This window comes from Apodemus sylvaticus, chromosome 10 (genome assembly GCF_947179515.1).
Source record: "Apodemus sylvaticus chromosome 10, mApoSyl1.1, whole genome shotgun sequence".
Lineage (NCBI taxonomy): Eukaryota > Metazoa > Chordata > Mammalia > Rodentia > Muridae > Apodemus > Apodemus sylvaticus.
The window spans coordinates 11,272,255-11,416,433 of record NC_067481.1 but is presented as its reverse complement, the minus strand read 5'-3'; positions in this window follow the sequence as shown (position 1 = coordinate 11,416,433).

Below are 144,179 nucleotides of genomic sequence, written 5' to 3'. Positions count from 1 at the left end.
ATGATAATAATCTGGAGAAATATGAAAGCTTACTTCAGACAGGTTATCTATAACAACCAAATAGGATTCAACCAAAACACAACTTGGGGAATCCATGATTTAATTTGGATAGTTGCAGAACACAGATGAGAGGTTATTTACAAGAGCATGCATAACTCAAAGGCAACCATACAACAACAGAGTCTCTTCCTAGGTAGATGATGAACATCCCCATAGCTGTAGAGATGGGGTCTCTCTGTCAGCTATTCTTTCACCCTCTATTAATCTATTACTTCCCAAAACACAGGAGCAAGAGATTATGTGTAGTTGGAGCAGAATTGTGTAGATGTGCTGTGCAGTACACAGCTAAGCATTCACATGGAGGAAATGTAGGGAAAGAATGGGTGGCATGATGAGATAAAATGAAATGAGATGGGAAAAGAGAAGTCCGTAATGGATAAGAGAAACAGAAAAGCTGTTTTAGAAACTGTGAGAAAAAGAAGTTCAAGACATAAGTGGAAAGTTCAGCTAATTTCCTGAGAAATTAGTGAAAATTAGTTTTGAGAAACACAGGTTTTAGGTTGGGCAGAAACAGCGTTTCAAGATTTCCCCATGTTCTGGTCTGAATATAAATATTCCATAGGCTCCTGCTTTTGAACAGTTGGACCCCAGGAAGCTGCACTGTTTTGGAAGGATAGGTCTTTGGGGGGTGGGTTCTCACTGATCCACTGGGGGAAGTATAGTGTTTTTATTTGCCCCTGACTCCTTCCTGTATCTCTGACTCCTGATCATCCAAGGCATGAACAGATGCAGGTTTGTCTGTATTCTCAGTTTCAATGGTCTTATCACCATGCCATGGATATGATGGACTGAACCCAGGCTCCAAAAGAAATCTGCCTCTTTTAAGGTGTTCTTTCAAGACATTGTTGTCAGAGAGATGAGAAACACCACAAAGGCAACACAGAAGGCATTCTCTTCCCTGGAGAAGACTATTTTTTCTGGTTTTAGCATGTCTTGGTTAGCTGTAGTTCTTTGCATGGGAGTCAGGTCCTATTGTCTTACCTTGTTCATTTAATTATATCTATTGTGGTCCTAATTTAGCTCATATTGAAACAGTCATTTTGATGAGTTTCTATAGGTATAGCTTCTGACATCCCTAAGAGACCATCTGAATGCAAAATTCCTGATCATCTGGGTTTTATGATCTTTCTTTCCCCTCTTCTAGCATGTTCCCTGGGCCTTGGGTATAGGGGTGTTTTGCACATGTATACATTGAGACTGGGCTCCAGAATTCTGTCTTTTGTTTGGCTGCAGTTTTTTGTAATGGTCTCTGTTGAAAGGATAAGTTTCCTATTATGTACTTCAGTCTCTATAGGGAATTTTAATCTAGAAACATAGCTACTTTGGCTGAAATACAGACATGCCTTTAATCCCAGGAGACAGAGGCAAGCAGATCTCTGAGTTCAAGGCCAGGCTGCTACAGAGAAAGCTCCAAGTACAGAAAGTGTATGTACAGGCGTGGTGTTATAAGCCTTTAATCCCAGCACTCAGGAGTCAGATGAGAGGCAGACAGTGGAATTGAGCGTGGCTGTTCAGTTGGTGGCAGTTCAGTTCCTGGAGTTCAGATGCAGGTTTTTACAGACAGTTTTACAGAGAGAGGTTGCAGAGAGAATAACATAGACACATACAGAGAGAGAAAGAGCCAGAGAATGAGAAGGAGTCAGAAGATTAGAACAATCTGCCAGAGGTAGTTTGAGGCCAAGCAGAGCCTTTCAGTCAGAGTATGACAGAAGATTGAATCAGTCATCTTGGTTAGGGGTTTGAGCCAGAATAGCTGAGTCGAATCAGCCAACCAGAGTTAAAAAGAGCAAGGAAGGGTGCGCTTATTCAGCACTAAGTCTCCAAGATGACAATTGAGTCTAGTGAATAAAAGTTACTTTTATAAGTTTCTATAAAGCAGGCAGATAGGAATCTCCCTAGGAAGAAAATAGGTATATTAGATGACAGAGCCAGAAGGATTATTTTAGAGTACTTCAATATAATGATATTTAAAATAACCATCAAAAAGAAGTTTTTATTGATGTACTTTATGTCTGATATATTGCTAGTGACATATTATTTTTATAATATCCATCTATATATTTAAAGGGTATATCAGTTCCTTGTGTTTCTCCTGTGTCCAAGAGCCCACAAAAATAAAAACAAGGTGTTGGATCCTTAGGAAGTTGAGTTACAGATCTTTATGAGTCTCCATGCTGTTGTGGGGAGTCAAACTCATGTCTTATATAAAAGCAAATGCTATTAACCATTGAACCTTTTTTCCACATTGTACCACATTGCCAATAATAAAACATAACAATTACCCTTAAAATAAGTGTTTTGTCCATTCTTTCTGATTTAATTCTATTTTTCAAAAATGTTTTTATTTATTTATTTTTGTTTTCATTTTCAGGGCTCAAGAGATAGGCTAGTGTTTAAGAGCACAGTCTTCTCTCCCAGTGGGTCCAGTGCCAGCATCAACACAGCAATGTCCAACCATCTGGAACTCACGTTCTAGGGCCTCTGAGGACCTTTTCTAGCCTGTACTACCACCGTGATTCACACATATAATACACAAATATGTGTGGGCGAACATTCATGAATGAAAAGCAAATGTAAATGAATATTTTTCAAAGCATTCATATTTTTTCAAATGAGTGGGTCAGTTTTCATGTCCACAAGGACATTTTGACTGAGTTTCATTCTCAGACTGAATTGTGGATGAACAGCATTGGACACATTTTCCATTTTGGAGATGTGAAGCTGTCACCTTTACAATTTGACTCTGCACGTTAGCATTTGCAACTTCAAACAGACTTTCATATCTCTTGTCAAGTATATTTCTAAACATTGATGCATGGGGATCGCGTTGTAATTTTTTTTTATATTATTCTGGGATTCTACTCTTCCTTATTCTGTATTCCTTTGCCTTCCTTTTTCGTCTACTGTGGTCCCCCCCGTGCCCAACACATGCTGGGGATGAGAATATGGCCTTGCACATGCTCAGGGGTGGTGTTACCACTAGGCTGAGACCCCAGACTTAAAAGAGTTCTGGGGGGGGGATGCTAGCCAATATCATTTGGAATCCAGTTTATTTCTTGATCAGTTCAAAAACATGTCTATGTATTGTAGATAGTCTATTTTATTTTTCTACTTGTTAGGGTCAGGGTAATTTTCTGATGGATCTGTCCACCTGAGGTGGAGGCCCCACCAGTGGGTTTTTATATCTACTCTTTGTTCATGGTACTATCTGCTAAACAATTTGGAGTTTTCTTTTCAACACTTTCCATTTTCCTGTCATGTTTTAATTCTCTTCCGCCTTTGGAGAAAACAAATGCTAATGAGACTTCGTGTCTTTATTCCCTTTATTATATTTGTAAGTATAGCTGAGAAATGAATCAGTTCTAGGATTGGAAACAAACCACCATTATTTGTTACTAACAGCAGGGGAACTCACTAGAACAACTCTAGAGGATGTAAGGGAATCACTCAGAAGTAGTGAAGCTCAGAAGAAGAGTGACAGTCACTTATAAAATACCCAGGGCCCTGTTTGAAAATGCGTAAGTTACATTAAAATAACCACTCACAGCAGGAAAGCATCATCAAAACTGCCACATCCACCCTTGGTTTCAACAAGATAAAAATGACATTGATATTTCTTACTGAAGCATATTTGCTAAGCAATGGAATAATCTTTATATATTAAAAAGTTCAGATACTTTGCCAGTCATTGTGGAATTAACCAGAATATTTATTCCACAGGTTTATCTGAAACCAAGTTGAATATCAACAAGCTAAACAGACAAACAAAGGGCGGTGTGTGCAAATGTTTAATGGCTTAAGAAAGGGGTGGTAGACTATTGATTTTACAAATCACTAAGTGGCTTTTCTGGATGTTGGTTGTCAAGAAAGATGGTTTGAGGATGGAAGAAACTGCTGTTGGGAATTTTATGAAAGTGTTAAAGAAGTGGGGCTTCTCAGGAAAAGAATCAATTTTGGACAAAATAATGGTTGCCATAAAAACCCAGGAAACCAAAGACTGAATAGAATTATTAAATTATTCCCCTCTCTGTCTGTCTGTGTCTGTCTGTCTCTCTGTCTGTCTGTCTGTCTGTCTGTTTGTCTCTCTCTCTCTCTCTCTCTCTCTCTCTCTCACACACACACACACACACACACACACACACACACACGCCCCTTTGATCTGTGAGCAAATGGAGATGCTCAGTCAAGAGACAGACACCTATCCCTGTTATGATTAAACTGTAACATGAGAGCTAAAATTCAACCAAACAGATAAACTGGACAAGCACATGCATTTTCAGGATAGAATAAGCACAGAACCCAAGGGATGAAGAGTTAGACAGTCAGGTAATACCCTCCCCTCTCCCAACCATGGATGAACCCAGAAACAAAAGCTGAAAAGCCAGTGTTAGCATGCCAGCTCTGTCCCAGAATGCCTCTCAGTAGGCTGTACTTGGGATGAAGAAGGGGATGAGAAAGCTGCTGCCTCTCTGGGAATAGATGAGAGGGCTGTTGTCTTGCTTTTGCTGTATCAGCAGTAGAGAATTTGTGGCATACAGTGGAACCCGCAGGAGACAGTGACAAGGCTGGCTTCCACAAGGCTGGCTTCCACACCGGTCTTTCCCTTCACGCCCCAGCATCCTTCTATCCTGCCAGCACATCATCTGCCCATTGCCTTTCCAGTGCCTCTCTGTGGTGTTATCAGTCTGAATCCAAGGACTCAGCCTCAGGGATTTGATAGAGATCTGAAATTATTTGCAAATTTTCCTTGTTTGTTTGTTTGTTTGTTTGTTTCCTTTCATTTTCTTATTTTTTGGAAGTAGTTTCAGAGCTGGGGCCAATGGTCCCTGTAGAGAGCCTTATTGGGATGCCATCCACCTGGCAAGAACTTGACATCCAACTAGTGTGAAGTTCCTCTCCCAGTCTTTGAGCAGAAACTCCTGTGTTAGCCATAATCCCTTCCACCTAGAGTGGAGTGCTCAGACCAAGGTGAAGTCTATTGTTCTTCAAGGACCTTCAGTTTCCTGAGAAACACTAGCCACCTGTGGAGCAACTGGTCCTGCTTTTGGGGAAGCATTTTCCTCTGCCTATATTTTTGGAGTTCTTCATTAAACGTTGAGACCTTGAATAGCAGGTGTTATCTTGGTCTCTGTCTCTTTTGCTGCCTTCCCATACATCCCCAGCTTCCCTTCCAGGTAACCCGTTTGACGTAACGTAACTGTGGACAGTTACAGGTCCCAAAGTATCACCTTTCTGTGTGAAGCTTACCACCTATAATCCTGCTCTATGGGGCCTAATCCTACCCTTTATTACCCATTGATCCATCCAAGATTAGCTTGTGTGTCTTTTCTCATCTCCTGAAAAGGTATCCTGGCAATTTTATGAGCTAGCCTACATGCTACCTGTTCTTTAAACAAGCAGAGAAAGGAGGGCTGGCTTTTCCAAGAAGAAGCTGTCTCTTCTGCCTTCAGGTCTCAGACACTGTCCTCAGTGATCAAACAGCATCAGTGTAATTCCATGGCACCTGCACATATGTGCAGGCACACATGCACCTATGTGCGTTCTCGGGTGAAGGTCCTACATAGAGACTTGTGTCATCTTCAACCCCACCTTATTTTATTAATTAAGGCAGAGTCTCTCAATTGACCCCAAATAGCCAGCTTGCTTTGGTAATCCCTTGGCTCTGCCTCCTAAGTACTAGGATTTCAGACTGGCTGCCTACATGGAGATCCTAATTCAGTTCCTTATACTTATGTGGCAAGTGCTCTAATCACTGAACAAGTCCCACAGCCTGGCACCTACTATTTTTAAACCAACCATCTTTTTTTTTTCAAATATATTAAAAGCAGTGCGTGTCATGTGCATGGAACTAATTAGAGTCATATGAATCTTCAAAGACTGCCACAGCACTAGAGGACAAGTAAGATTGACTCGGGACTGTCTAATGCAGTCTTTGTTGTGTTTTATTAAAAGATAAGGAAGAAGGACTATGTTTGGTGGAGGTGCAGTATAGTTTGGGGAAAAGGGGTGCCTCTGTGGACCCATGTTGAAGCATCCCTTCCCTGTTAGGTTACCAGCCTCATGATGGTATAGTATAGTTTATTCACGGTATGGGGAGGGGAATTAGGGAGTAGAGACTGAGAAAGGCTGAGGCAGGGGAGGAATGGGGAGAGAGAGAGTAAGGAGCAGGAGCAAGAGGAGAAGAGGAGGGAGCAAAAGCAAGAGAGTGAGAGAGAGTGAGGAGGGGGCAAGGAGCCCCTTTAATAGTGAGTCAGGCACACTTGTCTGTTGCCAGGAAACTGTGGGGCAGAGCCTTAGACTAAATGTCAACAGGCTTAGTAGATTTTTTCTCTGTCCTCCTTAGTGTGGCTACTGTTGAAAGGAGACAGTAGTCTTGACTGGGCAAACTCCAGGCATAGGACTGTCAGCAATAGCCATCTACAAACAGAGCCTTGCTTTGTCACAGTCCTCTCCTCCTCTAGCCCAGCCTTGACCAGGGCACCCCAGAGGCCAGAGTCTGAATACATCTTGTCCCCGTGCTCTTTCAACATCAGTCTTGTTGAAAGAAGGCAACCTGGAAGTGGAAAGGGAAGAGCAGTTTTTGTAGGAAGCATTGCACGGGCCTCCTGGGACTTGATATGCAGATGGAAGTAGGTTAGTTATTATGTTTGATGTGAGGAGATACTGTCCTCAAGTCAGCAATCTCGGGTCCTGCTTGTTTATTCTTCCTGCAAGGAAGGCAACAGGAGCAGGCTTCTAATGGAAAATTTTCTAGCTAGGTGTTTTTATGATTTCAGCAAAGATATAAACATTTTGAGTTTTCACAAGAGAATGTATGCTTTTTCCATATATCCAAGGAAGTTCTGCAGCCTTTCAAGTCCAGGAGTCTTCCAAGGGAGTTTCTGCTTTAGAACCTAAATCTTTTAAGTCTGGAGCTGTCCGGTGCATTGAATGTAATTAGATTAAAATAGAACCCCAGTGGGGACTAGAAAATGGGCTTTTTGAGAAGTCCCACTCATTCCAATTCAACCGAGTAAAGTTAAAAGAGAGAGCCAGGCAGAGCGTGAGCTGTGAAGGCATAGCCACTAAGATTCATTTCCTTGTTTAAGACCTCCCTTGAAGAGGGACCTGAATCAGGGCCACCAGTAGGATTCTGACAGAGGGCATGGCTGTGTTAAATCTCTCCACAATTTATTCAATATTTTTTTGTTCATGACATGAAATTAAGAGTTGGGCAAGTATAAGACTTTAATTATCACTTGTATCTGTTCTTGAAAAAAACTGTCATAAGATTTAGAAAAAGAAAAAAAAATCAGATTCTCAGTCCTTCAGAATTTAGCAGGAAAATCAGAGCCCAAGCGTGCAGAGAATTCAGTCCACCCATGCTTAGTAGACTTTGTGTCATTTCCTCAGCAACGTACAATAGCAACGTACAATATGCAAGAACTTTCTGAAGAAAGAAAAACAACAAAGCCAATTTTAAACAGCCAGTGTCTGGGTATGAACAACCACTGGACAACTAAACCTCCACTCAACTGAACAGTGGTTCAGCAGGCTTCATGTGTCCACAGAGGTAGGCTGAGCCCCAAATATCTGACCGTTGCTGTGGCATTTGCTGTGAGAGGGAAGAAATGGGAAGAGACTCAGACCATTCTATGGGAACCCTGGATTGCTTTCTAAAATGGCAAGACAGGGGCTAGAAATTGGATTTAACAGGCTAAGAGAGTATCAGCTCTAACTGTCAGCTATAGGGGTTATAAACTCTGTAGTTTCAGCTCTATTTTACTTGAATATAAGCACAGTCTGTGTTCTTTTCCCCCAGGCTTCTTTCTTTTCTGGAGAGAGCTATACTGACATTCAGAGTCATGGGTAAGTTCAATATTTAACCTTAGATATCACACTGCCTTATACTAGTTATCCTCAGAATCTATAATCTTCTCATAGTCTGCTTCTTTGCTCTTTCTTAAGTGTTTCTGTTTCCTGGGAGAACACACTTGCCATCTAGAATACAAAACATGTATTACAAATACATGTGCTATGCAACACAGGATGAAGCATATATAAACAAAAAGCTACATAGAAAGCCATTAATATAAATGGATTTTTAATATGAGATGGACACGTGATATGAGCTTTATTTAACAGCTAGGCTTTTCTCTGACCTTCATATGTCTAGACCCAGAATTCCCTACTGTGCTCCCCATATTTGAAAGCAGAAGTAAACCAGACCTACAGATGAAAGCCACTGGGGTTTGAAGGCAATCTCTTGTTACTCACGGTGTCATGTCATGCACATGTATTTCCTGTGGGCTTTGTTTCAGTTACAGTATTTTTCCCAGTTTTTTTTGTCTCACTAAATTTTATAAAAGCAAAAGTGAACCCCTCCAAAGGAACTCCTGCCTCAGATAATTTATCTCTGCACAGCTGGCATTTCCTCTTTCAGTAGAAAGATCTGATCATCAAACCTCGGTGGGTCCATGGCCTGAAATGTATTTGAAATATTTTTGTGGTAGGGACAAGGGATGAAACATTTATTTAAAAAAGCAAGTTTGACATCATAGCTCACATTTAGTAAAGAGATGTCTAAATGTCTTTTGAAGATAAAGTTCCAACTTGCTAGCAAGAAGTGCAACCAAGTTTCAAAATTGAGACTAATTCTTCTATCAGAATGCCTTTATTATACACATTCCCTGGAGCTTCTATAATCCTTCAGTCATATATGCAATATAAATAGAATATGTGCTTCACAGGGTACAAAAAATGCCAACAGAAACTGCTTAATTTTATCAGCCTGCTTTTCATAGGGTGCTGACAGGCTTACAGAAGCAAAGATAGCCGTAGAGGCTGCCAAGACCACACTCTGTGTCTTTTAAGTGGCATGTCAGATTACCTCAGCCTGAATTTCGCATTTGCAAGTGGTACAGATGCCCAGAGGTCTTAGAAGCAAATGCATATTTGACACCTATTTATCTTTGTCAGGGGGGTTGTCATGGGAGCCAAGGTGATATTGACTTTTAGTGAAGTCCTTTGAGGAGAGGCAGTAGAAACTGGATATATCTGCTTGGTTCTATTTTCATATCTATCCACTGCTTGCCAGAAGGTCAAGTTTCCCTTCACTCTTTATCAGCACTTCCTGACTTTTTTTTTATATATATACAGCAGTACATTTAGTGATATCCAAGGAGTTGAGGTGCAACTAGTGATAATATTGACAATGGACATGGGAGAGACAGGTGTGCCTGGAACCAGTTACTTTAGTTGAGAAAACTCTTAGCCAGGCATGGTGATACAGGCCTGTAAACCAGGTATTCCTAATGCTGAGGCAGGAGAAACTGCAAACTTGAGGTCTGTGTAGGATACAGAATGAATTCATGATTAACTAGGGCAATTTACTGAGACCCTTCTCTAAGTAAATACTATAGAAGCAAATAGGAATTGTTTGGTAGGAGAGCAATTGCCTTGCATATATGAAGAACTAGGATCAATCCTCAGTACTGGAGAGAAAAGAAAGTATTTTCTTTTTTCTTTTTTTTTCTTTTTACTGGATATTTTTTTTTTGTATTTATGTTTCAAATGTTATCCCCTTTCCCTGTTTTCCCTCCAGATACCCTGTCTCCCATACCCCACCCCCCTGCTTCTATGAGGATACTCCGCCTCCCACCTGCCCTCACCACCCTGGCATTCCCCTACACTGGGGAATCAGTCCTCTAAAGGAAAGATCATCCAGAGAAAGTATTTTCTCAAGATGTAACATTTTTCTTACATTTAGGAATAGGTGATTGAAATAAAGTACCTAGGTAATTTTAAAGAATACACCCTCTTATCTTGATAATAGAGGGAGAGAGAGGGAGGGAGGCAGGGAGCAAGAGAGAGAAAGGGAGTAGAAAGAATAATGGAATAATGAAGAGTCACAATAATGCAGCACAATCTATTCAGGCAAAATTTGGAATTATGAGAAAAGAGAGATCCTAAGTCACTAGAAGTGGGAAACCCTGGTATTTCCTTTTTCATTAGTGTAATATGCTATATGAAACTGTATTTCAGTTGTCTTAAATCTCAAATTTCCAATGAGCAAATGAGCCTTTAAAGGCTTTGTGCATTAGGATTAAAACCAAGTACACATTCTTATTTTCTGATAGCAAATGCCCAACATAAATATAACCGCAGGAAAGCACACACAAGCACTCAAGCACACATCACATGCACACACACACACACACACACACACACGTGCACACATGCATGCATGCACAAACTCATTACTCCATCTCTGCTCTCTTTCCTCCCATCATTTTCCCACCTCCTTTAGAGCTGGAACTCTGAGTGTGTTAAGCAGCATGTGAAACAGCTTTCTTGCACTGTCTCAGTGAGTGTGATTCCACACCAACAGGAGACACCAAGGGCATAGCTACTTCTTGGGCCCGATTTGCAGGTCCTATGACTTTCACAACTACACAGGCCCTTTCAAGACTGACACAAGTTCAAAGCAGACAAAAAAATCCAGCATGGAGAAAGGAAAATGGATGCAAAGTCTCACTTCTCAAAAAGATATTTGCTGGGGAGGGAAAATTAGTTTTCTTCAATGGAATCCACAGGGTATATCAAGCACATCTCAGGACAGACCTTATGCTCAGGAGTAGTTGGCTAACACATGATTACCGTGTGTGTGTGTGTGTGTGTGTGTGTGTGTGTGTGTGTGTGTGTGTGTCTGTGTGTGTGTGTTTGTCTGTGTGTGTGTGTTTGATTTTGGATGTTGTTGAGGTTTTTTTCATTTGTTATTTTTATTTTTTAAGAGAGAGAAAGAATATAGAGTTAGGTATGTATATAGGGAGTTAGAGAGGACCTGGAAAGACTTGGGAAAAGAAAAAGAATATGATCAAAATATATTGAATGAAAAACTAAGAACATAAAAATAATAAATGTAGTAATGTATCTTCCAAATTTTTCAATGTACTTACACAACACATTTTAAAGAATATTATTTTTAAAATATATCTTATCCATTTGTTTATAGACTGCTTAATAGATTATTTATGCACCATCTCTTAATGATGCTTTTGTAGTAAGAACTCCATCCTGTGAATAATTACATATACAGGTATGTCAGTTTATAGATCTAACTAACTGAAAGGACATAGAGGTGTGATATGCACCAAAGGAAAAGTATTTAAGTAGAATGGAAGAGGGTAGTGGGTTGATCTTTCAACAGTCCATATTTCATCTAATCAAAGTCAAGATTAAATAATATCTAACCAAACAAAACCCAACACAAGCCAATATCCATTTATTCTCCTTGAAGAACTACAGCTTTTTGGATGAGAAACAATGCCCTGTAATAGCTTTCATAAGCCTTCAAAAAGAGACTGTTGTTGGCCATGGCCTTTCCATCTTCTGCAAGTTAATTTTTGTTATGATACATAAACTCATCCCAATGATCCATTGCTTTTTAAAAGTTCTTCCAAGATGAATTCTGCCTTCCATTGCAAATAGCCTAATTTGTGTGATTCTAACTCATATGTGTGATTCTAACTTATATGTGCTTAATTAGATATCTTGCAATGATTCACACTTTGACACACACTTTTTAACTTGGTAGTCTTCAATTAAGTGAATCCTGTGTGTTGCATTTCCTTGAGAACTTCATCCAAACAGAGCTGATGTACCTTACTCTGAACATCAGTCTTAGCTCTTTCGCTCACACACTCACTGTTTGCTTTCCCTGATGCCTGTGTTAGTTACATCATGCTCTGGCTTATCCTTTGCCATGCTTAATGATACATGGAAACTTATAAAACAAAATTAACAGCATAACACAAAATTAGCTCTAGGAACCCAATACACACTATGTGTACCAGCTGCTCCTCACTACAGACAAGATTGTAGGCATCTAGACTCTATAGCTGCAAAAATTCCAGGCATAACTCCAGGCTCAGATGCGACTATGCAGAAGTTTTGTTTGATCCTTGAATCGTGTTTTTGTATCCAGTTGGCTACAGAATGCCAGAAATTTTTAGGATGAATCATGCTTGGTCAGTCTGAAGCTTTCTTCTGACTGAATAAAAAGAAAATCTATCTTTCATTTTCATAATTGAAGCAGTTGGTTAGACATAAGTCACTGTTCATAACCATGATGGTATCTATAGATGATGGAGAATATTTATGCATTAATGAAAATAAATACTTCCAGGGAATGAAGAGTGAAATTGAAGTCTGTGTGTTGCAGCTGATACTATGTAAAATGCGTATGACTCATGACTGGCTCATGGGTATTACTGGATTTTAACACTGTGTCAATAGTACTCCATTTTAGTACAAACTGAGATCTCTCTAAGCCTCTACTTAACAAAGGGGAATGCTGGGAGTATGTAAGTGTGGATTATAAGGGGAGTTCTTGGTAAAGTGCATGGAATTGAGTAATTTCTTCCTAAATGTGTCTGCTTATTTTTGTGGTTATTGTGTTTGATATGGCTGAAGAGGTAGGTGGGATGGCGGCCAGATGCAGTGGAGTTAACTCGTGTTGAGTGGTGGAGAAACTTGAGGAACCGCTCTGGTAGGGTGGGTAGAAAGAAGAATTTCCCCTCATAGCTCAAATTTCTCATCTTGTATGCAAAGCTCTCCAAATCATTTTCCTAATCCAGACTTCATTCCAACTTTTTCCCAGCACAAGCTTTGGTCAAAGGCATCTCCTTGATGCCTCTCTGTGAACCTCCCATAGGGAGCAATGCTGTCTGCTCCCAAACTATTTCACATTTCCTAGTGCTTGAAAACCAATTCAGACTTCATTCCAGGGGGGGAGCTCTTCCTAAAAATTACAACTTTCTCTTTCTGAACTTTCAAAAACCTAAGTGTTTTTTTGCCATGCATTTTGGTAATTATTGTCATTCTAGAGTATTACAACAAATAACACATTCAGTGGCTTAAAGCAGCAAAAATTATTTTATAGTTCTTTGTGTTAAAGCCTAGACTCACTCAATTAAGATCCAGAACTTCCTATGGGATTTAGGAAAAATCCCTTCCCATATTGATTAAGATCTTAGTAGGTTTCATTTTCATGGAGTTTTGAGAATGAAGTCTGAATTTACTGTTTTGCTCTTGGCTGGATTGGATGCCCTTTAGGTACCTTGAGTTCTCATTATCTTGCAAGTCTTCAACCACATATCTGAGAAGAAGATTGCACAAGCAATCTTTGTCATACTTTGATATTAAGAATCATTTTTGCCCTTCCCCTAACATTTCTTATTTGGAGAACTTGTGTAATTGGAATGAATCCACCAAAGTTATCTAAAATGATGTCTTCATGTTGAAATCCTGTGACACTGGTAACTTCTATGATGCCCCTTTCTGTCCAATCTGATGAGTCATTATTCCTTCAATCTAGGCAGTCTAATGAAGCCTTGTTCATTTTTGATTGTTACCTCACATATTCATACCTGAATTATGTATGGTTTCCAAGGTGTCAGTATCCTGTCTTCCTGTCTGAATTATACATGGTAAAGAGAATCAGGAGAGATTTTGCATATTTCCCTTCATTGCTCTCACCTGGCCCATCCCAAAAATATTTAAAGCAAGTCAGTTATGAATATACTCAGGCCAACTGATGAGTCTGGGGCTGTGTGACTCTTGAAGTATTTTAGTCTCATCAATAGTCATATTTATAAAGAATTTATTCATTTTTTAATCTCAAGAGTAATCTTGGAAAATTCTCCTGAGATAAACTCTCTTAGTTTAATGCCATGAACTTGACCAGGCTTGGACTGAAGGAAGTAACAGGTGTTACGAACTTGAAGCTGAATTTCAAGGTTGAGTTCACTGGCTTGAAGTAAATAGTTCCTCACAGCACTCATTAAAATCACAGAGTATGACAGTGGTAAAGGGGACAGTGTCCTTTGTGTGAGGGGTATTTCTGCTGCAAAACAGATTTAAATGTCTTTTTGTCTACATAATAAGTTCATTATTGCTGTAATTTCTTATCTCATTCTTACTGGTCAACTAAAATGAAGGAATTCAAGTTTCTTATGATACTCCCCACAAAAATCTCTATTTCCATTTTGTGATGTTTAATATTTATTGTGTAGCTATTTCTTCAGAGTTGAAATATTCCCACCTTGAGAGAAGTTTCTTATCAAGACTTAGGAAGTACAATAAAACAAAAAACAAATAAACAAAACAATTCAGAAATCTGTCTGGAAGATAAAGACTCTTAGCACCAAACTTGACTGTATGAGTTCTGTCCCTGAGACAGACATGCTGGAATGAGAACATTGAATCTTGCAAACTATGCTCTGACATTCACATGTATGACTTGTTACTGAGATGTTTGAGTACACACAGAAACAGATACGGACACACAAAAACACACATAGATACACACAATTTAAAAAATTACAATACCTTAGAAGTCCTAGGAAGTGACTGAAACCAAAAAGATTCATATGACCTCACCTCAAATTATGTAAGAAGCAACAATTGCTAAGGAGAGGAGACTCTCCAGACTGCTTAAATCACTTGCAATTCCTGCATGGAAGACTGGGGATGCAAGTCATCTGAGTTGCCATCCATTCCTCACAATGCAGCTGCCTTTGAGTTATTAATGCTTCTGTAAATAACCATCAAACTGTACTTCTCCACATTACCCCAGTAAACTCACTGAGCCACTACTGTAGATTTATGTAGAACTTTCTTAGGTCTCTTGTTGAGGAATCAACCTATGGCATAGAGGCATTTATTTATGCTTCCTCAAGAAAAGTCACTTGACAACACATGAAACAAATACATTTAACAAGAAATTAATTTCTATCTTCACATACTCCCTAGAATTTTCTTTTTCCTGTTTCTTATCAGGAAACCTTATATTGTCTATGGAAATTGCATTCAAGTTCTTCTTCAAGGAAACACTGTTCCTTTGTTCGATTCTGCTTACCTGTAGAGAATGTGAATAAAACATCACAGAGGTATTTCATATTCCAGAGAGTAGTTATATCAACTTGATGTATATATTTGCATACTGATTGACTAATAAGGGGCACCATTGAACAAACAACGTAGAGTGATGTCTCAAGACATTTGCTTTAGGATATAATCTCAGCCCACTTTTGTTTCTCCATGAAACAAATTAACATTCATTGGTTTTATTGGTTTTCTCAACAGTCATAATTATTGCTTTGATTTTCAGGGCTCTATTGACAAGATAGACAATAACCAGGTTTTAATCCAGGGGTTTTCAAACAAACTGAGATTCATTCAAGGTTTCAAGTAAATGAAATGGTAGATCTCAAAACTATATAATAATAAAAAAAAAGCCAAGAAAACAAAAATCAAAACTTAAAATGCTCATGTCATGTCTTTACAATACTGCAGTATACTGCCCTATTACATAGAAGTGGCTGAAACATTGAGACATTGAATTCAACATCCTTCTTTTTATTTTATTTTTTATTTATTAGATATTTTCTTTATGTACATTTCAAATGTTATCCCCTTTCCTAGTTTCCTCTCTAAAAACACCCTATCCCATTCTCTACTCCCCCACACACACCTGTTCACCAACCCACCCACTCCTGCTTCCTGTCCTGGAATTCCCCTATACTGGGGCATCAAGGACCTCTCCTCCCTTTGATGTTCAACAAGGCCATCCTCTGCTGTATATGCAGCTGGGGTCATATGTCCCTCCATGTGTACTCTATGGTTGGTAGTTTAGTCCTCAAGATTCTTTTTTGAAACAGAAATGCCCCCTTCCTGTATGTGAACAATTGGCCAGTTGGTGGTAGTGTTTGGGAAGGATTTCTTTGGAGATGTTCGAAGTTTTGGAGGAAGTTTGTGACTGGGGGAGGGCTTTAGGGTTTACAGCTTTGCCTCATTTCCTGTTTTTTTAATCTTCTTCCTGTGTAAGAATGAAATGTTATCAACCTACTTCCTGACTGCTAAACACACCTCATTTTGTCTAGTCATGCCCTTCCCACCATGACAGACTATATCTTTGCTGGAATTGTAAACTGAAATAGACACTCTCTCTCCTAACATGAATTTTTTTTGTGTGTGGGGGAGGTCAGAATGTTTGATTATAGCATCAGAAATGTAACTAATGTAATTATGCCACGCCCTATGATAGAACATGCTTTTTCCAGGATAGGAGTAACTTGATTTTCGATTAAACCTTATTCAATTCCATTTGGCACCTTCCAGATGAAAGCTAGATTCACGTTTTACCTTCTCAGGGAAAATTTTTTAAGTTTGCTCATTAAATGTTAGTAACTGTTAACATGATTAACACCGTGAGATAGAACAGAGCAAAGGGTCACAATCTCAAAATGCACCTATTCGTGTATCAGATACTAGAACATTGTGTTCAGAGGCAAATGCTCAATATAATAAAATCATTTCAGGGGGGAAAATCACAACAATGCTAGCGTGCCTTTGGCAACTGATCACAGGTTTCCACATTGTATTCTCCCAGAAAACCAAATAAAGAAAAATGATCTCAGAAAGCCCTGTTGTTTTGGCAAATGGGAGACACAATCCCATTTCTACATATCACACTGCGGTTGGTATTTTATAAATGGTTAATGCTGGTGTGGTTCCAAGAGGCATTAAAAATATTAGAGTCAGTAGCTTTAAAGCTCCGTCGTTCTTCTGCTCACAAGCAAGGGCTGGCAGCCTCTACATGGAGCAATTATTACACAGCCAAGCACTTGAAAATATGTTTCTAGAAGCAAAATGTGATGATGATGAGGGAAATTATGGGGTGAACAATGCCAAAACAGTTATAAAGAAAATTATTCACTGGGACAAACAAAGGTATCGGGAAGACATTTCTGGCAGCCTATGCCCATGGGGGGGAAAAAGACTCCATTAAGAAAGACTAAAACATAAAGATTTCGACAGTGGAAGTCCAATACTAAAGTTTAGTTGATGTGTTGTTGTAGGTCATGTTTTGCTTCTAATCTTCACTTCACTGTTGTGTGTATATATGTGCATTTTATATGGTGTGTGTGTGTGTGTTTATGTGTGTGTATTTGTCAAATAACTTTTGTCTTCTGAATCTTTATCATCAGGACTTTTCTCTTTTGTATATATTTAGTTAAATAATTTGTAGAGTACATGTGTGCACACATAGCTTAATGTGTGAAAACACCTTGGACAAAGCAGTTCTCCTCATGCCATATGGATGCTGGGGGTGAAACTCAGGTCATCAGGCTTGGAAGCATTCACCCTTATCCACTGAGCCACCTTGCCAGCCCAGGGGACATCCTCTTCCCTTCCCCCAAACTCTCCCTAAATTATCCTTTTCTAATACCATAGATAATACAGAGGTGTTAGAACATACTGAGTTGTTTACCTTTCCTTGACAGTCATTTGGGAGCTTGGAAGTTCCTCCCTGCCTTATGCCTTCAAGGTCAGGTGGGCCAAGGCCTCTATGACTTGCTGTGTTCCCTGGGCAGGGATTCCACTGCTCATTGGATCTCCATATTCAAATGCTCGTTTCTTTACAATAGAAGATCGCATTGCCATTGCTTTCTGCTTTCCCATTTTGGTTATACATGCTCAAGATTTCTTTTCTTTCCCCTCACATTTAATCTAGAATGCCTACAGAATACTTATGGTGCCCCTCCCCCTTTCTCATGTCTGTCCAGTCTCATTCATTACCATCTCTCTAGCTCATCACTTCAGACTTCACTTAGAGCAGCAGTCTGATTATTGTTCTTTATAGCATAATCAAGAAAAATAGGAAATAATCATCATATGAACATAACTTGTATGTAAAACATTCTGCAATGTTTTTACTTGCATATAAAACCCAACTTGCTTGCTCTGTCTCTTATCAAACATTTACACTGGCCCTTGTCTTATTTGTCACACTGAATGAAGTTTACAAAGTAACTCTGAACTCTTAGTCACTTCCTTTCTAGATTGTTTTTCCCCACACATCTTCATTTGCTAAGCTAGTATTCTTTTCACTGAGATATAACTGGATTCTGATCATATTCAAGGAGGACAGAACTCTAAATTTTATTTGGTGTAAGTTGGAGCTATGAGTGTCTATCCTTTATTACCAATTATCAGAAAGCTCTATCCACATCTATGAGGGAAGGAGGGCAGGTCACTCTGTGTGGATGTGGGAGCCAGACACCTTCCAAGGTGTTTCCTGACTAGAGGGAGGTATGCCAGATTTGACACTGAAACCTAGAGCCTTTGGCTCTAAATCAATGTCTCCACTGTTAACTACATTACGTCTAAAACTATGGCAACAAAGAGACCTGAAGTCAATCTCTAGTTCTGCTACTTCTCAGGGATATAAAGTTGAACAAATCTCTTAATAATTTGCCTCACCTTTCTCATCTGTGACACAGACCCAACAGGATTATCATGACCTTAAAACAAGATAGATGACAACTGAGCAAAATACTTGCAAGAAACAAGAAAGGACAAAAGAAAGAATGAAAGAAAGAAAGAAAGAAAGAAAGAAAGAAAGAAAGAAAGAAAGAAAGAAAGAAAGAAAGAAAGAAAAGAGAAAAGAAGGAAGGAAGAAAGGAGGGAAAAGAAGAAAGACCATGATTATGTAAGCGGCAATGACTCAAAACAATACAAAACAAAACCACAACAATTAGCAACAACAAAAAACAAAAACAAACAAACAAACAAACAAAACCCCACCATGATTGGAAAAATGTTTCCCCAACAGTGATTTCACCAAAGCCCAGTGAACTAAAGGTGGAGGAAGGGTCTGGTCGACATTCATCAACAAGATTATGTCTTTGCCTTAAGTGACTAAGACTAATCAGACTTCTCTTTCCATTCTAGGTGAGAGGAGTTAACATCAACCCCAACAATAAAACAACAGCAAAAGTAACAATGCAACATGTCAACTCATATTTTCCACTAATGAGTGTGAGTTGTGTTGGACAAGGAGAAACTTAATTTAAATAGTATTTTCTTGGTTAATTGTAACTGCCCGCAGTTACATTGAACTGGTTACCTGGGAGGAAGGCTGGGGATGTATGGGAAGGAGTCAAAAATAGACAAAGACCAAGACAACATTGCTGTTCAAGGTCTCAAAGTTTGATGAAGAACTCCCAATATATAGGCAGGGGAAAAACCCTTGCCCAAAGGCTGGAAGCTTCTCAGCAGAACCACTCCAGTTGCTCCACAGGTGGCTAGTGTTTCTCAGGAAACTGCAGGTCCTTGAAGAACAATAGGCTTCTCCTTGGTCTGAGCACTCCACCTTAGGTGGAAGGGATTATGGCCAACACAGGAGTTCCTGCTCAAAGGCTGGGAGAGGAAGTTCACATTGGTGGATGTCAAGTTCCTTCCAGGTGGTATGGCATGTCAATAAGGCACTCTACAGTTAATATATTACCCCTACAATAAACTCTCTCTCTCTCTCTCTCTCTCTCTCTCTCTCTCTCTCTCTCTCTCTCTCTCTCTCTCTCTCTCTCTCTCTCTCTCTCTCTCCTCTTCCCTCCCTCCTATCTCCTTTCCTCCCCATCTCTCCTCTCCTCCCTCTCCTCTCTCCTCTTTCTCTCCTGTCTCTCTGTCTCTCGTTCCTTCTTTCACAAATCTAGGCTATGAGACTTTCTCTCTGTCTCTCGTTCCTTCTTTCACAAATCTAGGCTATGAGACATATAAGACATAGACCGACAGCATGTGCACACTGTGACCACACTGCTTATGTTAGCACCATAGAATATTACTCAGCTTGGAAAGCCCCTGATTTAATTTCTGGATTAAGAAGACTCATCATCTCCTGGAGACCCAGCTGCTCAGCTGCTAAATTATACCAACAAAGAAGTGAGCATTCAGTCTTCAGATAAATTCTAAGTAATTATAATTAGGAATGGGAAATGCATGAAGTAGCTAAATATTTCCTCTGGACTCCAAATGTCTGAGCTTAAGTCACAGCTTGCTCACTGCCAAGATTTTTGAGTGAGTTACAGTACCTGTTCGTGGTAGCTGCTTTTATCTCCTCTTGCTTCAATGTATTACCGGAATCTGTAAATTTAAGCAGGCACATACACTGTACCACACACTATCTGAATATAAAGTGCACATAAAGCCTCTGTTATCAATTACAGTTAATGTTGGCATGATTATAATTTATCCAAAGATGTTCTGTCTGTGATCTCAGCTTTTGAATTCTTTGATTATATACTGTAGACTTACAATCTCAGTCTTTTTTTCTTCTTCATTAAGTCATCTGAAAAATCCATATGCCCCAGAAAAGAATATGTTGACTGTCAGGAGTAAAGGATAGACACCAGGGAGTTAAAGGTCCTGTTTAAAATACCTATGACTAGGGACATAGAACATGAGGCTAAAGAACATGGCAATCTGAGTTAGTGCACAGAATAGCAAATGATAGGTGCTTGCCATGGATGGCATTTAAGCAAATAGCTACTGATAAATGACTAGAATATTTGTTCCTTTTCCATTAAGGAAATCTTGTTAAGTGAAGTGGATAGCTCTTGAGGGTAAGACTTGGCAAATCAATGCCTTTCTGGAGCACATAGCTGTTATTTCTGAAGCTCCACCACAGATAATCATTTAGAGAGACTCTTAGGCACCCAGCCCATCAGCTCTTGGATAGAGCTTCAGAAGTCACAGGGTTCATATATGAGTTGCTGAGAGAGGAGAATGCCTTTATTAGATTTTTAGCATATTTAGCATAAAACACCTCCAAAGATTTCCAATTATCCTATGGTGTAAGGGACACCTTAATCCTATACAAAAATAAAGACATTTCTACATACAACATTTACATTGCCTGTAGGCCCTGGAATTTCTACTAGTTTAACTTTTAGCAAAGGTAAATCAAATTATATTTTGGCATGCATGTTTCTGTGGGGCTAAACCAATTTTATACATAGTGATGTATTACTAATTAGAAATGCTAGAATAGAACAAATATCATTATTATTCCTTTGCATGGAACTCACAAGGACCTCACAGAAAAATTCATTTGAACTAATAACTGCCACTAGAATTTCCAAACTGATATGATAAGACAGTATAATCAAGGAGCAGAAAGCTGGAATGTGAACTGAGAGCATCTAACTTGAAATTCATTATGCTTCATAAACCTCAGTCAACTTAGAGATCTTTATTATCAGGATTATAAATTAACAAATAAGTCAGATTGTCTATACCTACGGATTCTTGTCATGTGTTTTCTAAACCATGCTTTGTGTGGTTATCCTGTGTGATAATGTTAACAGTCTGTCTTCCTAATTTTCCATGTTTACTAGTAGCAGCCAACTGCATGTCGTGTGGTCACTTTTCACTCACTTTTCAGAAGTTATCATCATGAAAACTTAGTGTGTATCCTGTGTACCTGAGTGTACAAAATTGCTTCCGTATGATTCTGACCCATGCAATTCCAGTACCACATCTTGAGTAATTGAGCTTCCAACTCTGGTATCAAACACTCCCAGGAAGATGCTGAGGCAAATATTTTGACACCACCGTGTATATTTTGATATTAGATGGTCCTACCTTTTAACCATGGAAACCATTAATCCTGGATCTTCCTATATGCACTCTATTTCCTAAACTTGCATTTCCTTCATCTTTATTCCAATACCAACAACTGAAGCAGAGAAAAAGGAAGATAAATCTCAAGTTTAAAAAGAATTGCTCTAGATTACTGCCAAGGTTGTTAATTGCATCTCATTCACGTTTGCCTCCATTGGCTCTGCAATCCTTCCCACAGACAACTGATCTTTATTTTTGGCCTTTACCAACCTCACCTGAAGGAACTCAGTCTCTAGGGCATTCGTAGAGGCTCTGCTGGAAGGCTCATGGACATTTTAGATATTGCAACCTGCTCACTGATTCACAGAATTCTCGGCCTTGACCTTGGGGGCCATCTTTGGCTAATTATGATTGCAAAATGTCCCAGACTAGAGACCTGTCATGTCTGAGAAACTATGAGACTTTAGTTTCTTCAATGGAGCTAAGACATTCCTCTCATTTTCCTGCATAAAAGCCTTTTCATCATTAAACATAGCTTAATGTGTCCTGTCTGTTTTTCTAAGTCCATGGTTCTCAACCATTTTGAGGGTCAAATGACACTTTCACAGGGGTTGCATATCATGTCTCCTGCGTGTCAGATATTTACATTATTCATAACAATAGGAAAATTAGAGTTATGAAGTAGCAATGGAAATAATTTTATGGTTGTGGGAGTCACTAGAACAAGAGGAACTGGATTAAAAGGTCACAGCATTAGGAAGGTTGAAAACCATTGTTCTAAATGCATTTGAACAAAACTTCTAATGTCCTTTAGCAAAACAGTTAACTGAGGTTTAAACAGATATTATCTCAAATAAGCTTGTAACAAGGATTTGAAAATTCATTATGAAGATGTCAAGTGCCATAGGTGACCAGATATTTCTCCACAGTGTGTATATGTCAAAGCATCACGCTTTATCTGAAAACTGTGTATAATAACTACAGATTAAAAGTTAAAATGTATTATATAGTTTTCTGTTTTGAATATTTTACTTTTGGGAAACTTGCTACCTGAATATAATATACCTAGCTTGTATCAAATGCCAACCTTTATACCTAGCTTTACTTACCCCATAACACCTCCCTCCCAAAGTTATGCATTTTCTTTGTAAAATTGTGGTGGTTGGAATAAAAACTAACCCTCCATTGGCACATATATTTGAAGGCTGTGTTTGCAACTGGTGAAACTGTGTGGGAAGTATTAGAAGGCATGGCCTTGTTAGTTACATACTAAGCTATGTAACTGGGGAGGGTGACCTTTGAGGTTTCATTCCAAGATAATTCTGTCTCCTTACTATATGTTGTCTTAACAGATAAGCTCTCAGCAACTGTTCCAGTGTCCATCTTGCCTGCCTCCATCTCCCTGCTGTAATAGTCAGGGACTCACCCTCTAAAACAATAAGTTCCCATTGAACTTTTTCTTCCAAAAGTTGCCATGGTCATAGTGTCTATTTGCATTTGTCTGTTAACATAACCAAGTGAGTTATATGTTGAGAGAGGGAATTCAAGCATAGAGCTTAAAGAACTCTAAGTTAATCAACTCTCAAAGAGGGATCCAGGATTTCTAATTATTCTCCCAAAGCAGCACAGGCCAAGCAAACAAGTAAATTTTCTTGGAAGAGATTGCTGACACAAGAACATTTGCAGTGCCTGGGTGTAGGCATTTAATGTCTGCATGCCTGCTGCTTTTCAAACCTTCCAGTCCTTTAGTAATGACGCATATCGTCACGCTGAGTGCCCTTCATGGTAAAGATGATATCTACATTATATTTTAGGTTTTTAAAATCTGTTTAAATTGATTAGATCTTGCACAATTGAACAAGATGTCACAACTAAGCCACTACTACCAGAGAATTAAAATTTAGGGGCCCATTTATCTTTAAGGAAACCATGTGTAGCCCATTCCCTGTCTTACCTCACAACATTTTCAAAGGGAACTCAGTAGGAGAATTAGTAGCCAACAGCCTGTGCATGTTCCTATGCAAGTGTCCAATCTTCTGTAAGTTAATAGTAGAGATGACTTACTTGGAGAAATCTCTGTTGCATGTAGTCACTTCAGTTATGTATCTTGCGTTATTATTCCTATAAATTTTTAAATATATTTTTAACAGATATGTTTTATTTCATAAAAATAAAAACCCAAAGTGAAAGACGTCAGCAAGTATTATCCCATGGATTTTTCTTTATGTGCTTTCTTATCTCTTGGTTAGCTGAACTACAGAAAACAATGATAGGAAAACAATAATAACACAAAGAAAACAGAAAAAAGAAAGCTCAATACAATAAGTATTCAGCTCTGATTATTTATGTCATAAACCACCATAAAATCTATGGCTTAAACCAATTCAACTTATCTTATTGTTTAGAAGTTTGATGAAAGAAATGGAATTTTGAACTGTAATTGGAGTATACACAAAAGTTATATTTTTCTAAAATGTCTAGGGGGAGGATCTGTTGTTTATGTTCCTCCTTGGTCCAGCTTATGACTCTAGCTACATTCTTCAACTTGACATTCTTTTTTTACCTTCAGTGATTCTCAGCCAATCTTTCATAGCCCATTTCAGCCTCTGTTTTTGACTTTTCTGCCTCCTTCTATGTGGATTCTTGAGGTGACACTGGATTCATTCTAAACCAAGGCAATTTCAAGTTTCAAAATCCTCCATTTGATTGCGCCTGCAGAGTCCCCTTTCCTATGCAGTGTGGTGCATGCAATGGTTACTTGGATTAAAACATATCTTTGGGGACTATGTTTTAATCTTACCCATTATAAGATGTTTTTGATCCTTTTATATTTTATAAAAATTTGACTAGTATTTAATACTTGTATAAATTTTTTAAAAAAGATCAAGAATATTTTTTGAAGCTCCTATTCAAACTCAATGGCTAAGAAGTTTTCACTTTTGTCCCAAAGTTTATTACTTGTCTATTTAACATATGAATATTTTGTCTTTCTGTATGGATGTACTGGATGTGCACATCTGGTGCCTGAAAAAGAAGAGACGGTCATAGTCCCTGGAACTTGAGTTACAAATGGTTGTGAGCTACAGTGTGGGGGCTGGAAATCAAACCCACATCTTCTTCAGGAGCAACAAGTGCTCAAAAATTCTGAGACATCTTTTGAGTACTAAAGTTTAAAATAAAAAAATCTTAATGAAATGTTTATTATTGAAATGTTTGAAGATGTTCAGTGTATGACTTTGACCCTAATAAAAGTAAATTATAGCACAGCACAAGTATCTATACCACTAAGGGAAACCACAGAAAACTAGGAAAGAAGATATTTCTGGGTACAGATGATTCCTGGAAGAGAATATATTCCCAGCTAATGGGTAGTTTGATCTGTAAGGAGCAGCAGTAGTAAGACTGTGCCAGACAACTAGAACCAGACTTGCCACTGACCTTGGCATTAAACCCATGGCCTTTCCTCCATTACCAACTGTTGCATTTTCTTTCAACATAGATGATGGTGCTATCAGGAGTGTAAAGCCCAGGAGAATTACCTCAACACATCCTGGTGTACAGTTCTTAAAATTAACTAAGTGGTCTATACTTGTGTGTGTGTGTGTGTGTGTGTGTGTGTTGCTAAACAACTTGGGAAAATCAAAATATCTTTTAAGTGAATAGCATATCTTTTCTTGGATTACCATTTGTATTTATTCCATGTAAACCAAAGAATGGGGAATACAGGAAATATCCATGTTATGCAGGGAACATGTCCTTTATGTATATGGAACTCAGAGGGTGACATCTGTGGCATGGGCCAAGTAAAAGTGGGGTTAAAGGCATGAGAGAGTCTTCTAATATCCTATTAGCACCTAGTTAGTGCTAGAGAAGGTTTCATCACAAGGTGTGGCATGATTGAGCATTGCAATTATCTCCTTAAATGGGCTATAAATAAAAGAAGTTCATCTGAACCTAGAGAACAAGATGAGAAGAGTCATGGCGACATTATACAATCCTACTTTGATGTGTAAGAATTAGGGGATGTTTTTCTAAAGCAATCGGACATCAGGAGGCACTGGAAATAGGAAATCCCTTGGATTAGAGCTTATACATGTGAAGACTGCTTTATTGAGGATACAAGTAATAATTCTGAGGAGACAAAGCAGCTCTTGCACCGTTTGGAAACTTGGGATGTTATCTTCAATACAGCAAACAGGTATTCTCAAATTCATGTTTTTAAGAATGTGTGTTACAGAAGAGAACTGGTTTTAATGGTGTTAAAAAATGTATTTTTATCCATTCATTGAGAATTACATCTCCTATAAAACTGATTACAATGATGATTCTACCTACCACTCCTTTTCCTACTCAGACTCAGCCATACCACACTCATCATGATCCTCTTCCAATATGGCAATGAGTGTGTGGTCATCCAATAGTGCTTGGAGCTCTGTAAGACTATCAACAACATGTGTGTATGAATTGGGTTGAATATATTGCATCTGGTTGTGTTTCTGAATACAAGAAGCTCATCTGTTGTTAAAAGAGTAAGCAATATTGAGAGTCACTTCATTAGTCATGGTTCCCTAGAGAAACAAAATTGATAGGATGAATATATAAAGGAGACTTATTACTGTGACTTACAGGTTGTAGTCCAGATAGTCCAACAATGGATGCCTCCCAATGGAAAAACCAAAAATGTAGTAGTCATTGTTCAGCCCACAAAGCTGGATCTATTAGCTGGTCCTCAGTAAACATTGGAATCATGAATAGGTAGCCTCTGGTGCCAGTGAAGGAATGAACTTGTCAACAAGAGTGAAGATAAGAAGGCAAAAAGCTAAAGTCCTTTCTTTATGTCCTGTATATTGGCTGCCCCCAGAGAGTATAGGCCAGATTTAGGGTGGGACTTCCTACTTCAAATGATTTAATTAAGAAAAATCTCTCACAGTTGTAACCTGTTGCTTGAATTTTAATTATTTCCAGTTGTAGTCAAGTTAACAGCCAGGAATAGCCACCCTGGTCACTACTAGTGTCCTTTCATTTCCACTTCAATTGGAGACTCTAGGTGTAAGCATGTTTCAAGTATAATCTATAAGCAATGTTATTTTAGCTATGGAAAAATCATTTTTCTTAGTAGCTAAATATATTAATACCCTGTGCTTTGACATAAATTACTTTAATCCATTAGTGATAAAATATTTTATTATTTCTTGAGACTATAATATAATTATAGTTTCCTCTTTCCCTTCCCTCCCTAATTATATATATTAAATGTAGATAGATAATATAGATAGAGCTATGGAAAGATATAATGTATGTATAGGAACAGTGACTTTTTTTCTTACCTATTGTTGTTAGAAAGGTAAAGCATTTCAAAGAGAAATAGTTTACATGAACTGGACAGGCACAAATATAATAGTATAATCAACAATCATATAAAATAAATAAGAAATGATATAGTTAAGTCTCTGAAAAATACCTGCAAGTGAGATGAAATGATACACAAGTGTTCAAGTCTTCAAAGAATATTGGCATGAACAAGAGAGACATGCTGATTTCAGCTCTGACTGTCATCCATGAAATTCAAGACTGATCAAGCCACTTCTGCTTGCTTCTCCCAGGCCAGTTTCAAATGCCCTTCCAGGGCAGCACAGCCAGAGTTAGGCTGTGTCTTCAATGATCATTATACTTTTGACAATATCTCTGTACAATTGCCAAAGATACACTAACAAAGACTCTGTTGTAAAATTAAGTTTCTGTGTGTAGGTGGGCAGTGACTCTCCGTAGTCAGAAATTTGGGGACAGTTCCAGACTGTGTCATGTGAAGTTCCTGAGTCTGTTTGGGTACAGATTCCAATAAGAAAGTCAGTCATGTCCACTTGAATGAATCAAGTGAGTTGAAAAGCAAGTGAGTTATCATAATGGCTGCCACTCTGACTGACTTCTACCCTGAAATGTGGAGGATAGGGTATTGATCATTCTAATTTAATATCTCCAGTTTTCATTTGGTTCATGTCATTGACATTAGAGTATATATAGTGCAGTCTACTTTGATAGAGGATTTGGAGAATAGCATGCTTCTTTTTCTGTAATTTTAAGTTGAGAATAGAAAAATTCACTTGTATTTTCTATTCTATTTCTCTTATGTTTTTCATGTGTATGTATGTGCACAGGCATGTACATCCATGTGTTTCCAGGTATGTTTCTGTGTTGTGTGTCCATGTACTATCATGACTACTTGGAAGGTTGATATTGGATTCATTTGTTGAACTGTCTTTACTTATTGAGGCTTGATCTCTCACTGAATACAAAGGTCACTGATTCCAGAGAGTTGAGCTAGGTAGCTGGCTCCAGGAATCCAGTGTCACTGCCTCCTATATGCTGAGGTTACGGACCATTTGCCATGACTGATCAGATTTTATGTGGGCTCTGAACTCTGTTTCTCATGCTTGAATAGTGGTAGCTACTTTATCCACTAAGCCAATATTTTAAGACTTGTATTTTTTTCCCTACATGGTGCCAAAATAGCCATGGCAAGGGCAACCTTGCATAATCTTATCAGGATGTATTTTCCTTACTAGATGAAGATGGGTGAATATGAGTTTTCTGACAGATCTGCAAAATATATTTGAAAGTTAAATGGTCACATACTTTATCAGGTTTAAATTAAGTCTATGAACTCGATGAAATTCCTCAGACTTTGGGATGGGATAAAGTGTACTTTTGAACTCTTTTTTAAATATAATTTTAAAATTGAAGAGAGACTCTGGCCTGATAGTTGATCTGATTCATGTCTCTCACTCCAAGTCATTGCTCTGCCTATGCAATAAATGACAATCATTTAAAATTTTTATGAGTCCATCAATTCAATGTGAGAACCACGAAGAAAAAATTAAAATGCAAATCTAACAGCTCTAGGTGTCTGCTGGTTCACAGCACAGCGAGCATATGAGGTCAGCTGCCAAAGAAGCAGAAAACAATTTGAGACATATGACCTGATTTTGGAGGAGTATGTGCCAAGTGGAGTTCTGGAGCAGCAAACCCATGTTTCTCTCTCTCCTTTTCTAGGAAGTTCATTAACTGGGAAAAGATTTACAAAGAAAATAAGAGGAAGGGAGAAAGACAATGACTGCTTAGGTCTCTCACTCTCTTCCTATGACTTTTATGTAAACTTCAAACAACTGGCCAATTTCAGATACTTTTCTTTCTAGAAAAATCTTAATATTTTTATACATACCAGGTAGGTATTGTTTTATGAATGGCAAATATACCCAGACTCAGGAATCAATAATTATTTTAATATAGTGATGATGAAGTTTTTATGCTACTACTACTGCTACTACTACAACAACAACTACTACTACTACTATTATTATTTACATCAAATTAAGAGGCTAGAACACAGCACATGGAAGACACTATATATTCCTGATTGCTTGGCCCTTTCAGACCACCATAGTCTTTAGTCATACAAAAGAGACTAAAGCTATATAAGAAGTCATCTGGAGAACACAGTCCTTTATTAGGTCACCTCCAGATCATAATGGGATCCTGGTGGCATTTCCTAAAAACAAGGACAGGAGGAGAACAAAAGCTAGCCTGCAGCTCTCTCCAGTCATGCCCTGGCCTGTGTATAAAGTGTAGAGAACTCACATGTCTGTGGTTTCAATTGTCCTGTTTCCCACAAGTGAAGTAAATCTTTAAATGTAAACGTTGAGGTTTTAACACATCGCGAATAATTGCGAAAACAATCCTGTAAATACGTTCTCAGAGTCATTGGCTCCAGGTAGTTGTAGCAATTACTACTCTGTTACTGTGATAAACGCCAAGGTCAAAAGCAGCATCTAGAAAAAAAATGATTTATTTAGATGGATCTTTCCAGAAGGGGAATCCATCAAGTGGATAAGTAAGACAGCAAGTGGCTGGAGTAGGGAGCTGAGATATTATATCTCCATTTGTATAAAGAAAGCAGAAAGGGAATTCAAAATAGTAGGGCTATAAGCCCTCAAAGACCACCATCAGTGATGTACTTCCTCCAGTAAATCTGCACCCTATAAGGGCTCCATAACCTCTGCAAACAATACAGGAGCCTCTAGGGGACATTCTTATTCAAAGAACCACAGTGGTAATTAGCTCAGACTTCTTTCTATGCTCCTTATTTTCTAGTTAGCATCCTTTCTTCAGTTCTCATAGATCCTTGGTGTGTACATGCATGTATGTGTGTGTCTCTGTGTGTGTTTATGTGTGTGTCTCTGTGTGTCTGTGTGTGTCTGTGTCAGTGATAGAGGGGGGTGGGCTCCAGACTTTGACCTTGCAAGTCTTTCTTAGTTTTCTTTCTTTCCTTTTAAGCTAATGTATTTCTGATCACAGCTTCCCCTCATTCTTCCCCTGTTCTCTTCTCTTCCTGCCCTCTCCACATCACACCTCTCTTTTACCTCAGAGAGAAAGAGGCCTTCCATGAATATCCACCCACCTTGGCATATCAAGTTGTAGTAGGACTAGTTGTACCATCTCCTATAGAGACTAGACAAGGCAGCCCAGTGAGGAGGAAAGGATCCAAATCCAGACAATAGAGTCAGAAACATCTCCAGTTTAGTGGTAAGATTCCCAAATGAAGATCAAGCTGCACATCTTTTACATATGTACAGGAGACCCAGGTCTTTGGTTGGTTGTTCAAGTCTCTGTGAGCCCCCATGGGTCCAGGTTATTTGACTCTGTAGGTTTTCTTTGAACCCGGTGGCTCCTTTAGTCCATATCCCTCTTCCTCTACAAAATTCCCTGAGCTCCTGAGCTCTACCTAATGTTTGGCTATAGGGTTCTGTGTCTGTTTTCATCCGCTGCTGGGTGAAGCCTCTCTGAGGACAGTTATGCTAGGTTCCTGTCGACAAGTATAGGGAAATATCATTAATACTGTCAGGGGTGGGCTTACTCTCATGGTTTCAAGTTGGGCTAATCATTGATTGACTGTTCCCTCAATTCCTGCTCCATCTTTATGCCTGCAAATCATGTAGGCAGAAGGAATTGTGGGTCAAAGTTTTGTGGTTGGGTTGGAGTTCCTATCCCTCCCTTTGAAGTCACATCTGGTTATAGGAGGTAGCCATTTCAGGTTCCATATCTCCTATCAATAGTTGTCTTAGTCACCGTCATAGATTCCTGGGAGTCTCCTTTGTGCAAGGTTTCTGGTTCATTCCAGAGAGGCCCACCCCAGAATCCCAGTTCTCTCTCCCTCTGTCCTACCCTCACTTGTACCAGCCTGATGGATAAAGAAAATGTGGTGCGTTTATACAGTGGAATCCTACTCAGCTATTAAAAATAAGAGCAGCGTGCAATTTGCAGGCAAATGGATGGAACTAGAAAATATCATCCTACTGAGGTAACCCAGACCCAGAAACATGCGATATGCACTCACTTATAAGTAGATATTAGCCATAAAGTACAGTATAACCATGCTACAATCCATAGGCCCAAAGAAGTTAGGTAATAGGACCTAAGGGAAAATGCTTGAATCTCACAGAGAAGGAAAATAAAACAGACTGTTTTTTCCTAAACCTTTTATTTTGGCAAGGTCTCTCAGTGGCACTGGGGTTCATTTATTGGAATAGTAAGTTCCAGCGCTCCACATCTTTCTGCCTCCTGAGTACCCGGATTGTAAGTATCCATTACCATTCTTAGCTTCTTATATGGATTCTGCAGGACTAACTTCATGTCTATCTTTTTGTACAAGTACCTTAATGCCTGATCCATCTCCATGACTGATCTCTATCCATTAAACCTTCTTCTGGCATAACTGAAAAGAATAGAAACTAAAACTAATTTTCAGAAAGGTGAATGCAGTTTTCACCCACATCTTTATTCATGCAGGAAGATTAAAGCTTCCCTTGATGGGAAAATTTTTCTTGCTCTTTCAGTCAATGACACTAAATCACAAATTCATTTCTGTTCAGCAATAAAAATTAACTAACTTTATAAGGAGAGTTCCTGTGACGGGAAAAGAATGGGAGAATCCTTTGCACGTAGCTGAAGTTACAGTAACTTGCTAATAACAGATAAGTGAGGTGTGGATCGGATTCCTGGGGAAAATTTTCATTTCTGATGCATAATTTCTAAAGTAGTTGCTTGCTTTTAGGAAGATAGGCACTAAAAAGAAATGAAAAAGTAAGAAAAAATGTAATTGCCTAATTATCTACAGTGAATTATCTATTCATTTGGGTTCATTAAAAAGTTCCTCTGTGTGTGTGTGTGTGTGTGTGTGTGTGTGTGTTCAGTTGTGTGCATTCTGGTGCAAATGCAAGTGTTTAAGCACAGAGCTAGATGCCAGAGGACAATCTGAGGGTTATTCTCAGCTATAGTCAACCTCATTATTAACTCATTCTCTTTCATTGTTCTAATGCTCACCCAATAGGCTAAGTTGGCTGGCTATCAAGTCCGAGATAAACTGATTTCTCCTTCTCCAGTGATGGAATTAAAGATGTGTGTCACTGAATTCATATTTTTCCATGGTTTCTAAGGACTGAACTAAGATCACAGTTTCCTCTCTGGCCATCCCCTAAAAATGTAGCACTCTATGATTCTTCTTGCTATTTTAATCAGCATACACATGAAGTATGCCACTATGGGGGGGAAAAGAAATTGATGTATTGGTATTATTGTCTTTTGAAAAAGATTTCATTTTAATTGTTTGTGTTTGAGTACCTGAGTACCTAAGCACAGGAGTGAGGATGTCCAGAAAGTTCCAAAGAAAGTGTTGTGTCCTCTGGGGCTGAAGTTACAGGTGGCCCTGAGTTGCCTAGGATACACAAAACCCAGTTGCTCTGTAAGAGCATTATGTACACAATAGCTATGCCCTTTCTCCAGCCCTACAATATTATTCTAATTCTAGAATTTAGGCATAATTTGGTTTTGTTTGAAAGCAGTTCAAATCCACAAGGAAATACTATAATCAGCAGGATTTTATGTCTATAGATGACAGAATAACTTGACTATTTTATTAAAAATAGTAACAGTTTATGAGATAACAGGATGCTGTGAGGCAGGGTTTGACATTCCACCACCCATAGGCAAACTTGACCTGTGCCACATTTTGCAAATAAAGTTTTATTGAAAAGCAGAAATAATAGTCATTTGTGTACAGGTTGCATGTAGCTCATGGTGCCATAATAGTATAGTTACATGGCTGTGGCACAGACTTGCTGCCTGAAGAACACAAAATGGTTGTTTTCAGCCCTCTACAGGAAATGTATGCTTGCTGTAATACAGACTGCTTGAAGCTGTAGCATAGCACATCTACAATTCCTTTGCTTTTTTGGCATGAAGGGTGGCCGTGAACCCTCCTGTCTGTGTGTTCCAGTGTGTGGCAGACAAAAGCAACGTGTGACACACAACTTTTCAAAGGAAGCTGTCAACAGAGAGGCAGTTAGTCCATTGTCTCAGATTGTATTTCTCCTTACAACTACCATTTCACACAGCCCTTCTGTGGCCATTGCCACATAGAAAATCCACAATAAGGAATATTGTTTGATGTCTATAGTGTCACTGTTAAAAAGATCAATGTCTCATATTGCATGCTTCAACTGAGATATGAATGCTGTTCTATTGTGCTAATGGAATGGCTATGCTGTGAGCATCCTCAGAAGCATTATATCATGCCAAATAACTGGACTCTGATCCTACAGAGATGTCACATTTTCCTCACCTTGGGACCTCTGGTCAGAACCCCAGAGTCAGCAAAACTCGGTCATTATTGGCATTGTTTCAGATTTTTACATCTACCTAGAGGGACTTTACATCTACCTACCTACATCTCCACACTTTTATTATGGTGACTATTATTGAAACCACCAAGCATTATTATACACATACAATTAAGCAATTACTGCAGAAACCTGCTCCGTGCCAAGTCTGAGAATGGCTGTTTAAACAGCAGACCATGAAGCTGTCATTAAAGCTAAACCAGCAGTAAACCCAGAGACAGATTGGAGATTATCTAGGTGCCGTAGGGGTGAGCACACTGAAATAGTTGAGTTTTGTTTTGCTTTGCTTTTAAAAATTCAGTTAATAATTAAGACTTTCACATTTATGATCATGTGTGCTCCTCACTGTGGGAACAGTCAGGAAAAGTTTTTCTCTACAGTTATTTCATGGGAGCTCCATTTCCCCTTGATAATTTACAGTGAAATTATAACAAATGAAAAAAAAATCCTATAAAGTCAACAAGGCATATAAATTGGGGGATTTCCTGCTTAGTTTGCAAATTCACACAATTAACTAATAGCTCAAAATTAATTCCAGCACAGCTGGGCTGTGTTAGAACATCAGGAACGTTGTTGCAGAGCCTGTGTGCTGAATGTCTCCACTACCTCAAATAACAATTCTTGTTGAGCAATTATTAGCTAGTCATTCATAAAGCAAAGACATTTTGAGTTTCTGTTTTGTGGCAGGTACTTCAGAAATGTCTCAGTTAGGACACGGAGCGAGTAAAAGATTGGTTTGCTAATGAGCAAGTAGACAGAACCCCCTAACTTCCTTCAGAGAAGCAAATTGCATTTCTTGAATGACATATGAAAGCCCAGTGGTTGATTCTGGATAGAATATACTGACGTACATAAGAAACATACCATATGCAAAGACAACCAAAATGGAAGGATTCTTGGAGTAAATATGCATGGAATAAGAGTCACACCTCCTATATTTTTTTTCTTTTTTCTTCATACTTCCACTTATTCTGTGGTCTCCTGTTTATGTCTTAATTGTTCCTGAGCCTTAGGGTGCAGCCCTTGGATCTACTCCCTGCTGTTTTTTAACTTCTAGATCCTATCACCCACTCCACGTATAATTGCTATCATCATGGTAATGGGAACCAACTCTATATCCAGGTTACACCTCCTCACTTAGAGCCAGCCTTTTGTCTTGGGCTTATGACCAGTTGACCTGTCTTCTCAAAAAATCTTACAGGTGTCTCAAATTGTCCTTACACTGAAAGAAATCACTGCTGTCACTTGTGAAACACCTTCTAGTAAATGTGCTGTGCAAATGAACTAAGCCAGAAACCTGTTCCCTCATAAACACTTTCCTTTAATACCAATCTTTCTCTCTTTAGGGCAGTTTTGCTAAGACTATCTATGAAACAGCTTTCAAACACAATGCTTACTTTCTACCATCTTGCCATTACCTACTAGTAGTATCAATCTGTGGCAGTTTTACAGATAACTGTAATATTTTCTAATCTATCCCGTATTCCAGGCCTGGTGGTACACTATTACACTTCTGTCATTTTAACAAAAAGCTCAGGTGGTTAATTTATAAAGAGAAGTTTATTGTAGGTAGTGAATGGATGTTCCAATCTATGATTGAATAACCCCCTTATTTTAGGATACCAGAAAACAATGTATTATAGCAGAAATCAGTGGCAGAGAGACCTGATCCCATCATAAACCAGGAAATCAGATAGGGTGCTGAGAGTCTGCACAAAGGCAGAGCCCCACTTACTTAAGGTCTCTAAGAAGACCCCACTTCCACTGTCCCACAAACTCCCACTATCTGATGACAACTTACAGCAGAGCCCTTGCAGAGTCCTCAATTCAAATACAGAATCAGCACAGTTGTGAGTCTGCTGATGCTACTCCATGACTTCATTGACATCATCATTAAAACAATATAGAAACACAGGTATCAAATCTGATTTGCCACTATACTTACTCTCTCCAGTCCATTTCCTGTCATTTCCCAACCTCACCTTTTCCACACATCCTACACTTCAGTCTCTTGGCACTCTGATCCATTATGCTGCTACTAACTTCCATGCCATTTTCTTGACTCTTCAAAGCCCCACTCCATGCCTTGGATATAACTTCCAGACGTCTGCTATGACTTGTCATTTATGGCACAGATGATGTCACCCTTGATAATATTGTACTCAATCATTTCTCCTGATTATTTCATCATTCATGCATACCGGACACATATACCTCTAGCTCACTATTGTAACTACTATAATACCTGGTATATGATGAACTTTATAATACATGTACCACGAATCAATCACCTATCCCCAAAACACATGCATGTAGTTTACAACAGAAGAGCATGAACTTGGAAATGAAAGATGAATTCAAAGCTTAAGCCTGTCAGTTTCCCCTCCTACTTCTGACAAATTAACTTACCTAAAGCTCAGTTTTTAATAAGTATAAGTACATCATGCTGATGAAATCGTGGCGAATGTCAAACAGGTCTATAAAAGAATAGGTGTATTTAAATTTCTCCGAAAATCATAGCTCCTAATAAAGATGTTGAATTTAATCTTCTACAAGGTGGAGTTTACATTATTGCAAGCCCGGGTGCTCAAAAGAGGTTGACATCATCTCGTAAGATATCATGTTGCTCCTGCCTCATTTCACTCCTCTTTGGTAAGCATTTATTTACTTGTGTATGTGGGGAACTGTGGATGGGTAAGTGAGAATAACTCTTACAAGAGTGACTTCTTTTCTTCAGGCATGTGGATCCTGGGATGGAACTCAGGTCATCAGGCTTGCCAGTGAAGCACCTTTACCCGTTGATCCATCTTGCCTTCACCCTGCCTCATTTCTTGAAGACCACATTTTTCTTAATGTTAACACATACTATATATACAAACTATTTCATTGTGGCATTTTCTTATATGTATATGGATTCTATGATCCTGTCTTAATTTAGAAATATTATTTCCTGTTATGGCATCTACTCAGCAGGTACTACATCAAAGGCCACTCACTATTCCCATGGAGAGCTTCCTTTGCTCAACATCAGAAGTTGTGGTGGCTGATTAATTGCTTTCTTAAGTTTCCTAAATAACCATACCACAAATTTCCATCAATTCAATGGTCTAAAACAATCAAATGTATACTGTGAGGTTGGGGGGGGGGGAGAAGGGGGGGGGAGGGGGGGTACATAAGTCATAGGCAGCCTTGCTGCTTTGTAAAGAAACTGTACTCTTAGCTTTCCCAGCTTATGAGCTTCCTTCATTTCTTGGTACATATCTCATTTCTTTTTTTAATTTCTATTTTTAGTAGATATTTTCTTTATTTACATTTCAAATGTTATCCCCTTTCCTAGTTTCACCTCCCAAACCCCCTATCCTCTCCCCATCCTCCCCCTACTCACGAACCTACCCACTACCACTTCCCTATTCCATCCATCCTTCCCCTATACTGCGACATTGAGCCTTCTCAGAACCAAGGGCCTCTCCTCCCTTTGATGTCCAACAAGGCCATCCTCTGCTACATATGCAGTTGGAGCTATAGGTCTCTTCATGTGTATTCTCTGGTTGGTGATAGCTTATGCTCTAAGATCAAGAATTGAAAAATAGGACCTCTTAAAATTACAAAACTTATGTAAGGCAAAGGATACTGTCAAAAGGGAAAAAAGGCAACCAACAGATTGGGAAAAGATCTTTACCAAGCTTATATGCAATAGAGGGCTAATATCCAATATATACAAAGAATTCAAGACGTCAGACTCCAGAGAACCAAATAATCCAGTTAAAAAAAATGGGGTACAGAGCTAACCAAAGAATTCTCAACTGAGGAAACTAGAATGGTTGAGAAGCACCTAAAGAAATATTCAACATCCTTAGTTATCAGGGAAATGCAAATCAAAATAACCCTGAGATTCCACCTCACACCAGTCAGAATGGCTAAGATAAAAACTCAGGTGACAGCGGATGATGGCAAGAAGTGCTGAAAGAGGAACACCCCTCCACTGCTAGGAGTGCAAGCTGGTACAACCACTCTTGAAATCAATTTTTTAGTTCCTCAGAAAATTGGACATACCTTGTTTCTTAATGAAGTCATAGGCAATCAAGGTTTTCTCATACAACATCCTCATCAAACATTGGCTCTTCCTCTCTTCCTTCTTACTTTTAAGAACACCGTCATTCCAGTCTTGTCTACATGGTTGTGATCAGGCAGATTTGTTTAAGTAATTTAATGAGCAACTTTAATACCACCTCCTGCCTCCTTCCTTTGTCAAAGAGGGAGACATATCAGAAAACTCCAGGGCTTAGGATATGAACAGGGGAGGTTGTTATTCTTCCTAGGACAGTTACTCTGTGCTAGACACTGCACTAAGTACTTTATTGATATAAGCCCTGTTATTTTGCTTGAGTGTCATTGCAGGTATGTGATTGCTCCATTAGATGGATAACAAACAAATAAAACAAGCAAACTGTGGCGAGTAAAACTTCATTGTTGCTGATGGTGGATTACTGGTACATTATTTCTGTCGCTCTCTAAAGTTTTGTGTTCTTTGAATGAGATCATAAAAGCATGGGTAAAGACTCTCCTGCCCCATCCTTATTGTAGGGTGATTTCAGGTGCTCATGCATCTACTGTGAAACAATTGGTGTTCGTTACTGTTCAGTGTGGAACTAAACAGACATTGTCTTCTGCATTAATTTTTAGCAGTAAGCCAGCAACATCAAATATTGCAGCAGGCATCCATTTTCAAACAAACAAACAAACAAATTTTCCTTGTATGGATGTATAGAAGCCTAAATCTCTAATTGGGAAAAATAATATTTTTCATCTATCTTTAGTGGAATAATTTAATTATGTATATATATATATGCATATGTTTACAGTATTTTTGAAGCTCTTTTAGAATTTTTAGTGGGAGATTTGACTGAATGTAGGGTTCCTCAAATGTCTTATCTCTTGTGCTTCTTAACATCAGCCCAATAGAGCAAGATTTCTCCTATGTAAGTGAAATTATTCTGCTCTTATATATTGAATTCTGTGATAAATGTCATTAGTATGTATTTCAATGTGTTTGAGTCATTTATGGAGATGTTAATTTTGCAGTTCATGAGTAATATGTACCTGGGTTATACTCCAGGCTGATACAATTCTAGCTCTTATGGGGATCATCAGGAGAGAAAAAAACATAAGTCAATTATACTGAGTGACAAATTGTGAGCAATCCAGATTCTGTCCAACAAGTCCCTGAATATTTTTGAGTGCAAAGACAAGTTAGCTCATATTCTTACACAGTGAAGATAACTCTAACTCTGCAGATTATATATTCACTTAGTAAAGTTCAGCATGACTTGCAAGGTAACCAAGTCAAACCGAAACCTCCCTTGTCCCTCCACCATAAGTTAAAAAAAAAAAAATCTTTGTTTTCGTTCCCTTATCAAACATTTCCTTTCCCATGGTGCAGATGTGAGGCTGCCAGCTTTGAAGAGCGACTTTGTTTTAGTCCGTATTTCCTGTCACTTCTGACATTTGGGACTGTGCTGAGGTAAGAAAAAGGAAGGGAACATGCCTTTCAATTAGTCTAGTGGCTGTAGAGACATATGTCACCTGTATCCCAGTCGATGGACTGATGCAGAATGATATGAAAATTTTATTTCACTTTGATGAAAATTTTATTTCACTTTGATTTCAAGTCACCATAATGAATTGTAAAAAAAAAAAAATAATGTCTTATTACAGTAGAAAATATGTAAGCCTGCTGGGGACATAAACCATAATTCATTCTCAGGCAAGGGCTGAGCTCATTCCCTGCTTGGTGAGCATATGGGTTACTGAACTTGCTGGTGTTTTGTTAAATACTGGGTTTAATAAGTCCAACGCTTCTGTTGACAGATACAATAGTAGCACATTTTATTGTGGATGCTTTCTTCCTTTTACAACAAGTTTTTAAAAAACAAATGTACATGTTATATATCATCGATCTCTGCAATAAGAGATCTGCTATATCTATTTCTGTGGGTCGGGAGGCAAAGCCACCATGTACATTGAACACAAAAATAGAGAAAGTTAAGATGGAAAATCCCATGTGAAGGTTTCTTCTAAAATTCCTGTGCTGGACAAATCTTAAATTCTATATGAAATGGAAAAGCTATTTGTCATATTTTAGGCTAACTATAGTGATAGATTTATTGTAAGCTTTAGAAACGCCTATTTCATTCACATTTATTTATTTTTGACCCTGCCAGAAGTCGAACTCACTCTGTAGTCCATCCTGGTCTTTTACAAGTGATTTTCCTGCCTCAGCCTCCAGAGTAATGAGATGGCAGGTGTGACCCAAATCCCTTATCAGGTACACGTAATTTTAAAGGTTAATGAATGGTCCCTGTAAGAGGACGAGAACAGCATGTGCGGCAGGGAGGGCAGGTGATAAATTGAAAAATGTATAACAATAACAGAAACTAAGGGTTTGGGGGCTTGTTCAATTTACTAGGTGCAGAGTGAGTTTCAAGTATGTCTACAAGTCTCTAGTTCTGGGGAAACTACTTCGTCTGGTCACAGCAGCAGTATTTCCTCTACACAGTGTTTGGCAAAGATATCAGTATTATCTTAGTATTTCAAAACATGGAAAAGGCTGGCAAGAAAAGGCTGGCACACATCATACCAATCCACTTTGTAACACTCAGGCTGGAGTTGAAGGAAGAAGGATGTGAAAGAGTTTCACAAATCTTTATCAATCTTCCCTGCTGCTTCCAGCAGACATTTGAGTAAAAAGATAGTTGGGGGTACCAGGTTACAGTTCACCTTTCTGTCAGACACATGGAAGGATTCCATTTCTTTGTCTTCTCCAGTGGAGGCATAGCCAAGGACATGCTCGAGGCTATGAAACAATAGAAGACATGCATTCCAGGTCAAAGATGAGCCTTTCTTTTCTCATGACAGTAGTGATTTATAAGTCTATGACCAAGCGATGGCTCTGTGTCCCTATGTCAATCAGCCTTCTGTGGGTGGAGACACCTTATGCATTGCATATAGTGAAGCCAAGAAACCCACAATTGTTTGTTTGGTTGAATGCAGAGAGTGATGAGTAACCTCAGTGTGAGCCACCTACCCTTTTGAGACAAACTCCTTGCTAGACTGGCAAAACATCTCCCTGAGGTTGTGGGAAGCCATTTTCACTGGAGCAAATACCTTCACTCCTATGTTCTAAATGCTAATGTCCTGCCTACTTTGTGTATTGATGATATTGTAGAGTATTGTGTACTGTTGTCCCTCAAAATTCTTGAAATTTTTCTAGTGGGATAGTGATGACAGATGGGGACATGTTTAGATCACAAAGACCCCCTATGAAAGGATTCATGTACTTCTTATTTGAAAGTTGGTTTCTTAAAAGAGAAGAATCCAATAGTGAATGCTAAGGTCATCATATCACTACAAAAAAAAAAGCAGTGTGTCCGAGTCATGGCTATCCACCTACATGTTACATGCCAATTACACTAACCAGTGAATTTCTCCATATTGTAGCAACAGTTATAATAGTTGGCTTCAACCATACCAACCAATACCTCTTCTTAGTACTATATTGTTTTTTTCTTAACTAGGAAACAAAATATTTGCATGTTAGTCTATAATTTTTCAAGTATGGTGAAACTGAACTATGTGTTACTTCATCAAATATGATCAGGTAAGCGAAAGTCTCATTTATTCTTTCTAGGTAGAGACAAGAACCTCAGAATTACTTCAGAGAATAGCCTAGTTGTATTCAGATCATTAAAAGTTGCCAAATACAGAAAGGAATAACATTTTCTTTTATCTTTCAGTATAACATTGAGGGGTAACATTTTCCTTCAATATTAACTATTTAAATCTTTTCTGTCATGTATATGAAGAATAATTGATCATTTTCACCCCAGTTATTACCCCTGTCATTCCCTCTTAATAGAGGTCTTTTATTCCCAATGAGTCTTCATGGTTTCAAGGTGTTTCGTGTGTGTGTGTGTGTGTGTGTGTGTGTGTGTGTGTGTGTGTGTATGATTATGGCTTCTTGCATGTGTATGGCCTTAGGGCTTGGTTACTAGAAAGCATACCTCTGGAGTGCTATAATCTAAGGTTAATTTTAGAAATATCTCTTTGGAACAGTTAAGAGAACATTGTGGCCTATTTTTGAAGCTAGCAAATTGGATTTAACTTGATCAGATGCTCCAAGACTTTGTGTTGACTCTTCACAGGTTCATCTTGTTCAGTTCTCTGCATTCTTACATAAATGAGCAAGCATTTGAGGTAAAACAACTGAGTACATTAACAGTCTGTGGGAGACATAGCCATGCCCCACCAATGTCCTTTAAAAGGAGGAGTTTCTGTATATGGTTTGCAGTTGGCAAGAACTGTAATCATCAAACCTTTATGTTGTTATCCTGTGTCAGAGCATGTGGTCAGGCTCTAACACAGGAACTGCTGTCATGTCATAAGCAGTGGCAGGATTGGCCAACAGTCCTCCACGGCTCCTTGAACAATTGATTGAGAAGCACCCTGACATCTACCCCAGCTGAGTTTTTTTCCTTTGTCTACCCCTTCTGCCTCTTTTTCTGTCCTTTTGCTTTGCTTAGACTAATATCAATGTCTTTTACTTCAAATTTCATTCCAAGAAAACATTTTCTGAAGAACTCAAACTGTGGGAGAACTATTGAAGTCCTCCTACTGGTAAGAGGAGCTGCACATGGAAAGACCACATGAAATTTAGAATTCAGATTTAACTATCTACTGCTTTACCAGAGACAAACTGGTCAGTCATAGGCCAGAGGATTAAACATATGGCTTCTAAATTTGATTTGCATGTTTATACCCAAAGATTAGTGGAAATATCAGACTGGATCAGAACAGCCTATTTTCTTGCTATGCAGAAACTCGTATGTACTCATAGTGTTGAGAATAAGTCACTGTTGAGTGCTCAGTCCTACACAAGTCACATATGTCATCCCCTTCATGTCTCTATGAAAACCATGGGAGAAGAAGTGGAAACAATGTAAGAAGCAGAGGATGGGCAGGAGTACCGTGGCATGGCATGGCATGACATGACATGACATGGCATGGCTGTTCCATTCATACTTATGTCAGTTGTGGCTATAACAAGACAGAGAGCCTGTTGACATTCCACTGTGGATAGTGGAGGGACTTGAGAGGCATCATTGCTATCTGAGAAGATACTGTCTGTAGCCAATGGTTGATTTTCCAAGTGCCAGTGAAAAACTCCTCCTTTTAAAGGACATTGGTGGGGCATGGCTATGTCTCCCCATTGCTCCTATAAGTAACCACAATTAAGTTCAGTAAGCCCCTCCCCCAAGCCCAAACAAACAAACAAAAACAAACCAAACTAATGAATAAAAAAAGATAGAAAAGCAGGATGACAATCCATTGGGAAGGAGATTATTAGCATAAATGGGAGGAAAACAAAAGAGTCATGAAAGTTGTATCTGATGAAAACACATCATCCACATATGTGAACATTGTTAAAGAATAGAGAAGAAATTGAATCTGCTGAATTAGTGATGGTACTTAAAAAAAAATGCTTCTATTTAGTCACCCAAGTACAGATTAGATTCTATTTTTCAGCTTATCCAGCACTGCTGTGGGAGTCTGTCAGAGGAGAGTGGGATATAGCTGGGATGTGGAACAGTGAAGAGAAAGCAGGAAAAGATATAAAACAGAGAGGGCTCATTGGAAATCATGAGTGTAGAATCCTCAGGCACTGGCTCTTGAGTGCCACTAGATTAAAAAGCACAAAGAAGATGAGGTGAGAGTTAATGGACAGAGATGTTTTATTTCCTTTGTATAGCTCCTAGCACAATTATGGTAGGGCAATCCAGTGTACACTTCCCACTCTGGGCAGATCTGTTTGCAACTGTAATGTCACAGAAAAACATCTAAGAGAAGAGAGTCTAAAATTCACATGGTAGTTTCTTAGCTGGTGAACTTCAACAGGTAATCATGAGGAGTTGAAGTATCAGAGGTTGTCTGTTCAAATAAATTTGTTTCTAATCAAAGTTTACTTCAGGGGATTCTATGGAAGTATATGTGTGTTTGTCTATTTATGTGCATGTACATAAGTGCGTTTGTGCATGTGTATGTGTGTGTGTGTGTGTGTGTGAGAGAGTGTGTGCATGTGTGTCCCCTTTATTCAATATGCACTTTAAGAAAACACTGAGTTCCGACATTAAATGACTCACAGAATTTATTAAGCATTCACCTTTTTGTTCCAGCATGCGTAGAAGCAATTGAAAGTCAATTTTTCCTATGCTTAGACAAAATGTGAAAGACTTTTATAGCGTGTTTTCATGCCTCCCAACATCTCCTACCTGACTCTTTCTTCCGCTTTCCCACAAACATTTTCATGATTAAGTCTCATGAGAACTCGCTTTGTTGGGGGAGGACTTTTCACACAGGCTGCTTACAATGTTTATGTAAATTACTTCTTCGAAGCCTGGCAGATCTCTTTCCTGCCACGGGACTCTTCCTGTTATTATTTCACCAAAATGTGTTTGACTCTCTGATCTTCGTACTAAGTAAATACAATCCCTGTGCTGAATCCTGACAGGTCGTAAGCTTGACTGTGCTAAATTGCCTTTCAAGAGCAGCAAGTGCTTCAACTTGCCTCCTTCATAAAAGAGATCTGCTCTAATTCCTTAACTGTTGAAAAAGTGCAGAGCTGACATCAATAGTGACTCATGAGAGCAAACCCACTGCTTTTTCCCTCCTCCTCCTGCCTCTTTAAACTGATCACATTCTCAGTCATTTTCTGACTAGTCAAAAGTGTCACTCACCCTGTAAGAAAGGATTTAGCTCCATTCTTTATATTCCACCAGCTACTGCAAGAATGGGGAGGACTGGGTTCATGCTCTCAATGTACACAGGAGATATATGCACCTGCCAATTTATTCCTGTTTAGCAGTTGTTAAAACAGATAAATTGAAGCCTATCATAGAATTGAATTAAACCCCCACTGATATTTCTCTGAACTCAAGCCTCCGGGAAGGGATGCATACATGTGGCAAAGAATTAAGCCAACTTCCTTCCCTCGCCTCTCTCCTCTACTTTTCTGTCCAGAACTGACAACAGAACAGCTGTTCAAGGGGACAGCTGCTTTCCAATCTCTCATCCTGGGGCACAGCATTATGGTTTATGAATGAGAGTTTATCTCCCACAATTCTGGGCAAGGAGCCCTCGTGAAATGCAGAATCACATGCTCCTTGTTAGGATCTCTGTGTGCTTCCCATTGATGGCTAGGTGTGAGTAGCCTCTGTTTTGATGTTAAAAGCTCTCATGTATGGCACATCATGATACTGTCCTCAGTTTAATGTTAACCTTTAGTTAGGGTTTCAATTGCTGTGACGAGACACCATGACTTCAACACATCTTATAAAGGAAAACATTTAATTAGGACTGGCTTATGGTGTCAGAGGTTTAGTTCTTTGTCATCATGGTGAGAAGCATGGCCCTGTGCAGGCAGACATGATGGTGGAGGAGCTGAGAGTTCTACATATTTGTCTGCAGGCAGCAATACAAGACCGTGCTACACTGGGTGGAGTTTGAGACTGTGAGACCTCAAAGCCCACCCCTACAGTGATGCACTTCCTCCAACAAGAGCACACCTATTCCAACAAGGCCACACTTCCTAATAGTGCCACTTCTTGTGGGCCAAGCCTACAGACATACATATTGTATGTGGATACAGGGGCCATTCTTTTTTAAACCACCACAAACATCAACATGGCCACTTTTAATCTGATGTGCAATATACATAATTCCAAAATTTAACAACAAATGACAACTTGGAACTATTCTATGCCACGGATCGAGGTAGATCCTACCAGGATGTTATGTTTCACACTGTGGTGATGATTCTGACAATCCTCCTGTAACTGACTATGGCTCTTAAGCAAGGAAGAGATGCAGGCTCGGGCACAAAAATTCTCAACAGTACTGGGATCATTGGCAATGTAAGGTGCTTTTTATTGTTTCATCTAGGTGGAAGCGCTTTAAGCTTTTGGCAACCAGAGTCAGGTGCCAGGGATGCTAAGCCTCTTCAAATGCACAAGTAAACTCCACCCTCAACAAAAAAAAGTGAACTGACCTAAGATGTCAGGGGTGGAGAAACTGTATATAGTAATCTGTCCAAGAAACAATAGCCGTAGGGTAGAAAGGAAGTTTTTTTTCCAAGTAAAGCTTTTCATTAGCAAAGTTAAAATCTTAGAGTATTTGTTGAATGAAGAAGAGGTTTACCATAGGCAAGGATATATCCAGGAATTATTTGGCATGTTATTTTGTTAAGAACATTTCTGAAAAGTTGTGACTATTGGATTTAGGGACTGTCATTGCTACAAATGGTATATCCCCAGGCATTAGGCTTTAAGACAACAACAACAATAAACACTACTAATCTATATACAAGCACTCACTCCTGAAATAGCCACTGTTTTAAATATTCCCCAATAGTACATGGCTATGCCTACTTCTATACATGAGGAAATTGCTATGGACATGGGCTGTAGGGGGCAATACTTTCTTTTTCAAATGCTTTGGCTTTAGTCTTTGTTTCTTTGTTGAAATTATAATTTAATTATAACATTTTCTCTTCCCCTTCCTCCCTCCAAAGCCTTCCATATACCCTTCCTTACTCCTTCAAATTCATAGCCTCATATTTCACTAATTGTTATTTCAGGCATATAAGTGTGTGTATAGACTTATAATCATAAACATAACCTGTAATACCCATATACATTACTTTTATTTATGTTTTCAGGATTGACCATTAGGCACTGGGCAGCCAATTGGTATGTTCTTTCCTGGAGATGACTTCCTATCCTGTTCTCAGATTCACTCAGGTGTCTATAGTTCTTTATGTAGGGTTGAGGCTTTTTGGACTTCTTCCCATCCTGTTTGGTGTGTTCATTGATGTAGTTCTTGCTCAGCACACGTTTCCACTGTCATGTTGGCTATATATTTAATCTTGGACAAATTGGTTCTATGGGCTTCCTTTCATCATCTGAAGCATAAGGCATTTGGTTTTAGTCTTAATAGGGTTTAAGTGCCTTAACCCATATTAGGCATTTAAAACATTGCCTAGATTATTAGATTGAGACCAAGTTGTTGCTTCCCTGGGCCTATGTATCTTAAGTGGGTTTTATTTAATGGGTAGTGCATGAATTTCTTTTAAGTCTAGCTGAGTTTGCCTCCTTCATGTTCTACAACTACCTGTGCAACTATGAGAACATTAAACAGAAATTTGGACATCTTTTTATTTGTTTGTCTGTTTGCTTGCTTGCTTGCTTTGATTTTAAATTTGCTACAAGGGAATGGCCATTTGAAAAGATAAAGTATAAATTTTCAGTAGAAATTCATAGTCTAGCATCTGACTTAAAGAGAACTAAATTTAAGCGAAAACAGAATGTGGTAATATATATCACTAATTCCTGGACTTGTGAGGTCAAGGCAGGAGGATCAGGAATTTAAGGTCATCTGGAAGACATATTCAGGCCAAAGTATCTCTGGTACATTGATGTATCTGTAAGTTTATATACAGCCTGCTACCATTAAGAATTTTTCTATATTGATAGTAAACAAAGGACACAAGAGCCATACATGTCCATGTATTCACCTGAGCATGTGAACAAATATGTCCCAGTGAAAATCAAGGGAGAAAGCAAACATGACATTCCATGTGTTTCCTGGCTTCAAACATGAAACCCTCCCTACTTATAGTCCAAAGTGGCATTTACTTTGAAACAGACCAGTAAATATATGTTCTCGTGGATAGGAACAAAAGCCCTGGCTTTGGCTGCACATAGTAATGGTTGGAAACTGGGAGTATCCACACATGGTCTCCATTTTTACTGATGGTGATGTTGCCTTAGCCATGGACTTGTATTGTCTCAGTACAGAATAGAGGGACTGCTGGGAAATCCCTGTTGAGCAGCAGTAGCTGAAGTATGAACCAGCAATGTCATCAGGGAGCAGAGTGAAATGTACAACACAGGCTTGCAGCCCCATTGGGAGCAATGAATGCTGTTCTGATGCAGTGACTCTAAAGGAATCACTCTCCTACACTGATGCAAGGCATCGGTTACTATGAAGGTTGGATCATAGGATCAGTGTCGTAATACCCCAATTAATATTCATCTTGGTTTCAGTTAAGGGTCAGATTCCATAATCTGATTTTGTAATGCCGTTTCTTCTTATTATTCATAAAAGGAAATTTGATTTATTAATTTATTCTATTTTAATCTGCACAGCTTGTGAAATATTTGGTGAATGTTATGATACAGTAATGTCTATATCCCATCGCTTCTAATTAGTTAAAGATGTTATCAATGAGTAGATCTCTGTAATGAAAAAGGGATATCTGGATATAGAAACCCTTGTTCCCTCTGCCAGTATTGCCTTTCCTTTAATAATGTTACTTCTGATATTACTCAGAAATCATGAATTATATCAAACTCATGGTGGAATACAGACTACATATCTCTCTCACAATATGAATTCTCCTTTGGGGATAGTAGCATATCTGTAATTCTAAGACTCCATAGACTGGTCTGAGGGCATAAGGCTCCTAACGGTCCTTACAACTTGCACTTGCTTTGCCTCTCCAGGCTCTGGAGACTCTCCCCGCAAACTCTCCTCTTCAGATCTCTGATCTTTTATGCTGTCATCAGTATGCACACCAGTATCTTAACTCACTCTCTGAACACCCATCTCATTTTCTGTTTCAGTACAAATACTTCCAAAACGTGCCTCCAATATCACTGGAAGAAATGTTAAAGCATAGACTGACATTGCTGCCCCCAGGTACATTGATCTAGGAACCCAGGTTTTTCATTTTCCTCAAGTTTACCCATGACACTGATATTAATCTTGTGCGGTCTACACTCTTCTACACTTCTTAAATGAGGGCCTTCTCCCTTCCATGTGTAAGGGCAATTACAGTTTAGTATTGCTACTTGGGTGCTATGTTCCTGCAAGCTGCCCCATGCATCCCTTCCTTATAATTCCCAGAATTGTAGAAGGTATCAGATTATCTTAGCTGCAGTGCTTTTTGTGGTTCTTATCTGACAATCTTCCAAATATTCTCCTTTTCATCATTTTAAAACTTTTGCATGCCAATGGTCTGTTTCTTTGCTATTGTAACTCCCAACTTTCTTAGTGTCTTCATTATAGATGTACACCAACCAATAATCTAGTTCTCTCTCTCTCTCTCTCTCTCTCTCTCTCTCTCTCATTACCTCACTTCTAATCTCCTCCTCACCCCAGTTCCTCACAACACTCAAATTCTGTCCAAACCTGGCTTTAATTCAACTGTTGTGAGCCTAGACTTAAGGTGTAATAAGAAGCTTCCACCCCAGTTACATTCCACCAGTTCCTCACAACGCTTGAATTCTATCCAAACCTAACTTCCACTGTTGTGAGCCCAGACTGAAGGTGCCATTCACAATTGGAAGCTTCTGATTTACAAAGATAAGCTTGGGGAAAGTCAAAGGGGCTGGGGAATCAAAAGTAATACCAATCACAGTCTGGGAAGAAGTTTAGGGTATGTTCAAAGTGTCTGTCAACAGGCTGAAAATTTTGAAAAAAAAATGTAACTGTAGAAAGAAGGGTGGAAAAAAGATAAGTTGTACTTAATATGTTTGCAAAAATATGTATAGAATGTTTATCACAGTCCTGGCTCTGAGTGAATATCAAACAATGTTTTCTCCTTTACAATTTTCCACTGTCATTCCTCTTAAATTTATCAGTACAAATATGGCCTTAGAGCATCAGGTTAAGAATCCTCCAATATCTTCCATATTCTTTTATTATATCAATTTCTATAAATGTATGCAAATAACCTGACATGAATGCATTATCATGATATAGACCATTTTGAATAACCAATAGGATTTATCTAGCTGGATGCCCTGTGGATTTGAAAGATTTTATACCTTGGTATTGCAAGGGAGTTGGTTTCTGAGCACAAAGATGATTAGTTTTTCTTGGCTGATTAAATGACTTCTGAATCCAGCCATTCCCTTCCCCTAAGCAAGCAAACACAACAGATGAAAACATTTTGGAGGAAGCAGTGAGACAAATAAGCAAGTGTTACTTTAGGAGGCCGTAAATTCCAGTTTCCTTAACGACCATTAAAAGCACCATTAATGAAATGCAGTCAGATCATTAAGGAAAGAGCTGACAGCAGGTGCAAGGATTTGTCCAGAATCCAGTTAATCCGAGATGCAATCAGATAAGTGTTGAGGCCAATTAATAAATGACATGGGAAATAGGGAAGGGAGAGAGTTTGAATGGGTTCAGGTAAGAATATTAATAGAAATATTTCAGGAGGGAAATAAAAGCAAAACAATAAAGAGAAAAGTGCAGATAAAATGACAGAGGGGGGAAATTCTCACTAGTAATTGCACTACAAAGAAAGGGATAATGATCAGTGATAATGACTGTAGGTGTACCAGTGGCCACCCTCCCATCTGTCCACTGCCAGGGAAACATAATACCTAATTATACTCTGTTAAATATCCTGATAAAAAGACTTTGTTTATTTCTTGGTACTCTCAGAGGACAAACGTTTCATTTGCAAAAACCTGTTATAAAATTGAGATCCCCGTGGATCATTGTGTTGGACTGCAGTTTCTTTTGTCTTAAGCAACAAACTTTTAATGTGATATTTTTTCCAATTGCATACCTTTTTCGTTGTGTGTGTGTGTGTGTGTGTGTGTGTGTGTGCCTGCCATGTTTGCATGTGGTAGTCAGAGGAGAACTTAAGGAGTTGGTGTTTTCTCTTTATTGTGTAAGGTTCAAACTCAGGCTTGTCAGACTTGGTGAGAGATAACCTTATCCACTGAACCACATTTGTGGCCCATCATATTGGCTGATTTCTAAATAAGTAGACAAAGTAAGTAAGGATTTGAATATAATCGTATTTTCTATTTTCCTTTCTACAACAGTGAGAAAACACATTAACCAATACAACTTAAGGGAGGAAAGGGCTGATAAGGCTTACATTTCCTGATTATAGGACATCTTTAAAAGTCAGGCCAAGAACTTAAGGAAGAACTTGAAACAGAACCCCTAGGGGAACACTGCTTATTAGCTCCCTCACAGGCTCATGCTTAATTGGCTTTCTTATAAAGCCCAGGACCACGACTACAGAGAATGGTGGTGTTCACAGTAGGTGGGGCCTTCCTAAATATTTTTAATCATTTATTCATTTACATTTCAAATATATCCCTCTTCTCCGTTTCTCCTTTACAAACCTCCAATCCCATCCCCCTTCTCTCTTCTCCCCTTTGCCTCTATGAGGGTGCTTCTCCACCCACTCACCTACTGATGCCTCACTGCTCTATTATCCCTCTACACTGGGTCATCAAGCCCCCACAGGACCAAGGGCCTCCACTCCCATTGGTATCAGTTAAGGCCATCCTTTGCTACACATGAATCTAGAGACCTGGATCACTCCAAGTGTACTCTTTGGTTGGTGGTTTATTCCCTGGGAGCTCTGAGTTGTCCAGTTAGTTGATATTGTTCTTCCTATGGTGCTGCAATCCCCTTCAGCTCCTTCAGTCCTTCCCCTAGCTCTAGTTCTTCCATTGGAGTTCCTGGGCTCAGTCCAATGGTTGGCTTTGAGTATTGTATTGGTCAGGTGCTGGCAAAACCTCTCAGGGAACAGCCATATTAGGTTCCTGTCAACAAGCACTTCTTGGAATCAGCAATGTGTTGGGGTTTGGTGTCTGCAGATGGGATGGATCCCAAGATGGGACAGCATCTGAATGGCCTTTCCTTTAGTCTCTGTTTCATTTTTTGTCCCTGTCTTTCCTTTGGACAGGAACAATTCTAGGTTACAAAATAGTTTTTCCCAGATACCATAGGGATACCGTACATAGGAACCCAGAGTGGTTGTGTCAGTGTGCACAAGACTTGCCCAGGCTCAAGTCAGACACATCTGTTATGGAGAGGGAATGTGGTCAGGAACTTTGATCCCTATCTGAGGAGCTATTGAGAATAGCCTGGGAGAGACTCAGAAAAGAGACTCAGTTTTTTGGAAGAGTGTGTCCCCAGGTAGGTTGCTACATGCCAGTGGATGTCCATGCATCTAAAAGTATTTGGATAAAATAAATGAGATGAAATGATATTGAAGCAAATATAAACACAAAGTTGGTTGGGTAGGGAACCTGGGTGAAACTGTAAGATGAATATAAGAAAAATACATTGTATGACATCATCAAATAATTAATTTAAAGCTAATTAGTAATATATTTAATGATTTTGAAAAATAAAATTAAATACAATAATTGCTATTTAATTATTATTAATTATTATTTAATTAACAATTAAACATAAACTTCATACAAAAATAAAACATTAAAAGAGACTTATCTGGAGTAAGTAGCTATTGTTGGTAAAACCATGAAGGCATATACAGTAGACAATGTTATAAAAATGCATAAATATGTCCTAAAGGGATATTATAAAATACAAACCTGTTCCATGATGATTCACATATACAAGTAAAAGGTCTACAAGTTATCCTTAAATAAATCAGATAAACTAAATAGGTAAACATTATATTGTTATAATTGGCTATTAGGACAATATTTATATGGTAATGTCTATGATATAAAAGTGAAGACAACAAATGTGTAACTATGGTATCTAAATTATATACATCCTATATAAAAATACTAATGGAGATAAAGATTGTTGGTAACTCTGTCATGAGATAAAGGCTATTTTAAAGCTCTGTTGTATTTTGAATTGTTTACATATTTTCTACATTTATTATGCAATAAATGTGAACTATTTCATAAGTACTTTTGTGAAAGACTAAGAAGATTTTTTTATCCTAGTACTCTCCCCTTTCAGTTTCCATCCACATCTGCCTCCAGCCTATCCACAAAATCTATTCTATTTCCCCTTCCCAGGCAGATCCATTTGTACCTCCTTGAGCCTTCCTTCTGCTTGGCCTCTCTTGGTCTATGAATTATAGCATGTTTATACTGTATTTAACAACTAATATCCACTTATAAGTGAAAAAATAACATGTTTGTCTTTCTGGGTATGGGCTAATTCATTCAGGTTGGAGATGACTGGAATTAGAGGGAATTTGGGGGTAATGGGCCAACCTAATGTAGTAGAAATTCCCTAAAATCTATGAGGGTTACCCTAGTGAAGGCTCCTTGTAATGGGGATACAGAGCCTGAGTATGACATCTTCTATAATCAAACAAGGATTCCAGTTGTGGGACTTGGACATCAACCTGGCAACAAAACCTTCAACACACAATCTATCCTGCCTGCAAAATGTACTGGAGTAATGGTGGCTCATAACTTGTGGGAGTGGCTTGCTAATGACAGAGCCAACTGTAAGAGGGAGCCCATGACTGGAGCTTCCAGGATAGTCAAGAACCAGGGACAAGATAGCCCAGAGACCTAGGGTATAAACAAAAAGGACTGGCAAAAAAAAAAAATAGTCAAATGAAATGGTGCCCAGTGATATACTGATATATTTATAGATTGGTGCCTAATCCAATTTTCATAAAAGTGTCATCACTCAGCAACTGATGGAAGCAGAAGCTGAGACCTACACCCAAATCCTAGACAGATCTGGAAGAAACCTGCATTGCAGGAGAGCTGGGGAGAAGGACTGTAGGAGCCAGAGGGGTTATGGACATCACAAGAACACAGCCTGCAGAATCATCTAAGCAGGGATTGTAGGGCCTCACAGAGACTGATGTGACAATCATGGAACTTGTATGGGTCTGACCTAGGTTCTCAGAGTATATGTTAGCGTTGTACAACTTGATATTCTAGAGAGACTCCTAACAGTGGGAAGGGGGTGTGTCTCTTATTCTTTTATCTGCTCTTGGGACTCTTTTCCTGGATGAGGGTTACCTCACCAGCCTTGGAATGAGGGCTTGTGCCTAGTCTTATGGCCACTTGTTCTCCAGTGTTCTGTTGATATCCCTGGGAGGCTTGCTTTTTTCTGAAGGGAAAGGAAGGAGGAATGGATCTGGTGAAAGGGTATTGGAGTTGGGGCACTTGGAGGAAGAGAGGTAGCGGAAATTGTGGTCAGGATATAATGTATGTAAGAAGAATACATTTAAAAATGGTCTTTATCCTGAAAACATATTACGTTTAATGCTCACATCAAATGTCTGTAAAACATCTTTGTGTGCACCCTGTCTAATTCATTTAACTAAAAGATACTTTTTTTCCAGTATTTTTTCAGGTACAGCTGACAAGGAAAACTGCGTATGTTTGTGATGTGCAATGTAAACTTTGGTAATATATGTGTTAAAAGTGGATATTCTATTTTAATTAATTCATTCATTCTCACGCTGGTTATTTCTTTATGTATTTGATAGCATTTAAAAGATTTACTCTCAGCATTTTAAATGCAGTGGAGGCATCTATTAATAACTAGGATAAACAACTTTATTCTGATCTTATGCATACAGTTTTAGTGGCACTCTGAACTCAGTGACCAACAGCCCCATCTCAGGTTTTTGTTCCTGGCAGGCCCTGCTTTACTAATCCTTTATGAGTTTGATATTTTCAAATTCCACATAGCAATGAGCACATTCAGTGTTTGTCTGGGGCTGATATGAATTTCCATGCATTTGCCCAGGAACTCTGTTCCAAGTATTATGGTCTTAAGTCTTTTCTTCAGGAGTTGAGCCTTGATGTAGGTGAATATACTAGCCTGAGGTTTGAGACTACTAAAAGTTATTCTTTAACATTGACAATCTTGGCCTTGCCTTCAGCTTAGAATACTGATTTGTGGCAGGAAGCAGAATTTCTTTGAGGAACCTATGGACTTGAACCCAACATCTTTTTTTTCTTTCCTCTTCAAAGTGTCAATAGAATTTTGAAGTATCTGACTCATTTCACACTTCTTGTAATTAATTATCTGTTCTGTAGTACTTTCTAAAGGATAAAAATATTGTACAAGCCATAGATATTTTTAAAGAAATACATTTCCTATAAATATAACATGAAACTTAGAGAAAAGAGATGGTGGTTGCTTCTTTTGCATCTTGTGTTTCGTGTCTAGCTTATTAATAACATCTGATTTCTCATTTTGGTATATGTTCTAAATCAATTATCAAGTGTTCTGGCAGACCCATAAAAAGAAAACCACACAGGTGTGTGTCTGAGAAGGAAAAAACTATAGTTACCTTGGACCTGTATCAGAAAAATGAAGACCATTTTAATACTTTGAGATAATTGTGATTTTTTTTTAGAATGAACCAATACTGGACAATTGGCTGTTTATTAAAGTCAATGACAATTTGAAAACTCCATCAAAATAAGCTTAGTCTTCTGTAATATAAGACATTTGTATCCTGAACTTTGAATATTATCCTATATTTAAGTTTTGGTTTTAAAAATATTTATTTTGACAGCTTAATAACTGAGTATTGTAATTATAATTTTTATCCAACCTTCCTCCCCTTTCTGCAAGTCTTTCCTTCTTAAATCTGTGGCCACTTCTTGCTACACACATATTGTATATACCCTGCTGAGCCTATTGCTCTATGTACATGTGTTAAAAGATGGCCACTTGGGATTGGACACTATCAGTTGAAAGGCTTACAAGTAGAGTGTGTGGAGTATTAGAATACCAGAGCTTGAAAGCAAACCAGATGAATTAGAGCACACAATCAAAATGTACAGGGAAAATACATGATAGAAACATGCACAACTGTACAACATTGAATGATCAAATATTCAAATTATAGGCAGAAATGAACGAGAAGAAAACTAAGTCAATGACGTAGACCAGATCTTCTATGGAAACAATTTCATCAAGTTAAGGAAATATGTATCTACAAGGAACACACAGAACTCAAAATAGACAGAATCAGGAAAGAAACTCCTCACAATAAATTATAATTAAATAATGAATATGTAGAGCAAAGAGGGAGAAACTGAAAGTTTCAAGGCAAAATAAAACCCACAAATCACACATAAAGAGATATGTGTGAGAGTAATGGCTGATTTCTCAATGTAAACTTTAAAAGCCAGAGGAGTTTGGAGGAATACAACTCAAGTTCTAAAGATCATGGATGCCAAAGAAGACTATGGGACCCAGGAAAACTTCTGCCATGAGTGAAGGAAAGAGAAAACTTTCCGTGTTATAAACAGGCAACACAAATGTATATCCAGATCTTTTTTGTATAATTTAATATCCATGCGTTGATTATTTAGAAAATATCTATACAGTGAAATATATGTCTTATGATAATGTCATATTTCATTCATAATCTAAAACACTGTTAATATCACTCTTGAAATCAACAAATGCTGTGATTATATGGCAAGTTCAGCTAAGCAACTGTCAGGCTTTCCAATTCTAATTTTCTCATGAAAGCTTAAAGTTTAACGCCAGTAGAAAAGCAGCTTCATTCCTTGAACTGACAGGTTCACTTTGTTCATTTTCAACCCAATTTCTGCCAAAACCCAACTCTGAATAACTGCACTTGTCTGTCAGTTTTCTCTGAAGTAAAAATAGTATTCTCTCAAGAAATGGAGTTGGTTCGGATTTCACTCAAAACAGTTGTATAAGCAGAAGGCAGGCACTGTACTACTGTACTTGTGAGTGCAGCAGAGGATATAATTCATTCTATCACATCTCTCTCTCTCTCTCTCTCTCTCTCTCTCTCTCTCTCTCTCTCTCTCTCACACACACACACACACACACACACACACACACACAACATATACACAGATAGATACAGGGAGAGAAAGAGAGAAGGGAGAGGGAAAGGGAGGAGAAGGGAGACACTTAATCTATGTATTTGGATAGGGAGAACTTAATAGAATCAACATATTTGAGTGCTTCCTCACGATGTTCTATGGGAAACAAGAAATCTTTGCTTCTTTGTGATGTCATGTTTTATCTAAAATAATTACTGTTTTAGAGAATTGTATACATGACTAGTGTATCTATATAATTTCTACTTCTTTTGTGTTTTCAACTCCCTCTCAAAGTCATACTCTTTTTCTTTACTTATGATTTATTTAATTATTGTATATAATGTCTATGTATATAGGAATAATAAAGAATATATTATATGCATGCTTATATATGTAATATAGAAAGACTATATACATTCATATATATACATATATTTACACACACACACACTCACACATATATGCATATACATAAGTAAGACCTACTGAGTTCCTAGGGGTTGTTTTAATGTATTTAGGGATGGTCACTTGGGGTCAGATAATCAAGAAGCTTGTCACTGGAGAAAGCTGATCTTCACCCTCTCAGAAGCTGTTGACTGACTGTAGTCCTTCATTTGGGAACCAGATCCTTGGAATATTTTCCCAATCTGTGTTGAAACAACAACTAGTGTTGCCATTGTGTGGGTCTTGTTTAGGTACCCATGTTGTTGAGACTTCCTAGCTACAACTTTTCTAATATTTATAAAATCTCTGTCTTACAATGAATGACCTGGGTTTCTGATTCCCAATCTTTCTGCCCCATATTCCACTACAGTTTGAGTCTCAGATCTAGGAGTTGTATTGCAGATTAATTAAAACTACATGTGTGTGCACCATCATCATCATAATGCAACCAATCCTAGCAGAGACTAGTGCTTCTGTCTTATTTATACTAGGGAATAAATAATGATACCTAGCATAGAAACAAATTATATTTACAGAACATATTACTGAACTTTACAGAACTATTACTGTATGTGAGATATTCTGAAGGCTTTGCAGGGATGCCCAAGAGACTGTGATGCAAACTTGGAGATATGTGTTATAGCAGAGGTGTAATATAGGTTATAATATATGTATGCATGTGGGTTATTATATAGATATAATGCTATATAAACATTGTGTATGCATAATAGCCTGTTAAATTCTTAAAGAGAGATCCTGTAGTAATAATAATACAGTTAACGCTTAAGGAAAGGGTGACCTGGATAAATAATAAACAGAAAACCAAACACATAGTAACAAATAAAAAAAATTAAAAGATACTCTGGCACTCAAATCTGAGCTATTACTACTATTCCACATTATACTAAGATACAAATAAAGCTTTTGAGCAGGACCTGAGTTGAGGGGGGGATGAGTGAGTTTCAGGTATAGACCGTGATCATGACCAGGAGGCCACTGCCTGTGACATGAGGGTTTTAAGGAAAAAGAAAAAATAGATGCCAACTACAAAAATGATGGAGAAAGATAAAACAGGTCTTGGAATCAGGCTCTTCATATTAATGAAACAGCAAAGGAGATTGAACCAGATGCTGTGTATCAAACAGAAGAAAGATGGGTGGGTTCGAACCGCTGAGAAACTTACGAGTGGGGTCACAATTCTGGACTCTTCTTTCGAGAGGACATAGTAGGATGGCAAAGGATATCATCACTGAAAGAGGGTTTCACAAGATATATGGATACATCTTATGGGTAGATGTTTCAGGTGCCATTTATTAATGTAAAAGGGAAGCACTGTGAGTTGAAAAGTTCTGAGCAAAAGGCTATCCACGTGTAATAGAATAGGTTGTAAACTATTATTCTGTAATATCCTGTAAGAATATTACAGAAGTGCCATGCATATATATACACAGTGTGCTATGTGTATACATAATATAATGCTGTGTATATATGTACATGTAAATCTGCATGTATTATATATTTGTGAATATATATGCAAACACAATATATGCATGTTTATATAACATGCTTACATATACTATGTCTACATAGTATATATGTGCAAATATATATACATACATGTTACAAGGATTTGAGTTATCTTTATGCACATATCTTTCTGAGGAGCTGAACAGTGTTAGCTATTTCCTACCCTTCAACAGCTTCCAAACCAATGTGGGGAAAAGAAAGCAGAAAATATTTTGCCCAAGTTTGAGAACTCATATAGACTTTCAGCATCTTGAGACATGTATATTTAGAGCAAACAGCTGATAGGCTGATTCTCTTAATTGTATGTAAACGTGTCATAATTATATATCCCACTAATCCTGGCTTAGCTGTGGAGTCAGTTTATGCTTAGAGAGGGCTTACCACACAGGAGCTCTGACTTTCTCCTTCTACAGTCTTCCTTTACCTTTTTCAGAATAAAAGTCCCGTCGTGACTTCTGTTTTAAAACTTGAGATTCTTAGTGACCTTAACATTTCACATCCATGCATATGCAATATATATGTATATCTATGTCTAAACTCAGATTTATGAACTCACTATTTTACGATTACATTTAACTATCTCATAACCCTCACAAACAGACCTTCAACTCTACCTTGCACTAGAGTTTCTGACTTAGGGTTTCTATTCCTACACAAAACATCACGAGCAAGAAGCAAGTTGGAGAGGAAAGAGTTTATTCAGCTTAGACTTCCACACAACTGTTCAGAACAAAAAGGAGTCAGGGCTGGAACTCAAGCAGGTCAGGAAGCAGGAGCTGATGCAAAGGCCGTGGAGGGATGTTTCTTACTGGCTAACTTCTCCTGACTTGCTCAGCTTGCTTTCTTATAGTGCCTAAGACTACCAACCCAGGGATAGCACCACCCACAAGGGGCCCTCTCCCCTTGATCACTAATTGAGAAAATGCCTCACAGTTGGATCTCATGGAGGCACTTCCCCCAACTGAAGCTCCTTTCTCTGTAATAACTCCAGCCTGTGTCATGTTGACACACAAAACCAACCAGTACAGTTTTCACAGTTTTTTTAAACAAACAAACAAACAAACAAACAAACAAACTTATGTTCTGATTTTTCTAATAGAAAATTGTTCACACATTAAACACAAGTTCACTGTTACCATATTACATACAGTACTACTGGAACAGTTTCTTCAATTTGATTTGCATTATACATATTCGGTGCAAAACTTAAAACAGCTACTCATCCTGTGATATTAGCTACACTTTCCCTTTGAAGACATGTCTGGCACTGCTTTTATAAAGTGTTTTTTGTTCTAAGTGGGATTGAAGCATCCACACTTGGGGTAGAGGGCTTGTGGAGGGGGGTGGCTGAGAATCAGGTAACATTTGAAATGTAAATAAATAAAATAATTAATAAAACTGAGATAAAGTACTTTGCTTACTCCATTTTTGCAAACACCTGCACTCCAGTTTCTCCTCTGTCTTTTGACTGTTCATTCTTTCTCTTCTGCCTTGATAACAGGTTCACGACTTTTACATTCTTCTTTGCTTGGGTTCTTGTTTTCTTTTCTGCTTGCTCTAGCTCATGCAAGAATTGCCAGAAATGTTTTATTGCTGTCTCACCATGTAATTATATCGACACATTTAAAAAATTCAATGTCATTTTGTGTCATTTTAAACTTGCCTTTCGGGTTGATGAAATTGCTCAGTAGTTAAAGATGCTTATCGCCCAACCTACGACCAGTTCCTAGGATTCACTTGGTGGAAGAAAATAAGAGATTCTTGCCATTGTCCTTTGCCTCAGGTGGACCATAGGACATATATGTGCACACACAATACACACAATATATATATACATATATATATGTATATATATATATGCTATGATTTTAAACTACTGCTTTCTAAACAATGCCATGACAAACTACTATCTGAAATGTTTTCTTTTTTAAAAAGAATTATTTATTTATTGTATGCATATGAATACACTATAACTGTACAGATAGTTGTGAACCATCATGTGGTTGCTGGAAATTGAATTTAGGACCTCTGCTCACTCTGACTCCAGCCCAAAATTTTATTTATTATATATCTAAGTACACTGTAGTTGTCTTCAGACGTAGCAGAAGAGGGTGTCAGATCTCATGGATAGCTGTGAGCCACCATGTCGTTGCTGGAATTGAACTCAGGACATTCGGAAGAGCAGTCAGTGCTCTTAACCACTGAGCCATCTCTCCAGCCCTGAAATTTTTTTCTGCCACTCATTTTTGTCATTTGTGGTTGTGGTGGTGGTTTGCTTTTTTATTTGTTTCCCTTAATCTCCCTGGACTGTGCCCTTAGGCAGGAATTGATGCTAGAAGTTAGGGAAAAGCTAAATCTTACATCTCCCAGATGCAAGTTACTGGAGTATGGTGGACCAAGACCAAGCTAATTATATTCTCCTGGAGATTTTGCTGTTGAGACATACAGGTTGGCCTGTAATGGTTTCTTGATTTGGAGGAATCAAATCCAAACACTGTAAGGAAGGACAGACTGCACAACATAAAAGTGAAGTTTTCCCACAGGAAGGCAGGGAAGGTGAGGGGAGGGAGTGGCTGTGAGGTATTGTCTTGATTTCTAATTGATGTAAGAGGGACCAGTCCACTGTGGACGGTGCCATCCCTAGGCATGTGGACCTGGGTTCTCTAAGAAAGTGACCTGAGGTGCTAGAGAGATGGCTCAGCGGTTAAGAGCACTGACTGATCTCCAGAAGGTCCTGAGTTCAAATCCCAGCAACCACGTGGTGGCTCACAACCATCCGTAATGAGATCTGATGCCCTCTTCTGGAGTGTCTGAAGACAGCTACAGTGTACTTACACATAATAAATAAATAAATCTTTAAAAAAAGAAAGAAAGAAAGTGACCTGAATATGAACTAGGAAGGAAGCCAATGAGCAGCCAAAGTCCTATAGGCTCTGCTGCTATAAATGTCCTGGGTGATCATGGTGACCTGGAAATGTGAGCCAAATAAACCCTTGCTTTACAAATTGCATTTGGTCGGGCTGGAGAGATGGCTCAGTAAGAGCACTGACTGCTCTTCTGAAGGTCCTGAGTGCAAATCCCAGCAACCGCATGGTGGTTCACAACCATCTTAATGAGATCTGATGCTCTCTTCTGGGGTATCTGAAGACAGCTATAGTATACTTACACAATAAATAAATAAATCTAAAAAATAAATTTAAAAATGTCTCAAAAAACCCAAATTTAATTTGATTATGGTGTTTACCAAAGCAATCTAAAATCAAAATAGTATCTGGAGGGGTGTGTGTGTGTGTGTGTGTGTTTGTGTGTGTGTATGTGTATGAGTGTGTATGTGTGTGTGTGTGTACAAGTGTACACTGAATTGAGTGTAGGATGGCAATTCTGGTTATGGTTGTCCCCTTCCACCTTCTTCAAGACAGGTTGTTGTTGTTTTCATACTGCTTGACATTCTTCCATATCAATGTACTGTCCTCTGACAGGGACACTATTACATCCAGATATGTTTATAGAAATCTTAGGGATTCAATTGCAAGTCCTCACATTAGCATGGCAAATGCTTCACCTGTTGACCCATTTCCCCTGATATTCTTAGTCACATGCTCTTAATCATAGTGGGCTGCATTCTCTTTCCTGAAAATGACATACTGGAGAGTTAATGAAAGAAAATTTTCTTGTGAAGCTGTGAGGCTTAAAATTTAACTGAGACTTGTAGTGACACACATGGGTTTAGTGCTTACCCACATCTTCCTAGCTGTAAATCTATAAGGTGACTTTCTATCTATCTATCTATCTATCTATCTATCTATCTATCTATCTATCTATCTATCATCTATCTATTTATTTATTTTGAGAGTTATCTGCTTCTAATTTTTATGCCCTATTCTTATCTTTGGGGCATAACCTCATCATGTCACAGGCAAGATAGAACAAAGACAATGGGATTTGATTTTCCAAGGACAATCCAAGGAGGAGAGGGAAGCACATTTTAGTTTCTTTACAGATCCTTGTCTATTTGCAAAAATAGCAGAAATCTAAGGGGGTTTTGATGGTTTCTATGGATTTTAGCTTAGCAAACGGTCATGAAAACTAATAAATGGTAAAGATGAATCAAAACAGAACTAACGTGACTGCAAACTGAGCAATGGATTTCCTATTGTGCGGACATTTTCTTATTAGTAGTTTTTACTTCTATATTTGAGTGAAGGTCAACTTAAGAAATAATTTTCAAATGACCATCAGAACTGGAAAGGATATTTGAAAAATTATTACCATTTTCTGTTAAAGACTCTTCAAACTATTCCACAAAATAGAAACAGAAGGAACACTACCCAATTCCTTCTATGAAGCCACAATTATGCTGATACCAAAACCACACAAAGATCCAACAAAGAAAGAGAACTTCAGACCAATTTCCCTTATGAACATCGATGCAAAAATACTCAATAAAATTCTTGCCAACCGAATCCAAGAACACATCAAAATGATCATCCACCATGATCAAGTAGGCTTTATCCCGGGAATGCAGGGTTGGTTCAATATACGGAAATCCATCAATGCAATCTACTGCATAAACAAACTCAAAGAACAAAACCACATGGTCATTTCATTGGATGCTGAAAAAGCATTTGACAAAATTCAGCATCCTTTCATGCTTAAAGTCTTGGAGAGAACAGGAATTCAAGGCCCATACCTAAACATAGTAAAAGCAATATACAGCAAACCGGTAGCCAGCATCAAACTAAATGGAGAGAAACTTGAAGCAATCCCACTGAAATCAGGGACCAGACAGGGCTGCCCCCTTTCTCCTTATCTTTTCAATATTGTACTTGAGGTACTAGCTCGGGCAATTCGACAACATAAGGAGGTCAAAGGGATACAAATTGGAAAGGAAGAAGTCAAACTATCATTATTTGCAGACGACATGATAGTCTACCTAAGTGACCCCAAAAAACTCCACTAGAGAGCTCCTACAGCTGATAAACAACTTCAGCAAAGTGGCAGGTTATAAAATCAACACAAGCAAATCAGTGGCCTTCCTATACTCAAAGGATAAGCAGGCTGAGAAAGAAATTAGGGAAATTACCCCCTTCACAATAGCCACAAACAGTATAAAGTATCTTGGGGTGACTCTTACCAAACACGTGAAAGATCTGTATGACAAGAACTTCAAGACTCTGAAGAAGGAAATGGAAGAAGACCTCAAAAAATGGGAAAACCTCCCATGCTCATGGATCGGCAGGATCAATACAGTTAAAATGGCCATTTTGCCAAAAGCAATATACAGATTCAATGCAATACCCATCAAAATCCCAACTCAATTCTTCACAGAGTTAGAAAGAGCAATTATCAAATTCATCTGGAACAACAAAAAACCCAGGATAGCTAAAACTATTCTCAGCAACAATAGAAAATCTGGGGGAATCAGTATCCCTGACCTCAAGCAATACTACAGAGCAATAGTGTTAAAAACTGCATGGTATTGGTACAGTGACAGGCAGGAGGATCAATGGAACAGGATTGAAGATCCAGAAATGAACCCACACACCTATGGCCACTTGATCCTCGACAAAGAGGCTGAAAACATCCAATGGAAAAAAGATAGCCTTTTCAACAAATGGTGCTGGTTCAACTGGAGGTCAGCATGCAGAAGAATGCGAATTGATCCATCATTGTCTCCTTGTACTAAGCTCAAATCCAAATGGATCAAGGACCTCCATATAAAGCCAGACACTCTGAAGCTAATAGAAAAGAAACTGGGGAAGACCCTTGAGGATATCGGTACAGGGAGAAAGTTTCTGAACAGAACACCAATAGCGTATGCTCTAAGAGCAAGAATTGACAAATGGGACCTCATAAAATTACAAAGTTTTTGTAAGGCAAAGGACACCATCAAGAGGACAAATCGCAACCAACAAATTGTGAAAAGATCTTCACCAATCCTACATCAGATAGAGGGCTAATATCCAATATATATAAAGAACTCAAGAAGTTAGACTCCAGAAAACCGAACAACCCTATTAAAAATGGGGTACAGAGTTAAACAAAGAATTCTCACCTGAAGAACGTCGGATGGCGGAGAAGCATCTTAAAAAATGCTCAACTTCATTAGTCATTAGGGAAATGCAAATCAAAACAACCCTGAGATTTCATCTTACACCAGTCAGAATGGCTAAGATTAAAAATTCAGGAGACAGCAGGTGTTGGAGAGGGTGTGGAGAAAGAGGAACACTCCTCCACTGCTGGTGGGGTTGCAAATTGGTACAACCACTCTGGAAATCAGTCTGGCGGTTCCTCCGAAAACTGGGCACCTCACTTCCAGAAGATCCTGCTATACCACTTCTGGGCATATACCCAGAGGATTCCCCAGCATGTAATAAGGATACATGCTCTACTATGTTCATAGCAGCCCTATTTATAATTGCCAGATGCTGGAAAGAACCCAGGTATCCCTCAACAGAAGAGTGGATGCAAAAAATGTGGTATATCTACACAATGGAGTACTATTCAGCCATTAGAAACAATGAATTCATGAAATTCTTAGGCAAATGGATGGAGCTAGAGAACATCATACTAAGTGAGGTAACCCAGACTCAAAAGGTGAATCATGGTATGCACTCACTAATAAGTGGATATTAACCTAGAAAACTGGAATACCCAAAACATAATCCACACATCAAATGAGGTACAAGAAGAAAGGAGGAGTGGCCCCTGGTTCTGGAAAGACTCAGTGAAGCAGTATTCGGCAAAACCAGAACGGGGAAGTGGGAAGGGGTGGGTGGGAGGACAGGGGAAGAGAAGGATGCTTATGGGACTTTCGGGGAGTGGGGGGCTAGAAAAGGGGAAATCATTTGAAATGTAAATAAATTATATCGAATAAAAAAAAATCACATTCGAACAGGAAAAAAAAAATAAAGTCAGGCTCTAAATACAAAAAAAAAAAAAAGAGAGAGTTTGTAAATTCATCTGAACAACCAAATTCCATTTGAAAAGAATTCATATACAAGTATTAATTAATTTCTCTTATACTTTATGAAATACATTTCCATATATGTTTTCTTCTGTGAGAATTTTCTTTTGAGGTAACTATTTTGATGCTTTGCAAATACATTTAGCTGTTAGAGCTTTGTCAAAGTTTCTAAAAATAATAATAGACCGTCAGCATGTACTTATTGTTGAATGAATAAATGAATTAATTACTAAGTCAACCTGAATTTAAGGGTAACACTGTCATTTTTCTTGGCCTTCTGGAAAATTCATAAAATTCAGAGATCTGTCCTAAAATTATTCAGATGAATAAAATTACTTCATATTTTCTCAGAAAAAAATTTACTGTTACTTAAAAGTGCTTACACATAGCTCATTTTTTTCAGAGTAGAAATTCTAATAATTAGCCTTGGATGATCCATCTGGTAATCATTATCATGATGAAATGGCCTATATGCATATATATAAGTGTGTGTGTGGGGGGGGGGGTCTGTGTGGATGTATTTTAACTCTGAAAATCTTCCATAAATTCACAATTCAGTATGAGTTAGCTAATATTACATTCTTGAAAGTTTCTGTTAAGTGATCCTAGAGTAATGGCTAAAACAGTTTAGAGATACTATCTGTCATACATATTTACTATAAGTTACTGAAAAGGAACAATATTGAGTGCAGATATATCACATTGTATTTTCAGACAATAAAATTAGTTCAACTCTAATGTGTAAATAATGGTGAAAAATTCTCAGTGCTTTAAAAGGTATTCAAAAGAAACAAAGAATAATATTGAATGACAGAAAAACTGTAGCTCAGAACTTGAGGAGATGGCTCAGTGGGTAAGAGCATTTGCTATGCAATCATAAGGACCTGGGTTTGAATTCCCATCACGCAAATGGCTGGTGTAGCCACATGTGTGACCTCAACACTTGGCTCGACAGAGACAGGATAATGGCTGCTTACCAGCCTAGAGTCAGTGAGAGACCTGTGTAAATGAGCTGGAAACTGACTGAGCAGGGTAACCGTCATCTTCCCGTGGCTTCCATGTTTGTGTTCATGGTCATGCAGAACAGCACATGGACGCACACACACACACACACACACACACACACACAGAGAGAGAGAGAGAGAGAGAGAGAGAGAGAGAGAGAGAGAGAGAGAGAGAGAGAAGAAATGTAGGTGCAGTCAAAAGTATGAATAAGGGTTAAAAATTATGACTATTAATATGGTTAATTCTTTTCAAAGGGCTAGTATCAGAAGAACATTCTGGACCAAACATTTTATTGTTGTTGTTGTTTGTCTTGTTTTGTTTTCAGAATTATAAAAACCTGCTAATTTGCTTATTATGCAACTGTAAAATAACGAATACACTGAACTTTACCTACTTTGATTGGATTATGGATTAACCTGAACTAAAAATTATGCTGTCTAGGAATGTCTCTCCATGATTTACAAATTGTCCTCTACTTCCTGAGAAAGGGAATTTTGGCCAGGGTGGGGATTTTTTTTTGTTGCTGCTGTTTGTTTGTTTGTTTGTCTGTTTTGTGGGTAGAAAGAAAGGTTTCATGGGGAGCAAAGTGGCAAGGCTGAGGAGAGGGGCAGAGGAAAGAGAAGTACAATGGAAAAGCCAGAAGATTTTACATGAATTAATAGGGTGAGCATCTTTGATGAGCTGTTCTGATTGACCCGGAAGTAGGTTTTTGTAAATCACACTGACTTCCTTAAACTGGCTGTGGTGAAGATCTGAGCTATATGGCACAGGGATTTATAGCCAGGCTCTTTCGGTCTTGACCATTGCTGCCTCGGACTGGACCACCTACTCACTGCCTGGCTCTCCTTTCAGCAGGCTTACTTCTGCTCAGTCTCTTCTATACAGCGTACTCTTAGCACTACAATCAGAGTAATACGTTAAAGAAATAATTTAGATCCTATTGTTCTGATAAGAGTGTTTTCCCCGTGTATAAAAGCAATTCTTTCAATCCTTCCCAAAGCCTTCAAGAACTGTGTGACTATGTCCCATTTCCATTACTCAATCCCGTCCACCTCTCAGAAGTCTCTCCTTTCCATAATTCCCAACAATTTAGTTTCCATATTGGATGTCAAACATCTGGAACATGTCTGCCTTTCCAAGACCTGTTTCCCCATCCAGAACTCTCTTCCTTTAGCTATCTACACCTCTAACTTTCTGCCTTAAATCTCTTTCCTGCTGATATTTCCTCAGAAAGAGATCTAGTACTGTAAGAATTAAACTCTCCTCTTTTCTTCCAGTCTTCACCTACCATACAATATTCTTTCCTAATATCTGGAATAATGCACTAATTTGGTAATTTTTTTCCAATGATTTATTTTTTTCACTTTCAATCCCAATCACAGCCCCTTCTTCCTTCTCTCTTCCCACTCCTGCCCTTAAAAATCCCTTCCCTTCCATTGCCCCATTCCTTCTCCAGAGAGAAATGGATCCCCTACTTTCATAACACCCTATCCTGGGACATCTAGCCCCAGCAGGACTAAGTACATCCTCTCCCACTGAGACCAACTAGGCAGCCTAGGTAGGGAAAAGGGGAACCAAAGGTAGGGAACTGAGACCTAGACGGTTGTCCACTTGTTAGGGGACCCACATGAAGACCAAGCTGCCCATTTGCTACAAATGTGTAGGGAGTATAGGTCCTGCCCCTACATGCTCCTTGGTTGGTAGTCCAGTTTCTGTGACTCACCCATGATCCCACGTTGGTTGACTCTGTAGGTCTTCTTGTGGTGTCTTTGACCTGTTTGCCTTCCACACTTCTTTTCCTCACTCTTCCACAAGAATTGCCAAGCACTGCCTGATGTGTGACTATGGGCCTCTGCAATCACCTCTGTCTGTTGCTGAATAAAGCCTCTCAGGAGACAGTTATGCTAGGTTCCTGTCTGCAAGCATAGTAGAGTATCATTAATAGTGTCAGGGTTGGTTCTTTCCCATGGGATGCATCACAATTGGGAGCAATCATCTGTTGGCCGTTCCCTCAATCTTTGTTCCATCTTCATCCTTGCACATCTTGTAGGCAAAATAAACTGGGTTGTAGGTTTTATGGGTAAATTGATGGCCCTTCCTTCCTTTGGAAGTCCTGCCTGGCCACTTCTCTATATGCCCCTTTGATAGGAATTTCAGCTAGAGTCACTCCCATTGATGGGCTAACAAATTAGGGAAACAACAGCCTTTACAATAGCCAAAAATAATGTAAATATTATGGTATAATTCTAATCAAGCTAAAGTTAAAGGCATGTATAACAAGAACTTCAAGTCTCTGAAAAAAATTTGAAAAGATATCAAAAGATGGAAAAAATCTCCCATGCTCATGGATATGTAGGATTGACATAATGAAAATGGCCATCTACCAAAAGCAATATCCATATTCAATGCAATTCCTATCAAAATTTCAACACATTCTTTAGAGACTGGAAAAGAACAATTTTCAACTTCATATAAAAAACAAAAAAGCCAGTTATATCAGGATATCTACATGTATAAGAATGCAGATGGACCCATATTTATCACCCTTCACAAAACTCAAGTGCAAGTGGAACAAAGATTTCAACATAAAACCAAATAAACTAAATCCTATAGGAGAGAAATTGGAAAATAGCTTTGAACACATTGATATAGCAGACAACTTCCTGAATAGAACATCTACAGTTGATAAATGGGACCTCATGAAACTGAAAAGCTTCTGTAAGGCAAAGAAAACTGTCAATAGGACAAAATGGTAATTTTTTTTAAAATGCCGTTTAGCACTTATTAGAATATGAGCTTATCAAAACCAAGGAATGTGTGTGATCACCACTGTCCTCTAAACACTTGAAACAGTATTCGATATGGCTTATGTTCTATAAATATTTAGTACATGTTTAAATTACTTTGAGGAATCCCCATATGAGCTCTACAGCCATTTTTAGCATTACTTTATTGTTTATGATAGAAAGTATAATTAGATTACTTGACTTTTCCCTAATTTTGAAAATTAATGTTGTATAAAGTCTCACATACATTACACCATGCTATTTATATAATGTTCCTTTTTTGAGAACTGGATTACAGCTTAAGGAAATTTCTGAAACATGATGTAACGTGATTTTTAAATTTATCCTATCTGCATAAGGCAATTTACAATTCTTGAAGCTAATAGGCAGTGTTTTTATTGAAAACATTTGCTTTGAAACCTCTAATACTGCTGTACAAAAGTCCTTTCCAAACACTATAATCCATCTCTCCTTTCTGTTTACATCTGAGAATTCCAGTTCATCACTTCCACTAAAGACTGCAGTCATTTGCTCCTAATTGGGTATCTTGTTCACTCTATCTCAATTGCAGAGCAAAGCTGCCTGAAGCTCCTCATTACAGAGGCAGAAGGCTGGCAATAAACATAGTCTGCAGCCTCCATTTCTGCCAGGAAAAGAGCTTGCCTTCTCTGCCTACCTAATGGTGTTTTGAGTTCCTAATTGTCTTACATCAGAAGTCACAAAGCACTTTCGTGTTCTCTCAACAGAAAAACTAAAGCATCCACACAGTCACACATCTCTTCATGAGAGGCTCCCTTAGACTGACAGAGCCAACCTGGCTCAGCAGCAACTCCAGGGACAGGAAGAGGAAACTACTTAACAGTGTGTTCTCTCCTGGGAGACAGCCACTAGTGCTAACCTGATTTTCTTCTGCCTTCCATTCCTTTTCCCAAGTGTCCTTTCTCCTGCTCTTTCAGTGTCCTTGGAGTTTGTGGTTTCACCTACTACCAAAAAGCAATGAATCCTTACAAATTCCCATACTTCCAGATTTAAGAGACTGCTCTGGAAAGTTCAGATATTTTGGAAAGAGCATATAACAGATAGACATGAGGCAGTTTAGAAAATTTATCCCCATTTTTTAATTTGAGTGTAATGAGAAAGACCCTATGCTCTTTACTTGAGTCCAAAGTAATTCTATAGAATTTGTCATTGATGCTGCTTAAGTATTATTTACTGAGTGATTTGTTATTGCATCAGGGACATATTAATGCATGGAAGATATTTGCTGTTAGTAATTAAGGTAGAATTAATATTCTCATTATTGAATATCATTAGGCATGATGATATATATACACACATATATGCATATATACATATGTATATATATGATAAACCATGTATACTTTTTATTTAATTTCTTTGAATATATACATGGATGTGCCCCAAGAAGCCAGAAAATGTGGTCAAATTCCCTGGAGCTGGTGTTAGATGCAGCTGTGAACTGCCAAACTTGGATGCCAGGAACTTAACTTGAGAAGAGAGCAAAAAGCGTTATCTTCTGAGCAATGTCGCCAGTCAATTTTTAAGCTGTCTTCAATTTACATCTTTATTTTCTTCTGTGACCCCAACTGACTCATTTTCTATCTCTCAATGATATGTTGGGTGTTTCTTATTATTGTGGATACCTAGTAAGTGAGTGTTAACTGACTTGATTGAGCTGTCTTTTGTGTTTTTTCTCTCCTTACACGTTGCAAACTCAGCATTTTCTTATTTTACTCCCACCACAAATAATGAATCATTTGATTTGCTTCACCGTTTTTTTTTTTTCAATTGAATAAGTGAAAGCCAGTAAAATAATTTGCCCCAAGTTAGCCAAGTAGAATCAGAGACTCAACACCAAGGAACACAGTGACAATTATAACGTGTTGTAGGTGGAAGCAGTAGATAGGTGCCTGCTAGGACATGACCTAACTCCACTAACAAAGCAAATAATCTTCAAGGACCAGAGTCAGCAGACAATGAAGGGAAAGACCCAGAAAGGAATGGGGGGTGGGTTAAATTTGTAAAATAAATCGGGTTTTCTTGTCTTGTAGAGGGAAAATTGTCTTAATGCACTCCAGTAGCCAAGCCAGAAGGCACCCAGTGTCTGGGACTTGTGGGGAAAGCTGTTTATGGAGCATTCAGCTTCCAAATGAAGGGCTCATTATCCCCGGATAAAAAGTAATTTGAGCATCATCTTTTTCCTCTCTTTAAAAATGTCCTTTCGTATTCTCTGTTGCTTAATCTCTTTTGCTCTCTCCCTGATGGGGGGAAAAACGTTTTCAACAAGAAAAATCGAAAAGGAAACAGAAACGACTCCAGTTTAATTCAAATTGAATTTGTTTAATATATCTTCCAGTTTTAGTTGTATACCACAAAAGAAAATAAAATTCCCCATTTCCTATATGATACTGGGAATGGTCTGATAAAGTGTCAAGGCTATAAAATAATGTACAATGAGATTATAATGCAAATGAAAACTATCTTATAAAATTTAAATCTATTTTATTTTTATCTTGTTAAAATATCTTTTCATAAAGGATCTTACTATGATAAGTTCAATGAGTATAAATAAATCTATTTTATTTATTCATTTATTTAGTTATGTGTTTTACTTAGTATATAGGCATGATACTGATGTATGGATACCTACAGAGGCCTGGAGATGACTTCAGGTCTGACAGAACTGCACTTATACGTGGATATATGATACCTGACATGGATACTGGAAACCCAACCTGGGTTTTCAGTATGAGAAATACATATTCTAAACCACTGAACTTTCTCTCCAGCCTTACTTTTGATGTAGAATACCTTATTTAGTGCTTTGGAAAATATATTTTAGATCATATCTATTTTAGACAGAGTATGTGATAACATGCATAAAAGAGAAAATAAACTCTACAGATGTCCTGTTGAATATCAGTAGAGGGGGTTTGATATGTTGTTTGCTTATGGGCGTTCTGGCTGATTTTGTGTATCAACTTGACACAGGCTGGAGTTATCACAGGGAAAGGAGCTTCAGTTGGGGAAATGCCTCCATGAGATCCAGTTGTAAGGCATTTTCTCAATTAGTTATCAAGGGGGAGGGAAGGCCCCTTGTGGGTGGTATCATCTCTGGGCTGGTATTCTTGGGTTCTATAAGAAAGCAAGTTAAGTAAGCCAGGGGAAGCAAGCCAGTAAGAAACATCCCTCCATGGCCTCTGCATCAGCTCCTGCTTCGTGGCCTACTTGAGTTCCATTCCTGACTTCCTTTGGTGATCAACAACAATGTGGAAAGTGTAAGCTGAATAAACCCTTTCCTCCCCAACCTGCTTCTTGGTCATGATGTTTGTGCTGGAATAGAAACCCAGACTAAGACAATGGGATACATATTAAATCACCCTTTGTATTCACTATTTAGGTTTTCAAACTTGCACCATAATTTTGTATCAGCCAATATATATATTCTATACATTTGCTGTGTATTTGATTAATTTTAGTTTTGAAGAGTATTGTAGATTTGCTACATTTTTTACCTTGTTTGGGTTTTCTGGATAAGTTAGAATTGTATATTTTTCTCTACTTCTCAAAGATGCTTCTTTCTCTCTTACCATAACTTACTAATCTCCAGCTACAACTGATATAGAGTAATTTTTATCAGTCTGAGAAAAAAGAAACAGATGAAATGTTTATAAGACAACTCAGTGGTAGGGGACAGTGTTGCGCCCCACCAAGGCATATAGACAAGAAATATCAAAATGTTCTTTTGGGGTAACTGTGCCTATTCTTGATGGCAAATCTAAAATCTTCCTTCCTTTCTCACCCAATTCTCTTCCTTCTTTGTGTTTATTACATAATCCAGTTCCCAATACTACTCCAGGCTCCCATTTCCAATAGCAAGCATCATTCTGAGAGCTTGGATAAAGATGTTTCAAAAAGTCCCTGGCAATACACCAAGATTAACCAGTATAACATCACCAGGGAGAGGCTTCCTCCCTGAAAAAAAGAGATGTGCTTAGGAAAGAAAAAATGAACGTTCGAGGGGACTATAAGGACATCCATGTCTTTATACCTTCCCCATCACTGGTGGCTTCTGAACTTCATAAGCTATGGTTTGTTTTGTATCCAATTTAAATATGATTTATTGGCTGCCATTTCAAATTGTTTTTGTAAATACATAGGCTATAAAACTACCAAGGGCAAAAGTCAGATGAGATAAACTGAGATTAGGAGCTGGAAAATTTTGTCGCGGACAAGTTTTATATGAAATGAATAAAAGTGAATATATTTATTTCTGCTGCTACCAAACCAGGTCCCTCTCCTAAATCCGTCATTTTCCTTTGTTTTCTCTATTGCTGCTCTTTCTCAAAAGCTTTGAGTATTGAAATTGCATACCATTTTAATACTATGTATTGAAGGCTAGAGAGTATTTTAAAAATACAGAAAGTAGATGTGATGACAAAAAAATTTAAAAATAGCCATTTACAGCCTTCCAACCAATCAAGCAGTATGTCTCTGGTACTTCCTACCTAGTGCATTAGGATGTGGAGTTTGCTAAAGTCTCTACAGAGGACTCTTGCTGCCAAGAGTCTGAACACTTTCACTGAATTCACATTCAGTGAATTCTTTTTTAAAATTAATTCATTAATTCATTCTATATCCCTATTGCCCCTTGTCCTTGTCCCTCCCACACACACAGTTCTTCTCTCCATGCCCTATCCTTTCCCCATTGAGAAGGTGGCAGAGCCCTGGGTATCTCCACACCCTGGCATATCAAGTGCCTTTTCTCCCATTGACTCCAGATAAGGTAGCCTAATTAGGGGAGCGTATTCCACAGACAAGCAATAGCTTTAGGGACAGTCCTTGGTCCAGTTGTTGGGGGATCCTCATAAAGATCCAACTGTACATCTGCTACATATGTACAGGGGGCCTAGGGCCAGCCCATGTTTGCTCTTTGGTTGGTGATTCAGACTCTGAGAGCCCCCAAGGGTCCAGGTTATTTGACTCTGTTTGTCTTCCTGTAAAGTTCCTATCCCTTTAGAGGCTCTCAATTCTTTCCCCAGCTCTTCCATAAGAGTCTCCAAGCTCCATGCAATTTTTAGCTGTGGATCTCTGTATCTGTTTTAGTCAACTGCTGGGTGGAGCCTCTCTAGACTCCTGTCTGCAAACATAAGAGAATCATTGATAGTGTAGGGATTGGTGCTTGGCAATGAAATGGGTCTCAAGTTGGTCCAGTCATTGGCTGGCTCTTCCCTCAGTCTCAGCTCCGTCCCCTGTCCACCATCTACACCCTGTCTCTGCATTTCTTGTAGACGGGGATTAATTTTGGCTTGAAATTTGTGGGTATGTTGATGTTTTATCACTCCAATAGGGTTTCTGCCTCACTACAGGAGGTGGCAGCCTCAGGTTCCATATCCCCACTGCTCTGAGTCAGCTAAGGTGACCCCCATTGATTCTCAGGGAGCTTCCCCTCCCATGACTCTAGCACGTCCTCAAAATGCCCCTCTACATCCCTACCCTGCCAGCTGCAGATTTCCATTCATTCTTCTGGCCCTCTGGCCCTCTCTCTTATCTCTCCTCATACCATTCTTAACTCTTTAGTGATTTCAGTCTTCAGCCTGAATACATGGTCATTCTCACCCACTCCCAGCTCTCTTCAGTACTTCTATCCTTCTTACCGTAGCATCATCTGGTTTTTATCTTTCATTCGGAAGGATCACACATAATATCTGGATTCCAACCATGTACACTGTGTCCCCAATTAGGACAGTTTATTTCTCCTGCAGGAAGACAGAAACTACTTAAAATTCAGGCAGTAAACTTATCTCACATCTCCCAAGACTTCTAATGCACCTCTATTATGTTATGTTATGATTCATATTCAACTCAATTTGTCATCTACTAGATAGATCAGGCTCAACAGGTGGGTGCCTCTGTTTTCATCTTGGTATGTGCTAAAAGTAAAACTAGGTATCTTTCCCTGCAGAGCTGGAAGGCCACTTTTATAAAATGCTAAAGGTCTCCCTGGATGCTTGCTTTGTACATGCGACTTCATGGTTCAATCCCTAGCACTGAAAAAGAAAGATAAGAAAGGAAAGTGGGAAAAAAAGACAAAAAAAAAAAATGAGCAGGTATGCTGAAGTCTCTAAAATCCCTGTCAGGGCTATACTCCAAATGGCCTGAGCATATTTTCTAAGGCTTCACATCCTAAGGCACCATTACTTCCTAATAGTGGTAGCCAGGCACCATGACTCTATGATATGGACTTGAGGAGACATTCTATATCCAGGCTACATTAATGCCATCAAGGCCCATTTTCATATACAAGTCAAGGACACAAGTCAATTAGTAGGTTGCTTGGTTAACAGCAGAGACTTGAATATTGCTCCCTTTTCAAAAGCTTCAAGTTTTCTACTATAAAGTTGCTGTCAAGGACTTATCTCTAACCCTCAGGCAGTACTTGGGTTATCTGTTGCCTTCTTTCTAGCAATTATCCATATCTCTATCTCTTTTTCCTTTCCTGTTCAGGGCATTTTAATTTGATTTATTATAAACATATTCCCAGAAAATAACCCTTCAGTTACTGTTACTTCAAAATGGCAAAGAATAATATATATATTTAAAACATAAAACACGGCTTTCAGAAATACTACTTTAATAATAAATACAAACCACTGTCACAGCTATTTTAGTTTATTTAAATATTCTGTAATTGATATTTAAGGTATTTTCGTTCTAACAATTGCAATAATTTATCCTAAATAAATCTGTTTTATTTAAAATTTCCTTTGTTCCTTTTGTTTTTTATTGTGATTTACTGGAGTAGAATTAAACCCTATTGAAGGGGGTTAAAAACCATCCAGAAAAGTTTTACCTAAATTAGGTTCCAACAGCAATGCGTGAAAGAATCATTTTACTAAACTTTAACATATAGGGTATATACATTATGATCTTTTCAAAAGGTGGTTCCTTGTAAATTAAAATGTACTTCAATTTTCATATCTAGTATCACATAATTGTTTAAAGGTTGAACTTTTGGGTTGGTCACTTTTACAATTGTGCAGTTATGCTCTGAATAAATCATGAAGTATTTAGTCACGCTGTGATAATGGACTAACCACAGAGACATCAGTGGCTGGACACACAACCATTTATTTCTCAATTATGTAAATCTGCTTGGGATCCAACTACTCTCTTGGGCATTGTCTCTGCAACAGGAGCACAGAACTGGCTGTCCCCAACTTGTAACTCTGTCACCTGGAATCTATGACTCCCAGAAGTGTTGAGTCAGGAGAACACACCGTCCCATGCCAATTTATTTTTCATGAATTCAGCATATGATATGGTACACACATGGATGCAGATGCATGCTCATGGGCTTTCCGTATGGTGGTCAGAGGAGGATGTTAGCATCCTTCTAGGTCAGTCTTCACCTTGTTCCTTCTTGTCCCTCTCTGAGCCTGAAAGCAGGAGGCCAGCCAGATAGCTGTAGTGGCAACCCTACTTTGTATCTCACGCAGCACTGGGACTGCAGGTCACACTACCACACCCAAATTTCTACATGAGTACTGGGGATTAGAACTCGGATCTTCAAGCACAGGCAGCAAGAAACACTCTTAAGCTACTAAGCTATCTCCTCAGCTCTGAGGATTTTTCTTTTATTTATTTATTTATTTATTTATTTTTATTTATTTGAATATCATCTTCATTTACATTGCCAATGGTAAAACCTTTTCCCGATTTTCACCCCTCCCCAAAGACCCCCAATCCGTCCTCCCACACTCTGCCTCCACATATATGCCTCTCCACCTGACGCACTCCCACCCCCCTTGATTTCCCTTTGTTGGGGTCTCTATTGAGTCTTTACCAGACCAAGGACCACTCTTCCCACTGATACCTAACAAGGCCTTCCTCTGCCACATTTTTGGCTGGAACCATGTATACCCCTTAGTTGATGGTTCAGTCCCTGGGAGTCTTGGGGTGTCTGGGTGGCTGAAATCATTGTTCTTCCCATGGGACTGTAAACCCCTTTAACTCCTCCGGACCACCCTCCAGCTCCTCCATTGGGGACCCCACGCCCAGTCCAATAGTTGGTTGCTAGCGTCTGCCTCTGTATTTGTAAGGCTCTGACAGGGCCCCTCTGGAGACAACCATGGCATGCACCTTTTGGTATACATGTCTCGTCGACCATAGTAGTGTCGGGATTGTTCTTTTAAAGCTTGTTGTTTGCCTTCAGTTAGTCTATTTTGAATTTGCAGAGGGAGCTTTTCTGTGCTGGAAGTACCTAGAAAAAAAAAAAAAAACCCGAGGTGTCATTCTATTATTTGCACAAAAGTAAGAGCAAAGGCTTGTCAGTCTTTAAAGAAACCTGTCCTAGATTAGACCTCAGGAGGGAGTGGGTTCTAATTAGGAGCTGCTAACTTTGGGATCATGCAGGGAATGGGGAAAGGGCAGACAAAGAACACCATTAAGACCTAACTGTTTACTTGGAAACAGGCTGCTTGCATTGGAAATGCAAAGTCCAGGTGCTTGGCTCTTCTGGTATTTCTAGAAGTTTCCTTGCTTTCGTTATGGTTAAAATTTCCCCCAGAAGATCATTTGGATTCTGTCTTCTTGGAAGAAGAGCACCCACACACATGAATTAAAATACAAGCTAAATTCAGCTTTGTTCAAATGTGCCTCCACCTAGCATCTCACCCCTTCTCCCCATCCTGCATCCCACCCACACCCTCAGGAAGAACGGAGGACAACATGACTCTATTCCTGCAGAAAGCTGGAAGGTACTGGGCTCTTGATTCTCTTGACAATGTCACCGACCAGTCTGTATCTGAGGCTTCCATTTCGACCAGAAAACTCACTGCAACTCCTCGCAAGCCCTGGGTCTCTGACCTGATTCAAATAAAGCCATGAATTTGCTACTGACATTGCTGTTACTCTGGTCCTTGGATAAGCCTCTTGGTGACATACATGTTTCCTCCAGGGAGCCTGAGTGAGCATGTCTGCTCCCTCTAAGAATTCCCCCTCCCCCCAAAAGTCCTCCCTGTCTGCTTCTTAAAGTAAACAGTAATTTCAGCCTATCTACTTTAAGTTGTTTTATTGAGATTTTTCTTTTCTTTTTTTGCCTAGAACTTTAAAAATTAATTTGAATTTTAACTGAACTCTGCTACTGAAATGGCCTCCCTGTGCCTTATGTAATCTTACCCTTCATTTCCATTCTGCATTTTGGTTTGCTATTAAGAGTAACAAGGATAAAATATTTCTATAAAGTCTCCAAAGCTCACCGCTGGCTCAGTCTTGCTAGATGATAGTGTTTAAATGAGAAAATAAAAGTAAAATAAAATAGAAATGTCAACAATTCATATGGGTTAGTACGTGATTTTAAACAACCAAGTAATTGGACTAGTATCAGAGTTGCCTTCTATTAGTAGAAAGCTTAGGTAGGAAACCAGAAATCACACTAACAAATGTGTTTAAATAGCTCAGTATTCCAAAATCTGCCATCCTTGAGACATACTACAAGTATCCGTGGTATTAAAAACTTGCTTGATTAGAGCGAGTGTGGTTGCACATACCTGTAATCTCTATACTTGTGAGACTAAGGCTGGAGGATTGCTATAAATTCAAAGTCATTCTGGGTTCAACTAAATATCTGGGTTACAAAGTATAGGCCAGTCAAAGGGGTCTTACAAACAAATACATGAACAAATACATACACACTTGCTATCAGGTGAGAATTAAGGCTAAATTCCAGAGATAATTAGCAATAAGAAGAAAGAATCCTTCGATTTGGTTTGCAACACTGAGACCTCTGCCTTGTAAAGTGAGTTGTGGGTAAGGACCTGTAAGCATCAATCATTTGTTGCAAATTGCTTCTTCCCTAAGGGGCAGATAACACCTGAAGGACTTAACAGGTCAGTTGAGCTCACTATGAGGAGCACAGTCTTAGATGTACATCTCGCACATTCACCGTAGCACATGAAGAGACTGAGTAAATGATTTCCTTCAAATCTAGGCAAGGCATTTTACACAGATCAAACTTAGGAAGCTCATTAAGATCTAGGATGCCAGTAGGAAGAGTCAGAATACGGAAGTTTGTTTTGTTGCCAAATTCCTAAGTGTGTTTAGCTCCTTGGTGGTAGAGGGAAGAGAATTATGTTCACAAGCATATGGCCAAGGTTGATAAGATCTAATTATATGTTTGCAGCTGCTTTGAATCTGTAAATATCCTAAAGTTGGTCAACATTATTGATGCATGACAAAGGCAGTATAAATAAAGGAAATTGCTTACAATTTTGAAACAACAATAACAGTCCTTTTTGAAGAGAGGAAATTAGACTGAGTTTTCTAAGTGTGACTTAAATAGGATACAGATGAGAAGGACAGTGTTCTACACACACACACACACACACACACACACACAAGAAGTTCGCACCTTGTTAACAGGAGTATTGGCAACAGTTTGAGGGGACTGACAGAACCCTTGGGAATTTTCTCACCAAACTCATCACTCTTATCAAAGAAGTAAAGTGATCATTTAGACAACCTTTAAACAAAATTACCATTTTGTAACAAACCATTATTCAGTCATGATTTGCACAGGCCCTGCAATATTCTATACCAGGTCCTCTGCAAATGTTTTGGCTGTTATAGTGGTTTTGTGGGACTTGTAACAGTGTGAATAGGTGTGTGTATCTTTGACTATTTTTCCTGCTCTTGGGACTGTTTTTCTTCTCTTGGGTTGCATTGTCCAGCCTTGATAGGAGGGCTTTTGCCTGGTCTTCTTGCATCGTGTTTTGCATCCTCTGTGGTTGTCTCTTGGAAGCCTGCTCTTTTCTGAAGGAAATGGATGGAGAGTAGATGGGGTGAAGGAAGAGGAGGGGGAAGGAAGGGGGAGTGGAGGGGAGGGAAGCTGGAGGGAGTAGAGGTAAGGAAGACTGTGCTTGGGATGTATTGTATGAGAGAAAAAAATCTATCTTCAAAAAAGAAAGAAAGGGATAGAGAGAGAAGAGAGAGGAGAGAGAAAGAAAAGAGGGAGGGAACAAGGGAGGAAGGAAGGAAAAAGGAAAGAAGGAAGGAAGGAAGGTAGGTAGGTAGAGAAGAAGAGAAAATGTAGGATATAGACACTGCAGTCAATGAAAAGACTGCATGAAGCTGAGCATATAAAAATGGTAATTCCATGCCTGGGATTATCAAATTGTGTCTAAAAAGTGTCTATGATAATAAGACCACTGTGCTACTTAAACTTTATCCACTGTAGAAAACCAGGGAAATGCCAATATAAGGGAGGAAGAATAGATTTAGTTTAAGTTTTCTGTGCCTTTGATCCATCGTGATTAGGTGTGGGACAGACCATTTCATAGCCTGATGGGTAGGAAACAAGAGTGTTCAATACTTTTGGCTTCCACATTTTGATTCCTCTGGGTCGTCAGCCTCCAGGAAAGGGGTATCCATAACCAGAGTAATCTTTCCTGATTATTACTCCTCTGTAGAAATGCCCTCACACATATACCTGCCGGGTCAAAAAACAAAAACAAAGCAAAACAAAACAAAACTCAGGACCAATAGCTAACAGTGGTACCTAACAGCATCACAAAGTTGAGGCTCTTTCAACATAGCAAGCAATTCTTACAGAATCCATATGTGGAATTCCTCTAGTCTATTCTCAACCACCCCTACCCTAGCCTTCTCTACTTCCCTCTCTCCCAGCTTGTTATTATAACCCATTGGGAGCTTAGCACAAGGGTCCTTGTGCCTAGTGCTTTCCAGAGGAACCCAGAAAAGTTGAACACCCAGGATTATCTTTCCAATTGAAAGGACGTTTAAAAAACAATAACAACAACAACAACAACAACAACAACAACAACAATCCTCACTCTTCCACCCAGAAAGCTGAAAATCAAAAGTGATTAATAACCTGGAGATTATGTTATCCATTGGGCCAGGCCATATCAAACTCCTACAGCCAGGACTAAGAATGGCTAGAAATCTAAATGGTCCTTATAGTCAGGGGATCCCCAAGGTCCACAATTAGAAACAGAGGTAGCTAATAGCGCACATAACCTCTGTATTGTTTGTATGACTGAAACCAGGCCAGAGCATTCTGATGGGTATCTCTAGAATCCATCTCCTTGGAAGAAATGACATGTACCTTGAGTTGAGTTTTGATGTATTTCTGCTTCCTTGTGTACTGGGGATTATATTCCACTAGGAAATACATTGACAATGAACCATCAAACATGAGACTCTCCAAGTCTGATCCAGGTTATGAAATCAATATGAACCAAGTTGTCATTCTCATCTTTTTGTGGTTTGCTTTCTTGCCTGGATAGTTGCAGGGTGCCCCTCAATAACCCAACCATTTGGGCTCTGCTACTGATTCCAACTGGCATCCTCTCTCTCTCTCTCTCTCTCTCTCTCTCTCTCTCTGTGTGTGTGTGTGTGTGTGTGTGTGTTGCTATCTGTATGCTTGCCTGCATTCTTTCTCTCTGTTTCTTTCTCTGTCTCTCTCTCTCTGTCTTTCTTTGTGTGTCTCTCTCTATGTCTGTCTCCCTCTTTCTCTGTCCCTGTCTATCTCTTCTCTCTATCTCTTTCTTTGTCTATCTCTTCTGTCTCTATCTCTCTCTTTGTCTCTCTCTGTCTCTGTGTGTGTGTGTCTGTTGCTGTCTGTGTTTGTCTGTCATTGTCTCTCCCTCCACCTCTCTATCTCTCTCTCTCTACCTCTCTATCTCTGTCTCTGTCTCTGTCTCTCTGTCTCTCTTCATCTCTGTCTGTCTGTCTGTCTGTCTGTCTGTCTGTCTCTCTCTCTCTCTCTCTCTCTCTCTCTCTCTCTCTCACCTTTCCTCTCTCCCTCTTCTCTCCACTGCCATTGCCACCTCCACCCCTCTAATGGCCTGGTTCTGACTACTGGCCATATTTAGTCTACTACTTTCTCTCCCTGCTTGGAATCTTCCAGATCCCTCTGGTTGTGCTCTTTCGCATATCTACATACCTCCTTTGCACATAGGAGCCATGTCCTCACTTTATCCATTTCACAAGAAACCCCACTGTGTACAAACGGGGAGAGGTCCTTGACTGGTCTCAGAGAAGTAGGAGGGGGTTGATAGGAGAATAGGCAGAGGGAAGAGGGCTTAGGGAACTTATGGGGAAGGGGGAACCAGGAAAGGGAAAATCATTCCTGATGGTAGGACTCTCTACTTGAGTCTCTATTGACTCAGCAAAGAGTATGGCCTTTGTGCTTCCCTGGAGACACCAATGGGCAGTGGACTCTCTTCTTTCATGTAGCAAATACATTTTAACATACTCGCTCAGATTTTTTGGTCCTTCTTTTGGCCAGATCTGTGCTTCTCACTCTATCTGATTTACATTTGACTCCCAATGTTCCGGATTTGTGGACACAGTTATTTCAGGTGTATTTGATGAAATATTTATCTGGAATTCTTAGCAGGATGTTTCTAGGCTAATAAGTCATCCTTTGTCCAGTCTTGTATTATACATTTCACTCCAATATCCTCAAAAAACTTCCCGCCCCTCCATGTGCTTTCTTCTACATCAAGTGACTGCAAATCAGCCAAATCATGACGTGATTTTGTTTAATAATATTTTCATCACAGGCTAGGAATTTTATTTATATCTTTGTGCTGAGATGAATCCTATATCTAATTATCAGAAGCAATGGATGAGGAAGGAAAGGTCTCTTGGAAGCCAGGCATAACCTTACAAGGATTCTACTTTGAGAGGAGATCTTTGCAGGGTCTCCATGTAAGGAGAGGCTGTTCCTGTCTGTAACAAGAGAGAGGACTACTTTAAATGTCTGGGAGAGTTTAAGAGAATATGGGGGTTCATGACTCACTTTTACAACCAAATGTCCTCATCACAGGATTTTAGCCCTGCTTTTTTTCCATTTGTGGATCTGATCTTAACTCAGAGGAGTTGATGAGTCTGTGACTTTTGTCTACTTACTGTTTTGTTCCTTATGATTAAGTGCTGGAGCTGAGTTTATTTATTTATCTACTATTTTTTAAAAGCGCAGTTTCCCCAAAAGTTGTGATTGTCTTCATAGTGTTGAAGACCACTAATTAGTTCCACTCTTGGTGCTGGCTGCATTGTGCACTCCTACTGGGAACCTCACATTTCCTATCATGTTTTACTCATTATCATGTATGAACATGCCACACATTATCGTGTATGTTCATGCTTATGACCACCAGAATAAGAAATCTCATTACTGTAACAAAATAAGGCTTTTCTTATCACAAAATAACTCACAAAAATCACTTTACAGAAGAGAAGTTTATTTTGGCTAGCAGTCGAGAGGTCAGGGTATACTATGATAAGGAAGACATGGAAATGTTGGTAGCAGGAGCTTGTAGCATTGTTTGCTTTTCTATTGGAGAATTAGTGATTAAGCTGTGCCATCTTGGTTCCAGTCTTAAAGGTGTACTATCATTTCAACTCCAGCTAAGGATCAAGTGTTGAAGCACACAGTCCCATGGGGAACACAGCACCGAGACTGTAACAACATTCCACAAATAGGGGCTTTTCTGGTGTGATAAAACAAAAAAATTTGAGATGATTTAGAGATAGGCCTGGAGCCTAACTTAATAGAGAAGCATCCTGCAGATGTGATCACAGAGAGATTTGATGAATCAAAGAAGAATGACACAGCTCTTCTGACTGAGGAAAGAAACCGTAAGCCAAAGAATACAGGCAAGTTTGAAAGCTGGAACTAGTCCTCCCTTTATATAACCAAGACAATTGGTCTTTTCCTTGTCTTAGTTGACTACTCAACTAAGAAAACTCATCTTTACTCTAGAAAAACATAGTAGCCTTTCTTCATCTTTGATTTTAACAAGGTCCTTGTTGGACTTCTGATCTATAGAACCTTCACAGGTTTCTAGTTCTTTTCTACTTTCTTTGACGTTTTAGTTTAAGACATTGAAATTATGGTAAGTTATTATGCCAGGAATTATGCCATGATTACACAGCCAACTTTAGGTGAGACTCAGCAGACAATAATGGGATGATGCCAGGTGGAACATTCTCTGCCGTTCCGCCGTTCCTCACCAGAAGTTGTTGGTTATTGTGATAAGTAAGGGTTGACATTCCAGAATCTAATCATGAAGAAACTCTGCTTTCTGCCTGCTCCTACTGCCAATGACCAGAAATCTTTAGCTATCTCCAAAGCTAAACCCAGCACAAGGATTTCTGAAATTAATCCATTTGGTGCATTCGGGAAGATGGAGTGAGGGCAGAAATGTAAAACAGGAATTCTATTTTTAAAGACTTATTTTTTTTAATTTTATTTATGTGTATAAGTGTACATCTCTGTATGTATATGCCACATATGTATGGTGTCCATGGAGGTCAGTAAAAAGCATCAGATTCCCTGTAACTGGAGGTAGAGGAAGTTGTGACCCATTGGGTGTGAGCAATGGTAACTTCTTTCAGTCTGCTATGAGAGCGAGCAGCATGCCATGCACACTTAACCACTGAGCCATCTCTACAGTCCAATTGAAGAATTCTTAAAATCATTTTGAGAATTGAGAAATTCATTAACCATTCCAGTGAACAGTTAATACTTAATCCCGAGGAAATTTTTTGAGTCATCCTACAAAATAAATTATGAAATTTTTATGAGTGTGTGTGTGTGTGTGTGTGTGCATAATTCTTTGGGAATTTGCAATACAATTTTCATTCCCCACTGTGCCCCAATTCTTCTCCTAGATCCACTTCTAAACCTCTTCAGTTCCTTCAGTTCCTGTATGTATTTTTTAAGGCACTGTCTCATAGTAGATATCGTGTGTCTCTGGCTCTTATATCACTCCATTCTCTCTTTTGTGATGTTCCCTGAATCTTAAGTATAGGGTTTGCATTGTATTGTTTTCTCTATAAAGGATTAACTCCTGCACTTGCAGATAGAACTGATGTGAAGGGCACTTGGAGCTATCTAAAGTTTATCTCCACAGAAGTGGTTTGGATTGAGAGAGCTTCAGCAACTGAAGGTCACTTGTTGATGGTAAACACTGTGTCTGCAAAGATAAAAAGCAGAGGGGCAGTTCAGTGGTGGAGTGTTTGCCTAGCCTTTGAAAGGAGCTTGGTTTGATCTCCAGAATTGGGGTCAGGTACGGTTGATATTTGTTATCACAGAAAGGAAATAAGTAAATCTCAAGTTCTCCAAAGGGGTTAAAGTTATGGAAAACTTCATATTATATGTATGTACAATCTTAAGATTGTCCTTGCCATTGCTTATGGCTTAAGTAAAAAGGAAATGTGAATTCAGTCTCTCAGTAATGATGTAGCTTCAGTGATGGCTGGAACTTTCTGGTTCATCAGATGGTCCACTCATTATTTTTTTTAAAAATTTGTAAAATTAAAACATAATTATGTCACTTCCCTTTTCCTTTCATCCTTCCAATCCTTACCATATTCAATATTCATCTCATATTCATCAGATCTTTCTCACATTCACTGCCATTTTATTATTTATGTATATAATATATATTCCTAAATATATAACATATTTTACTAAACATATATAAAATATATATTCCTAAACATATAACATATATTCCTAAAGATATAATATATATTTCTAAACATGCTTAGTCATGTCATGTTACTTGTTTGTATGATTTCACAACTGACTGCCCACTTGGTATTGAGTAACCAATTAGGCGCTTTTCCATGTGTCAGACTATTTCTCCCACTCTCAACAGTCCTTAGCTGCTTGTAGTTATTTTGGAAGAGGAAGTGGATAAAAATGTAAATCTCAGAAGAACAGGAAGTCTGTTGTGAGAATGTGATTCTTAGAAATGTCAGGGCAGCAGCCCGCATGAAGTCTCACTAGCATTGCCTGAGCAGTTCCTGATGAAAGACAACAGCAATAGACATGTGACCACGGGAGGGGGAATCTCATGGATTCCCAACCTAGGAACATAACTATAGGTGTGTGTTTTAGGCTTTTACTGCTGTGAACAGATACCATGACCAAGGCAAATCTTATAAAGGCAGCATTAATTAGGACTGGCATACAGGTTCAGAGGTTCACTCCATCATCATCAAGGTGGGAGCATGGCAAAGTCCAGGCAGGCACGATGCAGGAAGAACTGAGAGTTCTACATCTTCATCTGAAGGCTGCTAGTGGAAGACTGACTGCCAGGTAGCTTGGGTGAGGGTCTTATAGCCCACACCCACATTATACACCTCTTCCATCAGGGTCACACCTACTCCAACAAGGTCACACCTCCAAATAGTGCTACTTCCTGAGCTAAACATACAAACTTATCACATTGTTTTTTTTTTTTTAAACATGGATTTGTCCTGCATTGTCTTCGATCACACTATTTCTATCAGACAGCAGAAAAGACATCCCATCCATGTGGGAATTGCTTCCTGTGTTTTACACAACCAAACAAGAAAGATACTATCCCATCCTTAATAGTTTCCCGTTGTTTGTGCTGATTTTTCACTGATTGAGTCATAAGTCTATTGTTTGGTCAATCCACGAAGATATTGACATGTAATAACCTTTTAAAGAAGGTCTTGTTAACTTTTTTCTAGTATAAATTCAGGATTAGAGGAAGGCAAAGCCCATTCCCATCTATTGCATGGGTTTAAAACGGCGGAAATGAAGATAGTATCAAAAGAATGGAGAAACAAATGAGGGCAGGTGACAAAACCAACACAACACACAAGCACACAAACACACACACACACACACACACACACACACAAACACACAAACAAAGGATTATCTTCCCGCCATAGTGAAATAGAGATATTGCACTCAGAACACAAAACTCAAAGGTCAAAAGTGTTTTAAATGTAGATCTGGCAACAGAAAAGGCTGAGGGCATTTGATGGGTGGGAACTAAGACTGAAGGCCAATGAGACAGATGGCTTTATGCCTGACTGAATGTGAGTGGCACCTGAAAAAGTTACCAATGGGCATTTTACAGCATAAAGAGAAATTGCAAGGAAACATTAGGTTAATTGTTCCTGCCTGTGTTCAACTGAGCTTATATGACTATCAGCTGAATTCTTACATATATCTACCTGACTTTATAGGCTAACTTATGAGTTGGCTTGCAATAAACGGAGAACAGAAAGAAATACAAGCACATTTGAGCACTCACTGTACTCTACAGACTGCACAGGATTTGTCAAGAAACAAAGTCCTTGTGCATTTTCTTGTAACAGAGCACAGAAAACAAGTTATCAATATGAGCAATTTTAATGTTATTTGAGGTGTTGCCAAGGGGGAAATCAAGCACTTTAAAGGGAATAGAATGGTGGGTGTCTACAGCTTTGTCAGTGAGCATCAGAGGGTGTCTTACTGGCAGGGTTTTATGAATAGGTGAAGAAATAAAACACATGAAACAAAAATGAATACATAAAGCTATAAACATGATCATACTTCAAGCAGATGACTGGTAAATCTAAGTCACATATGCCCTATACTACTACAGAAATGTCACTGGTGTTTTCTGATGAACATATGATGCATTCAGAAATTTATCATAGTTCACAATATTTTCTCTAAGCTCATAGGAACTAAAATTACCTCTAAATAGTTTCTGAATCTTTGAGAACATTACATCTGTGCTTGCAGACTGCTTAATAATTAGCAGCACTTAGTGCTTTGAACTAGAAGCAACAATAAAATACAGTATTAACATTAACTTCAGTTGTTATATTTCCATTTATTTCCAGTGTAGCTACATCTTTAATATTTAGGCAAAATATAAAATTCTGGAAATAAGAGTAATAATTGTGGTACTGGTAGACTTTGTTTTAAAGCATACAAGGGAGTATGTATAATTTCATTTGAAATTATGACTACAGGGTAATTTTATAGGAAAATATAAACTACATAATTGTCTCATAAAAACATTCAATGATGTTAAGCTTGAAAAATGACAAAGTAGCATGATAAATCAATAGAAAAAAGAAAAAGATTCAGGTACCAGATAAAATTCTCTCTACAGAAATCAGTACTTTGCTAATTTTAATTGATGTTATATAAAGACCAATAAAGATTAATATGTACCCTCTTTCTGACTACATTGTATGGGAATCAGACAGTGTTCATATCCTCATCTCTGAAGGGCATGCTTTTGCAAATGTCTAAGCTCACATAGTTGAAAGGCGCTCCCCTCCCCCCACAGCTAACCTCGTTTTCCTTCCACTATTGTATTTTCTTCTTAAACACCAATGCAAGGGCAGAAGGTGCCATGGAAGACAATTAAATAAAGAAGCGAACCTGTTCGGAAAGGAAGCAACTTGTACCCTCAGAGACCTCATCTTTTCTTGACTATTGATTCAACATGTGTTCAATAATTATTTAATTACCCCTAATGAGCAGATAATGTTCTTGGGGCTGGAAATAATTCCCAAAGAAAGCATTCAGAGAACAGAAGTTCCACACACTACTGATACTCTCCTATTTGTTGCTTCAATTTATCAGTAGAACAATTGTTTTAAAAGGAGATATCCTTTCAGACAGCAAAGGATAATGCTCTTGTTAGTAGGAAATATATTAATCTCAGGGCTGGTGGACAAGGTTGGCTCATGAAGATCAAGTTATATAAGAGGTTTTATCTTTTTGTTTTGTTTTGTTTTTTGTTTTCCCTAAATGTGTGAGAGGCTTACAGTGATTTTTGAAAGTGTGTCAAGGAATGAAACATTCCATAGTAATTAGCATCTGTGAAGACACCATAGCAGTTAGAGACCCAAGAGGAAACCATGGATCCCTAACAATGGGGAAGAAGGCAGAGTCTTCTCTGAATGCAATCAAACTATAGAAGCACACTGAAGTGGACCAAGGGAAATGAGTGCCTGGAACTCACTGTCCACCACTATCAGTTCCTGGAGCTTCTCCTCCAAAGATCAAGTTCTATGAAAAGACAGAGGGCAACACTGTAGGTGGAACTTTTATGCCCTCAAAGGAAGGGATGAGATGAAATCCATACCCAAGCTGTGTAGCAACATGGCTTGTGGCTTGGGATGAGCTCAGAGCAGTTCTTTCTCTGTTCTAACTATCCCTAGAACTAGGCCAGGAAGCTTCTAGCCTCCATAAGATCTAATCTTCCAAGCTGACTGATTCAATATGGCTTGTCTTGACTTCTGCCTGAATTGATCTCCTCTGTCAGCTTCACATTGACTTTGGCAATATGTTCCAATCTTCTGGCTCCTCACTCTCTGGCTCCTTTGTTCTCACCTGTGTCTAGCTTGTTCTCTCTACAACCTGCCTCTGTAAAACTACCACACACACATACACACACACACACACACACACACACACACATTCTCTCTCTCTCTCTCTCTCTCTCTCTCTCAAGTAGCCTCTCTTTCCTGTGTTTTTCTCCTGTAAATTGAGCATATCCTATCTCTGACTCACTGTGTTAAATCTTTGTCTGATTTGTCCCTTTGTCTGCCCCTCAATTAGACTTTGTCACTTTTGAACATGGCTGCTTCCTTTTACAAACTAAGTTTACCCTACTATAAAGTTTTATATGCACATTTATAACATATGCATACTTGTCTGCATTACAGCCAGAGGTATTAAAGATGTGTCATTCCAGCTGAATCACACAGACCTAGAAGATCTTTGGAAGTGATCCCTTGTCAGAGCAGTCATGTTGCTGGATTAAAATTCCTCTGTACAAGAACACCCATTAAAGCAATTTACATGGGTTTGTTGTCTCATGGAAAGGAGAATTGGAGACACTTGTAAGAGTAAATAATACCCTAAATAGAAGCCTGAGCATTCCCATTTTTTATTTTCTTTGGAAATTCTGCACTTTTCTGTGCTTTTGAATATATTTGCAGACCTTTTGTTATTTGGCAAGCATTAAGTTGGCAGAAACTTAAGAACATAAATTTCATGATTGTATAGAAAAATGGGGATAACTTCGAATTGCTTGGCTGCGCAATATAGCTACAGAAACAGTTTGTACACTTCAAAGCATCTATTCTTAACCATATTCTCTAAATCACTTATAGAACCTGGAGCAACAGAAGACTAGGAGTCCACATACTGTATATAAAACAAAAATTATATAGCATGATAACACACTGTTAAAATAAAACCCACTCTGTCTTCTATTCTCGACAGAGATATTGTCATGATTACAAAATTGAAATGTGTGTTCTATAATTTGGCTTTTATCTAGTTAAAAGTTGGTGAGAAATTAAAATTCCTCTATACAAGTGAATCTCTTGTTATTGTTGTTCTGTTCATTGTTGAATGTGTTTGAATAAGTTATAAAGTAGAATATATAATTTATAAATATGCACATATTTAAAATATGTATATGTTATAAAGATGCATATTTAACTGCACATGTTAAAATTTTTATTTTTAATTCTACTAGAAGCAATGTGTGTATATTATCAATAAATTTGACTAAATAATATATTATCAGTAGACATGACTTAAAGCCTGAAAATTAAACATAAATGCAGCTAAAGTATATACAACTTTCAATTTTAAATAATGCATTTACTAATTGATATCGATTTCAGTAGTAAATCATTATATTTTATTAGCATAATAAATTTATTAGCAAAATGTATTTGAATAAAAATGGTGCCTGGTTTTACTTTTAAACTGTTTATTCTAAAATATTCAATGATTTTTTTTTTTAAGACATGTTCTTAGGTCTAATCCTAGGAACTCACTATATGCCCAAGCTGAGCATGAAGTCTTGGTGATGCTCCTGCCTCGCCCTTTCAAGTGCTGGATTACAGGCATAGGTCATTGTTTTCAATTCAAGGGTAAAAGCCAGGACCATACACAAAGTACTCACCTCATAGATGTGGCACACACTAAATTGCCATCGCTGGGGAGGCAGAAGAGCTTGAAAGGTCTTGTACTCACAGATTAGTGCCAAGGAAAGCAGGTATGTTAAACTTGCAGTGTTGTCTCTTCAAAGAAAGAAATATTTAACTTGTTTTCCACCCAGGAGGCTAGATTTGGGTGTGGTTTATATCCTCTTGATCTCTGCACTATCTCCACAGCCAGACAACATCTGGCTCCTCCAGATTCTTACTGTTTGCAAGCAGAGATGGATTGTAGGCTGGTGATCTTTGTATTATCTGTGTGACTGAGACCACACCATATCCACCCCAGACCCCGAGATAACACAATCTACAGAACCCATACGTATGGAAAATGTCACACAATGTCATGTCTTAGGCTTTTCTGTACTCATAGGATTGAATTAATTATTATCAGTTAACTTTTTCCCCCGAAATTGTGCTGTACTTAAATAGTTCTAAAATAAATTGCCTTGAATCACATTCTCAAAGTCTGAACCAACATCAACTGCCAAGTCTCACTGGGCCAGATTTACCTCTTGTCTCACAGAGATCAATACTCTGCTTGCCTGGGCAGTCACAGAGACACCCTCCCCCACAAAACACACACACACACAAGTCAAATTTCAAATTATGGATCATATTTGAAACCTATTGTTCTAATAAATATTTTTAATATATATAATGACTCAGCGGTTAAGAGCACTGATTGCTTTTCTGAAAGTTCTGAGTTCAAATCCCAGCACCCACATGGCAGCTCACAACCATCTGTAATGAGATCTGATGCCCTCTTCTGGTGTCTGAAGACAGCTACAGTGCACTCACATATAATAGATAAACCTTTGGGGGGAGCAAGAAAATTTAAATTATATAAAAATTGTTTTATAAAACCATTGGGAATATATTTATTTCACAAGTTATCAGGAGCTTGGCATTCCGTGTCAACTTATTCGAAAGTAGAAAAGGTGAAAATCTGATTTTTCTGACATCTACATGGTCCTGGGCTCATACTCTGGCATTGGGAATAAAAAGAAAAATATTGAACTCAGTGCTTGTTATTGCTAGATTTTGATACTCAGAAATTCAAAGTATGTTATGAGAGCTGGAAGGCTGGTCCTGTCCCTCACTGGCCGTAGCACTTGGGAGACCCAGCCCTGTACCTAGGTTTGTGTACCTCGGCAGCGTACTAGACCTATCTCTGGTAGCAGGGGAGCAGAGGAGCCAGCCCTGAGGGCATCAACGTTGTAGAACTGGCTCTGCCACTTACTTATCTATCATGATGTGGCGTGGGTGCAGGGGAGAGTCCCTACTCAGGACCCTTAGGCTCATGTGATAGCTAGGAGAGCTGGACCTGGGGTCATGGGGGTGGGAGAGCTGTCCCCACCCCTCCTGGGTGCAGTATTTGGGGAAGCTGGCCCTGTGACTTGCCTGGGTATCACAGTAGACCTGGCCCTGATGGCCGACGGTATTAGAGCAGGAGCGCTGTCTCTTTCTGGCTATAGTGTTGGGTGAGCAAGCCAGGCCAGCACTAAAGAGCTCATCCTGGTTGGTGGTGTGGGTAACTGGCGGGTTGGCAAGTTGACTGGCTCTGCTACCACCCAGACCCAGATCCAGGGCTCTGAGTTGGGCCACCCTAACATCTACCTCATCTATGAACTACTGTAGTATCTGAAAGCTTCAGAATCTTTCTAACACAGAGGAACAACAGGATGTTAGAGAGGTGTGGAGGATGCAGTAGACCGTGAGCCAGAGGCCTTGACTCAGACCAATGACTCATTGCAGTGAACATTCGCAAGTTATGAAGTGTAGACAAACAGGTATGCAGAGGAACGGGCTGACACAGTACAGCTTCCACAACGAGATGTTCTTTTTATGTCTTATTTTGCTTTTACTTTTTTCTTCATTTTTGCTTTTTATTTTCTTTTGTGGGGGGAGAATTAGGTTGCAAGACTGGAAGGTGAATAGGAACGGACAGGAAGATGGGTTGAGGCTACATGATTTAACATTCACAAGAAACAAGTAGAAAGTTAGAAAAATAGAAGTATAAACTATCAATAAAATGCCATATCTGTTAGGAATATGTATAAAGTCATGAACTGAGAAATCACAACTAAATAAGGTAAACTTTCTACTTTTGATAAAAGTAGCAATTTGACCAAAAGCGCATGACTTTCATGCCGTCTCTGAATGGAGGCTTGCTAGATAACAAACATATCATCTGTTCCTCTTAGGAAGGGTCTTCTCTAAGCACTTGAAGTCCTCTCCTCTCTCTGAAACATCCATGCGTCCCCAAAGTATTGGATGTGGCCCTAGGCAAAAAACTTCCCTGTGTGCAGTTTGCTGGCGCTTTGCCTCAGTCAGAAGACACAGTTGCATGCATCTAGGGGAAGGACCTGAAATGCATGTTTACTCTTCATGGGCACAAGTGTGGAGGACTGAGGCTCTGTGTCTGTTGAGAGCGAGCATGTGGGTGAAGCGCCCACATTCTCTACTGCATTCATTATCGGCTTGGAATCCGCTGCCGCCCCCCCTCCCCCCATGCACAGAGCTCAAGTATGGATTCATTTAGAAGAAAAGTCATTTCTCAAAAGATGTGCCAGTTCTCTGTACACAGCCATCTTCCCTCCTGTCCCCCCATGCCTCTGCCTGGGTGCTCACACCCTTTATTAGCATGTAAATGAAGATTTATCTGACAGAACTGCTTAACACTTGCTGTAAATCCTGTCAGGTAATCTTTACAATATTCAAAAGATGGCAGTTACACAATGAATTTTCATCTTCAGTCTGCTGAGGATCCAGTTCAGAAAATAATGCTCTTAAAGAGATATAAAGATTCAGGGGGTTTAGGGGATGAGACTGGAGAGATGGTTCAGTGGGTAGGAGCGCATTTTTGCTCTTGCAGAGGACACAGATTCAATCCCCAGTACCCACATGATGGCTCACAACAATCTATAACTCTAATTCCAGGGCATCTGATGTACTTTTCTGACCTCTTTGGGCACAAATAATACACAATGTGCACATATATACATACATACATACATACATACAAGCAAAACACTCATACACATAAAATAAACACATATTTTAACAAAATACATAAACATCAGTTTATACAGGGAACTACTGAATGTTTCTCTCTTTCAGAGTTATTAGCCATGCTAATTAAGAAGACTGCATTTGAAAGGCAGAGAGAATGTCTAATCTGTTCAAAGCACCTTATGGCTAATACGAATATTGTCTTCTCTGGCTTACATGTGAATAAAATTCACATGTTTAGAAGAACAAATAAAATTCTGTATCTCACACTGTTTACCTTAGTTACCTCTAAGGCAATAATTTTCTCCTACTCTTTTTTTTAACTTTTATTTAGTTTATTTTCAATTGAAAAAAAACTATAAAAAGTTCTGTAGATACCATATTCTTTTCTGATAGAAACTTTTCATATTAAAAATAAATAAGTACACTGATGTACGCAGTTTTCTTACAGATTGTAACTGTAGGTACTTTAGTTTTTATCTGTTTTCTTTGTGTCAGGGTAAATTTGGGTATTTAATCTTGAATAGAAGCTATGATTCATTATCCTTCCTCCATAATTATAGAAAACAGACAGGTGAATTATTTTAAAGGGAAAGGACAAAAATGGAAGGCAGAGGACTCTACCATAATTTTACACAGAAATACAGGAATCAGTTCTTAATCTATACAAGGATTTAAGTTAAAGTTAAGTTGCACGTGTGTAAACTTCAAAAATCATACTTTTGGTTTTAGAGGGTTGGTTGGGAATTTGTAGTTGACCCACATATTCTATTAAAATTCTACCCTTTCTCTGGTTTTGTTCCTTTTTTATGAAAAGAAAAATAAAGGGAAATAGTATGAATACAATATAAATTAGAACCTATAAATCTCAAAATCTTTTTGGTGACGGTGGCTCCAGTCGTAAATTACACTCATGAATGAAGACAACTTGGAACAAAAGTTCAGGCTTGTTTTATTACACAGAGTTCATGGCCAGTAGCTGTTTAAAGTTTCTCTGTTATGTAACAGAGGTGGAGGAGAGGAAAGGAAAGAGTTAGCAGTAGGCATTTTCTTCAGACAAATCTATTGTCCTAGACACCTAAGCATGTGCAGACCACACTTTCTGATGAAGTACTGGGCTTCCCAGGGACTTCAACAAACACCATGTGCTCCCAAGTGAAGTAAAGGCTCTCTACCAATAGGCAAGCAAGTATGCAAATCCAAGACACTAACATTTAGGATAAGACTGCTTTTGTTTGTTTGTTTTTGTTTTTTCTGTTTTTTATTAATTAATTATTTTTTACACTCCATATTTTATCCCCACCCCCACCCCACATCCCCCCTCTGTTTCACATCCAGTACCTCCTCCCCACTCCCCTGTCTCCATGTGGATGTTCCCACCCCACCCACCCCATCTGACCTCTAAACTCCCTGGGGCCTGCAGTCTCTTGAGGGTTAGGTGCATCATCTCTGAATGATCACAGACCCAGCAGTTCTCTACTGTGTGTGTGTTGTGGGCCTCATGTAAGCTGGTGTATGCTGCCTGTTTGGTGGTCCAGTGTTTGAGAGATCTTGTGCGTCCCGATTAAATGAGACTGTGGGTCCTTCTACAGAATTGCCCTTCTCCTCAGCTTCTTTCAGCTTTCTCTAATTCAACAACAGGGGTCAGCAGCTTCTGTCCATTGGTTGGATACAAATATCTGCATCTGACTCTTTCAGCTGCTTGTTGGGTCTTCTGTAATGTAGTCATTCTAGTTCTCTTTTTGTGAGTGCTCCATGGCCTCAGTAATAGTGTCAGGACTTGGGACCTCCCCTTGAACTGGATCCTACTTTGGGTCTGTCTCTGGGCCTTCTTTTCCTCGGGCTCCTCTCCATTTCCATCCCTGTAATTCTTTCAGAGAGACAAAATTATGGGGCAGAGTTGTGACTGTGGGATGGCCCTCTCTCCCTTGTTTGATGCCCTGTCTTCCTGCTGGAGGTAGGAGCTATAAGTACCCTCTCCGTACTGTTGGTCATTTCATCTAAGGTCCCTCCCTTTGAGTCCTGTTTTTTAATCTAAAAAGTATCACTACCATTAGGATACATTTGTTTAATTTGCCATCTATTTTAATACTCTGAATGTTCCATTTCCAGTAGGTTTCAAAATTAATAACCCACTGATCAAATTTGTTAAGCATTTCTGATTTAATATGCTCAGCACTTTTGGAATGTAATATGCATTAGACATGGTTGCAGTCTTCAAAATTTGCTATTGGAGAATTTTAGCAGTTATCTTTGAAGTTTGCTTCCTTCTATTATATTCTATATACCTATCTATTCATTAGTTCTATTACCTATCTATTAATTTATTTAACATTTATCACCTATCTATCTGTGCCGGCTAGTTTTATTTTAACATGGCACAAGCTAGAGCCATTTGAGAAGAGGGAATCTCAAGTGAGAAATGCTTCCATAAGACTGGCATGGTGAGGAATTCTGTCGGATATTGTCTTGAGCACTGATTCATTTGGGAGGACCCAGGCCATTAGTGGCAATCTAATCCTGAGTAGATAGTCCTGCGTTGTATAGAAAGGCAGGTTGAGCAAGTCACAAAACACTGGTAAAAGGTGTTGATTTCTACAACAACATTATTTTGGGGGGAGCTGGATGGAAACATGAATTTAATGAGTAAAAAACTGTATTTTCCTGCGGGACATTGATAAGCTGGTCCACAGGTGCTGGAGAGGTGGAACAGTAAATAATAGTGTCTGCTTTACAATAATGAGAACTAGAGTCTGGATCCCCAGATCCGTATGCCTAGCCGTATGCAAGAACCTTAGCTCAGTCCTAAGTGCTGTAGAGCAATAAAACTCGCAAACTTATTTTTTAAAAACAAGGAAAGTTAGTTGGTATAATACTTCTATTATGGTGTTTATCAAATCACTTTGAAATTTATAGTACACACCCAACAAACTCAGAGATGTCATAAGAGAAAAGGCTTGGCTATATATCCTCAAACTGGAGATCTTCCTGCCTACACTTTCCAACGTGTAGGCATGATGCTAACCATTGTAGTAGACTTACTTATATTCTATAGATAATTACGAAAAGGTGGCGGTTAGGGTGCTCCTCATATTTTAGATGCCAGTATTTGTACCACAGTAGAATGTTTTCTGAGTTATTTTAACTTGGGATGATAAGTCAAACCCTAACACATTAATATCAGTGCATGAGTGTGGGTTCAGAGTTCTTCACAATTATTTTAAAAGGAAATTAAGAAATTAGTTTAAGTAGTTGCTAGAAGCATCTAAAATCTGTAGCGAGGCAGAGTTTGCGAGCCTCTGTCCACTTTGAAATATTAGCCTCCTTCTTTATCCTGCCCTCAATGGCAACTGTAACCCATCAGCTGCTAGTTTGAAGCATGTGGGCAGATGCCCATGAACACCGGAAGAGGCTCTGTTGGTATTTTATTGGCAATAACTCAAAGCTTATTAAAATCCAGATGGAGAGGGACCTGCAGCTGATTGAAGTTCATATGCCCAAATGGGCACCATGCTATTTAATCGCCTGCATTTCAGTGGTAATTCACTTCTCCTGTCTTACTCTGTCGTTTCTCCAAAGCCTCACATAACCTTTCAGCGAATGTGCCCCCATATTATCTTTAAAATCTAATGCTCATTGGCAAAGCACTTAGGTTGACTTCTTTGTTGATATTTTAGTATTTTTGTATTGGTGTTAAATGAACATTGCACCACGAAGAGGCAATTGGGTGAGTCATTTATGAGCCTTTCTAATGTAGCTATTAAATTAAAAATGTCTGGTTTCTAATTCAATAATATTTTCCTAAACACATTAAGCTTATTACATACACATGGCATGACATCCCTGCAGTTCGCTTCATTTATAAGAGACTCCTGCCATTGCAAATCTTGCACTCATTAGCTGATACCTAGAACATACCTCTGATTCGTTAGTTCAGCCAGTGGTACTGTTTGTGGTTTTAATAGTATGAAATCAAGCTAATTGTAAATAAAAACAAGCCATTTTCCCCAATAGCCAGGAACTGAGACCTCATAATTCTATACATAGCCATTGGCCTGATTATCCTCAGCTGCAGTTTACCCACTGAGCTCAAACCAAAGTCTTACTTTCTGTCTTAAGTCTTTAGAATAAGAGAGGGGGCTCCCTTTCTAGCAATTGCTATGGCATTTAAAAGGTTTGAGCATTCGTTGCACATTGAATTTTGTACCATTCAAAATTATTATCTGTGCTCATCCAGCTTTGTCTTGTGTCCTCAACTCGTAAGATTGAAAAGCCTTTGAAGGTCAAAGGCAGTGAGTGACCTGTCCTTCTGTGGCCATGCTAGGCCTTATGTTCCACACATTCCAACTATTACAGATGGATTTTCACTCAGACAGCATCGTGCTCCATTCTTTCCCTTGTTGCTCTGCAACCATCTTATGGCACCTTATCCTTAGTGTGATCTCTCTCTCTCTCTCTCTCTCTCTCTCTCTCTCTCTCTCTCTCTGACTATGTGAGTACAAGCACATTTGCAAATGGTTTTATATGGTTATTCATGGGATACTTGCATAACCCCAGAGGTATGACCATGTTGTATACTTATTTCTCAGGCATTAACAGAGATGGGGCTTTGGTAGTTTCCCTGTAATGTTTCTAACACATGAAACAAATCTTATTTTCTTCACGATGAGAACTTGGTAAATATTTTTGAAAAGATAGAAATGTAAATTATCTAGATTTGATCATTACACATTGCATGCACATATCAAATTATCTTATTATACCCCATAACTATGCATCATATATGTAGAGCATTTTATAAATTCTGAGAAAAGTCTACAGAAAGCTTTCGGTTGAATTTAATTTTCATCTCCCCTTTCCATTTATTCTTAACATTATATTGACCAAGGATACTGTCTTAAGTCTTCAGTGACTTCAATTCAAAGGAATATGGTACCTATAAAATTGCCCATCAAACGTACTAAAATGGCTTGTTGACATAAATGTCTCCAGCAAATCTGCTGAGAAACAAGAACAAATTGGGCTTACATCAGACAAAAGACAGGTAAGTCTTTATAAGAATCCTTTATTTTAAAAGTTTTGCATCTGTGTAGTGAGAAAATTATATGTAAGCAGCTATGAAAACCAAGAGATGGGGATGTAACTATACTGACCACAGTTTAAAAGTTAATATTATCTGCAATAGTATTGACTGGCAAGAGTTTTATTTGTTTTGATTGTGATACAATAAGATAGCCTTGCAAGTTCTATTTGTGTGTGGTTTTCCCCTATGGAATCATAGGAGGTGAGTAAGGGTAACTTGGTAGCATGAGCTGATATGTGTCCCTCTTTGTCTTGAAGCATGAGCTGAGGATGTTTAATTATGATTCAGATGTATTCTGAACACCCAGAAAGCTAGATTTCACCTTTCCTCACTTAAACTTCATCCTTCCAGAACCTACAATGTTAAACTGAATTAAATCCTATCTGCCCATTCCCTTTGAGGAAACTGATTTTGGTATATTAGTCTTTGTGTCCCTTCTGAATAGGCACTTCGAGAGATGATACAGATTTCACTGTGGAACAGAATGCTGACACAGAAAACCACAGAATTGTGAGACTTCATGAATTAGTAAAAGGTAAACATTCTCTCCCTCATTGTTTTATTTATAATTTATTTACCAGAGAAACCAGATCTTTGATCTGCATGTTTTTCCATAGTGCTGATTTTGTTGAATGGGTTTACATGGTGATGTTGAACAAGGTTGTATTTCCTGATTATTATCATGGGTTGTTTTCAGTCTAAAGGCTTGATGAGATTCTGATTGGCTAACTTTGGAAAGACTACTTCATAAAAGGTGGGATTATCCAATAGGGCAGGAGGCTCACATTTCTGGTTCTTCTTCATACAACTTCATAGACTGACTCAGTGGAAGCTCTCTAAAGATTATAAAGCTAAAAGTATTTTTTTCTGGAACCTTTGAATATTTAATTGGATTACCATGTTTAAATGAAAATACCCCATATAAGCTTATAGGTTTGAACACTTTGTTTCCAGTTAATATCACTGTTTTGACTATTGAAGAGCTTATAGCAAGAACTTGATCAAGGAAGTAGATCACTAGGGGTATGGTCTTGAGGGTTGTAAACTAGTTCAACGTCCCACCCAAACTCTGTTTCTTGACCAGAAATGTCCCACCACCTTAGACACATCTATTCCTTTTCTATCACAATGACAATATCCCCCTAAACTGGGAACCCTCCTTCCCTTAAATTACCTCTGTCAGGTACTCTGCCCGAAGTAAGAGAAAGGTAAGTAATATATTTGATCACAGGCAACTTTTATTTTTTAATTTTCTGTATTTGTGAGCACTGATGGGCAAATTTGTACAGACATTTAATGGAGAGCATGTACTTATATTTTCATCGTTATTCACCTGGGGTGACACTGCTACATCATATTCTACTTATGTTTAGTCTTCCTAAATACTGCTTATGAGTCCCTCTGGTCACATCAACGGCTAGCCCCAAGATAGTGTATGATGATCAGGAATTGGTCTACACCTGGCCGGTAAATTTTGTTTTTATTATTTTGTTCTTGTTTAATTAGATATCGTGTTAAAAATGCATGTTTTCTCATTTGGGATATCTAGTTTGTATATCCATTATGTGAACAAAATTGAGATATTCTTCTTACACAGACTAAAAATTTAATGTCTTTTATTTTGTTAAAAATCATTTATTCTACAGTCTTACCTACATTTTGAGTTTTCTCTTTTGTTTATTATTCTGTAGGAAAAATTAAAAAACATATATTTGCTTTTCTTTTTATTTATTTTCATTTATGTATATATTATTGATCTTTATGTATCTATATAAGTTTATGTGTGCAGGTGGTACGCCTGCAAGGAGAGAGTGTCAGATCTCTGGAAACTAGGGTTACAGGTGATTGTGAGCCATTTGTTCTGTAGACAGAACCTGGACCCTCTGCAAGAGCAGGAAATGAGTAAGCCTGCTTACTCCTGAGCCATCTCTCTAGCCCTAACATTTTAGGATTCTTTATAAACAAATCAGTTATTTGGCACATATTTCCCAGGAGCTCAGGGAAAATATAAATTGAATAGTATGTAACGTCTAGATCTCATTTGTCAATAGTCAATATTATACAATGCCTGTAACTCACAGGTCTGTTTCCATATAAAATGAAACCAAAAATAACTTTACTATAAAAATAATTTTTATCAAGGCTACTCTTAATCAGAGGTCTGGCTTCTCTAGAAGATAGCTTACTTCCACGGGATGGAGTGTGTGGTGGCTGCAACCCAGGATCTATCTGTAGAGCTGCAGATCCGGCATGGTATGAGACGTGGTAGCCTTGCAGGGTTAAAGAGCTATATTTCATAGCACTAACTGCAACCACAGCAGATGCAGAAAACGCACAGCACGTCATCTAAGGATCATTGAAAGCTTTCGTACTTTCTGCTAATTCTTGTTGTTGAGTGTTATAAGAAACTTCCATTAGAAGTACAAAGGAAAAATGTTATTTTTTATGACAACTGTTTAATTTTCATGAGTTGAAATAAAATTCTATTGGGAGAAGCCTTGCATGCCTCTGTTAATTATGCACTATATACGGCATGCGTGTGGGAAAGGGATGATGGAAATTGACCCTTCATACTGTGTCCTTGGGTAATAGGACAGTTACACAAAATAATCCTTCTAGGTGCTAGCTGGTGATAAACAGAGTGTGTGAAGAATACTAATGAACTTATCAACTTTATTTATGCATATAACGATTGAAATAGAGATTGTCTTCCATGTCTTCAGATCTAGATGGTAGTTTGGGTTGCTCTGAGTAATGGGTTTGGGGTTTTAACTGAAGTTCCCCTTTTCCTTTTCCATTTCCCTTTAATCTACCTTTCTCACTTCCGGTGCTATATGGGGTGTTGTCTCTCTAGGAACAAAACCTTTCTTCCTCCCATGCACAGGCAGATTTAGTTTTTAGCAACAAGACCTGGTATGCCACATTTTCCCTTGTTTGCAAAACTTTTTTAAAACTTACCTCAAAGGAAAGACTTTCCCTCATTACTACAGTCAATATGGATGAGAAAAATGACTCTCATGGATTCCTGAAGTCAGGCAACTAGGATATTTCTGTCTCTTTTATCCCTAGAGTGTTGGAGCCCAATAATTCCTGCAGAAATATCATAGAACACTGGCTGTCCTCACCCTTTGAATAGGCTCAGCCTTGAAAGTGTTTCTTCACGGAGGAGTGGCCCCTGTTATGGAAAGACTCAGTGTAGCAGTATAGGGCAATGCCAGAACAGGGAAGTGAGAAGGGGTGGATGGTGGAACAGGGGGAAGGAAGAGGGCTTATGGGACTTTCGGGGAGTGGGAAGCCAGAAAAGGGGAAATCATTTGAAATGTAAATAAAAAATATATCGAATAAAAAAAAAGTGTTTCTTCTTGCTATGACTATTTTCTTGTGGAGGCAGATTATGTCTTCAATTCCATTTGGTCCTGTGCCTATGCCTAGCATCCTAAGTCCCTCTGAAATCATTTCTTCTCTTTAGAGGAGCTCTTAGTAGGAAGTGGAAAGTAGTCATACCACTTAACATAAATATCTCATAATGTATGTCAATGGACAACAAATATGAGAGAGGGGGGATAGGTGGTCAGAAAGAGAGGAGATGAGAGGTGCGTAGTCGTAAATGTGAAAAAGAAACAAAACAGAAGCTGGAAGGTGATTTTACAAGTTTTATTGTTTGGTAGAAACACTAAAATACACAGAAGCTGAAGGCTGTTGTGGATAGCCCTGGTCTTGTATTGTGATGCTAATTCCACTCCCAGGAGTGGCTGTGGAGGAGGAGTTAATCATGTATACAGGTGCCTTGTGAACCTTCTCCCCCATGGTAACTTTTCAAAGAGAGGCTAGAGCCATTGATTGGGCAGGAGGAGGGAAGTTGGAGTTGAAAAGTTTTGTGGGGAGAAGGGAGGAAGAGGGAGGATCAACTGAGGAGGAGTAGAAGGAGAATGGAGAAACCTCATGTTGGACGGGAATAGAGTAGTGTAGTGGTAGATCTGCCCAATCTAGGCTTATAGCTTGTATTCCAATTAATTGAGTTGTGATTTCTTTAACCTGGCCTTTTTGGGTTGGAGATTTAATGCAACAGAAGGGTGTGTGAGCCAGCTAATGTAGAGAGATCACACAATTCAAAGAGTAAACTTAAAAATTATTGGTGGGAGAAATGCAAGAAGTTAACAGGACTGGACAAAAATAAGTCTAAGAGAGGAGCATATGGTTGGAGTATGCAGGAATTCATGTGCATAGACCAATAGGGCACACGAAGGAAAGATAAGTGGTTTTCCATGACATCAATTGAAAAGTAGAAAGTGAGGTCACCCTCCAGCCAGAGTAGAAAGATTGAGGGACATGCTGGCTTATTTGAGAGGCCATTTCAATTCATGGTAAAGATGAGCTAGCCAGAGAAACCCAAGGAGAAATTATAATGGATTTCAGCAGAAAAATTGTAGGTCACAGGCAGAGCACATGGATGTTATATAAGTTGGGCCTAATATTTGATTGAATTTTAATTAACTTTAGTATACTGATAGATTTCAATACCTATCTGTCAACCTTCATCTTTCAAAGCTGAGTTACATCTATTTACAGCCCAGAGATCTATTAGGAGATAGTTTAAATGTCAGATGCTGTGTCAATAGAATTTATTACCTTTGAGGAAAAAAATAACCAAATCAGTGATGTAAGCCCGTGGCTATGGTGATTTTTTAAAGGGATAATGAAGGAATCTTTTCTCTGACTTAAAATCTGCCTGACTCATTCTTTCTCACTTAAATTCAATTTCAGCAATCTGCCCTTTAGAGATAGAGGGATGGATTCATTGTTTTATGAAGAAAGAGTTGGGAGCAAGCAATGTGCTATCTGGATTGGAAGGCCATGTCTCTTTATGACCCTACAATGGACACCACAGGGTGAACTCTGTCTGGCCTGCCACTCAAAACAGTGAGTGATTCCTTGGAGTTCAGGCTGCTGCCTTTTCAAGGAGAATAGGGAGATGGAGCTCAAGTTGGGCGTGGGGGGGGGGCAGAATTCTGTCTTGTTCATCAACAGGTGAAGCCTAAAAATTTCACTGGAAACAATCAAGGCACAAGCAACAGCTGAGGGCCTGTTTGGAGAAAGCCAGCAAAGCAATTTTCATCTGGTGTCTGTGACACTGGTCTTTCTTGTTTCCTACTGTGTAAATGGGGTATGAGCGGCAAGCCCACTTTATTAGAAAATGCTGTGTCTTAAGATAGTAAAATCTTTGTGATCTGCCTTTCTTAATTCCTATCTCATATACTCTGCCTGTCTCTCATCTTACACTCAGAGGGGAAAAAAAAGAGAACATCTTTAGTCATTCACTCTAGTGCAAGGTCAGAACATTCAGACATCACTGGCCTCTCTTGGCTTCATGAAGAAGCATCAGCCGGAGGTGAATGGACTTGAAGGAAAAAGATCTGATTTTGGGTTCGGCCTATTGTGCCATGGTCATAGATATTCAATGAATTATATAGGGTGTGTAAGATAAAGACATTTAGCTAACTAGTTACTACTTTTTCAAAAGAAGTGACTGTATGAATAGTGGGATAGAATTAAGAGTTAGGATTCCTTCCTGAAAATCACTTCAGAATTTATTCCAGTAGGAATGTTGTAGAGTTGAGAATTATATGATCCTTTCAGGATGTTTTGCATAAGAACCTGGTTTCATAAGGCAATATGAAAACAATCACAGGTGAGCTTGCTCGAGTGGGGGTGATAGCATTTAAAAAAGATTAAAGATGAACACAGTTAAAATGTCTGGACCAACCTGAATATCCTTACAACTCTGTGCTTTTCAGAGTGAAGTTGACAAACCTAAAGAAAACCAAACCAAACTTCATTTTCTCAGATCAGTCAGTAGGAGTGGAGTTAGCTCTTGTATTTTTCTTTTCTTCATCACTGAGGCAGAACCCTGGCCATATATCAATTAAGGGAAGTGGGATTTATTTTGGCTTCTAGTTTCAGAGAATCCATTGTATGATTGGATAGTTCCATTACCTTCAGCCTGTTGTCATATAGTAATAGGGATGTGTATTTATTTATGCAATCAGTTTTGTTCACTTCATGGAAGACAGGAAAGGACCCAGGAGCTGGTATAATCTTGTACTTACATCCACCATCATCCCCTCTAGCAACAGTCAACATCCTCAAGTTTGTTCCACCTTCAAAAGTGAGGCCACAAGCTGGAGACAAGTATTCAAGGATGAATCCATGGGAAACACTTCATATTCAAGTCACAACACCACACTCTAAAACTTGCAATTGCCCACATCTAATCCAAAATAAAATCATGATTTTAGTCCATTTCTAAAGGTCTCCAAAAGAGCTTAGCCATGCCAACATGGTTAAAAAGCTCAAATGGAAGCTTGTCTTTAAGTGTGACACTCCTCTGACACTCAAAGCAAATTCTTAGATATGAGCCGGTTTGTAAAATGTGTCTCATTCCAGGGCATAATTACACAGTAACATTTCCATTCTATCAGGATGCATAAAAAGTGAGCATTAAGACAGGAATCTGATAGATGTAAGTACTGAGAAAGTACTAGATCCTGTAGCTCCATATCCAGCATCCTGGACACATGGTACAGTGATGTGAACTTCAACAGCCTTGGGTGGTCCTGTGCTCATATCCTGGACTTTTATAGGCTACAACTGTTTCTAGTGGAATGGCTTCTTAGCTCCTGGGAGTTTTCTCTGCAGATATTTTATGTTGTTAGCATGACAAGCCTCCTCAGGCGCCACTGCAGCGTGGGCTTCGTCTTTATAGCATCAAATATCAAAGCATTACTGTATCCTGCAGGGATCCTGGCCTACTCACATGGTAGCTGGATTCTCGGGATTTCTTTTTAAATATTAGCGGAAGACTCCAAGATGTCACAATGGTTGCCTTGTGGAGTTCTGTAAAACAAACATCATGCGAGTGGCAGCAAGATACACTGTCAGCTTGACCAGCAGCCAGGCTTCTGTGGATCCTAGCTCCGGCAGCCTCTAAGATCTTAGGCTGCTGAATATAGAAAAGTATTTCTTCAGACGTCAAGCCCTGAAGGTGAGCAAGACACCCTTATAGTCCTCTCTTCTCAAGGGAAAGTCCTTCAACTCCACTTACACTTTTATACTCTTGAAGTTGTGGCAAGGGGGGGTCTTACCAATTTCTGAGATGACTGCAAGCACCTTGCTATTATGTAATGTAATATATTAGCTCTTGATTTTCACACACAAAAGGAATGGCAATTAAAAAATATGGTGTTAAATGATATAAGTCACACTCACATAGCTCTGTGGGAAACTTTTTTTTCATATGTAGTATAAAAAAATGAAAGGAATTTAAAAGAATTCAGTTTCATTTTAGCCCACCACTATCTCCTCCAAACCTTATATTCATTAATCCCAACTGTATATAGGCTTCTTTTTCTACAGACAACTCTATATAGACAAAAGGGTTAATCTACAAAATTTCCACTCTGTTTTCTGCTCCAAATCTCACTGAAAATGGCTAGCAGAACTATACAAAGGCCTAAATGCTCTTATCTATTTATTTATTTATATTTTTAAAAAGATTTATTTATTTATTATATGTAAGTACACTGTAACTATCTTCAGACACTCTAGAAGAGTCTCAGATCTTGTTACAGATGGTTGTGAGCCACCATGTGGTCACTGGGATTTGAACTCAAGACCTTCAGAAGAGCAGTCAGTGCTCTTAACCGCTCAGCCATCTCTCCAGCTCTTATCTATTTAAATCTCCTTTACCAACTATGGCAACGTGAACATGGCCTGCACAGATCCAAGCCAACAGGGGTCCCAGAACTGACATTGGAGGTAGATCCATGCCCCCATTCCTAACCAAAAAGTTAGCTTTCTAATGAAAGATAATCACTTCCTAATGAAAAAACAATGAGTTTTCTCCAGTGGAATTCCAAGGGGTATGCAAACCACACTGAAGGACAAGCCCCATTCCTAGAAGTAGATGGCCAAAAAAGAGCAAACTCAATAGTGTATTTTGTCTCAAGATATCTTTGAGCATTTTTTTAACCTTCTTTGGTCTTTTACTTTGGCTCTTATACTCTAAGGGAGGGGAAACCATGGCCAGAATATGTTCTATGAAAAATATTTTCAATTTATAGAAAGGAAAGAAATCTCTGCCAAATTAATTAGTCCATGACTTTTACAGTGAGCCTCCCACACAGGATGAAGACAGGAAAAAATAGGTAGGCAAAAATATTTGCCAGAACGCAACCTAAGTGGCTTTCTTCTATCGTTTCAACAGATCCCTTCTCAGAGTGACTATTTTGACAATGGGGACATGTGGAGGGGGAGGAGGCTGTTCTTGTAATGATGAACAGGAAGCAGAAAGAAAGGAAGGCATCAGGCATCAGGTATAACCTTCAAAAGCAGGAAACTCTCCCCACCCCCAGTGAGTTACTTCCTCTAAAAAGAATCACCTCTTGAAGTCTTAGCTACCTCTCAAAATGGCAAAAACTCTCTAGGAACCAGCTCAAACTGCTTTTGTTTTCAAAAGCAAAGTATTTATAGCTAAACTTCATCTTCATCTTCTTTATTTGGAATTTTCAAGTGGCAGGATAATAAAGTCCTAATGAGATTATTGGCTGCACACAGGTTGAATTCACTTTGTCTTCAAAACACAAATGAAGACACAATAGATAATGACATAAAGCGACACTGTCACATTAGCAAGAGGTAAACAAACTTCTAGGAAGGGATCCGACTGTGAAATGCATTTGCTTGTCTGGAAAGCAATTTCAATAAAACGAATATTGTTTTTTTAAAATGGAAAGGTGATTTGCCATCACTCTGAACAGGATTACCCCACCCTAAGGAGAATAGGAAGGGACTTCCCACTTCTATTCCCAACCATGAATGAATTTACACTTTTAGCAGCTCCAGTCCAAGTCACTTCAATTGAGATTGTCAAGCTAAGCTGTCACACGTATTGAGAACAAAATAAATTTATTCTTTTTGACTGATTCTCGATTGAAAGAGTATTCTCTCTCTCTCTCTCTCTCTCTCTCTCTCTCTCTCTCTCTCTCGCTCTCTCTCTCTGTCTCTCTCTCGGCTAGGATGATAACACTGAGTTAGCCAAAGAAAGGAAAATAAAGAAGATGAAAATGAAAAGCTACTCATTTAAAAAAGTGATTGCATTGGTTCTTTGACAATTTCATGCATGTATTTAGTGTATTCTGTTTTGTCTCTTTCCTCACTCTCCCCTGTTTCTCTCCTTCTTGTACCATTCCCCCCATTTCTGAACAGGCCCTTCATCCATATTCATACCTTTTTTTTATATTCATACCATTTTGCTTTCACTAATTTTAGCAGAACAGTCTGTGTGACCTTAGTTTTGAAATAGTCCATTGTAACCTGATGGTCTCACTGACTGGGTGGATATACAATTGAAGACAGTGTCTGACCCTCTCCAAGAACCTACTGATAGCCAATAGGTTAGCAGAGGAGGCAAGGTTTCATTAGCCCCATCCCAGTCCACGAGTGACTACTGACAAACCCCAGTCTTGTTCAGGCCTACTGCAAGCAAAAGCAGCTGCTATGATGTCATGTTTACAGAGGCTGTCCTGCCCTGAAGATATAGCATCTTCCATCTCCTCTTCCTGGGTCCCCACTCTTACATTTTTCCACTCCCTCTTCTGCAATGTTTCTTGAATCTTAATAGAGGTGATGTCAATGTCCTGTTTAGAGCTGACCATTCAACCTTCATATAGTGTGAACATTTGTCAGTAGTTAGGGACACTCCATAAAGTTATTTAGTGAGGTTAGGTGTCATAGAGAAACTCAATTTAGAAGAATCCTTTTGGGAAGAATACCACAATTTTTTTTTCTGAAAAAAATACATTTATCATGCTTGTAGTAGCACCAGTTATAATCTGCTAAAGTTTTAAAAAAAAAAATCCTGAGAAGTATTTGAGCCTAGCAATGCTTCCTAAGCTTAGAAGTGAAGAAGCTAACTTCTTTAAGTTTACAGTGTCTAAGAAACATTCAGAGACTTGCAAAGGTGCATTCTATGCTTCAGTGTAGTTCGGGCAGATCTGAAACGCTGCTTTTCAGAAGCTCCCAAAGGACACTCACGATGTTCATCCAAGAATCACATCAGAGAGACTCTTCAGAGAGGGCATTTGTAATACATCCTTCTTCATTGTTTGGACATAGAAATAAGAAATCCATTCAGTTTAGTCAGGAGCTTTCTGCATGTTCTACAGAAACGATATTGGAGCAGAAAAGATAATATGTGTAGCACCCCAGAATAGAGTTGTATAGGAACTCAAAGTACAGTTTGGGGATGTCTGAGCCTTTGCTGTGGAACGCTCAATGGGAGTCTCTCCATTTATCACAGTGCGTTAAGAGGAGTTCACAGACTTCAGTTGGGGATCTGGCTATGACTAGATGACGCTAAGGATTCACATGTCCCAGGGTAAGGAGCAAAATGATACATGAAACGCAAACTCAGATAGAGCTGGTAACCTCTACTGAGGATTTTGCCTGGGTCAGGGATGCTAAGAGATGTGCCAATTTCAATGTTATTATTGCCATTTTATTTGGAAAAACAAACAAATCAAACAACAACAACAACAAAATGACAACATCCTTAAGGGGTTGAGTGGTAGTAAGAAGCAACATGAACTCAAGCTTCCTAGCACTGAACTAGAAAGCCTTGTGGCTACATTCAATCACACAAGAGGATGAATATTTTTCTTTTCTTTTCTTTTCTTTTCTTTTCTTTTCTTTTCTTTTCTTTTCTTTTCTCTTCTTTTCTCTTTTTTTCTTTTCTTTTTAGTTGTTGAGAATAGTTTTCGCTATCCTGTTGTTTTGTTTTGTTTTGTTTTCATATTTTTATTTGATGGATTCCTTATTTACATTTCAAATGATTTCCCCTTTCACATTCCCTCCACCTTTCTCAATAACTCAGTTGGACAATCATCATTAGAACGCCCGAGATCTACATTTTATTTCCCAACGTCTCACTTCATGTACAATTTCTGGTTCCCTTCTTTGTTTATAGTCATGCCTTCAAACTGTTTTAACACACCTGCTTTCTGTTAGGCAGCTCTTGCTGCTAATGAATCTCACAGCTTCCCGGGGTGGCACAAGAGAACGCAATCACAGAGGGACTGCAGCTGGTTTTAGAGAGAGATTTCTCATTAAAATATTCTTCTTACCACCCAAATTAATATACTAAATCCTGGATGGTAGAATGCTAGCTGGTAATGAAACAGTGTGTGCATTAGTCCCCCACCCCTGTTTATAACTTCTAAATTAATATGTGTGTCTTTTAATAAGTGGGTTTTCTTTCTTTTTTCATACCTCATAAACTAGACATTTTAGATGTTTTCTCTTATAGGCCCTGCCCCCAAAATCGACATAGTACTTGTGAGATGTATATACTTGTATACCTCGGGTTTATTTATCTTCTCACCAAAGAATAACAAAGCATTAATCTCACAGTAAACTCATTGATTCATCTGTTTGCTGTCAGAGGACTGGGGTTTGGTCCTAAGTTGCTTTGCTCTTGTTGTCACAGAAGGCACGACTTCCTTAATCTATTTCTTCCATCCTTGCCCTGTCATATCCTCTCCCACATCACTTTAGTCCAATAGTCCCCATCCTTGGTGACATATTAGAATCACCTGGGGCAATTTTGTGATCCCAATGCCCTTATTGTATTTGAAACCCAATATATCAGAATTTCTGGAGACCAGATTCAGTTATTAGTATTATGCAACTCTCTCCAGATGCTTCCCTTGGAGAGAGAAGCTTTATAATGTTGCTTTATTTCTACCTCATTTAAAAGGAAAAATCACTCTCTTGGCTTGAGCTGCATTTAATATAATTTCTCTGAACAATGTCCTCAAAAAATCAGAAGCTAAAATGTTCCATTACATACCTGGACATCTCTCTCCATTAGCTGATTTTTGTTTGAGCTACATGAACTGGGTGTCGATATATCTGCTCATGCTGAATGTGTCCCCATGGTGACATCATTGTTTAATAAGCCTGTGAGCAGTAGCTTCCTGAGGAAGTGGTATTGATTCATGGGAGTCTCCGTGTAACTTTACCATTCATAGATCTGGTTTGCTTAGAGCCCAGAGGTTACAACCTCGAATGACAACTAATCTTTTAGCAGTTCAAATCAGAAGGGGAATTCATGTGTAGCATTTTGCTTTCAAGTTATTAATTGTCCAATTTAAGGTCATATGTTCTACTCAGAGTATTTGAAACCACAGACATATGATCAATTTTTAAAGAACTATGTTCTTTTGGCCACTAGCCAACTCTTAAAACCCTCGGGAGAGGACAAGTCAAAAGGGTGCATGGTGACTCAGCTCCAAGGAAAACAGAGAACAAACTGATTTAATGTCTTAAGAGTAGTTTGTTATGTAAACCACAGCCCAATATCCAAGATGACAATTATCCAACATGATCTATGGTGTGGAGCTAAACTCCTCACTATCCCAGTGAGGAAGCATTAGATAAAATGCTATTATTCTTTTTTTTTTTTTATGGAAACATAGGTAATTTGGGCAATAGGCACCCAGAACCCTGCAAGAACAATGTATAGCAGCATATGCCTGCTAGCTACAAGATTATCCCTTTAGTTATTCTAAGGCTTTGAATTCTTTATTTTCTTTGTTAGCCATATTAAGTATATTTCCAAAGGGATGTTAGCCTAGGAACCAGTGATTTCAAGAATTGTTCTCATCTCCTTTGTCTATTCTGTATTCTTCCTTTTGACTGCCAATCCATTTTTTAAAAACCAATTTTTATACTTTCTATTTTCAGTAATAAACGTTAGAGAAATACAACTTGCTACCAGGAATAATTGAGACATAAATCATATGTATTCACTTGACTTATATTTATGAGAGTTCCTAGAACTTTTAAGGCATAATAATTATTCTAGCAGCTAATTTGGATAAAGGGTTGCTTGCATATGTTCGTGTATTAAATGGCTTGAAGGAAACCATAATTTGACTTCTCTTCTTGGACAAGTGACTGACTTTGAACTTCAGTTGTCTCAGCTGTACGGCCTTACAGAGGTCACATGAAGGATGCTTATTAACACATTGAAAAAATTGCAACTACAGTGATGTGTTCCATTAGTGCTGTACTGCACGGGGCCATTTATATTACTCAGAGATTTAAGGATGTGTTTCATCTACACAAGCATGCTTCTTTTCAAATGGATGGATGTTGAAACATTTGTAAACTATTAAAACCTAGATAATTTTACTCTGTTAGGGAGGCATATGTGTAGAAATGGCATATCAGGTAAAGCTGAGTGTTCTGTGTTTGTTGTTTGATATTTCTCAAGATGAAAATTAAATAACAGTATGATTGTTCAGAGCTTGTCAGTGATACTACTGGGTACCCCAGATTTTCTTCAGACACACCTTACATGGTCCACAATAAAGACTCAGCCTATAAAAATTTTCTTTACATTATTTAAAAAGAAAGAAAAATATTTGTGTGTGAGGCCAGCCCTTGTGAGACAAAGGCAGGCTTGATGTCAGTCTTTTCTGTAGAGTGATACTCAGAGGCTTTGGCTTAATCACATCTACCTGTCATCTGTCTGTTTATCTATCTATCTACCTACCTATCTATCATCTATCTACTCACCCATTGACCTATCAACAATCATCTATCTATGTAATCTATCATCTATCAATCTATCATCTATTATATATTTATTATATGTTATATATAATATATATCATATAATATCATCATTATATATATGTTATATAATAATATATAATATCGTCTATTATATATTTATTATATATTATATCTACATTTATTTTATACATGGTATATAATAGATACTATACATTAGACAACATATGTTTACATATTTTAATTATTCAAATGTAGCTATATAAATTTATCACATCTAAAGATGATTAGAGTTTAATTATTTATATACCATATTCCAAGATAAAAATTTAACAAGAGGAGTTAAAGGGAAAGATTTTCAATAAAGAAGTTAGTGATAACTAACTTCTTTAAGCTAATTTTTTTCTTCACTGGAGAATGTAGATGCTAGGGAAACATTGGTAAAGAAGCATGAAGAATATTCTACTCCCTTGAACAAGTACTGGTTTATGAATAATAAAACTAAAGGAGATGCTATACAGATCTTATTTGTATGCTTTACAACTGAAATTCTACTACTGGATAGAAAAATCTCTGTGCAACATGAAAGCAAGACTGAAAATCATGTGCGTTTGAAGCAATTTTCTATTCAAATTTTCAAAATTGCTAGCTCCCCATGGCTGTTTATCAAAGCTTCATGAACACAAAGCATACTACATTAAAGAATACCTTATGTCAACTTAATGGCATTTTATTTACCACATCCATTCCATGTGACCTGAATTCTAGTGGGAACACAATTAGAGAGTGAAATGTATTTTTAGGCTTTGCTTAATATTTTTGAGGTTAGCCATTATTAAATTGTTTTCGCTGATGGACTTTAATGGCAGAAAATATAAAATAAATGAAGCAACTGGAATTGCTGTTTTATTGCCTGTGGCCATCCGGCTCAATTGGAAAGGAAAGTATATAAAAGACTGTGAGGTTGTGGGTTCAATAAGGATACAGGCAACAATTCATTCTATCCCTTTCAATCCTCCCTGCTAGGGACATCACATCTCCTTCTGTGTGGTCTAATTCATTAGGTAAGATTCAAGAGCAACTGCATAGTTGGATCAACACACCAAATGCAGTCTTCCTCCCTCTCTCTCTCTCTCTCTCTCTCTCTCTCTCTCTCTCTCTCTCTGTGTGTGTGTGTGTGTGTGTCTCTCTCTCTCTGTCTGTCTGTCTCTCTCTCTGTCTCATACACACACACACAAACACACACACACACACAAGCACACATACACAATTGTGGTTGTGTAATTTTTTTCATTTTCAAAGACATGAGTTCATTCCTAACTCTACCACACACAAATATACAAATGCTACCTTCAGTTTTCAAATGCTACCTTCATTTTTGGCATGGATGACTCCATTTTTACAACCAAGTTTTAAAGCTAAATTCTCCCTTCAAAGGAGAGGCCAATTGTCTTTGTTTCAGTCAGGGTTTCTATTCCTGCACAAACATCATGACCAAGAAGCAAGTTGGGGAGGGAAGGGTTTATTCAACTTACACTTCCACACAGCTGTTCATCACTAAAGGAAGTCAGGACTGGAACTCAAGCAGGTCAGGAAGCAGGAGCTGATGCAGAGGCCTTGGAGGGATGTTACTTACTGGCTTGCTTCCCCTGGCTTGCTCAGCCTGCTTTCTTATAGAACTCAAGACTACCAGCCCAGGGATGGCACCACCCACAAATGGCCTTCCCACCTTGAACACTAATTAAGAAAATGCCTTACAGCTGGATCTCATGGAGGCATTTCCTCAACTGAAGCTCCTTTTTCTGTGATAACTCCAGCTTGTGTCAAGTTGACACAAAACCAGCCAGTACTGTCTTCTTGTCATATTTGTCCTAACTTCTGTTGAAACTCTTCATATTGCATTTAGTACCAACTTAACTTTTCTGGATTTTTTCAGTATTTCTTAAGTATTGAGTCCAATTAAATAAAAATGAAATGTAATTTTACTAATAATGTGTTGAAGAAATCAAAATGTGTTTGACAAATCACTTCAAAATTACTACTTGGTAGATATCACAAAAAGCAAACAGTGACCTCAAATGATTAACTCAGGTTTATCATATGTAAAAGGTTTATTGTTATTCAGTATGGCACTTTTTGTCATATGTGACTTCAGCCGTGTGCCACACAGGTAGTAATTTAAAAAATTTTTTTTCAATTTCTAACCTCGTCTATGCAACAGTAGTATAATAGTTATTTGTGGTAACTGTCTACTTTTTCATCTAAGAATGAATAGTGTCATGTAGATTGAATTGTTATTCCATAACAATGATTGTAGGCCTAGAACCAGTGAAAAAGTAGATTCCTATCTAGAAGATATTTCTTCAAAGCCCATATAAGTATTGAGAGCATTTAGTTTACACACTCTTAGCTTCTGCTTGTACTGAAAAGAATTATGTTTTTTCTTTAACTGTCAGAGTGGAAGGATAGTTTATGAGATACCTTTCCATTCCTTGCTTGAGTGCTGTAGCCCAATTGTCAAACTCGCATCTTGGTGATCCAGTGTCCCCTGAAATGTTATATGCCACAATGATTACCATTACAACTAGAACATTTTATACAAAGGCAAACCCACAGCAGATCATGTTCATTCAATTCTGATTGAGATGCTACACTGCAATAGCACTCGATGGTTTTGTGTATTATTCACAACGAAGCAGGTGCTTCATGCTAGATAGTCTCTTCCCATTATTCCTAACACAGGTAACTGAGCTCAGCCCTACTGTGTCTATTCTTTGGTGGAGATCCATTTATTCTATAAAGCTTAGAGGGAAATAAAAATAGGCACGTCACGTAACAAAACACCAGTCCCTTTCAGCATGGCCTTGAATACACCTTTGTGTATTCCAGATATATTCCCTAGGCAGCATTTCCTCTTGTGTCTAATTAGATCCTGTTCTGTGTATTTACAAACAGGAAGCAGCAAGGCTGTGACCTCAGAATCTTCCAGCAAAGGCTTCATCAATTAGCATGGGTGTTAGTGTCGTTATGTTATAGTAGTAATGAACATTGGGGTTCCTGTGTGTTCTCTACAGAACAAAGCTAAATGATAAATTTTCTATATCTTAATGATGATAGGCATTATAGTGTTTTTCATACTAGTACAGGAGAAATAACTTTGTAAAATTTTTTTCTTAGTTTTTGTTTTCACTGGTAAGCAGATTTCACTGACCTTAGAAGGAATTGTTATGAGACAGACAGACAGACAGACAGACAGGCAAGTAGGCAGACACACACACACACACACACACACACACGTGTTGGACATGAATGACAAAACCAAACATATCAATTCAGATGGAAAAATGCACATTTGATATTAAATAATGGATGGAGACAAACACAGAATGTCATAAGATTCCTGATCTGTATATTGATAACATCTTCATGCATTTTCACAACATATTTATGCACACAATCAAATTAATTAAAAAAAAAACAAGTAGGGATCCCAAGATGATCCAAAATTTTTTACGAAGTCCTGTTTAGAAACCTGTTTGATATTGCAATTCCATCGCTCCATAAGGAAACTATTCTATTGAACTAACTTGATGTAATTAGAATAAATGTTATTTTCACTTTCTTTTTTAATATCTTTTACATGCATTTATTTATTCTGTGAGTATCTCTCCATCTGCCATGTGGGTCTCAAGAGTCAATCTCAGATGTCTGGGCTTTCTGACTAGCACCTTCTCCCTCTGACCCATCCTGCTGGACCTAATGTTTATATATATCAATTTATATGCAGTATATGAGAATGCCGTAGCGCCATATGAAGATCCAAAGAAGGAGAGTGTGTGTAAGCTTGTTTTCTCTTTACATCCTGTGAGTGCTAAGGATTGAATTTAGTGCTAAGGCTGTTTCATGTGGGTCTGTATCACCAGTACCATCATCAGTTCTTCTAGAGTTTTCTTTTATTTAGGCACATTTTTTGATATTAGTGTGGAACTTTTGGCATTGCTGACCATATATGCTATATAAGCTTCAAGCACTCGAGCACTAATATTAAGTGTTCTGTGAATATAAATCACAGGAGTCATCTAGATATTAATAAAATGCATTGTTCTCTATTCATCAATTGTATTCCTAACAAAAGACAGACAGCCTAAAATCCAGGCATACCCTTTCTGCTCCTCTTTAAGGGGCCTGACCCTTCCTATCCTTGACTAGGAACTTGGCATAGTCACTTAACCTATAGGACAAGAACAAAATGTGAATTTAGACTGGAATTGGTTACTATAGGTTCTGATAAATAGCTTGACTTACAAATACTGTTGAAAATTAGCAAACATAGCATAGCCTTTAAATGTCAGCCTGTACTTTATGTGCAGTCAGTTGCATTGCATTTGAAGTCAGGAAGCAGAGATGGATGAATGTTGCTGTGAAACTGCTTTCTGCCTTCCTACCAAGTTTCTCAAGGATTTAAGTTCTCAAAGTCTGCCCCTGTGACCTACTCCCTCCAGAATGGCCTCACTTCCTAATAGTACCACAGGGTGTCAGCAACTGGGATCAAAGTGGTTGTACCAAATACAAGGGAAAGCTTCTCTCATTTAAATGACCACACACACTCAGGGGTATGTTTCCATGGTGACTGTAAATGTAGTCAAGTCGACTAGGAGGTTAACTATCACATATGGTAATATATAAAATCCATGACAATGTCCAGACATGGGTAGCATCTTTCCACTAGAGTCTTTCCTTTGGGTCCTATTAAGTATCTCTATATACTAACAAGGTGTAATGTATTATATATATATGCCCATGCATTTAGATATTAGACATATTGTTGGACATATCCTGTGGCCATCAGTCAACACCACATAGGGCCAGGCCCCTAGTGTTCTGGCTGGTCTCTGCCTGTACAGTTACCTGGCAGCAGTCAGGTAACCCAGCCCACTACAAAAGGTGAATTCCTGGCCCCTCCTAGCTCTCTTGCCCTTACACTCTTGTCTCCCTGTTCCCCCTCTCTCCCTATTCTTCTCCCTTCTTTTCACGTGGTCATGGCCATCTCTCACCCCTCTCTCTCTTTTTTCCTCTCTTTACGTCTTTCTTTTTCTCTTTCTACTTCTCTATAATAAAGCTTTGAAACTATGGACTGTCTCTTCTTATCAAAACATGCCCTGTAGGAGCATGGAACAGTCCTCATCATCTCCAGCAAAAGGACCCAAGACTTCCCAGCCACACTTTCTCCACAGGTACACTGCTGTGTAAGAAAGGCCCTGCCTCCTGGGCAAGAACCTCCCTCCCCACTAGCTGGGGAGCTTCCCCCAGCAGGCACATGGGCACCTGCCATCCCCACGCAGGTGTGTGCAGGCCCACTTAGTTTTCCCTACAACATATTAAACATATTGGAAATTTATGTGAAGCAGCAGAAAATAAATTGGTAATTCAAGATTACATTTATGTATGTCACGTGCAATGTAAGTATGACGGCTAATTTTGTTTGTGAACATGATATACCTGAAACAAGGAAGCTCAATTGAAAAGTTGCCCCCATCAGATTGACCTGTAGACATTTTCATGATTGACAATTGATGGAAGAAAACCCAATCCACTGTGAGTGGCAGCATCCTCAAGCAGGGAGACCTTGAAATATAAGAATTCCCCCTCCACTTGTTTCTTCTTCAATATCCTGCCTTGGCTCTTGGTGATAGACTACAGTCTGTAAGATATAATATACCCTCTTCTCCCCAAATTGCTTTTAGTAATAATGTTTATCACAACAACAGAAATCAGACTAGAACAAATAAGCCATTCAAATCAGCAGAAAACACTGGGCTTGTTTGGGCATTAACTTGATTCTCTCACAGATGATTCCTGACATTGTCTTTCCAAGACAATGCACCTGCATCAGGCCCTTCCCCACCAGGATGGACTGTGCCGGAAAACTGTGAGCCAATAGAAGGCCCTTCCTCCCTATACTTGCTTACATCAGACATTTGTCACAGCAGCGAACAAGTTAACTAATATACAGGTAGCAGTAAAAATAATCAATGCATCAGAAACAGTGTTAAGCTATCATGAGAATGAAGTTTTTTGTTTCAGTAGTTGACATTAGTTATTACAATTTTCCTGACATAAGTTAACTCAAAGTAGCAGTCTATAGATAATGATAATGTGTACATAAATAAAAAGGCAGAGAGGCAAAAATCAGTATTAAATTCAACAGAAATGTCAATTCCATTTTATTGATGATAAAAAAGATGTCTGAAACTTAGAAGGAAAAAAAAACCTTGGATTTACTTTTGTGTGTATAAATGTTTTGTCTGTACACAACATGTGTGCCTGGCTTACAAAGGGATCAGAAGAGAGTGGCAGATCCTCCAGATTTTGAGTTGCAGATGGTCGTGAGCCACAACGCAGGTGCTGCACATTGACCTTAGCTTCTCAAAGAAAGCATTCAGGGCTTTTAATATCTGAACTATCTTTCCAGTGCCCTGACTGCCTGAGCCTTTTTAATAATGCTCCCTCCTCCTCTTCCTCTTCTTCTCCTCCTCTTCTTTTTCTTCTCCTTCTCCTTCTTTCTCTGTCTCTGTCTCCATCCCTTTTCCCTTCCCCTTTGTCTTCATCTTTGTCTTACAGTCATCATCATCTCACTTGCTTCTCTGTAGACTTGACTGTTTCTCTATATGCTGGGGAGCTGAGCCCAGCTGTTTTCCAAAAGGCCCACAACTTGGTTAATGTCAAATCAGAAAAGGAAGAAGAATTACAATAAGAGATGATATTTTTAAGACAATTCAGAGACACCTTGTGTTGAGTTGAGGAGGTCAATGCAGAAAACTGAAAATTAATGGTAGAATGGTAAGTGCTTTGGGAGTTCTCCCAAACTTCAGCCAACTAGCCGTCCAAGTGGAGGCAAGGCAAGTCCTTAGTGATGAGAAAGTCAGAGAGCATCACAGACAGGAAGGAGTGAATGTAGAGGAAGCAGAAACATTAGCCAGAGTTAAACAACAGTGAGGGCCTTTCTGTGGAGTCACAGGAAAGGGGAAGAAGAAATAGTGTGGGGTGCCTCATATTCTTAGAAATGGTCATTCCTCAGTGTTCTCCTAAGTTCGAGAAAGACAGGCAGACAGTTTCCTCTTGTTTGACCTGGTCATCATCAGAGCTGGTTCCCAGACTTCCCAGTAGCCCTGACCCAAAGATACAAAGGTCGAAAGTTAATCACTAGAGCTGTATTTCTGCAATCCTCACACACTGTTTTGCTTCATTTTAAACTCAGGCATGGCTGCAAGTTTGAACTCAGCATCTATGGAACAAAAATGGTTCTCTGTGGAAGGCACAGCACATGCTGTATTCATCTTCTGTTGGGTCAGTTTAATTAGAAGCAGCATATAATGATGCCTCAGGATCCAGATAACTGGCTCATGACTTATTGATAATATATTAATTATATTTTGTGTTGGATTTAAACTTTGGATATTGCATTGGATGCTGTATTAAAACCAGGGATAATTGCATAACATACTGAGCAAATGTGTCTGTACTCATTTTACATGGTTTAATTGGATTTCTCAACATAGGTTTATAGTTTTGAGCAATGTCTTACACTTTATAGCTCAGGCTAGCCTTGAGCTTGTAGCAACCCTTCTCCCCCAGCCTCTGAAGTGGGGAGATTACAGGCATGAGCTCCTTCCTTTAGTTCATTTGCTGAAATGTGTTCTATAAAGTCTACTTTCTCAGTCACCTGCAAAGCACATTTGGTGGAGTATATGAAGACACACTATTCTGAGCAAGGTGGTTAGTTATTTTCCAACAGCTAGCAACAAACCACATGGGGGTAGAAGGAGGCCAGATGCTTGGTTCTGAGGATCCTTGACCTCTGTGGCTCCAGCAGACTGACAAAGACTACTGGCCATTTATATTTATAAGAATGAAGAGATACCCCTCAACTCTCCATAATGTACCTCAACATGCTCATAGAGGAGAACTTTTAATGCTGTAAACATTTAAATAGGCAAAATGAGTGAGATTTCCAAACTTTTAGAATATTACATAAACTCACTTTTTAGGGCACTATCCAAATAAAACCTAGGAACCTGACCTGATCTGTGAAAGGCACAAGAATTTTCTTTTTCCACCTGATTTTTTTTCATGTTAACCCCAAGGGAACAGGAGAGGCTACAGTAAAGAGAGTGAGTTGGACGTTATGAGTTCTTATATATGTCTGGAGGAAGTGGTAAGGAAATAGCTCATAAACCAGCTTGGGGAAGCCAATCACATGGGTTTTCCTGGTACAAAACATAGAAGAAGCCAGTAACTGAAGTAAGTTATAGGCAATGTTTTAAAGAGGAAATCGGAGAAAAAGAAAGGAAATTTGGCTTGTGAAAGGATTAATGGACTTTTGATGTTGAGATAACATTGGGAAAACATAGCCAAGCCTTACTGGCTCCGCCAGTCTTCTCTGGTCAGGGGAAAAAAATCTTTTCATCATATCAACCTAATCCCAAGAGTGTTGTGCAGTGTGATTAATAGGAATTCTCTCTCTCTCTTTCTCTCTCTCTCTCTCTCTCTCTCTCTCTCTCTCTCTCTCTCTCACACACACACACACACACATTGCCTTTCCCAGGCTTGATTTGAATGAATCAAAGTAACAGGTTGGTGAGAGAGAATGCCAAAAATTAAGAGAAAGACGTTTGTATGAGCTGTATTTGCATTTGAACTTCAAGGTTACATAAATACTGATTTCAACAGAGGGTGCAGTGTGAGACTCCTGAACTGTGCTCACTTTCCCTGTCCTTCACCTTTCTCTGAGCCCAGTCAGAGTGTTTTCTCAGGTCAGTGGGGTGGCTCCGTGGGTAAAAGCATTTGGCTCTTGCCATCAAGGTTGACAATCTGAGTTTGATCCCTGGGAATTACATGGGATCAAGTTCCCACTGGTTGCCCTCTGATCTCTCTCTGTCTCTGTCTTTGTCTTTCTGTCTCTCTCTGTCTCTGTCTCTCTCTGCCTCTCTCTCTCCTCCAACCCCCATAAACAAATAAAAATCTAGCAAAAACATGTTCACATCTTCTCTCCTTTTTGGTTGATTTTTATCAGCTCCTTTGAGGAGTGGAAAATGTTTGGTTTTTTTTTTTAGCAACTTCAAGAAGTATGATGAATGCATTTGGAGGTGAGGTACTTATGAAAAGCAGAGTCAGTCACTGAGTACCTGTGCTGCAGCTGAGGAACCAAACACTGGGTCTAGTCTGTAGGTCTTCCACTGCTGGGCTGAGAGCCCTTTTAGGCATCGGAACTTCCATGATGCATGATGTGTAGATTGAGATCTTCTCTGCATATCTTATAGCTATGACTTTGAAAAGTCACCGAACTGTCTGGGCCCTCTTTTTCTTCATCTGCAAAGTAGGGTGATACTGCTGTTCATCCCTCCGGGCTGGGATGTGGTTTAGCTAACGTGGTGATGTCCATTTTGTATATTTGAGTGCCTAGTTACCGGGGAGTTGCATGGCCTGGTTGGTGTGGTTGCAGCCTTGAGAAAGATGTGTCTCTCTCTCTCAGAGTGGGCTTTGAGCTTTCAAAGGTCCACATTAGTATCTAGCCCCTGTCTTTCTCTGTTCTTGTCCCTTCTCTTCCCTATTGTCTGTCTCTGTCTCTTTCTCTTTCATTGCCAGCCTGCTTCTTGCTGTAACAATAATAGACTTATCCTCTAAATTTCTGAGCAAACCCCCAAAATTTCTTTGGTCCTGGGGTCTCTTCTCAGTCCCTTCCTCCCTCATCTATGTATTTGACTAAAAGCAACTTAAGAGAGGAAGGGTTTATTTTTGCCTGTGCTGGGTAGATGAATCTGGTCGTCGGAAAGTACGGTGTCAGGTGTCAGGACCAGCTGGTGATTAGTAACCTTTTTTCTCACTCAGTGATACCGATATAGACCATATTAGTCCAGATTTAAAGTAGATAAACCCAGGTTTATTCGGAGGCAATTCTTGGGCAGGTTCATTGATCTCATAGGTAGAGATCAGTGGAGGCTGGGCTAAAGCAAGGGGTTTTATTCAGCTTCTGCGAGGAGTGATGACGTGTCAGCTAACAACCGGACTGTGCACATAGAAAAACTGAGCCCCTGCGAGGTTTGCTGGAAATGCGGAGAGGAGGAGTGATGGCCTGTTAGGCTGGAGTTTTCACCACGCAGGCAGGGGCGTTTTCTCCATAGGGGAAGGAGGGCAGAAGGGGTTTCCCAGCTTGTGTAGGCTCCAACAGGGGTTCCAGCCTGACAGTGATTAAGGCTGAATTTTTTGTTCAGCTCTCATCAGGATGGAAAGCAGAAATAAGAAGAGGAGACCTTAGCCAGCTTTCCTCCTCTCCCATTTCTGCTCTGTGCCACCCACATTTAGAGCAGGCCTTTCCATCTTACTTAATCCGCTCTGGAAATATCCTCAGACAGGAACCCGGAGGAGTGCCACACTGGTGCCCTAGGCGTTTTCTTGATCCAATCAAGTTGACAATCAAAACTAGCTCTGACCGTAAGTAATAAAAAGTTTCTATGCAGTCAAGTGCTTTGTCCCTGGGCTATACTCCCAAAGGAGAGACTATTTCTGGAGATCAATTAATGACTTCAACTGTCAGTCTTCCATAAGACAAGCTCACATCTCTAGATTTCTGCCTGAAGCCAGAGGGGAATAGAAGCTTAAATGTATACACGAAGTGTTATGAGATTCATTTAGCATTAGTACTTTTGTTTTCACTTTTAATTTTTAGAAATTATAAGCATATTTAGAGTTTATACTAAAATTGCAAAGAATACAATATTTATTGAAGACAGTGTAAATAATGATACCCACTCGTGGCTCATCTGCTGCAGATGGACCTGTTCAATAGATTGCTATTGCAATGCTTCTGCCGTTTTGATACCTATGACATATGTATTTCATGCGGTGGACATTTTATCAACATATTAGAAAGGGCATATATATGAGTAAACTAGAGGGTTTATAGTACATCTCATATTTGGTGTTCCCCCCTGAGAAGCAATGATCCTCACTTCATGATAAAAGTCTGGAGATTCAATAAATGAAAGAGAGTCAGATTAGATTGGGTTTTGTCTCTGTAGGAACCAAGAAGCACCCTTGATAGAAGGTATACAATGATTTGTATATTCCAAATCACATTGTTTTTCCATATGAAGTCCTTATTGGCTGAGTTGTCCAAGGAAGTATCATCTTTCCTGCTAGTCTATCATAGCCCTGAGCCCAAATACCCCATCCCCCCATATAAATAATTTCTGCTTTTCTGATAGTGGGGTTTGGTGACATAATTGATTGTCCATAACTAATATACAAGAACATGCTCACAGGAAACAAGGCTCCAGCTGCTAGCTACAGAACACAGGGACTTAATGCCTCCTGTTTTACTGAGATTTACTGATGAGCCTTAAACACACCTTGCACTGGAAATGGACTGGAATGATTAATTTTTATGCTATTAAGGAACACATTTTTTTTTTAATCACAGAGTTTGGTTTTGATACTCTTTCAAGTTTAGATCAATTTCTGGAAACTTATATACTTTTTTATTCAAGACTGAAGACAGTGGTATTGTTGTCAGATACCTATTTGGGAATTGGTTTTTTTTTTTCTCTTTATAATAACAAGATCATGGAAAAGCCATTTCAGGGAATCATTATACCATTGGCTGAGTGTTGGGTTGTCGTCATCCTATGAGATTAATACATATAATCCATAGTAGTCTCTATATGTGCAATTCTTAGTTGTGGGTTCGCAGTGGAATGCACTACCACACAACCTCAGGAAGTGAAGGAACTTTGTCAGAAGGAAAACTGGACTGAAACCTCTCAAACAAAGAAAATTAGTTTTCTGGTGTCTAAAATGGACTTGGAGAGATAGGATCTAGGATAGAAACCTTTTAGACTCTAGCCCAACACTGTTCTCTAAACTTGGAGTAGAAAATTTTCTAAGAGAGAACAGGAATATATGGCTACTACTTCTTGTTGTTCTTCCTCTTCTTCCTATTTTCCCTCCTTATCCTCTTCCTTTCATCCTCTTCCCCTCCTCTTCTTCCCCCTCTCCTCTTCTTCCCCTCCTCTTCTTCCTTTTCCTCCTCCTCCTTTTCCTCTTCCCTAATAAAGGATCCAGTTACTTTCTTTGGCTGATTTTAATGAGTACTAATTCATTAACATTAATCCTGGGCAGAGCATGGTTATACCAAATACAATGTTTGAAACTTTGTGAACTTTCTATTGTTTAAAAAGTTGGGTGTCTATCATCTTTCTGTCTGCCTGCCTTTCTCCTTTCTTTCATTTTCTGAATAGATTTAAAATACATTTTTCTCTCATACAATCATTCCAACCACAATTTCTCCTCCCCAACTCCTCCTTGCTCCCCACCCCCACCTTCCCTGACTCCTAGATCCACTTCCAGGTCCGGTTTCTCTACGGATCATTAAAGTACCCTGATGGAGGTAGAACATTTTATATTTTAATACACTGCACAAATCTTTTCGAGCACCTCACACAACAAACCTCTTCTTATAGTTCTTACAGCAATTATATGCTTCAGTTAATTCCACGGCTATAAATACATCTTATCTCCAGGTGCCACAGAGGAGGGAGAGAAGAACTAGAACTAAGGTATCACACAGGCACTTTGACCTTGGATGCAGTGATGATGGAAAACTTAATCTTCCTCTCATAGATCCTAAATCCCCAGTACCCACCTCCCCGCCTCTTCTTCCCCCCTTGCATCCTCGTGACTCACTCTATGTTCCTCTCACTAGGTTCCATCTTTATCAGCTCTCCTAGTTTTGCTTCCTCCCTCACACAGCGCATCTCTGCAGTAAGACCTTTCAGCCTAGCTCAGGACAATAGCTTCTCATTGCACTTTCAAAGTCTCACTGATGATGCTTCAGCACCTGAACTTTCTGCAGTCATCAGAGAGAAAGTGGGGAGAGTGAGCAGAGGTGTGGGTGGTCAGGGAGAGAGCATACTGTTTATTGCTGCCCAAAATGTCCCATAAGAACTGGTTGGGAGTCCATTGTCACACTGTAAAAGGACTATATAGGAAAAGAAGTTCCAGTGATACTTTGCATTTTGGGGAAATCACTGGAGTAAACATAGGGGTTTTAATAAAATGTTGCCCAGTCTCAGGTAGAGTAAATATTACCAAACACATCTGCTACTGGCCTTACTTGTTTATTTTCCCTATTCCTCTAAAGTTCTACCCAACACTAACATATTGTTTAGCATTTTCTATTTTGCATCCGTTTTCTCCCAGGAGAAAACCTGTAGGGTCTACCTTGAAGGCAATGGTGAGAGACCTCTCCACTTGCAACCTTAATCTTCAGATGAACATGCCCCAGTGAGATTGCTGTATTTATTGAATACTTGTAAAAATAATAAACTTTGTCTTAAGTTGAAAAGACCTCCCTGACCCTACAGGTTGTTTGCTTGTTTGTTAGCACAGCTTTAAGAGGCATAGGGTACTCTGATCCCCAGAGCTAATTTATCTAATAGACACAATAGGTATGTATGGTACTCAGGACTACAACATACAGAGGCTTTGGATACGATATATTCTTAATATATCTTAAAATTGGAAGAAACATTAAAAAGTAATGATGATATAAGAATGCATACAGCTGAGGATGTCTGCATGATTATACAAATAAAGATGCTAATACAATCATACATCCTCGGGGTTTCCGTGCAAAAGACAGGGAACCTGGGGTTTCACAAATGGACTCCTGAATTTCTCTGGTTAAGTACTGAACTGCTAGAGGAGCTCTGTATGCAAGTGGCTCATATATCCGGGAAATAAACATGCAGGCAAAACTTCACAGGTGTTTACAGTAAATAGCCTTTGATGAATAAGGGTGAATTCTGAAACTCTATGGAGGAACTAACAAGATTTATTACAGGAAGTAACAGCTATTATTTTTTTCACATACTTTCTTTTACATGTTTGACAAATAATCTTCATTCAATTCTAACAAACACTAAATTAGCCCCATGGGAAGCTGAGAAAGGGGAAATCTTCCTAAAACATAAAGAACAATGTGTATGGAACAAGGTAGATTCTCTACTGTGAGAACCAGGCCCAAGCAAAGCAGGGCACCCAGGTGGCAAACAAAGGAGCTTTACAATGACTCAAAATTTACAACCATGGATAACTTCTTAAAGCATGAAAATCACACTGTATCAACCAAGGAGATGAAAGTTATGTCAATGGAACTATAGGGGGAAAACCCTAAAATTCCTAAAGGAAGAGGGTTAGGTTGGGAAGACAAAATTTCTCTTTCATAGATATGGCCCAATGATAATTGAAAACAACCAGAAGTAAAAGCTATGAATTTGGGGTCCATTGATAGACCTCAAGGTGTGGAATTGGAATCCCTTCAATGGAGAACCAAAGAACAAACCAAGCAAGAAGTTCTGATGTTTATTTGGACTTTTTGAGTTTTTAATCATATACCAAGAATGGGAAATTATACCAGAGAGGCACAGGACAGTGGATTTTTAGAAATTCAAGGATAGCCTCGTCTACATGATGAGTTCTAGACCAGCCAAGGCTATGTAGAAAGGGCCTGTATCTTGTACAAATAAGAGTAGGCAATTAGACTCCTTTAGGTAGAATATATTTATAATAAATGCTGATTAATGAAGCTACTAATGAAATAGTAACACATTTCTTCATTTTTAGCAAAATTAATACAAGAAAATGTAAAAAAAATTATCAAGTGAAAACATCAAGTGTGATGAAGTCCTTGCCAAACCCTAGCAGGAGCATCTATATCCACTCTAATAATCAATACATAATCCTTTTTAAAGCACATCTATTTTTTCACACCGATTAGTATCTGCATATATTATTGAGCATCCTATGGGTGCCTGGTACACATGAAAGACAGAAGAGAGCCTCCAATTCCCTTGAATTGGAGTTAGAGACAGTTGTGAGAGGCCATGTGGGTACAGAGAATTGCACCTTGTTCTTCTGCAAGAGTAGCTAGTGCTTTCAAACACTGAGCCATCTCTCTAGCTTTGTAGATAAGAAATTCTATTTTTAAGACATTTTGTGGGGATTTTGTGTGAGTAGGAAATAGAAGTAGTGTCAGAAAGAAAAAAAGAAAGGGCACCATGGTCAACATAGTGGGGTTTTGCATAATTTCAACATTAAAAAAATTAGATGACAATGTTCCATCTCTCCACTTTTCAAGTGGTGTATTCAGAATGGTGCATTGGATCTACAATGTTGGTTTTCTAAGTCAGCTGTGTTTTCTAATGATCATTTTCTATCACTTCGGTAGCAGTGCCTAAACATGACTTAATCACGTGCTTAGAAACTCAACTCTCAACCTATCTCATGCTCTCTTGCTACAGCACTGCCTCTGTTATTCCCAAAGTCATCTCAAGCTCACACCAGTTTGTGGCTGAGTGGGAAGTGTAGAAAGGATGAAAGAGCAACAGCATAGATGTAAAAGAACTTGTCAATGATGGCATCTATCGCCAGCTTGCCTGTAGCAAGAGTTTGTTGTAAGAAAGAGCAGTAAAAAGGCTAGAAGACCCTACTACAAACTAATTCTCTCTCTCTCTCTCTCTCTCTCTCTCTCTCTCTCTCTCTCTCTCTCCTTCTCCCCCCTCTCTCTCTGTGTGTGTGTGTGTGTAAAACATTAGATTAATATTATATTATAGTAATTGTGATAAAAGTTAAATTTAGGTCATGGCAGAAATAAGGCCAACATTTAAAATTAATAGTCATTCCATTGAACAAAGAATGAGTGAACATTGGGGTGTGTGTGTGTGTGTGTGTGTGTGTTCTAATGACTTAATGACTATTTAGGGATTTGAATTTTGTAGGTAGCCTGGGTTATCTTCCAAGTCATAGGCTGCCAAAACACCAAAGTTTCCTTCAAACAATGCTGCAAATGTAAACATGAATTTGTAAGAGACTACAGTACCTAATTTATTTTTTTTAAAGAATCAAGGCCCTTGAACATTTAGAGACAGTGGCATTACTCTCCAGATAAAATGTTATGTTTTCCTTTGCTTATATTTTGGCAATGCCTTCCTTCTTCACAAAGGCTACAGACTATAATTCTTTTATTTGAATCCTAATTAAAAGTCGCTATTTATGCATATCTAATATGACACCCATAAGATTTTAATTGTCTCTGGTTCAACATGCTCTTGTCGTTACAACATGACAAGTATGCAAATTTAGCATTCTTCCTAGCTGTTCCTTGCTGTGAAATTAGAATTATCCAGGAGAATTCATTTGAAAACACAGTTAAGCTTCTAAAACACTGAGATAAATTACCTCAATTTGATAAAGTCAGAAGTTCAAACAGAAAATAGGTTAAAAAAATTAAAAGCAGGATATCTCTGAGACCATATCCTACGGTTCATGGAAACTTTCTAAGGTACAAAAATAAAGCAAGCCAATAGTGTTATAGAAAATGTGATATCCAAATAGAATTGTTTATAAATAGAATGTTTTTCAAAGTTTCCATGAGGCATCAGCTGTTCTTTTAACCCCCTGAATGCTGAGACTTTCCACCTCACTAGCTAAATTAAGGCATAGGAAAATATTACCTATGCATTGTCTTTCGAGGTGGCTCTTGAACTATTTTTACATGTTATGGATTCTGTCTTCAGTTCAATTTAAACAGCCTCACACACCTACACAAAACAACCCAGACAAACAGGCCAACACCAGGATGAATAAGAAATGGTTCTTTGTATTTAGGCTGTGAATAGAATTACAACCAAAAAATAAAGAAGAAACCAACATGCCTGGCTTTCAGGACATGTCCTTAGGTAAACTTGTACTGGTCTAGTTAACCAGCCTATTTCCATGATTACGCTAAAATGTGTTCTGATCACTGATAGAATCTGTCATCATCCAAGTGTGCTACAGTGAATTTGTGAGCTGTTCCAGCAGTCATGAACACTGCAGTAGATGCGTTTGAGTTCATTATTTGTCTAGTGGAGAGAATAATGTTCCATTAAAAGCAAATTTCAGAAAATTTGGAATTATAAAGTTGATTTGAAGCTAGAGATTTTATTCTTCACCTAAAACCACTGATAACAACAATATTACTATATTTTTGGTTGTAAGCCTTTCCTTTAATGACTGAGCCATCTCTCCAGCCCAAGAAGTTGAAGGGAATTGCAACCCCATAGGAAGAACAATATCAACTATCTGGACCACCCAGATCTCTCAGGGAATAAACCAACAACCAAAGAGGGATTTGGGCTCCAGTTACATTTGTAGCAGAGGATGGCCTTATCTGGAATCAGGAGGGGAAGCCCGTGGTCCTGTGGAGGCTTGATGACCCAGCATAGGGGCATGCTGGAGTGGGTAAATGGGTGGAGGAACACCCTCATAGAGGCAAATGGGAGGGGGAATAGGATGGGGTGTTTGCAGAGGGGAAACTGGGAAGGGTCACATCATTAGAAATGTAAATAAATGAAATAACCAACAAAAAACAATAGTATAATATCTAAAACCACTGTAATTATTGTATGAACAAATTTCTTTCTTTCTTTTTTTTTTTTTTTTTTTTTTTGTATCTGCCCATAGTTAAATACTTTAAAGGCTGAAGAAGGATTTCCTGCCCTGGGCCGGAGAGTAAAAACTTGTCTCACAAAAAAGCAAACAGGAAAAATAAAAATAAAAAAAAAATGCTTTATCAAAATGTATTCAGTCTGTGTTTGTTCTTAATTCAATTTAAAGTACTTTGTAAACTTAAATAAATTTGAAGTGTCCTGTTACCGTGTGGAGCATGATAGGGCCACCTGTTCCTTGGAAGCAATGTGATGACTCATGGCTACTGAGGAAGAGGGTTAGCTTTCCTCAAGAACGCTGTGGAAGAGAGGCTGCTTATGCTCCAGTGCGTGGTTTCATACCCACATCCACGTGGCCAAAATGAAACAGACTCAGTTATAAGAAAAAAAAAAAGCTCTTGCATTAGAGAAGGCAAGTGAGTTGGCAGTTGGAGAGTATCTGGGAACGGATGGGAGAGTAAATTTTATTAAGAAACATTTGGTTCACTGCAGTCTAACTTCTTGAGTTCTTTGTGTATATTGGATATTAGCCCTCTATTGGATATAGGGTTGTTAAAGATCTTTTCCCAATCTGTAGGTTGCCATTTTGTCCTACTGACAGTGTCCTTTGCCATATAGAAGCTTTTCAATTTTATGAGGTCTAATTTGTCAATTGTGGTTCTTAGAGCATGAGCCATGAAGGTCCTATTCATGAAGTTTTCTCCTGTGCCAATGTGTTTGAGGTTCTTTCCCAATCTCTCTTCTATTAGTGTCAGTGTATCTTGTTTTATGTGGAGGTCCTTGATCCACTTGCACTTGAGTTTTATGCAAGGAGATAAGTAAAGGAGAGCGGGGAAGGGGGATGGAAGGGGAAGTTTGTGGAGGGATAACTGGTAAGAGGGATATCATTTGAAATGTAAACAAATAAAAAGACTAATAAAAAGAATAAAGAAACATTTGAAATCCTCAAACAAAAAAAAATGACAACCTGAGATGTTCTGAATCTCTGGCCTTTCCACCCACTTGAAAAGATTTTATTTTAAAGTAGCGTTAAAAATATGCATCTTACAAAAGGCATGCTATATATTAAAAATATAGACATCAGGTTTAGTAAGTTGTGAGTCCACCCCTGCCAGGTCCAGACTTCAGCCTTGTCCCCTGAAATTGCTGAGAAAGCCTTTCCCTGTCATTTGTAAAATGGCTTGAATGAGCTGTCCGTATAAGCCCTGCCCTGTATTATACTAATAGACAACTCCATAAATAGGGAATGTTCTTTGACACTATACCAAAAGACAGAGCTCCATCTCCTATCCTGCTGCAATAGGATCCCAAACTTTAGTTGTTAAAAAGTTTGGAGAGAGAGAGGTGGGGAGGGAGAGAGAGAGAGAAAGAGAGAGAGAGAGAGAGAGAGAGAGAGAGAGAGAGAGAGAGAGAGAGAGAGAGAGACTGTATGTATGGTAGCTGTGTATTGAGTATATTCACATGAGTATGTCTGTGTGTGAGTCCATGTGCATTTATCAGGACATAGGGATGTTGTATCTCCCTCTGTCTTCTTTCCTTGAGACAAAGTCTCTCACTGAACTGGAAGTTCATAATTTTGGCCTGGCTGGCTGGCCATGAACTCTGTGCATAATGCTTTCTCTGTACCCAGGATTAAGTTTACAGATATCAGCAGCCATGGAAGCCCTTAATGTGGGTTTTAAGATCTGGAGGGTCATCATATTTGCAGGGGAAGCAGTCCTATGCATAAAGCCATCTGCCCCACGCCAAACCCCCATTTGTCCTCTAATAGCCCCTGCAGAATGTGATAAAATGCCCCTCTTTTCACCTAGCAACTAGGTAAACTGATAATCTCTTAAAATGATTCTGATTTTTCTCAGACATCTGTTTTTCCTATAATCATTATAATTATCTTTGCCAGGCATATTTGGATATGACCTTGACTTTGGGAAAGCAGACTTTGAAATGTTCGTAGAGAAAAAATAAATATGATCCCATGGCAGAGAGATTTCTTTGAAAAAAAATTAGACATGATTTTGATTTTTAAATCACAAATAGTCCAAATAGTCCCGATGAGAATGAAGCAACAGGAGGATTCGTCATCATGGTTTCTAGATAAGGCCAAAAGAATTTTTAGAAAATATGCAAGCACACACTGATCCCACCATACATGAATAACAGGAAAAATGTAAAAGAAGAAAAGTGGGATCTACTTAGAGAAAAGCTCTAAAAAGATGAAAAATTAGTTTAAGGGAAAATAATGCTACTTTAAAGGCAATGGTCAGGGACCGATGATGCCTGGCATGTGGGAAAGGGAAAAATACACATGGGTGTATTTTCTATCTTAAAACAACAACAAGAACAACAGTAACAACAATAACAAGACAGCCTGAGGTACATGAGAACCTGCCTCAAAAAGGAAAACAAACAAACAAAAACAGTGTACAAAACAAAACAAAAGTTTAACACGCAAGACAGGCAGCCTTGGAAAGGATCAGATGATCACCAGTGTGATGCTCTCAAAACCGAGCTTCTCCTTTCAACACATGAAATACATTTAAAAAAAGAACCTTGTGCAGTGGCTACAGATCCAGTGCAATCCCCATCAAAATTCTAACTCAATTCTTCATAGACTTAGAAAGAGCTATTCTCAAATTTATTTGGCATAACAAAAAACCCAGAAGAGCCAAAACTATTCTCCACAGTAAAAATAAAAATACTTCTGGGGGAATCATCCTCCCTGATCTCAAGCTATACAATAGAGCAATAGTGATAAAACCTGCATGGTATTGGTCCAAAAACAGGCAAGTCCATCAATGGAATGGAATTGAAAACCCAGAAATGAACCCACACACCTATGGTCACTTGATCTTTGACAAAGAAGCTAAAACCATTCAGTGGGGGAAAAAAAGACAGCATTTTCAACAATTGGAGCTGGTTCAACTGGAGATCTGCATGTAGAAAAATGTAAATTGATTCATACCTATCTACTTGCACAAAGCTCAAATCCAAGTGGATTAAGCACCTTCACAAAAAACTAGATACACTGCATCTAATAAAAGAGATAGTGGGGAAGAGCCTTGAATATTGAGCACAGGGAAAAACTTCCTGAACAGAACACCAATGGCTTATGCTTTAAGATCAACAATTGACAAATGGGACCTCATGAAATTGAAAAGCTTCTGTAAGGCAAAGGACACTGTCAATAGGACAAACCAGCAAACCACAGATGGGGAAAAGATATTTGCCAACCTTATATCAGATAGACAGCTAATATCTTGGGATGGGGGGTTGGTGGCTAAGGACAATATAGTGAGAATGAAATTTTTATCTTGGTTTTGGGCAGGTTTATTAAAACTGATTTTTCTGGTTGGAAAAGAGGAGGCACCTGACCCAAGACACACATATAGAGGTCATAGAAAAATGTGCAGGAACCAGTTTTATGTTTCTGTCCTATGAGTCCCAGAGAACAAATTAAGGTCTCAGGGTTCAGTAACAAGCTCTTATACACATTGAGTCAAGTCAATGGCTTTTGGGCCAATTTCTTATTCCATTCTTTAGTGTTCTCAAATACCTTTGGAAAGCATATTGATACTACCCTTTGGGGAGGGGTACTGAGTGTAATGGAGCATTAAACTAAAGAAAAAGAATCTAAAAACTGAGTAGACATAAAATATTCTCAGCTTCTCAGTGAATGAATAAGCAAATGAGAGAATTCATGAATACATGCATATGTAATACATATACACATACATATTACATGCAGGATGAACTCATTTCACTATTAAAAAGTACTTTTAAAGGATGGAGGGATCCATTGGTAAAGTGGCTTGAATTGAACAGTCCTTTCTCAATCATCAAGAACTTCTAAGAAGACATGGGCTTGCTCCTGTTTAGCATTATGGGGGAATTTCCTCCATCAGGGAGCAACTGAACACAGTGACCCTGTCTATTCCTTCCAACATGAAGATGGAAATTTGTGGAAATTCCATATATGGACTGTTCTATTTTGTACTTAACTTCTTTCCCCTTTGTGGATTAAGTGGATAAATTTCTCCGTTACTTAAGAAGTGAGTCAAGAGGGTTGGGATTTAACTTAGTGGTAGAACATTTGCCTAGAAAATACAGGACCCTAGGTTCAGTAGTCAAATTTGAAAAAATAAAAATAAACACAAAAATTACAAAAAGACTTGAATTAAACAAACAAGCAAGCCAACAAAGAGCATGTATTATATACAGTAGCCCAAGCAGGTCATTGCATATCATAGCAAGATAAGTCAGGCAGTAAGCAACTTTAAAAGATACCCTCACTAAAAGTCTTCCCAAGAAGCCAGCTGCTCCTAGAAGATGCAGTACACGTTCCAGCTAGCCATGCAGACCTTGTAATTGCTGTCTAGGGAAGAGAGTGAATATATGGACAACCATAAATCCCTGACACTGGCAGCTTGTAGATAGCCAATGTCTTCACTATGACTCAAAACCCAAACAAGAATGAGTCCTCCTTTCAGATCAAAGATGAGAGAGCTTTACCAAATTTCAAAATATGTCCAAAAAGCACTTTAAACATAGATAGACTTTAAAATTCTAATAGAATTTTGGTATTGAAAAAAATCATTTGATATGTTGTGTCTTGGGTATTCAAAGCTTCTGGGCTAATATCCACTTATCAGTGATTGCATTCCATGTGTGTTCTTTTGTGATTGGATTACCTCACTTAGGATGATGTTTTCCAGTTCCAACCATTTGCGTAAGAATTCATGAATTCATTGTTTTTAATTGCTGAGTAGTATTCCATTGTGTAAATATGCCACATTTTTCTGTATTCCCCTCCATTTTCTGTATTTCTGTATGCCTCCATTTTCTGTATTTCCCCTACATTTTCTGTATTGTCCCTCCATTGAGGGACATCTGGGTTCTTTACAGTTTCTGGCTATTATAAATAAAGCTGCTATGAACATAGTGGAGCATGTGTCCTTATTGCATGCCAGGGAATCCTCTGGGTATATGCCCAGGAGTGGTATAACAGGGTCCTCTGGAGGTATCATGCCCAGTTCTCTGAGGAAGTGCCAGACTGATTTCCAGTGTGGTTGTACCAACTTGCAATCCCACCAGCTGTGGAGGAGTGTTCCTCTTTTTTCACATCCTCACCAATACTTGCTGTCTCCTGAGTTTTTAATCTTAGCCATTCTGAATGGTGTGAGATGAAATCTCAGGGTTGTTTTGATTTGCATTTCCCTAATGACTAATGGTGTTGAATATTTCTTAAGGTGCTTCTCAGCCATTCAAAATTCAAATGATTCCCAAGAAGAAAGAAGGAGAGGGCCTGGAAAGGCTTGATGCAGCAATGCAGGGGATTACCAGGACAGAGAAGTGGGAGGGGTTTGATCAGGCAATGGGAGGAGGGAAGAGGGCTTATGAGACTTATGGAGAGGGGGGAACCAGGAAAGGGGAAATCATTTGGAACGTAAACAAAGAATGTAGAAAAGAAAAAGAAAAAGAAAAAGAAAAAAGAAAAAAATCTAACTCCTCTTCCATTTGAAATGTCTTATTTCCTGTCTTTATTCATTAACTTTTTTTTTTGGCTACTAGGTTCTAGATGGTTTTCACTTTAGTGTGTGTGTGTGTGTGTGTGTGTGTGTGTGTGTGTGCAATTATGTTTCCACATGTGTATGGCATCAACCTACGTGTTGTTCTTCCATCCACATTATTAATATTACTACTATTGTTGTCATTATCCTCACCACTACTCCTGAAAGACTACTCACAGAACTGAAACTTCCAAATTAGCAAGGCTACCTGGCCAACAGTCCCCAAAGATCCTTCTGTCTCTATCTCCTTAGATCTCAAGCGCTTGCCACCAGGCCCTGCGTTTTTGCTATAGCTTCTGGGGGATCAAAGTCAGCTTTTTCGGCTCACAAAGCCAGCCATTCACCAGTTTAATCGTCTCCCTGGGCTTTCAGATACTTATCAAAGTGTTTAGTATTCAGAAATAGTTGAGAGTCTGTCTCTAGGCTTTAAAGATGTGTAAAGCAATACTAATCTCAATATTTTAAAACTTTATAATGCCACGATTAATAGGAATTTGATCCATGACATCAAAATCTCTGCTAAAGTAGACACAAAGACCCATGTATATTTTAAGGTAATTCACACGGTAGCATGATAATATTTGTCTCCATCAAATATATGGATATTGCCACCATACATTCCAAAGAAACCTACTTAGTCCCTGTGTTCCTTTTATTTCCAATATATACTGTTATTATAATCATCCATACAGCTTGGCATCTGCTATAAAGTGGTTATTAATATTAATATTATTATTAATATTATTATTATTATTATTCCAACTGTATCTGGAGAAACAACTCTTCAGTTACCAACATTTGCTACTCTTGTATATGTTTCAAAAGTAGGACTCCCAACTCCAACCAGTTGAGCATAGACAAGCTCAACTTATGATTCAAATCTTAGGAGAGCACTTCCATTATACATTATTATTAAACATTATTCACAGTGGCAATGCAAATGATAATGGGGTAAAATTTTAAGGGTATGTTAAAGGAAGCAACAGGAAAAATCTAAGGTGGAGGCATGCTGGCTGTGAGTTTTGTGGTTGATGTTGTTTGTGTGTTTTGTTTTGTTTTGCTGTCCATTTGACACAAGCTAGAGTCATCTGGGAGAACCTCAAATGAGAAAATGTTCCCTGTAGGCAAACATATTGGCATTTTTAAAAATTAATGATTGATGGAGAAGAGCACAGCCCATTGTGGGTAGAGGCGCCCTGGGGCTGGTAGTTATGGGTTCTATAGAAAATCAAGATGAGCACCCCACTAAGGTCCCTGCGTCAGCTCCTGTTCCAGGCTCCTGCCATGGTTGAATTCCTGCTTCTTTCAATGATGACTAGTGATTAGAAACTCTTTTCTCCAGAAGTTGCATTCAGTCTTGATGTTTTGCCACAGCAATGGTAACCCTAAGACAGTAGACTCAAACATTAGTGTTGACATAAATAGACAATGGTCACTGGGTGGCAACATTCTCACTGTGGGACCTTATCCATCATGCATTCTACTTCATGTAATATTTCTTTCCCTTGCCAACATTAATATTTAATTGTTTTGTTACTTGGTTTTCTAACCTTTGGCCTGCTTGTGCCATTGTCATCTGGGTCCCCTCTTCTCATTAACCATAGCCAAACGATGTGACTTGTAACCAAGAATCTTTACTAATTATTTTGAGTTATACTCTACAGGCCTTACTATTAACAACAGGCAGGATTATAAATTAAGCTATTCTAGAAATGAGCAAATGTAATGTCTTGGATAAAAGATTTAAACGAACACTGAGGAAGACAGTTGCGGGTTAAGAAATGTATTAGAAGAATTAATAATACTGTTGAAGGCAACCGACAACATGGCAGACTATAATGAGGTTTCAAATACCAATGCCAGAGACAAATCCCATTGAGAGAGCACTTGAGATGAAACAGGAGCTCTCTGACAGAGTTAGGGTTCCTTCTTATTGCTCTTTAGGGAAGGCCTTGCTCCCAGCATGAGCCTGTATCCAGACTGAGATTTGCAGGCAGGAGACTGGGAGTGATGTCATGCTATATGACAGACATTTCCTAGGGAATCACAACACACATGCCTCCTCGGTCCAGAAAGGAAGTATGGAATCGAGAGGGGCTTCCGGGCAGCCAGCGGGGAGAAGTCGGTGTGCTTCGGTGAATCAAGCGGGCCCTAGAAGGAGCCTTCAGGTGCCTGCTTTGGGATCTGAACAGCCTGGGCCACAGCACTCGGTCTCCAGGAAGTGTGGGAGACCTGGTGTGCACCCAGAGGCAGTCTGGGAACTCACAGCACAGCTTGCTCCTGTAGCACAGAGCTTAGGTTCCAGTCCTGAGGCCTCTGGCAGGAGCCCTCAGATCTCTCTGCTTCCGGATCCAGATCAGCATGGGCGGCAACACCACTTCTCCAGGTCCTACAAGAGCCAAGAGGGGCTTCCGGGCGGCCAGCGGGGAGAAGTCGGTGTGCTCCAGTGAATCCAGCAGGCCCCAGCGGGAGCCTTCAGGTGTCTGCTTCGGGATCTGAACAGCCTGGGCAACAGCACCCTGTCTCCAGGCAGTGCAGGAGGTAAGCTGTGCACCAGAGGCCACCTGGGAAGGGGCAGTTTGCACTGGTGAGTCCAGCATTGACAACACCAACTAACACCAGTGAGAACTAGATGGCAAAAGGCAAATGCAGGAACGTCACTAACAGAAATCAAGGCAATATGGCAACATCTGAACGCAATTCTCTTTTACAAGCATGTCCGGGATACCCCATTACACCAGTAAAACAAGATTTGGATTTAAAATCACTGGTCATGATGCTGGTACAGGAACACATGAAGGACATACTTAAAGAAATTCAGGAGAAAATGGATCAAAAGTTAGAAGCCCTTGCAAGGGAAACACAAAAATCATTGAAAGAAATCCAGGAGAATACAAAAGCCAATATTGAGGAAACGGAAAAAACACTTAAAGAAATACAGGAGAACTTTGGTCAACAGGCTAAGGTCATGAAAGACGAAACACAAAAATCTCTTAAAGAATTACAGGAAAGCACAAACAAGCAAGTGAAGGAGCTAAGCAAAACCATCCAGGATCTAAAATCAGAAGTAGAAACAACTAAGAAAACTCAAAGGGAGACAACTTTGGAGATAGAAAGCCTTGGGAAGAAATAAGGGGACATAGATGAAAAAATATCAACAACAGAATACAAGAGATAGAAGAAAGAATCTCAGATGCTGAAGATACCATAGAAACCATGGACTCAACAGTAAAAGAAAATGCAAAATGCAAAAAGCTTGTAACCCAAAATATCCAGGAAATCCAGGACACAATGAGAAGACCAAGCCTAAGGATTATAGGCATAGATGAGAGTGAAGATTTACAACTTAAAGGGCCAGCAAATATCCTCAATAAAATTATGGAAGAAAACTTCCCTAACCTAAAGAGAGAAATGCCCATGAGTATACAAGAAGCCTACAGAACTCCAAACAGACTGGACTAGAACAGAAATACTTCCTGTCACATAATAATCAAAACACCAAATGTACTAAACAAAGAAAGAATATTAAAGGCAGTAAGAGAAAAAGGCCAAGTAACATATAAAGGAAGACCTATCAGAATCACAGCAGACTTTTCACCTGAGACTATGAAGGCTAGAAGATCCTGGACAGATCTCATGCAGACTCTAAGAGAACACAAATGCCAGCCAAAACTATTATATCCAGCAAAACTCTCAATCACTGTAGATGGAGAAACTAAGATATTCCATGACAAAACCAAGTTTACCCAATATCTATCCACAAACCCAGCCCTAAAAAGGATAATAGGAGGACAACACCAATACAAGGAGGGAAACTTCACCCTGGAAAAAGCAAGATAGTAACCTTTCATCAAATCCAAAAGAAGTTAACCAACCAAATTTAAAAATTAATGTCAAAAATGACAGGAAGTAACAATCACTATTCCTTAATATCTCTTAACATCAATGGACTCAATGTCCCAATAAAAAGACATTAACTAACTGACTGGATATGTAAACAGGACCCTACATTTTGCTGCTTACAGGAAACACACCTCAGGGTCAAAGACAAACACTACCTTAGAGTAAAAGGCTGGAAGAGAATTTTACAAGCAAATGGCCTTAGGAATCAAGCTGGAGTAGCCATTTTAATATCAGATAAAATTGACTTTCAACCCAAAGTCATCAAAAGAGACTCTGAGGGACACATCTTGCTGGTCAAAGGAAAAATACAACAAGAAGAACTCTCAATCCTGAACATCTATGCTCCAAATGCAAGGGCACCCTCTTTCGTAAAGGAAACTTTATTAAAACTCAAAGCCCACATTGCACCTAACACAATAATTGTGGGTGACTTCAACACTGCACTTTCCTCAATGGACCGATCAGGAAAACAGAAACTAAACAGGGACACAACGAAACTAATTGAAGCTTTGGACCAATTAGATTTAACAGATATATATAGAACATTCTATCCTAAAGCAAAAGAATATACCTTTTTCTCAGCACCTCATGGTACCTTCTCCAAAATCGACCATATAATTGGTCACAAGACAGACCTCAACAAATACAAGAAGATCGAACTAATCCCATGCCTCCTATCAGATCACTATGGAGTAAAAGTGGTCTTCAATAGCAACAAAAACAACAGAAAACCCACATACACGTGGAAACTGAACAATATTCTACTCAATGATACCTTGGTCAAGGAAAAAATAAAGAAAGAAATTAAAGACTTTATAGAACACAATGAAAATGAAGACACAACATACCCAAATCTATGGGACACAATGAAAGCAGTGCTAAGAGGAAAACTCATAGCCCTGAGTGCCTCCAAAAAAGAAAATGGAGAGAGCATACATTACCAGCTTAATGACACACCCGAAAGGCCTGGAACAAAAAGAAGCTATTTTACCCAGGAGGAGTAGAAGGCAGGAAATCATCAAACTCAGTGCCGAAATCAATCAAGTAGAAACAAAGGGAACCATACAAAGAATCAACAAAACCGGGAGCTGGTTCTTTGAGAAAATCAACAAGATAGATAAACCCTTAGCCAGACTGACCAAAGGGCACAGAGAAAGTATCCAAATTAACAAACTTAGAACTGAAAAGGGAGATACAACAACGGAAACTGAGGAAATCCAAAAAATCATCAGATCCTACTACAAGAGCCTGTACTCAACACAACTGGAGAATCTGGAGGAAATGGACAATTTCCTTGACAGATACCAAATGCCAAAATTAAATCAAGACCAAATAGATCATCTAAACAGTCCCATAATGCCTAAAGAAATAGGAGTCATAGAAAGTCTTCTAACCAAAAAAAGCACAGGACCAGATGGTTTCAGTGCAGAATTCTATCAGACCTTCAAAGAAGAGTTAACACCAATACTCTTCAAACTATTCCACAAAATAGAAACAGAAGGAACACTACCCAATTCCTTCTATGAAGCCACAATTACGCTGATACCAAAACCAAACAAAGATCCAACAAAGAAAGCGAACTTCAGACCAATTTCCCTTATGAACATCAATGCAAAAATACTCAACAAAATTCTTGCCAACTGAATCCAAGAACACATCAAAACGATCATCCACCATGATCAAGTAGGCTTTATCCCAGGAATGCAGGGTTGGTTCAATATACGGAAATCCATCAATGCAATGCACTACATAAACAAACTCAAAGAACAAAACCACATGGTCATTTCATTGGATGCTGAAAAAGCATTTGACAAAATTCAGCATCCTTTCATGCTTAAAGTCTTGGAAAGAACAGGAATTCAAGGCCCATACCTAAACATAGTAAAAGCAATATACAGCAAACCGGTAACCAGCAGCAAACTAAATGGAGAGAAACTTGAAGCAATCCCACTAAAATCAGGGACTAGACAGGGCTGCCCCCTTTCTCCTTATCTTTTCAATATTGTACTTGAAATACTAGCTCGTGCAATTCGACAACATAAGGAGGTCAAAGGGATACAAATTGGAAAGGAAGAAATCAAACTATCATTATTTGCAGATGACATGATAGTCTACCTAAGTGACCCAAAAAACTCCACTAGAGAACTCTTACAGCTGATAAACAACTTCAGCAAAGTGGCAGGTTATAAAATCAACTCAAGCAAATCAGTGGCCTTCCTATACTCAAAGGATAAGCAGGCTGAGAAAGAAATTAGGGAAATGACCCCCTTCACAATAGCCACAAACAGTATAAAGTACCTTGGGGTGACTCTTACCAAACCTGTGAAAGATCTGTATGACAAGAACTTCAAAACTCTGAAGAAGGAAATGGAAGAAGACCTCAAAAAATGGGAAAACCTCCCATGCTCATGGATCGGTAGAATCGATATAGTTAAAATGGCCATTTTGCCAAAAGCAATATACAGATTCAATGCAATACCCATCAAAATCCCAACTCAATTCTTCACAGAGTTAGAAAGAGCAATTATCAAATTCATCTGGAATAACAAAAAACCCAGGATAGCTAAAACTATTCTCAGCAACAAAAGAAAGTCTGGGGGAATCAGTATCCCTGACCTCAAGCAATACTACAGAGCAATAGTGTTAAAAACTACATGGTATTGGTACAGTGACAGGCAGGAGGATCAATGGAACAGGATTGAAGATCCAGAAATGAACCCACACACCTATGGCCACTTGATCCTCGACAGAGAGGCTGAAAACATCCAATGGAAAAAAGATAGCCTTTTCAACAAATGGTGCTGGTTCAACTGGAGGTCAGCATGCAGAAGAATGCGAATTGATCCATCCTTGTCTCCTTGTACTAAGCTCAAATCCAAATTGATCAAGGACCTCCACATAAAGCCAGACACTCTGAAGCTAATAGAAAAGAAACTGGGGAAGACCCTTGAGGACATCGGTACAGGGAGAAAGTTTCTGAACAGAACTCCAATAGCACATGCTCTAAGATCAAGAATTGACAAATGGGACCTCATAAAATTACAAAGTTTCTGTAAGGCAAAGGACACCATCAAGAGGACAAATCGACAACCAACATATTGGGAAAAGAACTTCACCAATCCTACATCAGATAGAGGGCTAATATCCAATATATATAAAGAACTCAAGAAGTTAGACTCCAGAAAACCAAACAACCCTATTAAAAAATGGGGTATAGAGTTAAACAAAGAATTCTCACCTGAAGAACTTCAGATGGCGGAGAAGCATCTTAAAAAATGCTCAACTTCATTAGTCATTAGGGAAATGCAAATCAAAACAACCCTGAGATTTCACCTTACACCAGTCAGAATGGCTAAGATTAAAAATTCAGGAGACAGCAGGTGTTGGAGAGGGTGTGGAGAAAGAGGAACACTCCTCCACTGCTGGTGGGGTTGCAAATTGGTACAACCACTCTGGAAATCAGTCTGGCGGTTCCTCTGAAAACTGGGCACCTCACTTCCAGAAGATCCTGCTATACCACTCCTGGGCATATACCCAGAGGGTTCCCCACCTTGTAATAAGGATACATGCTTTACTATGTTCATAGCAGCCCTATTTACAATTGCCAGATGCTGGAAAGAACCCAGGTATCCCTCAACAGAAGAGTGGATGCAAAAAATGTGGTATATCTACACAATGGAGTACTATTCAGCCATTATAAACAATGAATTCATGAAATTCTTAGGCAAATGCATGGGGCTAGAGAACATCATACTAAGTGAGGTAACCCAGACTCAAAAGGTGAATCATGGTATGCACTCACTAATAAGTGGATATTAACCTAGAAAACTGGAATACCCAAAACATAATCCACACATCAAATGAGGTACAAGAAGAAAGGAAGAGTGGCCCCTTGTTCTGGAAAGACTTAGTGAAGCAGTATTCGGCAAAATCAGAATGGGGAAGTGGAAAGGGGTGGGTGGGAGGACAGGGGGAAATAAGGGGGCTTATGGGGCTTTTGGGAGTGGGGGGCTAGAAAAGGGGAAATCATTTGAAATGTAAATAAAAAATATATCGAATAAAAAAAAAGTATGGAATCTACAGGAGACCAAAATTACTGTAGCACTGTAGTCTAATAAATGATTTGGTTACTAACAGGGGAATGGGTGAAGGGTTACTTGTAGGGGCAGATGTGCCTCAAAAATGTGAAAAGCCCATTTTCATACAAGGGAAGTTGAGGAGGAATCAGTAAAGCTACATACTTGGAGTTCTCCAGAGTTTGCACCTAACTAGCTAAGACCAATCTCTCCCCTTAGCATCTCTGGTGGTCAGGGTCCCCTCCTCCAGTATTGCCTTCCTGCTTCTATAGAACTGGAGAAGGGCTATTGAGAATCTTGTAATTTTCCACTTTCCCAGACATGTGGTTTTGCTTACCTCCTGGGTCTTATATGTCCTTCCTCCTAGAGAGACTGTTTTAATGTCGAGGAAGCTGCCATACAACAGGTAGGAAGCAGGATGTGTCTCCACCAATATCTCTTTGATGTAAATTCAATCCCCTATGTGAGAAACTCTGGCTTCTGGAAATGTGTTAGCTACAGCCTTACAGACAATGCTTTCCGCAGGATACCCGTGTGAACCTCCAGAAGAAGGGGCACACTGCAGGTAATGAAGCCTCAGCAATAGCCTAACCATAGTTCTAACATTACAAAGAATATATTGTGAGCATAATGATACAGCTAAATCTGTAAAAACTAAGGGAAGTGACATTTGCTAGAATTATCATGTAGATTGCTGCATGAGGAGGTGAAGAAGAGTCAATATGGAGTTCAGTACCAACTCCAGGTCATGAGCTTGGTGGCTTTTAATAACTAAGGGGATACATCTGAACTTCAAATACAAAAGTGGGAGCTTAGGGTAGAAAAATGACTTGATGACTG